Raw genomic sequence first — 104,047 nt, 5'->3', positions numbered from 1 at the left:
AATTCTCTGCCTCAGAAGGCAGTGGAGGCCAGTTCGTTGGATGCTTTCAAGAGAGAGCTGGATAGAGCTCTTAAGGATAGCGGAGTGAGGGGGTATGGGGAGAAGGCAGGAACGGGGTACTGATTGAGAGTGATCAGCCATGATCGCATTGAATGGCGGTGCTGGCTCGAAGGGCTGAATGGCCTACTCCTGCACCTATTGTCTATTGTCTATTATCACTATGTATAAAATCTCACTCTGTTGCCTGACCTGCTGAGTTCCTCTCGCACTTTGTATTTTAGTGAGCTAGGCATTTGAGATAAATCTCAATGAAGTGTAGATGTTTTCCATTATTTGACTGGACCGTAAGCATTGGTTGCTAACATTTCCAACATTGCATCTCCTAAGTTGTCTCTCACACTTGCTCTCTCCCTGTTCCGTTTTTTAAAAAATTTGGTACCTTTCCGAAAGCTGCAACTAATTCTGCTGCCGATACGATCTAAATCCTGAATGCACTTTATATGAAAGACTTTCCACTGCTTCTTTATCCCTCATCTGAAATCTGTTCCTCTGCTCGTTGAACCGCCATTGAAACCAGCCACTCCTCTGTTTAAACATTCACGACTTTAAACACCTCTGCCGCATCTCTGAGGAGAACACGCTGGTTTTTCCAATTTTTCCATGTAGCCCATCTCTTATTTAATAGGAATTAAAAAAGAGGGGCCATTGACAATAAATTGCCATAGAGCCACATTTACAGTTGCCTGCTGTGCGGATGCTAAATTTACAATTTAAATGCTCCTGCCCATCTGTGACATTTTGGAACAATAGAGTAGTCCCTGCTTTAGTTCTGCATCAGCTATCTACTGATCTCTCTTCTTGGCAGCTCACAGTGCTAATGTGAATGTGTTGGTATTCATTGACTGTGCAGTGCTTTGCTGCAATCTCAAAATGCGCCACAAAGTCCTTGTGATGTGGAGGACACGTTCCCTTTGTCTTGCCTAGGTCAAGTCAAGTCGCCAAGTAAGGTTTGTGGTCGTCTGCACAAATACGCCGCAGTACATGTACAATGAAAGACTTGCTTGTAGCTGCGTGGCAAGCAAGGAGCCTCAAACAGCACACACAAAAAAATATATATGTAAATTACACAATCTCGACAAGACCATAGAATGCTTGGGGTGCACACTGGTACAGCTGCTTGGGCTTCTGCCACCGCACCAGAGACCCAGGTTCAATCCAGGTGCTGTCTGTGTGGAGTTTGCTCGTTCTCCCTGTGGCCGTGTGGGTTTTCTCCCACGTCCCAAAGACCCTGCATTCGGTTTGTAGGTTAATTGACCTCTAAATCGTCCATTGAAGGTATTTATTCACAAAATGCTGGAGTAACTCAGCAGGTCAGGCAGCATCTCAGGAGAGAAGGAATGGGCGACGTTTCGGGTCGAGACCCTTCTTCAGACTGATGTCAGGGGGGCGGGACAAAGGAAGGATATAGATGGAGACAGGAAGGTAGAGGGAGATCTGGGACGGAAAGAGAGGGACAGAGGAACTATCTAAAGTTGGAGAAGTCGATGTTCATACTGCTGGGCTGCAAGCTGCCCAAGCAAAATATGAGGTGCTGTTCCTCCAATTTCCGGTGGGCCTCACTATGGCACTGGAGGAGGCCCATGACAGAAAGGTCAGACTGGGAATAGGAGGGGGAGTTGAAGTGCTCAGCCACCGGGAGATCAGGTTGGTTAAGGCGGTCTGAGCGAAGGTGTTGAGCGAAACGATCGCCGAGCCTGCGCTTGGTTTCGCCGATGTAAAGAAATTGGCATCTAGAGCAGCGGATACAATAGATGAGGTTGGAGGAGGTGCAGGTGAACCTCTGTCTCACCTGGAAAGACTGTTTGGGTCCTTGGATGGAGTTGAGGGGGGAGGTAAAGGGACAGGTGTTGCATCTGCTGCGGTTGCAGGGGAAAGTGCCCGAGGATGGGATGGTTTGGGTAGGAAGGGACAAGTGAACTAGATCGTCCACAGTGTGTAGGGTGTGGATGCGAAAGTGGGATAATACAATAATATAAAGCTCTTATGAATGGACGATCAATGGTTAGCATAGGTTCAGTGGTCGGTGAGCCTGTTTCTATACTGCATCTCTAACCTAAACAGTTTTTTTTAAAGACAGAGTTTAGTGCAAACAAAAATTAGAATACAAGTCTGTGGTAGTGCAAGAAGTGTCAATTGAAGTGTTCAATTTCAAGGTAGGATTTGGATTTCTGCAAGCAAGTTCAAGAACCTGGTGGTGTGAGAAAGTGGCTGTTCCTGAACTTCCGCCAAATTCTTGAGACTCACTGAAACTGTCTTTATCCCTTTGCTTGCTCCTTGTCACCGCTTCACAATTTGCCAACTCACCTTTGTGTTGGATGGAAAAAAACCTGCAGATGCTGGTTTAAATTGAACGTAGATAAAATTGCTGGAGTAACTTGATTGTACTATTGGTATAATTTGACTATCAGCTTTTCACTGTATCTCGGTACATGTGACAATAGTAATAAATCAAACCAAATGTAATATTTTTAATCCAGTGATGAAGATTGTTTTATGTTTTGGGTGGAGGTTAGGAATGGGATGGAGGGGTTGGTACTGATGAAATGTGTAAGAAGGAACTTACTGTAGATGCTGGTTTAAACCGAAGCTTCTTCATACTACTAACAAGGGTCTCGACCCGAAATGTCACCCATTCCTTCTCTCCAGAGATGCTGCCTGTCCCGCCCGCTGAGTTACTCCAGCATTTTGTGTCTATCTTTGTTTGGTGCTGATGATGGCACTGTTAATGGCATTTGTTGAACGTTACATGGAAACTAATTAAACCATTGGTGGGACTCTGCCTGTTGCCCAGCAGCCCTGATTGTACAATAGACAATAGACAATAGGTGCAGGAGTAGGCCATTCGGCCCTTCGAGCCAGCACCGCCATTCAATGCGATCATGGCTGATCATTCTCAATCAGTACCCCGTTCCTGCCTTCTCCCCATACCCCCTCACTCCGCTATCCTTAAGAGCTCTATCCAGCTCTCTCTTGAAAGCATCCAACGAACTGGCCTCCACTGCCTTCTGAGGCAGAGAATTCCACACCTTCACCACTCTCTGACTGAAAAAGTTCTTCCTCATCTCCGTTCTAAATGGCCTACCCCTTATTCTTAAACTGTGGCCCCTTGTTCTGGACTCCCCCAACATTGGGAACATGTTTCCTGCCTCTAATGTGTCCAATCCCCTAATTATCTTATATGTTTCAATAAGATCCCCCCTCATCCTTCTAAATTCCAGTGTATACAAGCCTAATTGCTCCAGCCTTTCAACATACGACAGTCCCGCCATTCCGGGAATTAACCTAGTGAACCTACGCTGCACGCCCTCAATAGCAAGAATATCCTTCCTCAAATTTGGAGACCAAAACTGCACACAGTACTCCAGGTGCAGTCTCACCAGGGCCCGGTACAACTGTAGAAGGACCTCTTTGCTCCTATACTCAACTCCTCTTGTTATGAAGGCCAACATTCCATTGGCTTTCTTCACTGCCTGCAGTACCTGCATGCTTCCTTTCAGTGACTGATGCACTAGGACACCCAGATCTCATTGAACATCCCCTCTTCCTAACTTGACACCATTCAGATAATAATCTGCCTTTCTATTCTTACTTTCAAAGTGAATAACCTCACACTTATCTACATTAAACTGCATCTGCCATGTATCCGCCCACTCACACAACCTGTCCAAGTCACCCTGCAGCCTTATTGCATCTTCCTCACAATTCACACTACCCCCATTTCTATGCAGCATTTCTATACAAAGTGCAACTCTGGTGTGAAGGACATCTTTCCTGGGTGAGACATCATCTTTGTTGGAGGCCTGATAGAGGAAGTTAAAATAAGCGACAACATTTGAAGGAAGGTAAATTGGTGCTGGAGTGAAATGTGTACGCTCTGCAAAGTTAGCTGACGGGATAATCAATTGTGAGTGTTAAGCTGCATTGTCCCCACTGTATCTGATGCTGGGAATCTGATGCTGGCGAAGTGTTGAAGGCTGTAAGAATCTGCCACCTGCTGGTCGAGATTAATATTTCTTTTTTATAAAAGACAAAATGTTGGAGTAACTTAACAGGTCAGGCCACATGCCAATTGGAGGAACAGCATCTCATATTTCACTTGGGCAGCTTACAACCAAACGGTATGAATATTGATTTCTCTAATTTCAAGTAACCCTTGCTATCCCTCTCTTTCCCTCCCTCCCCGACCTAGTTCTCCAATTAGTTTCACTGTCCTGATTAATTTTACTGATTGTATGCTTCCTTGCCACCTGACGGCTACCCGTAAAAGGGACCACATCACCCCGATTCTGGCCTCTCTCCACTGGCTCCCAGTACAGTACAGAATCAACTTCAAGCTCCTCCTATTCACATACAAAGCCCTAAACAGGCTTGCCCCCCCCCCCCCTTATATCAAAAATCTAACCCACCACTCTATCTCCAGGTCCCTCAGGTCGGCCGACTTGGGGCTACTGACTATCCCACGGTCTAGGCTTAAGCTCAGGGGTGACCGCGCTTTTGCGGTTCCAGCTCCTAGACTGTGGAACAGCATCCCTCTCCCCATCAGAACTGCCCCCTCCATCGACTCCTTTAAGTCCAGGCTCAAAACCTATTTCTACTCCCTAGCGTTTGAGGCCCTCTGAGGGGGCGCTGTGAACTGTTTATGTTTGTGCTGTTATGTTTGTGTGCCATTGCATGTTCGTTCTTAGTACCTGAACTGATGTACAGCACTTTGGTCAACGTGGGTTGTTTTTAAATGTGCTTTACAAATAAAATTGACTTGACTTGACCTTCCCCTCAGCCAACAAAGAACCATTCTACATTTCCTTGATCATCATCTTCTTTGATCTGTTGTTTTCACAATTTACTATCTCTTTGTACCTCTCCATACCTCCAGTTTCCCTCTCCCCGACTCTCAGTCTGAAGAAGGGTCTCGACCCGAAACATCACCCATTCCTTGTCTCCAGAGATGCTGCCTGCCCCATTGAGTTACTCCAGCTTTTTGTGTCTATCTTCAGTTTAAACCAGCATCTGCAGTTCCTTCCTACACAATGATTTACTTGGACTTTGTGTAAGTTGAAGTACTTACTTCAGTTTGCAGAATTATGGTCTGGCTACCCAGTATTACTAATAATTTATTGTATTGTTGATTATTGTATATTTATTTGTGGTGTTATAGTGTTGCTGCATATATGAGCTTGTAGAATTGCAGCAAGTAAGAATTTTAATTGTTCCTTTCCTATTGAGTATGACAATTAAACCCTCTTGACTGTTCAGAATCTAAATGGTGTCAAGTTAGGAAGAGGGGATGTTCAACGAGATCTGGGTGTCCTAGTGCATCAGTCACTGAAAGGAAGCATGCAGGTACAGCAGGCAGTGAAGAAAGCCAATGGAATGTTGGCCTTCGTAACAAGAGGAGTTGAGTATAGGAGCAAAGAGGTCCTTCTACAGTTGTACCGGGCCCTGGTGAGACCGCACCTGGGGTACTGTGTGCAGTTTTGGTCTCCAAATTTGAGGAAGGATATTCTTGCTATTGAGGGCGTGCAGCGTAGGTTCACTAGGTTGATTCCCGGAATGGCGGGACTGTCGTATGTTGAAAGGCTGGAGCAATTAGGCTTGTATACACTGGAATTTAGAAGGATGAGGGGGGATCTTATTGAAACGTATAAGATAATTAGGGGATTGGACACATTAGAGGCAGGAAACATGTTCCCAATGTTGGGGAATCCAGAACAGGGGGCCACAGTTTAAGAATAAGGGTAGGCCATTTAGAACGGAGATGAGGAAGAACTTTTTCAGTCAGAGAGTGGTGAAGGTGTGGAATTCTCTGCCTCAGAAGGCAGTGGAGGCCAGTTCGTTGGATGCTTTCAAGAGAGAGCTGGATAGAGCTCTTAAGGATAGCGGAGTGAGGGGGTATGGGGAGAAGGCAGGAACGGGGTACTGATTGAGAGTGATCAGCCATGATCGCATTGAATGGCGGTGCTGGCTCGAAGGGCTGAATGGCCTACTCCTGCACCTATTGTCTATTGTCTATTGTCTAAATTAATGGTCTGGATCTTGTGCAATATAACCAAGTTTAATGCTGAAATAAAGTAAGGTGACAGAACGTGTAGGAAGGAACTGCAGATGCCGGTTTAAACCGAAGACAGACACAAAAAGCTGGAGTAACTCAGCGGGACAGGCAGCATCTCTGGAGAGAAAGAATGGGTGACATTTCGGGTCGAGACCCTTCTTCAGGCAGAATGTGTTGTGAGGAAGATGGTGAAAGTTTCAGCAGGTTGTAGACAGGACGTATCATAATATAATAGATATCATGATTTCATAACAGGTAATATCGTAGCAGATGGAACATATCTAGGAAAAGTGCAAAGTTAGTCAGTTTGATAGAGAAAAACAGAAAAGCAGAGTAATTTTAAATGGTAAAGTCATTGGTAAGATTTGATGCTCAGAGAGACTTTGTTGTTTCTGTATAAAAACTACTGAAAGTTATTGTATGGGTACAGCAAGCAACAAGGAACGCAAATGGTAGGTTGCCTCTGGTTCTACAACAGGATTTCAATGCAAGACTAAAGATTGGCTACAGCTATTCTATACAGAATTATATACATCTGGAATATTGAACACAGGTCTGTTTTCCTACCCAAGACAAGATACACTTGTGAAAGACGACCTTCACTCTTGTCTTTCCTTACATATTCCCAATCTTTTCACTGCTCTTTATTGCTCCCTGTACCCCCTGTTCTCTTGAATCTAATATAGCAACATAGTGGCACAGCTGGTAAAGCTGCTGCCTCACAGTACTAGAGGACCCGGGTTCAATTCTGACATTGGACACCATCTGTGTGGAGTTTGCACATTCTCCCAGTGGCAACATGCGTTTCCTCTGGGTGATCTCGTTTCCTCCCACATCCCAAAGATGTGCAGGTTTGTCGATTAATTGGCTGCTGTAAATTGTCCTGAGTGTGTAGGGAGTGGATGCAAAACTGGGATAACATAGAACCAGTTTGAATTAGTGATTATTGGTCATTGTGGAAGAGGTGGGTTAAAGGGCCTGTTTCCACATTGTATCTCTGAACTGAACTAAAAACATCTTCATTTTTGATTCTTTTTACAAGAGCTCCCTCTGGAGTGAAATGTTATGACTCGTTGCGTTACTAACACAGCAGACACAACATTAGTTAGAACAGTCTCTTCATTCAGAGTCAATAAGGCATTGTTACTGCAGGATGTGCAACTCATTAGTGTATTATCAGGAGCAGACACTTACTCTGCCAGTACAGATGGAGTTACTGCCCAGATGTATAATCTGCCTTTGTTCCAATCTTACACGAGTTTCTGGGCCATTTTAGAGGTTATTTAAGGTCCAAAGTGAACTGTGTCACAGATTTGCAGCCTAAGTCAATCAGACCATTGCTGGTGGATTATAAAAATACCAATTTTACTAACAACTCCATTTATGAAATGCAGTCACTGTTACAATCCAGGAATTTGGACAGGCAAAATATTAAGTTGCAGAGAAGGTGATGGGAATGAGAGATGGACCAGAGTATCTATGATTGGATGAGACCAAGCCCAATATGTTAGTAGGTTAGTGAGAGGGTCTGTGCTTGGTGAAGAGATGGACTGATGGTTTCAGGCAACTGAATCATCCTCCCAGTGCTGAACTATTATCTACCTCATTGGTGACCCTCGAACTATCCCTGATTGGACTTTGCTGGCTTTACCTTGCACTCAACGTTATTCCCTTATCTATACACTGTAAATGGATCGCTTGTAATCATGTATTGTCTTTCTGCTGACTGGTTAACACACAACAAAAGCTTTTCACTGTTCCTCGGTACACATGACAATAAACTGAACTGAATTAAAAGGCAGACAGCAGACTGCCCTGTTGCGCTCATAGTGTGATGAATTGAAACTCAAATATCCACACCATGACTATCAAGAAATAGTCCCCTTCAAGCAAGGAGCACATCACACTAAATTATGTAGATTAGTATAATGGTGTCACTCATGTTATGTGTCATGCTTTTGTAGTTATGCCCCTTTAGCTTTGGAGTGACCCCCGAGATCTCTTGGACAGCACCCTGCTGTGTAAACTACAATACACTGGATTTGGTCAGAGACTGAGACAACCAAGAGAAGAGGTATGACTACGCATGAACCAAGTTTGTGACCATTGCTTGCGAGACTCGGGTTAGTGTAAGTGGAACGTGTAGGCATGAGGTCGTGATTGTTATGTAGTTAATAAAGTCTTTGGATCATTATCCAGGTGTAAGGCTTCTGTTATTATACGGTCAGCACAACAATTATTGCTTACTAATTGCCTGAACTGCTGAGTTACCCCAGCACTTTGTGCCTTTTTTTGTAAACCAGCACCTGCAGTTCCGTGTGTCCACCTCTGACTGAACCACTGATAGAGCCCATGTGCACACATGTATGCCCATTACCTGCACGCATTTGCTTACAAGGGCACACTGACTGCACCCATGTGCTCACACGTACACCCATCAATAGCAACCTTGTGTTCACAGGGGCTCCCATCAGTAGAGCTATGTTTTTAGTACACCGTTCATTGTGGATCATAAGACAATAGGTGCAGGAGTAGGCCATTCGACCATTCGGCCCTTCGAGCCAGCACCACCATTCAATGTGATCATGGCTGATCATTCTAATCAGTACCCCATTCCTGCCTTCCCCCCAAACCCCCTGACTCCGCTATCCATAAAAGCTCTATCAAGCTCTCTCTTGAATGCATTCAGAGAGTTGGCCTCCACTGCCTTCTGAGGCTGTGAATTCCACAGATTTACAACTCTCTGACTGAAAAAGTTTTTCCTCATCTCCGTTCTAAATGGCCTACCCCTTATTCTTAAACTGTGGCCCCTGGCTCTGGACTCCCCCAACATTGGGAACATGTTTCCTGCCTCTAACGTGTCCAACCCCTTAATAATCTTATATATTTCGATAAGATCCCCTCTCATCCTTCTAAATTCAAGTGTATACAAGCCTAGTCGCTCCAGTCTTTCAACATATGACAGTCCCACCATTCCAGGAATAAGATGCATTTTCCAATAGTGAACGCCACGTTTCTGAGAAGTGCACAGAATTTCATCATCCTGAGGATGCTCACAAAAGGGATGATTTTAGCAGCCAGCATAAACATCTCCTGATGGACAAAGCCTATCCTCCAAAGAAAATATAGATTCTGTAATCTGAGACATGAAACAGAACAAATGGAAGAACTCAACAGATCAAGCAGCATCTGTGGAGGAAAAGGTGTAAGCTGATGTACCTGAGTTCACCTGGACTCCAAGGGTTAAATCTCCCAAGGGAAAGATCCACAAAGACTCTTCACATCCCTGCAACAGTCTGTTCGAACTCCTTCCATCGGGCAGACGATGCAAGGCCTTCTACGCCCGCACCTCCAGACTCAGGAACAGCTTCATCCCCAGGGCCATAGCTGCAATGAACCGGTCCTGCTGAGCCGGATGGCCACAACACATAGATCAACTTGCACTTTACCCTGTCTAAAAACTGTTACAATTGTTTCGTTTCGTGGGTTGCTGTTAATTACTTAAATTATTGCATCGTATGGGAGGCGCATTCCCAATCTCGTTGTACCCCTGGGTACATTGACAATAAAGATATATTGTATTGTATTGTATTGTATTGTTACACAAATTTAAGATTTTATTCCCTGGAAATTTCAAGATATTTAGAGGAACTCATCGGATAAAAAAGGATTTATTCACAAAATGCTGGAGTAACTCAGCAGGTCAGGCAGCATCTCGGGAGAGAAGGAATGGGTGACGTTTCGGGTCGAGACCCTTCTTCAGATAAAAAAGGAAATTACTTCCAATGATAAGAGGCATCCATGACCAAGATCATAATTTTGAAATAAACCAGGAACAAAATTTAAAATCCTTCTGCAATTAAAGGCTGACAGAAAAGTGAAACTCTTCTCGTGAATGCAATTGATGCCAGGCTAGTTGTTAATCTTAAATCCGAGATTTTTGTTTATCAAATGTTTTGAGGGATCTGGGGAAAGGGAATTATATGGATTTGGACTATGGATAGCCCATGATATTTTTGAAAGGCAGAAGGAAGGGCCAGAGCAGAGGGGTGCAGGATCCAGTAAGATTTTTCTGTCCATTGAGTTCTGTTAAGTTCAATAGTGCTTTATTTGCCACATATGCAACTGCATAGTGAAATTTATTTTGCACATATTACACATGCGGGTACTGCAATGTTTGGCGCCAATTCCAATTCCAAAATCCAAAGTCCGGTCGGCCCACGCGCTCGATGTACTGGAACAGTTCCTGCGAACCTCTCCTCTCCTCTCCTCGCCCGGCCAACTTTGTGTCCCGAGGATGCCTCCAGCAGCCGACTTTGAAGCCCCTGGAAGCATTATCCCGGTTCACCCTTCTATCCGTCCACTCCTAGCACCCAATGTCTCTAGTTCCCTCCCGGTTACGCCGACTGACAAGCCTTCAGGCGGGTTACTGGTCCCACTGACCAATGAGATGCATCATCCCACCTATGCCAGGAGGTTCTCGGGTCCAAATCACCCGTGTACATAGTTTGGGCTGCTATCACTTGGGAATATGCTGCACTGTCAGAAGTGCTGCTTTGCAAGAGAAACCTAAACCATTTGCCTACTGAGATCAGTCAGGCACTACACCTACTTTGAACATATGATTACAGATCTGCTGGCCAACAAGCGATAGATAACCTGATGATTTGCTTCTCTGCAGTTTGTGGCACTCTTAATTCTCCATTTTAATGAATCCTTTCCAAGTGAGGGCCCAGTCAGGAGCTGATAGTGGTTTATAATTACCTAAGAGCCTCTTGTTTTCTCATGCCTTCTTTTCAACGTCTATTGAAATGCTTGGGAGCAAATGTGCCGAATAACAGCAAAGCATCAATGCAAAGTAATCAGCAGATTAACACAAAAGTTCAAAGAAAAACAACCCAATTAAAAAGCCATCAGTGAGTAATTCTGCCACTATGTTGTTCCATAATCAATGGCCTATTTCATTGTGAAATCATTATTCAAAAGGTAAGCTGGACAAATCTTAACAAAGCTTAACAAAGAGCAGAAGGAAGACAAATTACTGAACAAATCATCATCGATTCACAAAATGCTGGAAGATGAGGTTAAAGGGAATACAGGAGATATTGTAGAAGACTCTCGGAAGAATGGGAACAGAAGTTCTAGAGGGGAAAAGAGATTAAGGGCAGGGCCATTTGTGACCAATGTGAGAGGGGAGGTAAATACAGAAGTTAAAGTGTTGTACTTAAATGCGCGTAGTATAAAAAATAAAGTGGATGAGCTTGAGGCTCAGTTAGTCATGGGCAAGTATGATGTTGTAGGGATCACTGAGACATGGCTACAAGAGGACCAGGGCTGGGAACTGAATATTCAGGGGTACACAACGTATAGAAAAGACAGACAGGTGGGCAGAGGGGGTGAGGTTGCTCTGCTGGTAAGGAATGATATTCATTCCCTTGCAAGGGGTGACATAGAATCAGGAGATGTTGAATCAGTATGGATAGAAATGAGGAATTGTAAGGGTAAAAAGACCCTAATGGGAGTTATCTATAGGCCCCCAAACAGTAGCCTCGACATAGGGTGCAAGTTGAATCAGGAGATAAAATTGGCGTGTCACAAATGTAATGCTACGGTGGTTATGGGAGATTTCAACATGCGGTAGACTGGGAAAATCAGGTTGGAAATGGACCCCAGGAAAGAGAGTTTGTAGAGTGCGTTCGAGATGGATTCTTAGAACAGCTTATACTGGAGCCTACCAGGGAGAAAGCAATTCTGGATTTAGTGTTGTGTAATGATCCTGATCTGATAAGGGGACTAGAGGTAAAAGAGCCATTAGGAGGCAGTGATCACAACATGATAAGTTTTACTCTGCAAATGGAAAGGCAGAAGGGGAAATCGGAAGTGTCAGTATTACAGTAAAGCAAAAGGGATTACAGAGGCATGAGGCGGGAGCTGGCCAAAATTGACTGGAAGGAGGCCCTAGCAGGGAAGACGGTAGAACAGCAATGGCAGGTATTCCTGGGAATAATGCAGAGGTTGCAGGATCAATTTATCCCAAAGAGGCGGAAAGACTCTAAGGGGAGTAAGAGACACCTGTGGCTGACGTGGGAAGTCAAGGATAGCATAAAAATTAAGGAGAGGAAGTATAACATAGCAAAGAAGAGTGGGAAGACAGAGGATTGGGACTCTTTTAAAGAGCAACAAAAGTTAACTAAAAAGGCAATACGGGGAGAAAAGATGAGGTACGAGGGTAAACTAGCCAATAATATAAAGGAGGATAGCAAAAGTTTTTTTAGGTACGTGAAGAGGAAAAAAATAGTCAAGGCAAATGTGGGTCCCTTGAAGACAGAAGCAGGGGAATTTATTATGGGGAACAAAGAAATGGCAGACGAGTTAAACCGTTACTTTGGATCTGTCTTCACTGAGGAAGATACACACAATCTCCCAAATGTTCTAGGGGCCGGAGAACCTAGGGTGATGGAGGAACTGAAGGAAATCCACATTAGGCAGGAAATGGTTTTGGGTAGACTGATGGGACTGAAGGCTGATAAATCCCCAGGGCCTGATGGTCTGCATCCCAGGGTACTTAAGGAGGTGGCTCTAGAAATAGTGGAAGCATTGGAGATCATTTTTCAATGTTCTATAGATTCAGGATCAGTTCCTGTGGATTGGAGGATAGCAAATGTTATCCCACTTTTTAAGAATGGAGGGAGAGAGAAAACGGGTAATTATAGACCAGTTAGTCTGACATCAGTGGTGGGGAAGATGCTGGAGTCAATTATAAAAGACGAAATTGCTGAGCATTTGGATAGCGGTAACAGGATCATTCCGAGTCAGCATGGATTTACGAAGGGGAAATCATGCTTGACAAATCTACTGGAATTTTTTGAGGATGTAACTAGGAAAATTGACAGGGGAGAGTCGGTGGATGTGGTGTACCTCGACTTTCAGAAAGCCTTCGACAAGGTCCCACATAGGAGATTAGTGGGCAAAATTAGAGCACATGGTATTGGGGGTAGGGTACTGACATGGATAGAAAATTGGTTGACAGACAGAAAGCAAAGAGTGGGGATAAATGGGTCCCTTTCGGAATGGCAGGCAGTGACCAGTGGGGTACCGCAAGGTTCGGTGCTGGGACCCCAGCTATTTACGATATACATTAATGACTTAGATGAAGGGATTAAAAGTACCATTAGCAAATTTGCAGATGATACTAAGCTGGGGGGTAGTGTGAATTGTGAGGAAGATGCAATAAGGCTGCAGGGTGACTTGGACAGGTTGTGTGAGTGGGCGGATACATGGCAGATGCAGTTTAATGTAGATAAGTGTGAGGTTATTCACTTTGGAAGTAAGAATAGAAAGGCAGATTATTATCTGAATGGTGTCAAGTTAGGAAGAGGGGATGTTCAACGAGATCTGGGTGTCCTAGTGCATCAGTCACTGAAAGGAAGCATGCAGGTACAACAGGCAGTGAAGAAAGCCAATGGAATGTTGGCCTTCATAACAAGAGGAGTTGAGTATAGGAGCAAAGAGGTCCTTCTACAGTTGTACCGGGCCCTGGTGAGACTGCACCTGGAGTACTGTGTGCAGTTTTGGTCTCCAAATTTGAGGAAGGATATTCTTGCTATTGAGGGCGTGCAGCGTAGGTTCACTAGGTTAATTCCCGGAATGGCGGGACTGTCGTATGTTGAAAGGCTGGAGCAATTAGGCTAGTATATACTGGAATTTAGAAGGATGAGGGGGGATCTTATTGAAACATATAGGATAATTAGGGGATTGGACACATTAGAGGCAGGAAACATGTTCCCAATGTTGGGGGAGTCCAGAACAAGGGGCCATAGTTTAAGAATAAGGGGTAGGCCATTTAGAACGAAGATGAGGAAGAACTTTTTCAGTCAGAGAGTGGTGAAGGTGTGGAATTCTCTGCCTCAGAAGGCAGTGGAGGCCAGTTCGTTGGATGCTTTCAAGAGAGAGCTGGATAGAGCTCTTAAGGATAGCGGAGTGAGGGGGTATGGGGAGAAGGCAGGAACGGGGTACTGATTGAGTGATCAGCCATGACCGCATTGAATGGCGGTGCTGGCTCGAAGGGCTGAATGGCCTACTCCTGCACCTATTGTCTTTTGTCTATTGTCAGGCAGCATCTCAGGAGAGAAGGAATGGGTGACGTTTCGGGTCGAGACCCTTCTTCATTCCTTCTCTCCTGAGATGCTGCCTGACCTGCTGAGTTACTCCAGCATTCAGCATGTGAATAAATACCTTCGATTTGTACCAGCATCTGCAGTTATTTTCTTATATTAAATCATCATCGATGATCACTCGAAGTTGAGTATGTATGTTCTCCCAGTGGGCCCTTCTCACCAGGTGGATGGACACTGTGCATGGCGTATTTTAATGTGGGGAGTCTGGTGCACAGTCATCCCACGCTCCTTGACAGATGCAGACCTGGGTCCAACAGCATGGATTGCACCATGTTGCGAATCTCTCCCTTCCGCAGCCTTGTCCCGCCTTCTTAGTCGTTACTTCACCCACAGACCAGTCATATCCTCCACCTGTTTCACCGCTGAGGTCTTCATCTTGAACAAGAACTGGAAGGGGGCAATTCATCAACCCAAAGAGTTAACAGGCAAATCATTAACCAGGATTGGAAGCCGCAAATCATTAAATAAAGAGCTAGCCTTTGCAACTCAATATCCAGGAACATGGGAGAAATAAATCATGGACCTAAAAAGGGAACTGGGTAGGCAGAAGGAACTGTAGATGCTGGGATCTTGAGCAAAGGACACAAGTGCTGGAGTAACTCAGCAGGTCAGGCAGCTTCTTTGGAGGTCACAGATATGCAACATAGGGTTGGGATTCTTCTTCAGGAGCTGGGTAAATCATTAACCAGAGACTGAGAGAGAGAGATGGAGCACTTCACCATGTCACTTCTGGCCCTTTGAATGAGATATAGAACATGGAAAAGTATAACACACAACTGGCCCTTCGATCCTCTATAGATGAGAGAGGGCATTTCATCTATCATACCCTAGATAAATGATAAGGGGATAATGTTTCGTGGAAGGTAAATGTTGGGCGGCATGGTGGCGCAGTGGTAGAATTGCTGCCTTACAGTGCTTGCAACGCCAGAGATCCAGGTTCAATCCTGAATATGGGTGCCATCTGTAGGGAGTTTTTCTCCTCCGTGACCGCGTGAGTTTTCTCTGGGATCTTCGGTTTCCTCCCACACTCCAAATACGTGCAGGTTTGTAGGTTAATTGACTTGGTGTAAATGTAATTTGTCCCTCGTGTGAGTAGGATAGTGTTAATGTGCGGGGATCGCTGGTGGATTCGGTGGGATGAAGGGTCTGTTTCTGCACTGTCTCTCTAACCTAAAGTAAGGATATTCCGAGGGTCATCAAAGAGGTAGGTAGTAGCTCAGTTATATAAAAAACGTTCAGTGTGTGTGTATATCTATATACTAAAACTCTCGTTTGTTATCTTGTTTGTGACTGAACTTCCGCCAAAACGGTACACGATAGCGCGACAATTTTAGGCCCACCTTACTCATCGTCATCACTTTAATGGTAAAGCAAGTAGTTTTATTGAAATCGGTGTTATATTTTTAAAGTTATTCACATTTTAAAGTTTAAATCTATCTCCAAGGGAGGGAGGGAGGAGGGAGGGAGGGGGGGGGGGGAGGAGGGTGGATAAGGGGGGTGGACAAGGGGGGGGGACAAGGGGGGGGGTGGACAAGGGGGGGGCGGACAAGGGGGGGCGGACAAGGGGGGGGCGGACAAGGGGGGGGGCGGACAAAGGGGGATGGAGAGGGGGAAGGGGAAGTGGGGAGGGGAGGGGAGGGGATAGGAGTAGGAGAGGGTGATACACCAATGCAGGAGAGGTTTGGGCCCAACAGATGCACTTGGTCTAGTATATATATAAAATACACACACACACACTGAACTTTTTTTCTCGTTTATTATTTTGTTCACAGTGTGCTATGTTTACACATTCTGTTGTGCTGCTGCAAGTAAGAATTTCATTGTTCTATCTGGGACATTTGACAATACAACACTCTTGCCTCTTGACTCCATCCCGAAGGGACTCGGCTGTTTCCGTCGCTGACAGTGACAGAGCCGAACCAAGTGCCGAAGGCGTTCGGGTCTTTCCGGCGGCGAGTGCGAGTGCGCCGAGCACGCCGGCAGTGACCGTTCAGCCCGAAGCCCGGGATGGAAGGGAACCGAGATGAGGCGGAACGCTGCACGGAGATCGGTTTGAACGCGCTGAAACACGGCGACAGGGAGGAGGCGCTCAAATTCTTGCGGAAGGCTCAGAAGTTATACCCGACTGACAGAGTTAAAGGTAGGAGTGGCGGCACTACGCGAGAGCTAGGATAAAATGCGGCCTGTCTAGCAAGCCGCTCGCCAGTGCGCATGTGCCGGGGCTCGCGTGCATTGTGGGAGTTGGAGTCCGGCTGTGTATCGGGTATCGTGGTCCGGCGGCCGAGAGAACTACAACTCTCGAGATGCACCTCGCCACCCCTGACAACAAGCTCCCCCAGCCAGAGTGTGTCTCAAGTGTAATTACGGGGCAAAGGGCTGGTGAACATTGTAGGCCGGAGGTGAAGAGTTAATACACTTTAAACTCAAATATAAAAAGAACACCCTTCCAAATCACATGCCTGACAAGTATCACTTTATTCTGGACTTAAACTATAGCTGTCAACCTTCAGATACACAAAGTGTAAGAAAATAACTGCAGATGCTGGTACAAATCGAAGGTATTTATTCACAAAATGCTGGAGTAACTCAGCAGGTCAGGCAGCATCTCAGGAGAGAAGGAATGGGTGACGTTTCGGGTCGAGACCCTTCTTCTGAAATCTTGACCCTTCTTCTGAAGAAGGGTCTCGACCCGAAACGTCACCCATTCCTTCTCTCCTGAGATGTTGCCTGACCTGCTGAGTTACTCCAGCATTTTGTGAATAAATAACTTCAGATACACAAATGTTTATATCCCATTCACTGATACTTTCATCACCTTGCCTTGAGGTACGAAGGTCTGCAGATGATTAGTTATGTGGTTTAGGTTTTAACTTTAATATGAGGCAGGCACTATAATCACAAAAAAACCTAAATGGTTCTTAATGCCATCCAGATATTATTCTTGTTACTGATGCTTTTCTGGGCTGTACAGTAAGAGAAAAAAACAGCAGCAAAATAGTTTAGGGTGCATCGTTTTTTGCTCTTGTGCTGAACACATTGTAGGTGCCTTAGTACAATGCCCCCTGTGAGGTTAATTCAAGGGCAAAAGGAAGTACTTGAGGAACTCAGTAGGTCAGCCACATGTTTTTTTGAAGAGGTTACCAGGGAAATTGATAAGGGCAAGGCTGTGGATGTTGTCTATATGGACTTCAGTAAGGCATTTGACAAGGTTCCACATGGAAGGTTGATTAAGAAGGTTAAATCGTTGGGTATTAATAGTGAGGTTGCAAGATGGATTCAACAATGGCTGAATGGGAGATACCAGAGGGTAATGGTTGACAATTGTATGTCAGGTTGGAGGCCAGTGTCTAGTGGAGTACCCCAAGGATCTGTGTTAGGTCCACTGTTGTTTGTCATTTACATTAATGATCTGGATGATGGTGTGGCAAATTGGATTAGTAAATATGCAGATGATACTAAGATAGGTGGTGTAGTTGATAGTGAGGTAGATTTTCAAAGTCTACAGAGAGACTTGGGCCTTTTGGAAGGGTGGGCTGAAAGATGGCAGATGGAGTTTAATGCTGATAAGTGTGAGGTGCTGCATTTTGGTAGGACAAATCAAAATAGGACGTACAGGGTAAATGGTAGGGAATTGAGGAATGCAGTGGAACAGAGGGATCTGGGAATAACTGTGCATTGTTCCCTGAAGGTGGAATCTCATGTGGATAGGGTGGTGAAGAAGGCGTTTGGTATGCTTGCCTTTATAAATCAGAGCATCGAGTATAGAAGTTGTGATGTAATGTTAAAATTGTACAGGGCATTGGTGAGGCCGAATCTGGAGTATGGTGTGCAGTTCTGGTCGCCAAATTATAGGAAGGATGTCGACAAAATGGAGAGGGTACAGAGGAGATTTACTAGAATGTTGCCTGGGTTTCAGCACTTAGGCTACAGAGAGAGGTTGAACAGGTTGGGTCTTTATTCTTTGGAGCGTAGAAGGTTGAGGGGGGACTTGATAGAGGTTTTTAAAATTTTGAGAGGGACGGACAGAGTTGACGTGGGTAGGCTTTTCCCTTTGAGAGTGGGGAAGATTCCAACAAAGGGACATAGCTTCAGAATTGAGGGACAAAGGTTTAGGGGTAACATGAGGGGGAACTTCTTTACTCAGAGTGTGGTGGCTGTATGGAATGGGCTTCCGGTGGAAGTGGTGGAGGCTGGCTCGATTTTATTATTTAAGAGTAAATTGGATAGGTATATGGATAGGAGGGGATTAGAGGGTTATGGTCTGAGTGCAGGTAGATGAGACTAGGTCAGGGAGAATGGTCAGCGTGGACTGGTAGGCCGGACAGGCCTGTTTCCATGCTGTAGTTGTTATATGTTATATGTTATATGTCAGCATCATCTGCTGAAGGAAATGGTCAGCCAGTGTTTTGGGTCAGGACCATCTGCCAGACTCTGAAGAAGGGTCCCCACCTGAAACATCGTCTGTTCATTTCAGGTCATTAATGCTGCCTGATCAGCTGAATTCCTCTAGCACTTTTATATTTTACTCAAGATTCCAGCATCTTCATTCTCTTATGTTTCATGTGGCTGATTAAAGATGTTTTCAGTATTCTGGAACCATGGAGGGATACAAACAGGCTCTTCCGCTCATTGAGTTCACGACAAGCATCAAGCACCCATTTTTACACTAATTCTAACCTAACTCATTCCCATCAACACCACAGATTCTACCATTTATCTATCTACACTAGGGATAACTTACATCAGTCGATTATCCTACCAACGAGGAATGGAAGGAAATGGGATTGCTTTGGGGACATCCACGTAGTCACAATTATAATGTTTAAACTGCACTCAGACAGCATCTGCAAGTAGGGTCACTAGAACTGTGAGGCAGTGGGTCCACTAGCAGCACCACCGCGCTGCCCTGTTCTGTTACACAGTTCATGGCACAATGCAAAAACTACTAACTCTTAGAATTGTGAACGTGACTGAGGTAAGACTGGTATTTAAATGCTACAATAATTATCTGTTCAACACCCATCCGAAGAAGGGTCCCGACCTGAAACGTCACCCGTTCATTTACTCCAGAGATGCTGCCTGTCCTGCTGAGTTACTCCGACTTTTTGGGTCTACCCTCTCAAGGAAATTTCCTCTATTCAGGGGCAGTGAATAAAATGAATTAACACCAACAAACTTACCAACACCAACAAGTGATTCACACAAAACACTTCACTAGTCCTAACCAGACAGTTCTTGGATTCCCAGCAAGGCTAATCAGATTCACTATTCAAATATAATCAATATTCACTGTCTTTAAAATCCAACAATATTAAAGTTGATTGGCGCATCTCTGGAGAAAAGGAATGGGTGATGTTTTGTGTCGAGACCCTTTCCTTCTCTCCAGTGATGCTGCCTGTCAGCTCCTCCAGCATTTTGTGTCTTATCTTCTATTGAAAGCCTCTACAGTCTCTTATGATCCCATTGAAAGAAATGTAGTGAGACCTTCATTTTTTACCTGGCGAAGTGATACCTAGAAGCAAAATGAAGCTTTTAGATAAATTTCTGCTTTCATATTTTGTCTTGTATTTATCACCAAAAGTGCCTTCATGACTGGACAGTTACTGCTTTTTTACTGCTTGTCATTCTTATAAAGAATAAAGTCCAAGGTTATTATATTAAGTTGTACTAGGTGCAATATTTCTTAAATTCAATATGGTTCATTCATCGTATGAATTAGAAAATTTGATTTCAAGCTCCACTACAGAAATACAGCATCTGATTCTAGTACAGAAGCCACAAATCCTTGGTTGGGACTTAAAAAGAATTGAACGGGTAATTTACAGTTAAACCCAGATATAGTTTGCTCAGAGAATGATGGCTCTTGCAAACAATCAATAGAATTGTCAAAGTTTTTGGTATGTTTGCTGTGATCTTGGTTATAGACTGCATGCTAGACTGAAACCTCCTACCTAATTTTCTGCTCTGAGTTTGTTGTCTAATCATGTTCAAAGACATGTTCAAATTCAGTGATTCCGTTGCACCTTTTGCAATCTGTGCAGCTTTCTGAGTTGTGGTTCACATTTTTATCCCACCCTTGGGAACCTCCTTGAAATTCTTTGCTTTAAACCCAAATTGTTACTGCATTGGCAAGATATGTAATCAGCAACCTAAAATACCCCAATACAATACATATAAATTTGACTGTAATTTGCCAAACTCTACGGCACTTTCTAATAAAATAAAAACATATGAAAGAACATTATAAGAATCAATAATGGAATGAATTAATAATCAGTGATACTAGGTAGCCAGATCACAACAATGCAAAACCAAAACAAAGTCCATAGTAGATCATACTTGCTGAGGTTGGGTTGTGGTTTGTGTTGTACAGTGTTCAAGAGCCTAATGGATGCTGGTTCTTGAACCTGGAGGTCCCAGTTTTCAGGCTCTTGTACCTTCTTCCTGATGTTCATCGCAAGATGAGAGTGTGGCTAAGGTGGTGTGGGTCTTTGATATTACCTGTCCTTTTGAGGCAGTGTCTCCTGTAGATTGCTTTGATGCAAGGGAGGCCAGTACTTGTGATGAACGGGGCAATGTCCACTACTTTCTTCAGCCATCTTCGTTGCTGGGGTTTCGAGTTACCGTACCAGACTGTAATGCAACCAGTCAGTCTGCTTTCTACCATACACATGTAAAAGTTTGATAGAGAATTCAGCGATGTTCCTTAACTCCTCAGTCTTCTAAGGAAGTGAAGGTGTTGATGAGTTTTCTTTGTGATTGTATCTATGTGCTAGGCCCAGGTCAGAAGGGTCAGGTTAGCCCAGAAGATGTTAAATTTCTCCACTGTTATCCCATCAATGAAGACATGGATCTTCTGTAAGGTCTTAATGTACCTATATCTATGTAGGTGACATGGTCGGGCTCGGTGGTGAAAAAGGCCTTTTGCATCCTTCCCTTCATCGGTCAGGTTTTGCCTCCAGGAGTTGGGGTGCCATGTTACAACTGTACAAGATGTTGACAAGGCACACTTGCATTGCTGCATACAGTACTGGCCGCTCTGCTTTAGGAAGGAGGTCATTAAACTGGAAAGAATGCAAAAAGAGATCTGTGAGGATGTTTCTAAGACTGTAAGGTCTGAGTTATAAGGAGAGGCTGGATAGGTTGGCTCCCTTATCCCTGGAGCATAGGAGAATGAGGGAAGATCTTATGGTGGTATATAATATTATGGGGGGCATAGATTAGGTGAATAGCCACAGTGTTTTTTCCCAGGGTAGGGAAGTCTAAAACTAGAGGGCCGAATGGCTTTAAGGTGAGAAGGGAAATATTGGTATGGGATCTGAGGGACAACTTTTTCACACAGTGTAGTGTGTGCATGGAACAAGCTGCCAGAGTGAGTGGTAGAGGTGGGTACAATTTTGACATTTAAAAGACACTTGTTCAAGTACATGGTCAGGAAAGGTTTGGAAGGATATGGGTCAGGTGTAGGCAAGTGGGACTATCTTGATTAGGCCACTTGATCAGCACGGATGAGTTGGGCCGAAGGACCTGCTTCGGTGCTGGATAGCTATAACTCTAGTGGTTATGATACTGACCCTTATAACTCTGGTCTCCAAGTTGGAAAACGGTTAAATTACTTTTGGTGATAGAAATGAAACCATAAAAGTTCTGGATTGTTTCTTTTTAAATACAATTTATTTACCAATGAAGCACATAGGAATCTACCTGCCTTGATGGGGCTAAGTTACCTGGCTGTCTTTTATCGTTCTCGGGCCGCTTGGGATGGTCAAAAAATATAAATTCCCAACTGGCAACATCAAAATCATTTTAAAATGTTCCTGGTTTTGCTGCTCCTTGTCAATCTGGCCTATCCCAGCTCCCTATACCTCCACGTACTCCATCCTCTGGCCTTGTATTTTCCTCTGCTCTAACCTTCAATTCGCCAGTTTTCAGCCTTCACCTGTTTATGTCTTTTAAACTGAAATTCCCTTCCCAAATCACTCAGCTTCATCATTTCCCTGTACTCCATTCTTTCAAGTCCATCTTTGTGGGTGGCTTTTGAGAGGTGATCTTAACAAAGGATATGAGAGAAGGTAGACACAAAATGCTGGAATAACTCAGCTGGTCAGGCAGCATCTCAGGAGAGAAGGAATGGGTGACGTTTCGGGTCGAGACCCTTCTTCAGACTCTTCAGGATATGAGAGAAGTAAATCCTCAATTATTCCTCCAAATAATTTGTTCAGGGACATAGGGACAGGTTCGTAATAATAAAAACCTAATTTAACTTTGATGTAAGGAATCTCCACACATCCTCTTCTGATTTTCACCCCTTTTGGATTTTGTGAGGCATCTTGGCGTGGGACTCTTTTTATGTCAAATGTATAACATGTACAATTTGTCATTTTCATTAAGTAGGGAATCTTCAAAGATTTTTCTGTGTTTCTTGAAATAGCTTCAAATAGATCAGGGATTTCTTTGTGGAAGGAACTTGCCAATGTTATTGTTGGAGAACCCAGAGAAGTTGCTACTTGTATCATTCTTTACACCCGGTGGTGCAACGTTGTAGTTAGCTTTATATTCAGTCTTTGTTGTATGGTAACGTATGAACAAGAAACTGTTACAATTTACGTTGAGCTGCTGGTGTCTGTTCAGATGTTATTAACCACATCACAACAATATGCAACATAGTACATCAAATTTTGACATTCTATATACTAAAATTCTCGTTTGTTATCTTGTTTGTGACTGAACTTCATCCAAAACGGTACACAGCGCGACAATTTAAGGACCACCTTACTCACTATTGTCACTTTAGTGATAACGCAAGTAGTTTTATTGAAATCGGTCTTATATTTTTAAAGTTATTCACATTTTAAAGTTTAAAAGGAGGGGTGGGGGAGGGGAGGAGGGAGGGAGGGGGAAGGGGGGAGTGGGGGAGAAGGGAGAGGGGGTTGAGGAGAGAGGGGAGGGAGGGAGGGGAAGGTGCTGCACCAATGCAGGAGAGGTTTGGGCCCAATGTGTCCACTTAGTCTAGTAATTTATTAAAAACCAACACTTGAAAAGTCAGCACTCACCAGCGATCACCCCACACACTAGCACTTCCCAACACACTAGGAACAATTTATAATTTACAGATTGACCACCAAACCTGTACGTCCTTGTAGTGTGGGATGAAACTAGAGCTCCCGGAGAAAACCCACGCGGTTACAGGGAGAATGTACAAACTCCGTACGGACAGCACCCGTAGTCAAGATCGAACCCGGGTCTATGGAGCTGTACTGTTGATGAGCATGTCTATGAACAACTCTACCGTTGTGCCAATGAGCCTCCTGTATTGTTGGAGATGCTGACTTTGGTCAGGTGCTGAAACCACCCACAATTCAGGAGGAGATCATAGATCCTGTGGTAGACACAAAATGCCGGAGTAATTCAGCGGGGCAGGCAGAATCTGTGGAGAGAAGGAATGGGTGACGTTTTGAGTTGAGACCCTTCTTCAGACTGGGTATCCTCCATCAGCTTGAAGAAGGGTCTCGACCCAAAACATCACCCATACCTTCTCTCCAGAGATGCTGCCTGTCCCGCTGTGTTACTCCAGCATTTTGTGTCTACCTTCGATTTAAACCAGCATCTGCAGTTCTTTCCTACTCATAGGTCCTGTGGTTCCATTTGACGAAGAATAGCAACTTCTCCACATTTCTGGACAAGATTCCCTTTTAACCCATATGTCCAAACAAAAATGAATAACTTTAGGAAGATCGCGTAACTTTTCTTTAATGTACAACATTCTGAGTTCAGAAGAAAGACTGGAGAGCCAGGAGATAGAAGTTTGTCGTGCTTCACAAACAGTAACATGTAACATAGAGCAACATGTATTGTAACATATTCAGAGGAACAGAATTTCAGAAACAAAGTTCAACCTACATAATTAATTATTATAGTGCATATTTTAACATATGTAACAGAGGTCAAATTTCAACCCTGGAGTCATTTCACCCTTGCAAAGATATGCTTGAGAGGTGATGTCCATTGTACAGAATAATTAAGAGTACAATATGTAGAGGTAAATCCAGAATGTTACTTCCAGTTAAAAGTTATGGAAGGAGGACAAGAATACGTAGATACACTCCAGTCTTAAGATTACCTTTCGCATCAAGGAACTTTCCATACAATATATAATCCACCCTTGGATCCGATTCCCTGATTATCAACACAGAAATAGAATGAGATTCACCCCTGAAACTACTCCGCCATGCACTTGGATCTATATCACTTCTTTGATACATGTCCATTGATTACCTATCCATAATCTATTCTGCAGTCATTTCGGAAAATATGTTCCTGCTTTCCACAACGTTTGTGTGGAATAAGTTCCTGATTTCACTGCAAGGCAACCTAGCTTTAAACTTGTTAATGACATGTATTTGGAATTTTCTTTTGGTGAAATTGTTAATTATTTATCTACCCTATCCAGCCCGTTGTTTATTTAAAATACCTGGATTAGATCTTCACTTAAACTTTGAACCTTGGGTAATACTCGACATGCTTTTGTTAAACATGGGTCAGACAGTGTCAGTGGAAAGAGAAATAGAATTAATGTTTTAGGTTGTCGAACTAGATTTTATAAATGGTTCTCATACGTTCATAAGTGACAGGAGCAGAATTAGGCCATTCAGGTATACTCCACCATTCAATCATGGCTGATCTATCTCCCTCCTAACCCTCCCTCCTAATCTCTGTCACCCGCACTAATCAAGAATCTTCATATCTCTGTCTTAAAAATATCCATTGACTTGGCCTCCATAGCCTTCTGTCTTAGTAACCCTTTAATCATAAAGCCATGGAAGCAAAAGCATCGAAACGGTTGTATTCTTTCCAAGCCTCTGGAATCCCAAAGTATTTCTGAAAGTGGAATCTCTGCAGTAATGTAGAGAACTCAGCAGCCAGATTGCCCACAGCAAGCTGCCACAGTGGCAATGTGACTGTCTTCAGTCTGAAGAAGGGTCTCGACCCGAAACGTCACCCATTCCTTCTCTCCCGAGATGCTGCCTGACCTGCTGAGTTACTCCAGCATTTTGTGAATAAATGCCACAGTGGCAATGTCAGACTTTCTGGATAATTTGCTGCAGTGGTGATGTTTATATGATTTTAGGCTCACCAGTTAGTTGCATGTTCTTCATCAAACAAGTGCCATTTGATCTTTTACACCACCTGAGATTAAATGGGCCCTGGGTAAAACTGGTTATTTGAAAAGATGGACTATCTAAACTATCACATGCCTTCAGTAAAGAAGTATCAGTCTCTGAATTGGAGCTTACAGCAGCTCCCATCTGACACAATTGTCACACCTGAAACTGCAGATTGTAGATGAATTCCATATCATTGCAAACATCATTAATTTATGTTGAGTGTTTTTAATAGAAAATTATTTATTTTAAAATGTTCTGCTCTGGATGCTGACCGCAAAGTCTAGACTAATAATAGGGTTTCCGATTAAATAGAGATGCAGCAGCTCCTTTCATCTGATATGATATTTGCTTCACTGCAAGGCTCTGCTCTCAGTACACGGTCTGTGACACACAGGAGGGTAGCAATGTAAAACAATAGATGTCTTTATTTTGGAAAGTATATACTTTAAAAAATAATTTTGCAACTGGAGCCAAGGCTTTGGTTTATTTGTAAGTGTAAATGGAAGCTGTGTGCATTACTCAACGCATTCCTAAGCATAACTCCTGGTTGTTTTTCTTTTTCTGCAGTATCCTAACACAGATTGCATGCCTCAAATTCTTAAATCAATGAATAGCTTAGTTTAGTTTAGCTTAATTTATTGTCACGTGTACCGAGGTACAGTGAAAAGCTTTTGTTGTGTGCCAACCAGTCAGCGGAAAGACAGTACATGATTACAATCGAGCCGTTCACCAGTGTACAGATAAACCACAGCTGAGGTGGCTTCTCCTAAATATTTTTATTTTCGTAAACCTGTGTGAGCTTCTAAAGGGGAATCTAAAGCGGCTCGCCTGCACCTTTCAATGGGAAGGGAGGGTTGTTAGATGTGAATATTCAGATCTGGTGCTAATTGTTTCTAGTCTACAGGAGTCCCTGGGATTGAACTCAAGCCCAACCCTTCAAACGCTGACATGGGTATATTTGTTCACTCCATGCACGCTCAGATGTCTTGCTATTTAAAGGATAGTCTAGATTTCACTTTCTAGGCTGTTCAGAATACTGTTCAAACTCAACTTCTGATTCACACAGAAATTGTTCATGTCGGCAATTGTTCATGTTGCCTCCTTAATGCACCCAGCAACTGGTGATGTCCATGAATCGCAGACTTCAAGCAGTCATTGCATGCAAAGGACATGCGACAAAATACTAAACATGACTACTTTCATTTACATGACATTGCTGTGTCCCAAACATTATGGTGCCCTGAAATGGGGGGACGATGTATAAACACTGCTGTAATTTCTACGTGGCGAAACCAAAATGTATAAAAATGGCCCTTATTAAAATCTGACAATGTGCACTTTAACCACATGTGATTTTTTTTCTATTACAAATCTCAAATTGTGGAGTACAGAGGAAAATAAATAAATGATGGGTCTTTGTCCCAAACATTATGGAGGGCACTGTAGATTCTGCACTCTGTGTCTTCCCCATTGCTCTATCTACTGTATTTGAGTTTGAACTAATTGTATCAATGTTTGGTATATCTGATCTGTTTGGATAACATGCAAAACGGTGGCGCAGCGGTAGAGTTGCTGCCTTACAGCGAATGCAGCGCCGGAGACTCAGGTTCGATCCTGACTACGGGCGCCGTCTGTATGGAGTTTGTACGTTCTCCCCGTGACTTGCGTGGGTTTTCTCCGAGATCTTCGGTTTCCTCCCACACTCCAAAGACGTGCAGGTATGTAGGTTAATTGGCTGGGCAAATGTAAAAAATTAAAAAAAATTGTCCCTAGTGGGTGTAGGATAGTGTTAATGTGCGGGGATCGCTGGGCGGCGCGGACCCGGTGGGCCGAAGGGCCTGTTTCCGCGCTGTATCTCTAAATCTAAAAAGAATATCTTTTAAAAAAAACTTTTCACTGTACCCTGGTACAGGTGACAATAATAAAATAAATCTCAAGTATTTTCTAACTTCCAAGCGTATCGCTTGAGAACTGAGTGTAAATTGTAGTACAAACCCCAGAGCTGAATTTTAAAGACAATTCCGATTTTAATTTCTTTTGGGATTACTTTTACCATAATTTCTGGCCCACTTTTCTGATATCAAGCTTTGTATCAAGAGGGAATTGAGTTTTTCCCACTGTAGAGACTTCAGAGAAATGCTGAATGGATGTGCCGTTAAATGGTAATGATCGTGATTTAATCTCTATGGTGGTCCTTGCACCACAATAGAGAAACAACTGTAATTAGTTAAAGCCCCCCTCCCCCTCCTGTTGCCTTATATGACTAAATATGGATTGGGTAAATGTATTTTCCAAGAAAGTAGGTCAGGTGTCATAATATTGTTATGTGCCGTGTGATTCAATTTCAATGTAAAAAATTAATTGGAGAGATAATTTGTGAACGTGCTGACAGTCCCACAAAGCCCAAGGTTTTCCTTCCCAGTCCTCTGTGATTCTGATGCTCCGACACACAGAGGAGCCCAGGCATGCACAGCAGCAACCAGTGGCCAGCAACGCACGGCTGTAAACGCATTGCTAACAGGTATTTAAGTGAAATGCCTAAACCGTGTTGGCAGCACTGACGTGAAACTGCAAATTCCCCACTTGGCCATGTGAATCCTCACCCCCTCCTTCCTGTACACACGATTTCCTGCATCAATCTGTACCTGGCAGCCTTCCTCCACCCAACTCCCCTGACCTCCCACTTTGGCTCTCGCACTATCGCACTGCTCACTTCTAGCACCAAGCCCTCATCTCTATCTATCTAATTGACCCCAACCCTTCTCCTCTCCCCCCCCCACCCCCCCCCCCCCCAGCATCATCTCCAGCCCCATTCTTCCTCCACCACAGTCGTACTCCTTACAGCCCCACAACTATTATTATCTTGGCTTGATCCAACACAGCTCAGAATTGTATGATTTCTATCAATAAAGTTAACAATGTAAGGACCTTTCAGTGGGTAGCGTGCTCCACAGATTTTATAATGGTGTGCCTTCAAACAAAATGTCCTTTGGCCCACCATGCCTCAACTGTTATATGCGGCTTAAAGATGCTGTCCAATTGTTGGTCAGTTTGCTTTTAAAATAGAGCAAAAATTGAAGCTGTCTTTCCTCATGAAGTTTTAAAATGGAGACAGAAGTTCATCTGCCCATGAGATGCAAGTCAGAGTGTTTGGTACAATTTAAAGGAATACATTCTTGCTTAAACAAGAGGTCATTGTGACGTTTATCTTATTCACCTGGTGTTCTGCAACAGGATATTATTAGTTTAATATGTATTGCTGCCACAATATTCAGTTCCATGCATAGCTCTCACAGCTTCATGTGCACTTGAAATAAGAGCTACATTATCTACATACAGCTTTATGTCTCCAATCCTGTGATAAACTTTGATTAAAATGCCCTGTGCATGAAATATTATGAATAAACAGGTGTTTATTATGTTATTGAATTATGTATGTGTAGCATTATAAAATTATGTTGTTGCAGAGAGCAATCTGTTCTTTGTGCTCCATGTTGCTCCTCTGATACAGCTAATTGATATTACCCAATTTGCTTGCCTCTTTTGTTTATGTTTTTAAATTCTTCTTTTTCAAAGAATTGTACAAAAATCCTATTATAAAACAAAAGTATGCAAACATTTAAGTTACTAATATTTCGTCAATTGAAAACACTGGTATAAAATGCATAATACAATTCAATACAGCAAAGCATTAAGTTCTGGAGTAACTCAATGGGTCAGGCAGCATCTGTGGAGGGAAGGGATCGGTGACCTTTTGGCATGGGACTCTTCTTCAGACTGATTGTAGTAGGGTGGAGAAAGCTGGAAAATAGGTGGGGCGGGACATAGCCTAACAAGTGAGGAAGGGTCTGATTTGCAGATGGATGGATATAGGCTGGAGATGAAAAGTAGACAAAATGGTGTCTTATGAGTAGAGAATTTCAATACAGTGCGATTCTACATCTGAAGAGTGGTACACTCACTATTCAGTAAAGAAAAAAAATAGCTTTGTAAATTGAAGACACGCGTAACCCTACAAAGGGGCATTATAGTCAAAACTTGTAACTGGGTTTTGTAAATCAGTGAATTACTATACAATGAAGAGGTCAAGGGAAAGATTTTGGTAAATATTCGATAGGTCAGGCAATGAGTGCAGAGAGAAAAACCAGTACAGTTTCAGATTGATGACTTCACCAAAGTACAGAAAGCTTTTTATCTCAAAGGCTGCGAGTGTAAAAGATTTCCTTGTTTGAATAATCTAGCGCAAAAGAATTTTGACTAACTTCCTCTTCGTTCTGCTCGTGATAAAGAAGTCTCCATTTCTTTGTTACCAATATTGTATGGCGATAAAAATCTAGCATTATCTACTTACCAAAAGCTTGCAGAATTTTGAAGAGTTTTATTTAAATCCCCTGCCATTTCTCCTGCCCAATAGAAAAGAAAGATCTAATAATAGTCTGGGAATTTCTTCATAACCACCAAACTTGAGTTAATGCAATTGTGCTTTTCATTCTGATCTCAATACAGAATAGATCCAAGGCCTTGAGTTTAGGAATTCACAGAACAGTAGAAGGAAGTTACTCTCGTTTTAGTTTTGAAATCAATTATTTGAAATACTTGTAAGATACTCTGCTACTTGTACATACAATGTTATGGAAAGGGTTTCTGGCTAATGGCACTTTTACTGAAGAAGGGTCCCAACCCGAAACGTTACCTCTCCATGACCTCCAGGGAGGAACAGCATCTCATATTTCGCTTGGGCAGCTTACAGCCCAGTGGTATGAATATTGATTTCTCTCACTTCAAGTAACCCCGGCATTTTGTCTCTCTCCATCCCTCCCCTAAGCAGGTCGCACTAGCTTCTCATTTTCACCCTGCAAACAGCTAACAATAGCCTGTTTCCTTTATCATCATTACTTTTTTGCAAATCTTTTATTCATTGTTCTTTATCGCTCCACATCATCGTCTATATCTCTCGTTTCCCTTATCCCTAACCAGTCTGAAAAAGGGTCTCAACCCGAAACGTCACCCATTCCTTCTCTCCAGAGATGCTGCCTGTCCTGCTGAGTTACTCCAGCTTTTTTGTGTCTATCTTCAGTTTAAATCAGCATCTGCAGTTCCTTCCTACACATGTCCTCCAGGGATGCTGCTTGAACTGCTGAGTTACTCCAGCACATTATGTCTTTTTTTGTTGTAAATCAGCATCTTCAGTTCCTTGTTTCCACGTTTTCACATGTACTTTAATTGCCTTTGCAGATGTGATAGAGTCTTTGACACAGAATGGTTATCCATCTGGTAACTTCAAGCCAACAGATGCCACAGAGTCATCAGAATGTCACCAAAGGAAGGGAAGCAAGTTCGCTGGCTCCAGCCCTGGACAGGCAGCAGGAGAGACGAGTAAAAGCTATACAGTCGACCAGCTCGAGGCTGTGAAAAGGTACAGGCAAGAGCTGGAATGTCGCACTAAAATGTACAAATAAATGAATCCAGATGGTTGATGATGTGTAGTTCCTCAGGTTTGCTTTTTCCCCTCATTGAAACAATGCAGGAGGCCACAGACAGAAAGGCCAGAGTGGGTGTGGGATGGAGAATGAAAGTGGCAAGCTTGGGATTTCAACTGTGCACTTGAATGTGCATGTTCCACAAACTTAAAATCACTTTTTATCTCTCCCACATCTGATGAAGCACCTCTCTCAGAATCAGAATCACCTTTATTTGTCATCCAAAAAACAAGTCTTTTGGACGAGATTTCGTCACCCACAGTCCAACAGTAAGAGCAATGAAATAAGCAATTACACAACCACAAACCAACACAAAACAAAACAAAAAGAAACATCCATCACAGTGAGTCTCCTCCAGTCACTTCCTCACTGTGATGGAAGGCCCAGAATGTATTTTCTCTTCCCCTGCCGTCTTCTCCCACGGTCAGGCTGTTGAAGTTGCCGGGCCGCACCGGACGGTGAAAGGTCCGCAGCGGACATGGCATCTCTCTCTTTTTCCACAGATGCTTTCTGACCTACTGTGTATTTTCCAGCACTTCCCATTTTTATTTCAGATTTCCAATATCTGCAAATGTTTAATTTTCTTCTAACAATGTTTTGTGGAAGGGTTTAGTTAAGATTTGGTCTCGTGAAGTGAAAAAGGATTCATTGATAATTTAGTGTCAAAGATCCTCTGAATAGAATAAATATATTTTGATTAAAATTCTGTGTGTTGATCTGAACCTAGTGCCTTAAACTTAAAACCAATCACAAAGATATTTAGGTAGAATTGGCTTAGGTGGTCTGGAAAAATAAATGTTTTATAAACTGTTGCAGAAAGAGATTGATGGTATGAAAGGTATTAATGATGTGCACGAAGGGACTGAGTCTATGGAGCCAGATTTGCTAATGATACAAAGAGAGAAGGGAAAACAGGTTGTGAGGAGAATGTAGAGTCTGCAAAAAGATCCTGGATTTGGCAGGGTACAATAAAATGGGATATCTAAGATTATTACTATGCTCGGAAGATTAGATAAATAGAATATTATTTAAGCGGAGGGAAACTAAATGCTGCAGGGAGAGAAATCTGGGTATTCCTATCGGTGAACACAGGATGTTAGCATGTAAGCAAAGCATATCATTCGGAAGGCAGTGGCATGTTATACTTTATTGGAATGAAGTATAAAAGTAGGGAAGTCTTGCCACAATTGTACAGGGCATTGATGATACCAGACTGCACACAGTTTTGATCTCCTTAATTAAGAAGGGATGTACTTTCATTGGAATGATCACAAGATTCATTCTCAGGCTGAAGGGGTTGTCTTGTGAGAAATGTTAGAACAGGTTAAACTTGTACACATTGGAGTTCAGAAAAATGAGGGATGATGTTCTTGATTCTTGGTTTTGAAGACCGCTATTAAATCTCCTCTCAATTTTGTTTCCTCTCAGAGAAACAATCCTTGCTTCTCTACTCTCTCCACATGACTGGAGTGCCACAGTCTTGATACCATTCTAGGAACTTTCTAAGCCTTGACATTTTATTCACTCAGGAAGTGATCATAAAGACCTGGCGTAACCAATGATTAATGAGTGTTTAGCATATCTTGATCATTTTTTGTTGTCCAACCCTCTTTCGAATAGTCTTCCAAACCTGTCCAACTAGTTTCTATTTTTTTGTGTGTGCATGCAAAATCTTTGTTTCTCTGCCACTCTTAAAATTGCATCATTTAATTTATAATGCCTCTCCTATAAAATTGTATCATTCCTTTCAAATTGGTTTTGATCATTTGCAGGTAGATAAGATTAGTTTATCTTGACATCATGTTCGGTGCATTGTGGGCCGAAGGGCCTGTTCTTGTGCTATGTTCTAAGTTTTTCACATTGGGCATGGAAATGTTTACTTACTGGTAACTGACAAGTTGCTGTGCGTTCTGTCCTATGCAGAATTAAAAAATGTAAAGATTACTATGAAATCCTGGGGCTAAACAAAGAAGCCTCAGAGGATGACTTGAAGAAAGCTTACAGAAAACTAGCTCTAAAGTTTCATCCGGATAAGAACCAGGCACCAGGAGCTACAGACGCATTCAAAGGTAATTCCCATGGTACTGTCGTGTCGCATAGGCAACTTAATTCCATTTGTAAATTGACTCCAGAAGACAGAATAAGTGGATCTACTGGACTGAAAGGAAGCTAGCAACATAATTTAAGTTATCATGTCTCGCAAACATTTCACACAGTAAATTACTTGAACTGTACTAACCAGTATATGGAAGCAAACATGGCATTGTCAAAATTCCACTAAGAGCAGGGCCAACTGGTTCTTTAAATTTGCCCGCCCATTCAGTAATTTCATGGCTGATCTAATCTCGGCCTCAACATTGCATTCCTACTTTTTCACCATACCCCTTAATTCCATCTTGAATATTTTCATTAACACTGCCTCCAGAGCTCTGAGGTAGAGATTTCCAAAGAGCCATCACCCTCTGAAAGAGGAAATTCTTCCTCCTTATGTCTTAAATGACATATTCTTTAACTACACCTTCTGGTTCTTGATACCCCCACAAGGGGAATCATTCTCTCAGCATTTACCCGGATCAATCCCCATTGGAATATTTTACGCTTCAGTAAGATCATCGAAGATAGACACAAAATGCTGGAGTAACTCAGCGGGTCAAGCAGCATCTCTGGAGACAAGGAATAGGTGGCGTTTTGGTTTGAGACCTTTCCGCAGACTGAGAGTCAGGGGAGAGGGAAACTAGAGGTTTCATCTCTCATTTTTCTCAACAAGTAGAGATGAAAAATGAGATGATCTTTTTTTTAATGGCACATTAGAAGGAAGGCTACCAATCAGGGCATGGGAAGAATCTGTTACTGACCTCCAGATAGTGCTGTGGAATTATTTTTCGTCCACCAGAACAAATCGGAGGGCTTTTTAATGTCTAATCCAAAGGCAGAACCTCTGACATTGCAGCATTCCTACTGTGCCACAGATTTGACGGGAGTGTGCCAAAATCCTGGAATGTGGTCTTGAACAACAACCTTCCAGATCAGATAGACATGTATTGCCCAGTGAACCAAGCTGCACTGATCCACACTTCTGACCTTACAAGACCATGTATCTTTGAGGTGTCGTGTGGTGTAAGATGAAAGTACTTCTTGTCAATAATCGTTTAGCTAGATCTATCACTCACATTTTACACACCAGCTCCATTGAAGTGGAAAATTTGCTTTGATTTGAATGGGCACTGCCTGGTCTAGATGCAGTCACCTGTGGAGACAGAGAACCTGGGAGATTGGACCATAATATTGTGTGAGAACAAAAAGGGGGCTGCCGAATTCTTGATGTTGGATAGGTACTTTATTTTGCTAGGTCTTTTTCTCATCCCTGAACAAAATTATGTGTGATTGTTCAGAACACACAATTCATGGATGTAAAACAGACCAGGATTTGCTACCTTGGACATAGTGTAACATGGTTCAACGATAATGGAGGTGTTGATTAATTGTAACATTTGTTGTCGATTCTTCAATGAATAATAGATCAAGTTATGAGTTGATGTTAACCCCCACTCCACTGCCCCAGTGTTGGAGAGATTTGGGAACTTTACATCCAAACTTGCCTGATGCCTTCAAACGCACTACACAAAACATACATCGTGGCTCAGATGACTGAAATAAGCCACATTTCATTCATCAAAGGAATAATCTTAAGGGTTATGAATTATAAGCACATTTTTAATGATACTATTTAAATACTATTTGTCAACCTCATTAAAACCTGAGTTGAAACAAATTAATCGCCTTCTCCTAAGACATCCACTCATTTCAGTTACAAAATGTTAAAGCAAGCAATTATCAGAAATCTTTCCCCCAGGCTTTTAGGATTTGCTCAAAAGCACCACTGATTTAAAGAATATGTTATTTCTAATGTCGTACTCCGGGTGATGAAGGGACTTTTGCTTTTAATTCTTGCACGCAGGATTTTTCTGATTCAGTAATTAGTCCAGGACTATTTGGCCCATTAGTTCCCACTCTTTGCCATTAGTGAGTCAATGGGAGTCTGAAGTGTGTTATTCCTGTGGAAGAAGCCCCTGATATTGAAGCTACTCTCTCTGTCTAGAGCAGCAATGCCAGTATGCAGGAGCTGGCTGTGTGTATAATTACACTGTATAATTACACTGGATAATATAATTACAATACAATTATATTGTACCTCTGGATGCAAAGACGAGATGTTAATCTATCCCAATTCTTTTCCTTAATTTAAAAAACTCTTAGGTGCCATGATATGGGATACCAGGTTCGTTACTGGCCAGATCCTTTCTCATTCATATCCATTTCAAGGTCAAGGTCAAGGACAATGGGGAATCGGCAGACAGCAAATAGGACTGTTCGGTAGTTTAGCAACTTTGTTGGCACCAAAACGTGCCACACTTGTGCACTGCCCAGATTGAATGCAAAACAAAGCATTTCACTGTACTTTGGTACATGTGACAATAAAGTATCATTCATTCATACATTCACAAATTTGCTTCGTAGTTTGGCTGATGGAAGAAATATGGGACAAAACTGCTCGGGTGCCATTTCATAATAGGAAAGAAGCTTTGGTTATTCTTTGGCAAATTCTTTGGTTAAATAGCGTGGTTTACGAGAAAAAATGCTGAATGCTGATGCCAAGCACAGCAGGGGCATGATTTGGTCTGAAGGCACTGTGCTATTTCTCGCATTTGTTCTGATCCTACCCCTTTTCCTGCAGCCATTGGGAATGCATATGCAGTGCTCAGCAATCCTGACAAGAGGAAACAGTACGACATATATGGCGATGAACGGCAGGCTGCAAACCGGCACAGTCACGGTCCCTCAGACTATCATAGAGGCTTTGAGGCAGACATCTCACCTGAGGACCTCTTCAATATGTTCTTTGGTGGTGGATTCCCCTCTGGTATGTAATATTTGTGGTTCAGAATGTATTTCCAATAACTTCAGTAAATAAATACTCGCTTGGGCAGCTTACACCCCAGCGGTATGAACATTGACTTATCTAACTTCAAGTAATCCTTGCTTTCCCCCTCTCTCCATCCCTCCCCCTTCCCAGTTCTACAACCAGTCTGACTGTCTCCGAGTTCATTTTATCTCTGTTTGCTTTGTTATTACCTTCTCCCAGTTAACAATAATCTATTCTACATTTTCCTTGATCTCCATCCCCCTTGTCCTGGTTTCACATTTTACACTTCCTTATCTATGTATCTCCCTCTCCCCTGACATCAATCTGAAGAAGGGTCTCGACCCGAAACATCACCCATTCCTTCTCTCCAGAGATGCTGCCTGTCCCGCTGATTTACTCCGACATTTTGTGTCTGTCTTCAGAATCTTGTTATTGGTGATGTCGGTGTTAATTAGTATTATTACCACTAGGTTGAAAAACTAAGAAGTACAGTATCAAATGGGGTGCTAACTATTAAGACCTTTTATTTCAAGAATGTTTTTTTTCATGTTTTATTTCAATCGAGGTCTATAATTGAAATAAAATTAAAAAATCAGAAGATATATCACCAGTGGAAATATCTGTGGACAGTGTAGGCATTAAGATTTGAAGCTTTGAGTCAAATAGAATCAGAATTAAACAACGTTCTTTGAGGAAGGAGATGAGGAGAAATTTATTTCGTCAGAGGGTTGTGAATCTGTGGAATTCTCTGCCACAGATGGCTGTGGAGGCCAATTCAGTGGATATTTTTAAGGCAGAGATAGATAGATTCTTGATTAGTACGGGTGTCAGGTTATGGGGAGAAGGCAGGAGAATGGGGTTAGGAGGGAGATATAGAATAGCCATGATTGAATGGTGGAGTAGACTTGATGGGCCGAATGGCCTAATTCTGCTCCCATCCCTTATGACCTAATTGGAAGACAACTGAATTGTCAAAAGATGTAAACATTGTGAGGTAGGGAGGGGTAGAAAAGATAAAAGAGAAAGATTGAAGACGGGAGGGGCTAAATTACAAAAAAAGGATGAGAGCACATAGCAAAAAAAGGATGATAATAATAAGTTAACAGATGTGATGAATCTAAAGGAATAGTGCTCAGGAAAAGCAAAATCATTGTCTGAAATTATTGGAGTCCAGAAGGCTCGGAACATGAAGTGCCAACAGTTGGTACAACGATGCAGTTAGAAGAGCTGCTGCCTCACGGGTCCAGCCACTGGGTTCATCCTATACTGTCTGTGTGGAGTTTGCTCATTCTCCCTGTGACTATCTGAGTTTCCGCCGGGTGCTCTAATTTCCTCATACATGCTGAAGATGTGTGGGTTGGTGGGTTAATCGGCCACTGGGGATTGCCCTCATTGTGTAGAAGAGTGTTAGAATCCATGACATTGATGGGAATGTGAAGAGAATAAGTTACAGGAAAAATGCCTTGGGCTCATGGTTTTTCTCTGTGAGCTTGCTTGCAAAGACTCAATGGGCTGAAGTGACAACTTTCTATGTTATAAAGGCTAAAAAAAAATCTTTACGATTTATATACACTGCAGAACGTTAAGGTGAGGAAGAAGTTTGGGGAATTCAAATAACAGAAGAAACTTAAAACTTGAGTCCTTTTCAGTTGGAAGTATTTCAGCCTGATTTATAATTAAATCACATTTGAAGCAATTAGGCACACTAATTACCCACAAGATTCAGCATGAAGGAGATTATTTGACCAACATTAATGTGCTCAGTCTAGCTTCTCTACTTAACTGACTAATCGTATTAGTTTGCTCGTCACTCATCCTTCAACATTTTTGCCTTCGAGTTTTTATGCTATTACTTTTTAAATGCTAATTTGGCTTCAGTTCAGTGCAGAATGTCAATTATGGAAGTCTAGCTACAGGTTACTCCAACTGGCAGAGCGTTGTGGTTTGAATTCTGCTTGGGTGGTAGTAATATTATCTAAAGGGGATTAAGTTCAAAGCTAGTTTCAAAGATAGGAACTTTATTAACATAACATTCAAATTTAAAATGTTACTCAATTTATTAGGATCTAAATTGCTAGTTCTCCTTTTATTAGTTATTTGATTCAATTTTCCAGATATTTATTTCATTTTAGGATTGAATGGGCTTTATTATTCGATTCTAATCGGGTATTCTGCTTTAATTGAGTTGGAGTTTATTTTTATTTCAGCATCTTCTTGGTCTCCTTCCCACCACTTCTTATGAACCCCGCCCGGGCCTCCACTGCTGAATGTTTCCTCTGTCTCAAGAGAATCATATTTGAAGTGCATTTTTGAGCTGTTTCCAGGGAACACGGGCATTTAGCCTAAGCCAGCCTCGGTGCTTATTGACATTAAATTGGCATATTGACTTGGGAGGGCGTGGGGATTTGTGGAACGGTAAATAAAGATTTTGCTGTTGCTTTATTATTAAAGGAGCTTTATTGGACAGATTTATATGAAGATATGTAGTTGGGTAGGCTCATGCTGCATCTGATGTAAGATCACACGCACCCGGTTCATTCTGGATCTGATGTAAGATCACTAGCTGGCAAAAACAAAAGCATGTTTCATTATCCAGCATTACAGTTCTCCACCTTAAAGACATTGCAAAATTAGTATGCCTGGATTACTTAATGTTTTTGTGCCGTTCTACTTTATTGCAAAGAAAAAAAGCACCTTGCATGTATATAATATCTCATTTAGTCTGCAAAATACTCAAAGAATTACCTTTGAACTGCGTTTGCATGAGATAAGCTGTTGTACTGTTTCTTTTTTCGTGTCCTTCGTCTCTTGGACTCCTTACTCCCTCCTTGACCTTGGTTCTATGATTGAAATCATGTGTAGGTTTTGGAAAATCGGTATGGAAAGTGATCAAAATGAGGGTTGATACATAAGAGTGGTCCACTTGTTCATGATAACCATTGTCAGTAGGATTAAACTACCTTGAATTTGGAGCCTTAGCTGTTGCTTTGCAAATCTCCTCTGGTAACAAAGCAGCACCATTGTCTCGAGTGTGGCCATAAGATGAAATTATGAATGCATAACTATTACTGAAAATCGAAACACTACCATGTGAGAAGATTCACATAACTGTCCAATCTCTGATAAATAGGATTAGATGTTTCTCCATTCAATATCCAGCTTCGTGTTTGAAGTCTATATACCTTCCGTAAACTGTAATTTTATTTTTATTAAAAATATAGAAATAGCCGCTCTAATTTCACTGCACATCTCGGGAAGTTGAATGTCCTCTTTGTATTGTAATTAATTATTTCCTGTCTACCCCTCCCAATCCCTGCCTCAGGTAATGTACATGTATATAGTAATGGACGAATGCGTTACACGTACCACAGACCTGAGCGACGAGAACAACATGGCGATGTGAGTATATAGAACTGTATAGTCATGGGGCTACTCAACCTGTCTTACCTGTGCTGGCTTCCTGAAAAAACTGTTCACCCAACCCCATACCATTTGAGACAGACCTAAAATGCTGGAGTAACTCGGCAGGAGAGGCAGCATCTCTGGAGAGAAGGAATGGGTGACGTTTCGGGTCTCGACCTAAAACCTTGCAGGAATTCTTATTTGATGTGTTTCCTTAGATTCACTCATGCTCTTTTTGGAAGGAAACATTACTCGGTTTGGGCAACATATGACTCCAGTCCCATGTAAGTGTGGCTGACTCTTAATCTCCCTCAGGAACAGACCAATGAAGCACTCTGTCGTATCAACCTATCTAAAGTAACTAGTAATTTCCAATAATTGCTCGTCTTCCCAGGACCTTAGAATTAATAATTAAACAAAATAAATTATCATGGAATTCGAGAAGGAACTAACTGGTTCTTGTCAATAAATGGATAGAACATTAATAGAAATGTTCCCAACAAATACTATGGATAATAAAAGGAGAAAATGTTGTCGGTTCTGAGTTAATCAAACATGATTTACAAAGACAGAGTTAACATTTAAGTGTAAGAAAATAACTGCAGATGCTGGTACAAATCGAAGGTATTTATTCACAAAATGCTGGAGTAACTCAGCAGGTCAGGCAGCATCTCAGGAGAGAAAGAATGGGTGACGTTTGAGACTCTTCTTCAGACTGAAGAAGGGTCTCGACCCGAAACGTCACCCATTCCTTCTCTCCTGAGATGCTGCCTGACCTGCTGAGTTACTCCAGCATTTTGTGAATAAATACCTTTGAGTTAACATTTAACGTCACCAACCTTCTGGTAGAACTCTTGATACCATGTGGAAATAGTGCAGTGCCTATCTATGTGCAGCTTTATAAATGTTACCAATCTGTGTGCATGATCCAATTTAATTTTGTGTTCATTTTTCCAGGGTGGGTTGGCACTCTTTGTGCAATTAATGCCAATCTTGATCCTGGTCATTGTCTCTGTGATCAGTCAGATGATGGTCTCAAGTCCTCCCTACAGTCTGAGCCATAGGCCGTAAGTAAATCCTGAGTTCATATCGTGGGGTCGCATTGGGATAAGAGGGAATAAATCGCCCTCTCAAAACAAATGTGGTCACAACACATGGAACAAGAGATCTACTATTTAGCTTGAAAGCTTTAATGAAAGAGAATAGGTTTATCAAGAAGCATCTTTAACTGGTAAGAGGATTAAAGCCATTTGATCTGGCATCTTTCCAAACAGAGTTGGCAATGGAGGTCTTCACATTGCCAAACATTCACATAAGAAATCTTCACTAAACAAATGTTTTGGCTTTAATTAATGATATGAAACACATTTGGAGACTTTTTTGATTCACGCACTATAAAAAGCAGTAATAGCCATCTCGTTATGGTTGCATTGGTAGGAAGGAGTCTGTGGGCCTGGAAAAAAAAACGGGCTATTTAAAGTGGTCTTTGTAAAGGAAGTTTGGAGAAATGCTGGTCAGATCAGGATGAGAGAGATTAGCAAGGATTTTCACACAGCAACAGGTCATCAGGTAGAACAGAATGAAGTGGTAGACCTTTAGACAGATTGGCATTTGAAGAGATCAGAAGGCCAACAAGGAGAGTGCGTGGAAAGTCAAACAAGTATCACAAGCAACAAGTGGGAAATCAGAAGCCTTAGAGGCTCCAACGGTAGTGCTGGGGAGTACAGAAGATATGAGAAATTAAGACCAGGTCAGGATTTTGTGTCATTGCATAAACTCCAGTAACACACAACAAAATAAGTTGGGTATGAAATGCTTTCCCTCCTTTTTTAATTATTTTAATTAAATAATTTATTTATTATAAATTTATTCATATGTGAATAATTACCAGTAGGTTCTTCAGTTAGTAGCAGAAGGTGAGTTCACACCTATTATTGCCCAGTTACTGGTGAAACTGACCAAATATGGCCCTGCAGCAGAGCATCATAAACCAATTAAGATTCATCTCAAAATAGATATCGCAAAATAAAATGATGAAAATGCACCGTGTGTACCGTGACCCGCTTGTAGTAATAATACTTAGCACCTATGAGAGTATTCTAATTGTAGGCTATTATGGTTTCCAGGTCCATCGGTCACATTCACAGAAGGGCAACGGAAGTACTGAACGTGCATTATTTTGTGGCAGAAAGATTTGCAGAAGAATATACAGGCCAGAACTTGAAGATGGTAGAAAGGAATGTAGAAGAGGACTTCATTGCAAATTTACGGAACAACTGCTGGAAAGAGAAACAACAGAGTAAGTAATAGTGGAGAAGGTGGGGTACGGAGGTTGGTTGGAAAATTCAACTCGAGGGTGGGTGGAGGACTGTAAAGGAAGAAGGATGCTTCAAGCAAGGATGATGTTCTTGAGTTGGTCAATCAGATTATTACTTCTGAATCAGAATCTCAAAGCTTCAAGCTGCACCAAGCCTACTCCAGTGTTGGGTACTGCCAAATTTGGGGAGGCCATACTTCAGCTGAAAGGTTCAATGGAGATTGACACCTCGTATTCCACATGGGTAGCATACAACCCCAGGGTATGAACATTGTATTATTCCAGTTACAGGTAACCCACACCCTCAGTGTTCTCCCAGACACAATCACCCTTGCAACTGATTTTCTTTTCCTTTTGTTCACCTCTCAGCCTCCTCCTCTCATCTATTTGCATTAGCCCCCATCTGATTGCATCTCTCAGTCTGTATCCCACCCTGTCATACTGCCTTCCTCTTCCCTCTGTGCTGATGCAGTTTCAACCAAAAACATTTGACTTACCCAGAGTTCTTCCAGCAGACACAAGCAGCTACAGATGATGTTATATTGAGTAACAAAATAAGTACTGGAGTAATTCGGAAGGTCAAGCAACATCTCTGGATTGAATATGTTTCGGGCCCTTCTTCAGACTCGGATTCAGAATCCGAAGAAGGGTCCTTGCACAAAACATTGCCTATCCATTTTCTGGTTGAGTTTCGAGATACAGCAATGATTCAAGCCCTTCTGACCATTATTCAAAGACTGCATAACTTATTCCATAGCTTTGACTTCTGTTGCTCAATTAATAAGTCAATCCCAAAGCCACACTGCTTGGTACCTTCAATGCGGCGACTACTTTTCTGCTTTTATTTCCATACTTTGCCATCAGTTAATTTCAATCATAACCTATCTCTGACAGTAGTAGTCCTACTTTTCCAAGACCTCCTCTCCCACACCATGCTTGATGGTGTCGGTAAAGGCACTCTCCCTTAATAAGGGACACCTGTAACAGACTCGTATCTAATATTTGTGGGCACAAAGTGCTGGAGTAACTCAATGAGCCTGGAGAACATAGATAAGAAAAGTTTCAAGTCCGGACCCTTCTTAAGTCTAAGTCTGAAGAAGGTTCCTGACCTAAAACATCATCTACCCATGTTCCCTAGAGATGCTGCCTGACCTGCTGTGTTACTCCAGCTCTTGGCGTCTTTTATTTGTAAACCACTATCTAGATTTCCTTGTGTCTCTAATATTGTTATTACATTTTGGTGGACAATGTTTGCTTGAAAAAATGATACATCAAAATCCATAATTTCAGCACTTTATTGTGATCTCATTAAATGAATGGAAGTATATTTCTAGTTCTTCCTAATTTCTTATAAAAAATTACAATGGATTTTATGAAACATAAATGGACTAAGAAAACTTATTTTTCTATAGAAGAGGGACTGTTGTACCGTGCCCGATATTTTGGAGACGTCGATCTTTACCAGAAAGCCCAGAAAATGAGCACACCAAGCTGTACCAGACTATCAGAAGTTCAGGCATCCCTACATGGATAGGATGGAGTCTGCCACACCAATAACCAGAGACCAGGTATGTACAATATGGACTATTATTCATTCATCTGGTAAGGTATCTGGTAGACAGAGAAACACAGAAATACATTGAAAAGACTCCAAAACAAGCTACTCAGATTACCCAAAACAATAAAAGGAAAATGCTGGAAGTATTCAACGGGTAAGGCAGCATCCGTTGGGAAACATTTATTTTTGCTCACTGATGCTGTTTGACCTGCTGAGTGCTGCCAGTAATTTCAATGTTTGTTTTATATTTTCAGTGTCTGCAGTTTATTGCCTCACTTACTGAATTACCAGTTGGTTTGTGTGCATGAAACGGAGTTTACTTGCTCACTCTGTATAGCCGAGCAGGTAAACCCTAGCATTCAGGCCCAGTGTCATGGGTTAAAACTTCCAGTTCTTCAAAGCTCCAACTGAAGATTATCCAATCTCTATTTGGAAACACTCATATTGCTGAAAACAAACTGTTTTAGTTTCCTTTCAGATTTACTTTCTTTGTCTGCAATTTAATGTTTGGATCAAAATATTGTAACCCTTGATAAACTTATTGTGCTTATCTTGATTATAGAAGGACTGGTAAAATAAAGAAAAGGCATCTTCAAAGATATTTAAAGGAATGAACTGAAACAACAGTCTGTTTAGAAAGTTTGAACGATATAAGTAATCTGGATTTGTTGGACGAATGCTGTTACGTTATCAAATTATTTGTTCCTTTTTTGTCTTTTCACTTAATTTAGCGATAGAGACGATTACTAAAAAAAACTTTGTCTTAACACTGGATTTTGATTAGCCAGCAACACTGCTGAAAATACTCACAGCCTATGAGCTCTCAAATACTGAACTGTTTTACATGAACTGGATCAAGAGGTCCCGAGATCTCTTGGACAGCACCTTGCTGTGTAAACTACAATACACTGGATTTGGTCAGAGACTGAGACAACCAAGAGAAGAGGTATGACTACGCATGAACCAAGTTTGTACATGTGCACTAGTCACTTCTAATGGAACAAATCAACAAATGTGTTAAATTAATGATTTGGAAATTATTTATAGTTGTATATACATTGTACTTTATGAGGGGGCTGAAATCAGTTGTAACTTATTTTGCTCTTCTATAGAAATAAATCTGAACTGTGACAATTCCCCTCGTCTCTGCATTAATTTGCCCACATCTGTAGCATTCAGTCCCTTGAGCCTGGCCAACATTCTAAAGGGTCTCAATCCAAAATGTCGCCTATCTGTGTTCCCTTCACAGATGCTGCCTGAGTTAGCACAGCACTGAGTTACCTCCACACCCCAAAGACCGTGTTATGCTCAAGACTGCAGCATCTGTAGGTTGAAGTGACTGGTCTGTAGTTACTGGGAGAGTTCAGAGTCTAAACTGCCTTATTTGAAAGCTGGATATCCCTTGTAACCTACCAGGATGCAATCTCAGACTGTACTTTAGTTGATAGTTTAGTTTAGTGATACAGCGCGGAAACATGCCCTTCGGCCCACTGATTCGGCACCGACCAGCGATCCCCACACATTAACACTACTCTACACATACTGGGGACAATTTTACATTTACACCAAGCCAATTAACCTACAAACCAGTATGTCTTTGGAGTGTGGGAGGAAACCGAAGATCTCAGAAAAAAACCCATGCAGGGCATGGGCGGAATGTACAAACTCCACACAGACAGCACCCATCATCAGGATTGAACCCGGGTCTCCGGCGCTGTAAGGCAATAGCTCTACTGCTATGCCACCGTGCCGCCCTATCTTCACTACAGTACCCTCGTGTCGAGTTTAAAACAGACTTCAGAATTTACTATTTAGCTCAGGAAATTAATCTGTAAAAGTAAAACCAAAATTTATTAACTTTATGTACCATGTAGTTCCATGTGACATGAAAAAGACCATTTCAAATAAATCTCTTGAGCACAGAATTCCATGTACAATAATGTCTAATAAAAACATTAAAAAAACACGTGTACATTTTGTACAGGGTTAATTTTGTCTGTTTCTCCCATAGTTTTAACTTGCTGAGAAGCATAAAGCTTTCATTGAAACTCAATGTTTCATTTCATCCAGAGGAAGGTGTAAATCCCAGCAACTGTTCAATCGGTTTGTAGCGCCATTCATCTGCCTCCAATTCTTCAACCAAACCGGCCAGCTTCTCCATCCGTGAGCACTGTTGCTCTAAGGGGAGAGAAAATTATGTTATGATTGGAGAAATCGGGGTGGCACAGTGGTAGGGTTGCTGCCTTAGAGCGTCAGAGACCAAGGTTCGATCCTGACTATGGATGCTGTCTGTATGCAATATGTACGTTCTCCCTGTGACCTGTGTGGGTTTCCTCCAGTTTCCTCCCACACTCCAAAGACGTACAAGTTTGTAGGTTAATTGACTTGGTAAATTCTTTTAAAAATTGTCCCTCGTTCATGTAGGATAGTGTTAATGTGCAGTGATTGCTGGTCGGTGCGGACTCGGTGGGCCGAAGGGCCTGTTTCCGCACTGTACCTCTAAACTAAAGCCCAGCAGGCAGCATTGTTCTGCTAACAAAGTTTGGATGTTGGGTCAAACATCCGAGGGTGGCGCAGCGGTAGAGTTACTGCCTTACAGTGCTTGGAGCGCCGGAGTCCCGGGTTAGATCCCAACTACGGGTGCTGTCCGTACAGAGTTTGTGCGTTGTCCCCGTGACCTGCGTGGGTTTTCTCAGAGACTCCAGTGTGCGTAGGATTGTGTTAATATGGGGGAATCGATGGTCAGCGCCGACTCGGTGGGCGGAAGGGCCTGTTTCCGCGCTGTATGTCTAAACTAAACTAAAATTAATCCTTCAGCCTAATCTATGAATGTGCTTTAGTTTCCCTTTCAAACTCATGTTTACCAATTTTTATCCCCCCAGAAAAGAAAGATGCGTCGCTTTCTCAACATTATCAATTTTGGAGTTTCTGCATATTTTCTGGGTGCTCGAGTTTAAAACTGATTACACATATTGAAAAGCCAGCATAAGAATAAATTAATGTAGAATGTGGATGATTTTACTTGGAAATCTGTTAACTGTTTGCCTTATTACTACCTCTGTAGGCAACTAGGACAAACAGCACCAAACATCATTGTTACTGGTATACACCAATATTTCAGCTGGTTGCAGCGATACACGTTTCTCCAAAAATTCAGTATTTAATCCAATTGAGGAAATGGATGTTTATGCCAGTATTCTAGGTATCAATCCATTTTCAAATTATACAGTCTGAAGGGTCTCATCACCCAAAACGTCACCCATTCCTTCTCTCCAGATGCTGCCCGTCCCACTAAGTTACTCCAGCATTTCGTGTCTACCTTCAAATTATACAGTTTCTGTTCTTACATCACACAACTTCATACAAATTCCATGGAATCACTGTAATGTAAGAACTGAAAACATGCATTTCCATCAATAAAAAGTTTATTTTATGTGTATGTTTTATAAAAGAGAAGTTACTGAATAGATTGATTGATCGAAAGACACAGCATGGAAATGGGCCCTTCACCCCAGTGTCCATGCCAACCATTGGATCACCCGTTCACACTAGTTCTACGTTATCCAATGTTTGCATCTAATCTCTATACACTTTACAGATGCTAATTAACTTACAGACCCGTGTCTTTGGGATGAGGGAGGAAACCGGAGCACCCGGAGCAATCAAAGGGCGAACGTACAAGGACAACAGCCGAAATCAGGATCAAACCCAGGTCTCTGTTACTATAAGGCAGCAGCTCTATTAGCTGCGCCACCGCGATCATTTTCTTCAGAGTGCAAAAAGCATACAGTGCAGTAGTTTTAGCAGTTAAACTGCACTGTGACTTACCTCGTTTGACCTGCCTTAATGTGTGAGCCACCTGATAGCTGAAAACCGCTTCACACAGGAACCTCTCTGTTGCATCTGTCAAAACAGAAACAAAACATTTAAAATGCAGTCTAAATTATTTAAGCACCATTAAATATCACACCATTAGCATTATATTATTTCCACACTATATTCCTCAACCGTTATTTTACAACGGTGAAGCTTTAGCAGTTAATCGTATATAGTACATCCAGTAATAATGCATTTAAACTTTGGAACCATAGTAATCAAAAGTTTGGTTAATAAGATGTTTTTAAGTGGAGAGAGGGAGAAATGATTAAGAAGCAAATGACACAGCTTTAGGGATGTTTGCCAGTGGTATGGTTTTGGAAACAGGACATGCAAGAATTTAGTTTAGAAGTACTAAATGGAAACTGGCACGTCAGCTCACTATCAATCACCTGTTCATACTAGTTCCACTTTCTTATCCACCCTACACTCTAGGGGCAATTTACAAAGGGCAATTTACAAAGGCCAATTAACCTACAAATTACCTACAGATGTGAGAGGAAACCACACAGTCACAGGGAGAATGTGCAGACTCCACTCTGACAGTACCCGATGCCAGGATCAAACCGTGTAACCTGGCACTGAGAGGCAGCGGCTCCACCAGTTGATTACTGAGCTGGGGAAGAATCAGTCAGGTTGAGAAGAAGATGAAAGCACAGTCAATATTTTAAAATCCAGGTAAAACAAAGGTGCTGGAGGAACAGGGTGGGTCCAGCAACATATGTGAAGGGAATGGACAGGTGGCATTTCACACCAGGACGCTTCAGAGTGATTCAGAACCTGGGCATTGCTCATGCCAGGATCCAGTGTAGATCCACCACTGGCAAGAGAGGTAAATAGATCTTTGAGCGAATTGTAACACGTTCAGTGTTATACCTTCAGGGTTGGGGCAAAAGTAAAGGCAGATGGAAAAGCAGAATATAAAGCGCTGGAGTATGAAACTCAATGGGTCAGGCTACTTCTGTGGAGGTAGACACAAAATGCAGGAGTAACTCAGCGAGACAGGCAGCGTCTCTGGAGAGATGGAATGGGTGACGTTTTGGGGTTGAGACCCTTCTTCAGATTGTGTCTATCTTCAGTGTAAACTAGCATCTGCAGTTCCTATCTGCACACTTCTCTGGAGGACATGGATGGGCATCGTTTCGGGTTGGGACCCTTCTTCAGACTGACTGTGGCAGGGAACGCTGGAAAGGGGAGAAGTGGGTCAAAGCCAGGCAAGTGGATACATGTGGTGGAGGTTGATGGGCAGGCAACGGCTGGAGATGAAAAGATGACATTCAGATGCTGCCTGGTGTCTCTGTAGGACCCATCCCCTCTCTGCACAGATGCTGTCAGGTATCTCTGTTGGACCCATCCCTTCTCTGCACAGATGCTGTCTGGTAGCTCTGTTGGACCCATCCCCACTCTGCACAGATGCTGTCAGGTGTCTCTGTTGGACCCATCCCTTCTCTGCACAGATGCTGTCAGGTATCTCTGTTGGACCCATCCCTTCTCTGCAGAGATGCTGTCAGGTGTCTGTTGGACCCATCCCTTCTCTAGACAGATGCTGTCAGGTGTCTGTTGGACCCATCCCTTCTCTAGACAGATGCTGTCAGGTGTCTCTGTTGGACCCATCCCTTCTCTAGACAGATGCTGTCAGGTGTCTCTGTTGGACCCATCCCTTCTCTACACAGATGCTGTCAGGTGTCTGTTGGACCCATCCCTTCTCTGCAGAGATGCTGTCAGGTGTCTGTTGGACCCATCCCTTCTCTACACAGATGCTGTCAGGTGTCTCTGTTGGACCCATCCCTTCTCTACACAGATGCTGTCAGGTATCTCTGTTGGACCCATCCCTTCTCTGCAGAGATGCTGTCAGGTGTCTGTTGGACCCATCCCTTCTCTAGACAGATGCTGTCAGGATGCTGTCTGTTGGACCCATCCCCACTCTGCAGAGATGCTGCATGTCCCGCTGAGCCACTCCAGCATTGTGTGCCTTATCCTCGGTGTAAACCAGCATCTGCAGTCCCCTCCCCACAACAGCAGACGACAAGCTGCAGTAATTTGCTGGCACCCTGCTGGAGGGGGGACGTGGGAGGGCCGGGGTGTGACTGATCCACAGCCTGGGAGGGCTCACCTTCCAGCAGCTCGCCCGCTCCCTTGGGCGAGGTGAAGAGAACCTTCCGCGGCGGCGGCGACAGCTCGGACACGCCGAAGCCGCCGCCTCCTCCTCCTCCTCCGCCGCCGCCTCCTCCTCCTCCTCCGCCGGCCACCGAGGACGACGAGGAAGACGCCGAGGTGGCCATGGCCGTCACGCTTTACGGCGGAAGGTCTTCCTCGCTGGGGACAATGGGATGACACACTGCCGTAAGTGGCAACGTCGCGACGCGCTTTACGGCGGAAGGTCCTCCTCGCTGGGGACAATGGGATGACACACTGTCGTAAGTGGCAAGGCAACGTCGCGACGCGCTTCACGGCGGAAGGTCCTCCTCGCTGGGGACAATGGGATGACACACTGTCGTAAGTGGCAAGGCAACGTCGCGACGCGCTTCACGGCGGAAGGTCCTCCTCGCTGGACGCACACGGGCGGGGGGAACAATGAGATGACACACTGCCGTAAGTTGCAACGTCGCGACGCGCTTTACGTCAGCCGGGCTCTCTCTCTCTCTCCCTCTCTGGGGCTGGGCCGCGGATAGAAGGCCAGCACTTGCCTGCCTGGGGAGCGGACCATTACTGCTGCCTATTTAATGTAAGGATAGTACCAACTACATCAAACATTTAATATACCAATCTATCACCAAGCGGGGACCTCTCATAAGTAGGACCCTCAGTCTATCCTTGATCGGACTTTGCTGGCTCTACCTTGCACTAAACGTAATTCCTTTATCCTGTATGTGTACACAAAATGCTGGAGTAACTCAGCAGGTCAGACAGTTGTCAGAACCTGCACGATCTAACACTGTGCGACGGTTTCAATGAGGTGCTGAACCAATGCTGGTCTGCATATGGTATGTACTAAAGCAGAAGTTACCTGTTGAATGACTGCAGCAAGTGAAGAGAAGAGATTGTGAAGATTCCTGTGTAAGAAAATAACTGCAGATGCTGGTACAAATCGAAGAAAACATTTCTTCTCACACAGAGAGTGGTGAGTCTGTGGAATTCTCTGCCACAGAGGGTAGTTGAGGCCAGTTCATTGGCTATATTTAAGAGGGAGTTAGATGTGGCCCTTGTGGCTAAAGGGATCAGGGGGTATGGAGAGAAGGCAGGTACAGGTTACTGAGCTGGATGATCAGCCATGATCATATTGAATGGCGGTGCAGGCTCGGAGGGCCGAATGGCCTCCTCCTGCACCTATTTTCTATGTTTCTATGAAGGTATTTATTCACAAAATGCTGGAGTAACTCAGCAGGTCAGGCAGCATCTCAGGAGAGACCCCCCCATTCCTTCTCTCCTGAGATGCTGCCTGACCTGCTGAGTTACTCCAGCATTTTGTGAAGATTCCTGTTGTGCCCCACACATTTTCAGCGATGACTAATGTATTGTCATTGTCATTAGATGTGAATAAAATGTCTTGTATGATTTAAAATTTAGAAAAAAGGTCAGGCAGCATCTTGGAGAGAAGGAATGGGTAACGTTTCGGGTCGAGACCCTTCTTCAGACTTCATGAAACTCCCATTGAAACTAGTACAAGGACTAGGGCCACTAATGAACTGACCTGAACTAGGGTGGGAGAGGGGGGATGCAAGGGTTACATGAAGTTAGAGAAATTAATATTAATTAAACACTCTTGACATCCTGTGCAATGTGTTTACAAAGCATGTGTAGGAAAACACTGTGGATGCTGGTTTAAATCGAAGGTAGACACAACATGCTGGAGTAACTCAGCAGGTCAGGCAACATCTCTGGGGAGAAGGAATGGGCGATGTTTTGGGTCCAGACCCTTCAGTCTGAAGAAGGGTCTCGACCCGAAACGTCACCCATTCCTTCTCTTCCGAGATGCTGACTGACCCGCTGAGTTACTCCAACATTTTGTGTCTACCTTTATGTTTACAAAGCATGTCATTGTGAGTCTGCCTTCCGGATAAATATTCCTTTAGCCCTCTGCCCACTGGGGCAATTTAATTTTCGGTCCTAATATAAAAGTGGTTGCAAGGAGGTGGGTCTGATGATTAAACCCTTCGGTCATGATCAATGTTCAGACTCCTCTCTCCCTCTTCATCACTCAGACCCAGTTCTGAGTTGTTGGTCCATTGGTGTTTCTGTAAGCTTTTGCTGGAAATTAAAGGATGAGTTTCATACATTTCACCAGAAAACTAAAAAAAAAACAGGATGCTGGAAAGTCTTAACAGGTCAGGCAGCATCTGTGGAGAGAGAAATGTTTAATGTCTAGGAACATCTGCGTTTTATTATTTCCCTGCCACTAAAGTAAGAGTGTGAGGTGGCCTACCCCAAAATATACTTTTAATAAAACAAAGCTTTTTGGGGGAATTTAAAAAAATTCCCTTTTGTCGGACCAAGTGAGGGAGAATTATTTCCAGGGTGAACAAGTTGAGTTGAATGATTGAGTTGACTGACAAACTGGTTCTGACTGTGTTTCGTGATCCTACGTCAGTTGATGTGCAAACATCTGTTTGCTGTACCTTTTGAGTCATGAGAAAAAGGAGGGCAGCAGAGATATTTACAGGGTGAAATATTCACAAGAAAAGCAGGAAACGGTTAAGGCAACATTTGCAGAGAGAGATGTGTAAGAAAATAACTGCAGATGCTGGTACAAATCGAATGTATTTATTCACAAAATGCAGGAGTAACTCAGCAGGTCAGGCAGCATCTCAGGAGAGAAGGAATGGGCGACGTTTCGGGTCGAGACCCTTCTTCAGACTAATGTCGGGGGCGGGACAAAGGAAGGATATAGGTGGAGACTGGAAGTCAGTGGGAGATCTGGGAAGGGGGAGGGGAAGAGAGGGACAGAGGAACTATCTAAAGTTGGAGAGGTCAATGTTCATATCGCTGGGCTGCAAGCTGCCCAGGCGAAATATGAGGTGCTGTTCCTCCAATTTCCGGTGGGACTCACTATGGCACTGGAGGAGGCCCATGACAGAAAGGTCAGACTGGGAGTGGGAGGGGGAGTTGAAGTGCTCAGCCACCGGGAGATCAGATTGGTTAATGCGGTGTCAACATTTTAGCTCGATGATCTTTCATGTGAGTTGATCAGATAGGTGATTTACTCACATTGATGTAGGTAACTGGACTGAATCTAAATTTAAGGTCACACATAGATAACTAGCTGACACTCAATAGCTTGCTCGCTACATAAGCAGATCAGGAAAGCAGATAATTACCCATCAGAACCCAATTTCCCTTCATGCTGTGAGTGTTTGAAATTCTGTTAAATGACAGAATATACATTGACTAAGCGATAGAGTAATCAAAACCTCAGAATCCACCGAGTCCACTTTATACCGTTTTAATTTTAAAGTGGCCTCAACATTAACTGAGATTATGAGACATCTAGCAAAAGGAATCTGAATCTTTATACATTTTGCATCTTTCAGTGGGGTTGCTTTTGGTTACATAGATCCATTCAGCTTAGTCTTCAGTTACAGAAGTCCTTCGATATGTCGTGTTAACACATCGCTCTCTTTTCATGGAAAAATGACAGTTTGGGTTTGTATTCCTTGGGGTTTAAAAGAACGAGTGGGGGGGGGCCTTATTTAAACATATTCTAAAGAGGCTCGACAGAGTAGATGCTGAAATCTTCCACGAGTGAGCAAGTTGCAAACAAAGGGACATAGCTACTAAATAAGCAACTGATCATTTAAAACTGAGGTGTGTAGTAACATCTTCCCTCAGAGAGTAGTGAATCTCTGAAATTCTCTGCCCCCGAGTATGTTGGAAATCCAACTCTTTTGTTCAAGCTTGGACCAAGGTTCTGATGCAGTCCGAAGCTCAGTGGTCTTAACAAGACACAAACTGGATGTCTGATAATAGTTGTGTAGAAAGGAACTGCAGATGCTGGTTTATACTGACGATAGACACAAAAGGCTGGAGGAACTCAGCGGATAAAGCAGCATCTCTGGAGAAAAGGAATAGGTACGTATCGGTTCGGACGGCTCTTCTCGAGTCTGAAGAAGGGTTCCAACTCAAAACGTCACTGCAGTTGTGACTGTCCTGAGGCATCTTGGCGAGAAATACTGCTTACTCTGGAGTGTAGGTGTTCACATCTAAGGCTGCGATGTGATGTGATCCCAGAAACTTTGCTGTAACCTGTGCTGTTTCTTAGTAACATGTAGGGCAAGTGAGTGTATTGTGGGTGTGGGAGCACTTTGGGGCCAGTGACCATTATTTTATGAATGGAGAAAGATAGGACTGGTCCTAACCTGTGTCAGGTCTAATTTTGCAGCCATTAGGTGAGAACTTGTAGAAGTCAAAAAGAGATGTATGACAAGTGGGAGGCTTTTAAAAGTGTGTTAGCAAGAATTTAAGGACTGCATATAATTCCGTTATGGTGAAGGACAAGGTGGCAAATTTAGGAAACCCTGGTTGATGAGAGATATTGAAGCTTTGGAAAAAGGAGGCATGCGCCAGGTTTATACAGTCAGAATTGGTGTGGTAGTTCTTGTGTTATTGTTACAAAGACTAATTGTTCTTTTAAATTCCAGATTATTAATTGAATTTAAACTGCACAGCTGCCATAGCGGTATTTGCACTGGTTGAATTATGATTGTCAGTCGAAATCTCTGGATTACTACTCTCACACTCACCAGCACTGTACCACAGATGATCGTATCACTGTGTGTTCAATATCTTTTAATCTGATGATTAAAGATCAGATGTTTAATCTGCAGTTTTGATGCAGTGCAAGTCTTGTTTTGTTGATCAACAGAGCTTGTATCGCATTTTGCCTACTGCCAGCTGTGCCTTTAGGGTGAGGAGAAACTACAATGGATGTTCTTCGTCCAACACTCATTAATATCCATGGAAGGATTTACCGCAAAAACCATGTGAAAGAACAGGTGTATCCAAATGAGGAAGAAGATGACTTTACCTACTCAGGTATTTGCAAGCATGGATTATAACTGTACCTGTAAACACTGACGGATGAAAGTATTGCTGTTTTTCACTATTGACCAAAGAAGGAGGAATGTATCATATTATAGTTCTGCTATATATGTGTTATTGAAATAAATCACGCTGGACATTATTATAGTTTTGGCTAAAGGAAGTCATTTTGCTTGCATCTGTAATGATTTGCCACAGTCCTGTGATTAGAATCACAGCACAGTATTGGGCCTTTTGACCCATCTTGTCCATTCCAACTAAGGTGTCGTTCTAAGCTCGTCCCAGGTGCCCATGTTTGTTGGTCATGGCCTATCAGAAGAAATATTTGCTTATATCTCTCCCAAACTTTTCTCCCCTGAGCCTGTGTTTTTTCACTTTGTACTAAGCACTTTATCAATGCTCTGAATGTTTTTCAGCATTGAGAGCTCCCTGTGAAAACTGGAACATATCTGGACACTCCTTTCAAAGAATGGCATACTTATTCATTTAATCTCTAATAGACAATACCTGTTATTATTAGACCAGTGACCACTACTAAAATAATCAACAAATGCAGAATGATTAACAAGGAAAAGAAATAGAGCTTGAGATAAAGATGGACTGAAATGCAAGTGGATAGATATTTTAAAAAGTAAGAGTCAACAAAGTGAACAATGATCTTCCAGAAAGTGAAATTAATTTCTAGGAAATTAATAATGGGAAGCAAGGAAATGGCAGAAGACTTCAATAGGTATTTTATATCAGTCTTCACGAAAGCAGGTACACATAACATCCAAAAAGAATTATAAATTGGGAAGGAGGGAGGAATAGAGGAAAATTAAAGTCACCAGACAATAGACAATAGTCCTCCAGGTATCGTAGTGGTACTGAACAAATTTATTTAAGACTGTAGAGATACACCGTAGAAGCAGGCTCTTCGGCTCAACGAGTCCACGCTGGCTAGCGATCATAGGTTAACACCATCCTATACACTTGGGACAATTGTACAATTTTACCAAAACCAATTAACCTACAAACCTGTAAGTTTTTGGAGTGTGGGAGGAAACCGAACACCTGGAAAAAATCCGCACAGTCATAGGAAGAACTTACAAACTCCGTGCAGACAGTACCTGTAGTCAGGATCGAACCTGGGTCTCTGGCGTTGTAAGGCAGCAACTCTGCCACTGTGGGCTGACGTTTCAGATATGCTAGTTTCTGGGCTTTGACAGACTTTATCGTAGAATCTTAAAAGAAGGTGAGATATTTAATGTTTAATTTTCCAAAATCCCCCAAATTTATGGGATGCTTCACTGAATTGGTAAACAGAAATGTAACTTTATTTTTCAGAATAGAGGGAGATAGAATACAAGGAACCTTAGGCCAGTAGTCTTAGCATTTGTCAATCGGGAAAATGTTGGAAGGTATTATTAAAAATAATAAAGTGGAGCATTGCTTGATTTTCAAATATTGAAGATAATCATGCTATGTCACCAGGGTTTCGTGAAATAGAAATTCAGTTTGACCGGTTTACTAGATAGCTTTGAAGAAGCAATATGTGTTGTGGATAAAGAGTAGTTGTAAGGACTACACTTAGATTTGTCAAATTATTTGATAAGGTACTGCATCAAAAGTTATCGTGGGAAAAAAACCCTAATAGTAGGAGGTACAGTATTGGCATGGATTGAAGACTGCTTGGTTAATGGAAGCAGACCATAGGCAAAATGGGTATTTTTCTGGTTAACAAGATGCAATGAGTGATGTGCCAGCAGGAATTATTAGTGCTGTGGCCTGAACAATTTTACAATTTATGTAAATAATTTGGATGAAAACACTGAGGGTATCATTATTAAATTTGCTGTTGATGTTTATAGTAAGTTGTGAAGAGGACATAATGACACTATGAAAGGAAATGGCCAAGTGGGAATAGATCTGGCAAATGGAGTTCAATGTGGGGTAATGTCAGATTGTTTATTTTGGCCGGAATAATATTTAAGTATCTTACTGGTGAGAGATTGAAGAGCTCTGGGATGTAGAGGGATCTGTATATGGCACTGCATCATTCACTAAATACTAATATGCAGTTAGGAAGATTAATGTAATGTTATTGTTTATTGCTGAGGGAGTTAAAAAATGCAGGGACGTTTTTATTTGATTATATATAGGCATCGACTGTGTACAGCTTTGATCTTAGTTAAGGAAGAATGTTAATGCATTTAAAATAGTTCAGATAAAGTTTATTAGATTAATACGTGGAATAGGCGGGCAATCTTATAAATTAATGGTTAGATGGGCTAGTTTTGTATCTGCTGAACTAGAAAGTAGTATAAGAAAATAACTGCAGATGCTGGTACAAATCGAAGGTATTTACTCGACCCGAAACGTCACCCATTCCTTCTCTCCCGAGATGCTGCCTGACCTGCTGAGTTACTCCAGCATTTTGTGAATAAATGCTGAACTAGAAAGATATGTGACATTTTATCTGTTGCCTAGTAGGAAATATGAATCACAATATTGGTAACATTTCCATTTGAGGATTATTCGAGCTGCCCAGTTGGAACAGGAGAGAGATGTGGAGCACTCTGTATGATACTTAAGTACCAAGAAAATAATGTCCATGCAGTTGCCATCCTGTTTGAGATTCATGTGGCTAGATGTTGCTGGATGTTTGGCATTTGTTTCATTGAGTTATCTTCTGTCTTGCAGGAGTTGTGGACTGTATGGATGAACCTTGTGACTCTGTACTTATAGAACAGACGGAGCAAGGCTACCGATGCACCATGGATGTGCCCAGTGCACTTTACAAGTGAGCCACCACCTTTACAGATTTATCAAGCGTGTTTCTATGTGTGGTTTAAATTTGGCCCCTCCACGCCTCCTCTGGTGGTGTGACAGATAAATGACCAGCTGTGTGATCCACAGACCTGGATTAACTATTGAAGTTAGACACAAAATGCTGGAGAAACTCAGCGGGTCAGTCAGCATCTCTAGAGAGAAGGAATGGGTGACATTTCCAGTTGAGACCCGTCGTCAGACTAGTTTCCCTCTCCCCTGACTCTCACGTTGAAGAAGGGTCTCAACCCGAAACGTTACCATTCCTTCTCTCCAGAGATCCTGCCTGACCCACTGAGTTACTCCAGCATTTTGTGTCTATCTTTGGTGTAAACCAGCATCTGCAGTTCCTTCCTTAACTATTGAAGAAACTGGCTTCAAATCCCACCACAACAACCTGAGTAGTTTAAATTTAATTAATGATCTGCAATTTCAAATAAAATGGAAGCCTTTAGGGAAAATAAATACAAGGTTGTTGCAAAAGCCCATCAAGTTCATTGATGTCTTCCTAGGGAGGAAATCAGCCTGTATTTGAGCAATGTAACTGTTCTTGACAGCGTTAAAGAAAATTGGTTGAAGTCAGTCTTTGCCATCGTATGTTATGATGTACAAAGGTTCAGCAAGAGTAATGTTCACTATTGAATACCATTGACGGCATTAAGATGTCCCACCATGAATTGTAGGTGGGTGTCAGGGAGGTGGAAGCAGAGGGAATTAAGGTAAAAGTGAGGGTAGGTTTTCAAATAGAGACTGAGATCAGGGCAGAAATGTTTCGGGAGACAATTACAAAGTTTGAAGTAGTTCTCTTTTTTGGTGGTTAGAAAGGCAGTGGGCATGATGTACAATGGCGGGCTCCTTATTTCCCATAAAGAAACCTAAGGACCAGAGCATTTTTGATGTACAAAAATTCCCAATAATCCACTGCCATTATTGTTATGTGCAAGTTATTTATTTATTTTATTTTATCTATTTTTATTATTCGGTGTTACATTGTGAGCGAGATGCTACGGAATTTCATTCAAATATGCACTTGTCTGGTGTATAGTTTTTGAATGACAATAAAGTCTATTAAATTCAATTAATTAAATTAAATTACACTTTCAGTGCAATGCATTCTATTCTTTCTGACTGAAATGTTGAGTGACCTGCTGATGTGTCACAGATTCTGAAAACTCGTTCCTTCCAAGGTTAGAATTAATCTTTAGAGATTTATTAATCCATTTTTCATTGCAAATGCAAATGAAATGTTGCATTGGGAGGGGCAAAATGATCGACTTACTGCATTTTAGGAACAGGTAAATATCATTCATTTTAAATCGAAGGTCATTAACTGAGTGTTGTTTAATGTAGATAAGTGTGAGGTTATCCACTTTGGTGGTAAGAATAGGAAGGCAGATTATTATCTGAATGGTGTCAAGTTAGGAAAAGAGGACGTACAACGTGGTCTCGGTGTCTTAGTGCATCAGTCACTGAATGGAAGCATGCAGGTACAGCAGTCAGTGAAGAAAGCCAATGGAATGTTGGCCTTCATAACAAGAGGAGTTGAGTATAGGAGCAAAGAGGTCCTTCTGCAGTTGTACAGGGCCCTAGTGAGACCGCACCTGGAGTACTGTGTGCAGTTTTGGTCTCCAAATTTGAGGAAGGATATTCTTACTATTGAGGGCGTGCAGCGCAGGTTTACTAGGTTAATTCCCGGAATGGCGGGACTGTCGTATGTTGAAAGACTGGAGCGACTAGGTTTGTATACACTGGAATTTAGAAGGATGAGAGGGGATCTTATCGAAACGTATAAGATTATTAAGGGGTTGGACACGTTAGAGGCAGGAAACATGTTCCCAATGTTGGGGGAATTCAGAACCAGGGGCCACAATTTAAGAATAAGGGGTAGGCCATTTAGAACAGAGATGAGGAAAAACTTTTTTAGTCAGAGAGTTGTGAATCTGTGGAATTCTCTGCCTCAGAGGGCAGTGGAGGCCAATTCTCTGAATACATTCAAGAGAGAGCTAGATAGAGCTCTTAAGGATGGCGGAGTCAGGGGGTATGGGGAGAAGGCAGGAACGGGGTACTAATTGAGAAAGATCAGCCATGATCACACTGAATGGTGGTGCTGGCTCGAAGGGCCGAATGGCCTACTCCTGCACCTATTGTCTATCACCTCTCTAATTGAAGTGGTACAGGTTTACAGAAAAGGAAAGGTTCTACTTCAGTGAACCTGTAATTGAAGATAGACACAAAATGCTGGAGTAACTCTTCAAATAAGTCTGAAGAAGGGTCTCGACCCGAAACGTCACATGTTCCTTTTCTCCAGAGGTGCTGCCATTTTGTGTCTATCTTTGGTGTAACCCAGCATCTGCAGTTCCTTCCTACACAACCTGTAATTGAGATGCGTTAACAAGTGGTTAATGTTCATTCCTTCGTAAAGGTCAAAGTATGGGTACTTTGCCAACATAAAAATGGCTGCAACTTAACATGATCTCGCAGTTCCGGAAAATCTTTGTGACAGTTTCATTCTTTTACGATTCAATGCTCCCTTCACTTGACTGTCGAGTGAATGAAAATAATACTTGGCCTTTCATTGCGCTGTCCTTTAAGCAGTGTGAAGCACTCTCTGCTCAGCTGGATGACATAGCTCTGCCTCTCCATCATCTGGAGCATTCCAGCTGTGTAATAATAATATACTTTCTCTTTATCACAGATATATAATTGGGAAGAAAGGAGAAACCAAACGCAGATTAGAGACTGAAACACGGACTTCCATAAATATTCCCAAACATGGAGTGGAAGGACCGATTGGTGAGCTTCACTTGGGATGGAGGGAGGTGTTTTTAAGACACAAAGATATGGTTGTAATGGAGGGAGTGCAGAGAAGGTTCTCAGTGTTGATTCCATTGTTGAAGGGATGGACGTACGATGAAAGCTTGAGCTGGTTATACCTCGACTCATTGGAGTATCGAGAAGAAATGAAAGATCTTATTGAATTAAATTAGATTTTGAGGAGGATTAACAAGTTGCTGAGGCTATTGTTCATCCAGAGGGGTTACCAGAATAAGAGGTATTGATTCAGAATAACAAATGTAAGAAAGGGGAGAAGGAGTACCCTGATTGGCTCTTTGAGTCTTACTTGTCATTCGGTAAGATCACAGCTGATTCCCTCTTGGTCTGAACACCTTTACTTGCTTTCTTTCTATTCCCCAACTCTCTTATGGTTTGGATGTTTGCCGCACTCTACCCTGAATATATTCAAAGAGTCTGCCTCCACAGCCCTCTGGAGTAGAACATTCCGAAGATTCACAATCCTTTGAGGGAAGTTCCTCCCAGCTCCATCTTGAATGGGCGGCAATTTATTCTGACAGCGTCCAAGGTCAGGATCGTGCCCAGGTCACTGGTGTTGTGAGGCAGCAGCTCTACCAGCTATACTACTTGCATGATGATATTGTAAAAGTAAAGCAGAGCCTTCGAGATGTAGATAATAGGCCTATATGTGAGCCACAGGCTCTCAAGGGCAAGGATGTTAATATTAGCTTATGATGAAAAGTAAATCTCTGGGACTGTAAACATCTCTGGAGAGTTAATGCACTTTGAAGATATAGCCTTGGCTACAATACAATTGGGAAGGAGTCCTCCTTTCTCCTTTGGATGAGGGTAAACAAAGGCAGTGCCTGCTTAATCTGATGATTTAAAAGAATGTTAAAAATCCAGTTGCACCATATGAAGAAGCACAGGGGCTTTGTTCAGTTTGCTGATCAACACCTCCTTAATCGCCACTGAGAGCTTCTATTTATATTGTGCCTGTTATACATCACATCCCAAGGCCCTTCACAGGATTAATACCAAACAAACTTTGACCTCGAGTCTCATCAGGAAATATTTGACCTGATAATAAAAACCTTGGCCAGTGGTGTATATTTTACAGAGCCTCTTAAAGGCAAATAGAGTAATGACGCCGTTTAAACGGGACAATAAAAGCTTAGGGCCTTGACGACTATCAATGGGTGAAGTTATTGGATTCTGGAACAATGAAGTGGGCAATTGGAGGAGCCAAGATATCTCTGTGTTGTAAGGTTTGAGAGAATAGGGCGAGATTTGAAGTGATTTTAAAATTAAGGCACGGTTAACCAGAAGGCAATGTAAGTCAGTGAGCAAAAAGGTGATTGATGACAAAAGCAGCGTAGTTCAAGGTTTCAAGGTCGGTTTATTGTCACATGTACTAATTAAGGTACAGACAGTGAAATTTGAGTTACCATACAGCCATACTAAGTGAAAAGCAGCAAGACACACAACCACATAGAAGTTAACATAAACATCCATCACAGTGGATTCCACATTCCTCACTGTGATGGAAGGCAATAAAGTTCAAACATCTTCCTCTTGTTCTCCCGTGGTCGGGGCAGTCAAACCATCTGCAGTCAGGGTGATCAAAGCCGACGATTGAAGCCCCCATCAGGGTAATCGAAACTTCCGCGTCGGGGCAGTTGAAACTCTCCGCGGCATGGAGCTCCCGAGTCGGCCTCTTCTTACCAGAGACCGCGAGCTTCATGATGTTAAAGTCCACAGGCCCCGCGGTTGGAGCTTCGATCCCCGGCAAAGGGATCGCAAGCTCCGCGATGTTAAAGTCCCGCGGATTGGAGCGCCGGGTCGGTGTCCAGGAAAGGCCGCCAACTCCACGATGTTAGGCCACAGTGGGGACAGAGGTACGATACGGGAAAAAAAACGCATCTCCGTCGAGGTAAGAGATTGAAAAAAAGTTTCCCCCACCCCCCACATAAAACAAACCAAGGAACACTAAAACATACTTTTTAACACATACTAAAAATAACAAAAAGAAGAAAGCACAGACAGACTGTTGGCGAGACAGCCACTGCAGGTGGCGCCACCCGGTAGTTATGGTTGATCTTAAGTTTACAGAGGGCTGAATGTGGGAAAACTGGTGGAGAAGTGACAAAGACATGGATGAAACTGGTTCATGATTTAATGCTTCGTGGGAGTGTTTTAGTGCAAGATTTCAATGGAGTGATTGCAGGAGGGATCATATTTTAAATGCTTATAAAACTCCAGTGCATCGGATGTTCTGTAGGTTAACGTTAGACTCTGGCTAATCCAGTGAAAGCTGTGTCCTGCCCCCGGTCGGAGAGTGCATCCTATATTCACGTCGTACAAAGTGAAGAGATGAGTTCTAACCTCGAGCAATTTTGTTTCAGTCATCACGGGGCAGCAGAGGGCAAGCGTGGCATCAGCCCAAACACGAATAGAGGTGATGCTGGACAGTTTCCGGAGGAAACAACCTTTCACCCACTTCCTGTCCTTCGCCATCAACCACCGCACCATTCAGGAACAGTTTGTGAAGTTTAAAGAGGAGGTGTTGGAAAGCCACTCGCAGGTACAGTACTCGGGCTGGGGATGAGGTATCATCCTCTAGACTAGGGTCAAATAGGAGAGTTGAAGGATGTAGGTCCTCCACCTATATCCTTCCTTTGTCCCGCCCCCCTGACATCAGTCTGAAGAAGGGTCTCGACCCAAAATGTCACCCATTCCTTCTCTCCTGAGATGCTGCCTGACCTGCTGAGTTACTCCAGCATTTTGTGAATAAATACCTTCGATTTGTACCAGCATCTGCAGTTATTTTCTTATACTTCGGTGTGAAGTGCTCAGGATCCTTCAAGAAGTTCGGACGTCCATTTCCCACAGCAAAGTCTTTGAATACCTGTTTGCTGAAAGTGTTTAGTTTTAGTTTAGTTTAGAGATACAGCACGGAAACAGACACTTCGGCCCACCAAGTCTGCATCAACCAATGACCCCCACACGGAATTTAGAAGGATGAGGGGAGATCTTATTGAAACATATAAGATAATTAGGGGATTGGACACATTAGAGACAGGAAACATGTTCCCAATGTTGGGGGAGTCCAGAACAAGGGGCCACAGTTTAAGAATAAGGGGTAGGCCATTTAGAACGGAGATGAGGAAGAACTTTTTCAGTCAGAGAGTGGTGAAGGTGTGGAATTCTCTGCCTCAGAAGGCAGTGGAGGCCAGTTCGTTGGATGCTTTCAAGAGAGAGCTGGATAGAGCTCTTAAGGATAGCGGAGTGAGGGGGTATGGGGAGAAGGCAGGAACGGGGTACTGATTGAGAGTGATCAGCCATGATCGCATTGAATGGCGGTGCTGGCTCGAAGGGCTGAATGGCCTACTCCTGCACCTATTGTCTATTGTCTATTGTTAACACTATCCTACACACACTAGGGACAATTTACAATTCTACCAAGCCAATTAAACTACAACTCTGTACTTTTTGGAGTGTGGGGGGAAACTGGAGATCCCACCTATTGGATCATACCTTGGGATTGGTTACACAGTGACACAGCTGGTTGAGCTGCTGCCTTGCAGTTGCCAGAGACCCAGGTTCATTCTTGATGACAGTTTCAGTCTAGTTTGAATTTGATGTTCTACCTGTAACTGGGTGGGTTTCCTCCAGATGCTCCGGTTTCCTTACACCCCCCAAGAACACACGGGTTGCTAAGTTAATAGGCCACTGTAAATTGTCCTTGGTGTGTAGGTGAGTGATAGACCATCATTGGATGATCATCCTCATCATCCAAGGAGAGGATGAGAATGTGATGAGATTTTTAAAACTAGGATTAATGTAGGACTAGTGTAAATGGGTGGTTGATGGTCAGTTCAGATTTGGTGGGCCAAAGGGCCTGCTTCCATGTTGTGTCATTCTACCCACCATCCCCAAACATTTACCATCAATACACAATGGCACATTCAGTAGTTCAGAAGGGTGCTGGAAAAGTACTGGAAAGGGAAGAACTTGTAGGGAAGGCAGCAGAGTGGAATTGGTAGGATTGCACTTGAAGAGAGCCTTTGTGCACTTGACCGGCCAAATAACTGTCTCGCAGGTTGTAAATGTTCTGTGAAATTAAGCCGCCGTTTATCCCCTCAAAAATGTTCTTTCATGGTAAGATGAACTTTCCTGAATTTGTGTTCATAAAAACAAGACATTCATTGATGTGGAGAATGAAACTTGCAAGCGAATGACCTTTTAACAGCAGTTCGAAGACTGTAGGATTAAAAGTATTCAGACATAAGGTGTGCTTGGAATACTGACCTGAAAAGAGACGTCACGTTAGCAGTTAAATATCACAGTCACAGTCCAGACTATTTAAATCTTTCAAAAGGTGATTTGCTTTTTTGTCTAATTACCAGTCGATGATGATATGAATATTTTAAATAATATCAAGGAAGAAATTAACACTTTGCATATTTGCATTAAGTATGGAAATAATTACAACTGATTAAAGTTTTTCTGATCAAAAGAGCACCACTGCTAATTGAATCAAGACAACTAAATGAAGCCTTTGATCAACGATGCACAGTGGTGTGGTATTAATGAAGTCTAATTAATTGGAGCTCTGCTACACGTACAGATTGATCTGGATAGCCCCAAGGCCATTCTATTAATGTTGCACAGGTCAAGAAAACCTGAAGCTAATGTAGTGCAAACTGATATAATCACGGCAAAGCAGCTTGCAATCACGTATTGATAGCTGCCCCTTATGTCAGCATTATAATTAGATCTCCATAACTGCAGTGATAAGTACTTGCAGATAAAAGTGCAATCCCTGGACCCTGAGCAGTTCAAAGAGGATCCAGAAGACCAATGGAGAGTTAGATTCCTACCTACCTACCTACCTACCTCATCAGACTTTGGACAGTATTTATGCCTCTTTACATAATAATGCTTTTCAGTGCAAATGCTTTTATCATCTGGGAAGCTGAATCACTCCTTCAATAATATCTGAATTGTTACAGTGCCAGAGACTCGGGTTTGATGCCTGTACGGAGTTTGTACGTTTTCCCTGTGACCGCGTGGGTTTTCTCTGGGTGCTCCAGTTTCCTCCCAATTCATTGCCACAGAAGGCTGTGGAGACCAAGTCAATGGATGCTTTCAAGGCAGAGATGGATGGAATCTTGATTTCTATGGGCGTCAGGGGTTATTTTTTTAGATTTAGAGATACAACGCAGAAACAGGCCATTCGGCCCACCGGGTCCGTGCTGCCCAGCGATCCCCGCACATTAACACCATCCTACACCCACTAGGGACAAAAAAAAATCACATTTGCCCAGCCAATTAACCTACAAACCTGTACGTCTTTGGAGTACAGCCTTCTCTTTGGAGAAGGCTGGAGAACGGGGTTGAGCGGGAGAGATAGATCAGCCATGATTGAATGACTTGATGGGCCGAATGGCCTAATTCTGCTCCTGTCACTTCTGATCTTCTGAACCTATCCCCTCCAGGACCGTGGGATTGATGACAGTATCTTCCAGAACCCGGCAAAGCTGCACCTAACGATCGGAACACTCATCCTACTTAATGACCAAGAAGTCACAAAAGCCTGTGAACTGCTGCGGAAATGCAAGGAGGACTTTATTGAGTGAGTAAAACCCAAGGCAATTTTACAGCGTTCCCTTGCTCCTCCAGCATTAACTATCATTACATCGGATAGATGGCATTAAAACAGGTCATTTGCCACGACTAGCCCTGCATCGCGAGCACCTAAATCTCTCAGCACAGCACTCCTTCAAGCCTGCCCAATCATCCCTTGAAAGTTTCTAGACCTTGCACTTCAATCACACACTGTGGTAGAAAATTGCACATTCTCACCATTCAGGTAACTAAGGTATGATGAAGCTTATCATATCTTCCACACCTTTAATTCCTAAAAATCAAATGTTTTATTTGCTTACTTTATGATCACCAGTTTAAGCATTTTGGTGTAGTTGTAATCTTCTCACTTCCTGCACCAATTGTCAAGGCAAGACAACTGTATAAACAAATAACCTAAAGTTCAGAACCAGGTTGTATCTTGGAATGCGGGCAGCTTTAATATTGCTTATCTGTTCGGTTTTCCCACTGGGGCTTTATTCAGAAGCTTTATTCCATAATTGTCCTTGTGGAGTCACAGAAATATCAACCAGACTGACTCCATGTCTGACTTCATGGTGATACAGTCGCGTAACTAGTGATGCTACCGCCTCACAGCCCCAGTGTTGGGTCAGTTTAAGGCAGAGATAGATAGATTCTTGATTAGGACGGGTGTCAGAGGTTATGGGGAGACGGCAGGAGAATGGGGTTAGGAGGGAGAGAATGGCGGAGTAGACATGATGGGCCGAATAGCCTAATTCCGCTCCTATCACTTCTGACCTTATAAAGAGCTGCAGCTCACAGTATAATGGAGGGTAAATGTTTATTTGCAGATAGATAGAAACAAAATGCTGGAGTAACTCAGCGGGTCAGGCAGCATATCTGGGGAAAAGGTGACATTTCGGGTCGAGACCCTTCTTCAGACAGAGTCAGGGGAGAATTTATTTGATTTATTTGCAGATAGCTTGACTCACTCACCGAGTATTGTGGTGTTTATTCCAGATAAGCATATTTGATTAACTGATAGCTAACATCATTTGGGGTGGCTGTTAGTAGAACTGCTGCCTCACAGTTCCAGCAGCCATGTTTAATCCTTACAAGCATAGAACAGTACAGCACATGTACAGGCCCTTCGGCCCACAATGTCTGTGCCGAACATGATGCCAAGACCATCTGTTATCTGCCTGTGCATACTCCATATCCTTTCATTCCCTGTATATCCATGTGCCTATCCAAAAGACTCAACTGCCACCCATGGCAGCACAATCCAGGCATTCACCACCCTCTGTGTAAATAAGTTGGCCCGCACATCTCCTCTATTGATATGCCCACTGGTGCTGTCTGTGTGGAGTTTGTATATTCACTCTGAGTGTGTGGTTTCCCCTCCAAGGTGCTTTAGTTTTCTCCCATATCGCAGAGGCAAGCAGGTTGGTAACTAAATTGGCTTCTGTAAATTTCCCCTGTCGGAGGTGATTGGCAGAATAAGTTTGATAAGTTTGTAGGTTTAGTGGAAAATTACTGAGGAATGGGATCCCTCTGAACTGGCATGGACTCGATGGGTTGAAAGGGTCTCCTTCCTTGAAGTTAGTGTGACTATCTTGCAATAAGTGGTAGGATTTATCCACCACTAGGTGTCATTAATCACTTGAAAATGTTCTGAGCAATGTTACTTTCTGGCATCCTTCAATCTGGATTGGACCAGTTATCTGCAGTGACTGGGTTCTGCATTCTGACCTGGCTCGATAGCAGTGAAGGAATCCGCTGCTTCCAATGCAAATTCCATGTTGTTAAATCCGCTGATAATACTGGTGATGAATTCTGACTGCAGAAAATAAATTTAGGTTAAAGAATCTGCAATAATTAGATTCATGATTTTTGTATCAATATTTTTCACATAATCTGGGGTTGAGAGCTACCTAAAATGATTGTCATTGTTCAAGATGCCCCATTGAAAAATCAATGGCCTTGTGCATTCCATTGCATTAAAAAAAAATCAATGGCTTCCTGCAAAGACTTAAACATTTATAGGAATCTCATGGAATTGGCCAACATGTTTTCAGGGACTCTCCCAAATAAATGGTGACACATCCTCTAGATTCTGGTTCTAATTTCAGAAAGATTTTGTTTCAGCAAAACAAAGGGAGGTACTGCTATTGCAGCAGCCAAATATATTATCAATGCATGACAATAGAACATAAAGAACAGTAACTCAGTCACAGAAGAACACAAATATTAAAATCCAATGGATCTGGTATATCCAGAGATTTACAAGGATGATTTTGGAACTGGAAAATTTTAGCTATGAAGCAGATTAGATCGTTTCATATGGAACAGAGGAGCCAGAGACAAAACGTGATTGAGGTGTTTGTAAAATTATAATAAATCTAGACTGAGTAAGTAGCAAGGACCTATTTCCTTCATCCGAGGAGTAAAAAAACAGGGACATAGATTTATAGATTTGCAGTGGTGGCACATTGGCGCAGTGGTAGAGTTGCTGCCACACATCGCCAGAGACCCGGGTTCAATACTGACTACACGTGCTGTCTGTACAGTCTGTACATTTTCCCCATGACCTGCGTGGGTTTTCTCCAGGAGCTCCGGTTTCCTCCCACACTTCAAAGACATACAGGTTTGTAGGTTAATTGGCTTGGTAAAATTCAAAATTGTCTAGTGTATGACAGTGCTAATGTACGGGAGTCGCTGGTCAGTGCTGACTCGCTGGGCCGAGGGTCCTGTTTCTGCGCTGTACCTCTAAACTAACCTAAAATAATTTAAAGTGATTGAACTGATAGTAGAAGAAATAGATAAGAGGGGAGGGGAAAGGTCACCAATAGGAATCTAGAACTCACTGCTCGAAAGGCAAGCATAGACAAGAAATCACCACACTTAAGAAGTGACTGCGAGAAGTGTTCACTTGAAGAGCTATGACCTGCAGGGCTAAGGGTATAAAGGTCAGTTTATTGTCACGTGTACCAATTATGGTACAGTGAAACTCGAATTACCATACAGCCACACTAAAAAGAAGCAACAAGACACACAACTACATAAAAGTTAACAGAAAAATCCACCGCAGCAGATTCCTCACTGTGATGGAAGGCAATAAAGTGCAATCTTCTGCCTCCTTATTCTCCCGCGGTTGGGGTGATCGAACCATCCGCAGTCGGGGCGATCAAAGCTCCCGCAGCCGACGATCGAAGTTCTCGCATCGGGGTGGTCGAAGCTCCCGTGTTGGGGCGGTCGAAGCTCCTGCGGTTGGTCTCTAACCAGGGACCGCAAGCTCCACGATGTTAAAGTCCGCAGGCTCCCGCTGTTGGAGCTCCCGAAGTCGGTCTCCAGCAGAGGCCGGCAGCTTCACGATGTTAGGCCGCAGTGCGGACGGAGATACAATATGGAAAAAAATCACATCTCCGTCGAGGTAAGAGATTTAAAAAAAGTTTCCCCTAACCCCCCCCCCCCCCCCCACATAAAACAAGCTAAAGAACTCTAAAACATATCATCATATCATATCATATATCATATCATATATATACAGCCGGAAACAGGCCTTTTCGACCCTCCAAGTCCGTGCCGCCCAGCGATCCCCGTACATTAACACTATCCTACACCCACTAAGGACAATTTTTACATTTACACAGCCAATTAACCTACATACCTGTACGTCTTTGGAGTGTGGGAGGAAACCGAAGATCTCGGAGAAAACCCGCTCAGGTCACGGGGAGAACGTACAAACTCCTTACAGTGCAGCACCCGTAGTCAGGATCGAACCTGAGTCTCCGGCGCTGCATTCGCTGTAAAGCAGCAACTCTACCGCTGCGCTACCGTGCCGCCCTAAACATACATTTAACATGTACTAAAAAACAACAAAGAAGGAAGGGAGGAGACAGACTGTTGGCGATATTGCCATTGCGGGTGCTGAACAGGTGCTGAACAGTGAATTAGATTGTGTAACCTTTTTTTTAAGTGGCACAAACGTGATGGCCTGAATGTTCACTGCCTGTGTGAAAGGGTTTTTGTGAATCAGATCACAACTTTAAAAAATATATATTTTTTGGAAAATATATATATTTTAAATTGCAATGTAGGTATCGCTGGCAAGACCACCATGTATTGCTAGTCTGTAATTGCTCGTAAACACCAGGCTGCCACATTGTTGTGAGGCTGGTCACAAACCAAGGCCCGTGAACTATTTTCCCTGCAGCACTTTAGTGACCCAGATGGAATTTTAATGTATTTCATTGTCATCGATATACTAAAACTCTCGTTTGTTATCTTGTTTGTGACTGAACCAGCCAAAACAGTACACAATAACGTGACAATTTTAGGCCCACCTTACTCACCATTGTCACTTTAGTGATAATGCAAGTAGTTTTATTGAAATCGTTGTTATATTTTTAAAGTTATTCTCATTTTAAAGTTTAAAAGGAGGGGAGGGAAGGGGGGAGTGGGGGAGAAGGGGAGAAGGGGAGAAGGTGAGAAGATAGAGGGGAGGGGGGGCAGGACAGGGTGCTGCACCAATGCAGGAGAGGTTTGGGCCCAATGGGTCCACTTTGTCTAGTCCTTACTAAACATAGCTTTTTAGTCCTGATTTATTTAATTAACTGAATTTAAATTTCTCAGAAACTCCTCTTGCGAGACTTTTGAACTTGTCATCCTAGGTTATTAGTCCTGTAATTTAACAATGCTGGGGTTGTACTCCTGTAAAGGTGGGTTTCTTAAAATCATACTCTTACTTCAATCCACATTGCTCTCTAATGTTGTATTGTACACTTTTATGTTTGACAAAACTACCCATTTTATTGGGTAATGGTTGTTGTTGGACTACATAAGAAGATGACTTAAAAATCTAGTGCAGATACAGTTAAAGAAATTCAGAAATTGACAAATCTTATTTGTTTTTAAATCACCAAACCTCCTTTTGTAATGACTTGCAATTATTTATTTCCTAACGATAACTTTTAGCAATCCCCTCATTATCATTTATTAGCACATTCAATTTTTGACATGGAACCGGGTTACTTATTCCAATAGGTCTATCAAGACTGGTGTAGTGTGGTGCTTCTCCCAGTCTTTATTTAATCTCTTCTTCATATCCTTCTCTCCGTCATGGCCTGATGCAGTGGTCAAGAAAGTGGAATCGCATTTTTACTTTCTTGGGCGTCTGAGAAAACGCCCACCTCAGAAGGCAGTGGAGGCCAATTCTCTGAATGCATTCAAGAGAGAGCTAGATAGAGCTCTTAAGGATAGCGGAGTCAGGGGGTATGGGGAGAAGGTAGGAACGGGGTACTGATTGATAATGATCAGCCATGATCACATTGAATTGCGGTGCTGGCTCGAAGGGCCGAATGGCCTCCTCCTGCACCTATTGTCTATAAAATTCGGCATGTAAACGAGGATTGTCTCGAACTTCTTTCGTGTTACGGAAAGTATCAAGATGGCAACTGCTTTGCTCTTGACAACCTGAAGCTGCGGAGAATGGTCAACAACGGGAAATGGTCAATGGGACCCGATGTGGGGGGGGGGGCACCAAGAACAATGAGGGGGGGGGGGGGGTGAGGATGAGATGGGTCCATTGGGACTATATTGAATACTTTTGTAACTTTGTCAGCATCCTAAACATCCTGATGTATGTGACAATAAACACATCTGAATCTGAATCGTAGGGGTTGTGAAAACAATAGCTGAACTTCCTGATGCCATATTTAGTAGAGGGACAATAGGAAATGGTAATAAGACCTGCAAAATACTCCAGGGCCACAAAGCTTAATTAGTATAATGGGCAAAAGGAGGGAAGATACAGTCCTCCAAAAAAAACATGGAATTATATTAAATTGTTAAATTACAATTAATAATATATTAAATTACATTAGTGTGCAAGAACAAAAGAAACATATGTGTTTTAAAAGCTAACAACTTGTCTAGTTGAGAGGAGAAAATAAACTTAGTTTGCAGGTATACAGTAAAGATAGGAAAGCATCAGAACACACAGTAGGTGCAAGCCTTTATATTTCTAAAGCTTGAACAATGAAACCATTGGGAAAGTACAGGAGAGTGAGATATATTTGGCAGAGTAGACTTGATGGGCTGAGTGGCCCAATTCTGCTTCTAGAATTTATGAACTTATGAATGATTCTTTTATAGAGCTGCCACAGGCACAGTGAGTTAAATAGGCTGCTGTAATGAATGATGCCAAGCACTTTCAATGTGATGCTCCTCAGGGTTACGACTTTAAATCTATGTTAGGAAAGCTGCAGCTTTATTTCCACAGGAACTAAGCAGTAAAAATGAACAGGTGAATCAAGTTGGCAGTGAGAAGTGCTTTTTATTTTCCATCACTTGTCGGCAAGGTTTTATCAGGCAAACTGGGCCACACAAAAGAAAATAAATGAGGTTATTCTTTGCCACAAATCATTGTCAAAGCAAAATTTGTAAACAAGCATAGTTTAAAAAGAGCAGCCGTGGATTACGTGTGGTTTTGAACTCTCACACCGACCGATCTGCAGAGCATTGTGCCAAGACACTCCGTGGCACAACATGTTGTTACAGCCACAGCACTGCCAAAATATTGACCTTGTTCCTCAGCTCCCCTTGATAGCTGGAAGAACTACATCAGGGCTGATTTAAACGACGAACAAACCGGGGCTTTGTCTTTGAATGAAAAACTGATTATTCAACAGAAACGATTTGTGCATTTAGTACAATGAGGTGCGAGCTCATCACACTCGTGATAAGTCTTTCAGAAACCATGGGCTGCCTATTAATCCTCTGTCCTGAGCAGCTTTAAAGATTTCCGCTGTTAAGGTAACAGAAAAATCAAATATTTATGTAACTTAAGGAAGTAGCTACTTTACCAAATTGTGCATTTAACTATTTCGGTAAATTGCAGAAATAAAAGTGGAAGCGAAGATTTGACAGTCAGTTCAGTTTATTGTCACATGCACCCGAGGTATAGTGAAAAGCTTTTGTTGCAGTCATGATCACATTGAATGGAGGTGCTGGCTCGAAGGGTCGAATGGCCTACTCCTGCACCTATTGTCTATTGCATGCTAACCAGTCAGATGCCGACCAAGTTGTCCCATCTACACTAGTCCCACCTGCCTGCGTTTGGCCCATATCTCTCTAAACTTTTCCTATCTGTTTACCTGCCTTTGCATGTTTGGATGCATTAAATATAATTTGTTGCTGAGTCTGTGGATAGTCGAATCAGGAAACTGAATCTTGAGGCTGGGAGGAAGTGATAAATTTAGTCCTATGGTTTGTGGGGGAAAACAAATCTAGCACCTGATTTTCCACTTGGCTGTTGAATTGCTTTGTGTGGGAGGGGAAGGAGAGAGGTGCGGACCTTGGTGGTTAACAAACTTTGTACTAAACTTGAAAGCAAAATGTAGCACATGTTTGAAAATTTGGAAATACTTTGTAGATCAGCAGTTGTGGAAAGAGGAAGCGAGTTAACATTTTGTGTTGATGCCCTTTCGGAACCAAATTGTCTGTGGAATGGCAGGTACAAGAAGTCCTGCAGTCAGACATGTAGTGTAGAGGATGGCTGGAAGAGGGTGTGTGTGGCCCAGGCTGGAAGGGGGGCGTTTGGCACAAGGAAAGCAGCATTATGCATTGGGGAATGGGGCCAAATGGCACAGGAGAAACGGAGGCTAGATTGGGGAAATGGGCTGGATGGCGGAGGGGCAAGGGGGCTGGATGGTCCAGGGGGAATGAAGCTGGATGCAGCAAAAGGGGAAGAGAGCTGAATGACGGAGCGGTGAAGGAGAGGGCCGGGTGGAGGGTGAATACTGCCTGGAGCCAGATGGAGGGAGCCAGATGGAATAGCAGTGTGAGCCAGGTGGAGGAGGGGTAAAGGGTCTGGATGGAGGAGGGTCCAAGGGGGCTGCTTGGTACAGGAGGAAGAAATCTGGATGTAGTCGGGGCAATGATTACCTGGTTGTGAGACAGATTCCAAATCTGTGTACATTTGGTAGGTTTTGGTGATTCACATTTAGTTTGGGGAGGCAATAATTGTATTCAGCACTTCTATTGACTCATTTCTATCACCAGCATCTTTAGTTAGAAATGTGTTTTACATCCATCCGCTTGTTTCTGTCACATATTCATTGTATTTCTCTCGATTGAACATAATGCAATACCACCCCTGTCTGCTTAGATTCACCAGTGACATGAATACAAATGAGTGCCAGTGAATTCAACTTCTACTTGAGTAAACACGTAGCAATAATTTCTTTCCAAGGCTAGTGTTAAGATTGGAACATTGTCTCTCAGGAGACCATGACTCAGACTTAGATTAATGTTTGTTAGGGAAGCGTCTTTTGGTTTACATAACAAGTATGTGTGAGATGTGGAGTAGCTTATGTTGGTTGTTCAGTGGATTAAGCATCTTCCTCAGGTGCACTTTTCACAGCGGAAATGGAAAAAGCTCAGCATTGAAGCAGGTTGTAGGGGTATGTTTTGAACAGATTCTCCATTGACAACTGATGTCAGCTAGCAGTAAGTGGAGGAAAATAACTGCAGATGCTGGTTCCAATTGAAGGTAGCCACAAAATGGTGGAGTAACTCAGCGAGTCTGGCAGCATCTCTGGAGAGAAGGAATGGGTGATGTTTCGGGTCGAGACCCTTCTTCAGACTGATGTCAGGGGAGGGGGCGTTCCCGCCCCCTCCCCTGACATCAGTCTGAAGAAGGGTCTCGACCGGAAACGTCACCCATTCCTTCTCTCCAGAGATGCTGCCTGACCCGCTGAGTTACTCCAGCATCTTGTGTCTACCTTCAGCTAGCAGTAAGGTGGGTGCCTATTGGGGCTCACAGCAAGGAGGCCATTGTAAAACAAACAAAATCAGCGTGTTCAGAGAGCAGGCTAATTATAAGAGCAAATAAAAACTGAGTAATTGAATGAAGCATGGCATCTCCTCCCAATCCAAGCAAAGTATTTTTGAAGCAAAAATAGTACTACCAGACATTGTTTCATTTCGGTCCCTATCATTTAAACCAGCATGATCACTCGATTTGTTTGACTGTGGAATCACTCAATTGAGTTCACTCATTCTTAGAATATTGTCAGTGTAAAAATTCAAACAATTTAAATCCAGTGGCGAGACCCTACTTTATCCTCCCATTAGCACTTACAGATTTTGTTTTTTTTAAAATACATGACTTTTTGTGGCCTTTCATCTCCCTTCAATCTTGTTAATTTAATTTGATAAACTTGGCTCAATTGGTATCCTGAAGAAGGGTCCTGAACTGAAACATTGCCTATCCACATCCTCCACAGATGCTGCCTGATCCACTGCGTTACTCCAGTACTTTGTGTTTTGCTCAAGATTTCAGCATGTGCAGTTCCTTGTGTCTCAACTGGTATCACGCCCTCTTCAAAAGGTGGCAGGAGTTTAATACCATTTCAGTGCCTACAGTCGAGAATGATGCTGCACTATCAATAGTGTCCCTCTGAAATGATTTTAAACACACTTGTGAAAAGATCTCACTGGTGTGGTGATTGCAATGTTCCCTGTAGGAAGGGCACAGCAGAAAGCATCTGAAGTAAAATGAAGAGGACACTTACTGGGGAAATGGAGTACATTTCGATAAACATTGTTTACGTCCTTTTAAGCCATTTCAAAATGTCTTCCAACCAATGACATAAACCGGAAATGAAGTCATTGTTGTGATACAGTTCTTGTGGGGACTTTGTTGTTAGGTTTCATAAACAAAGCATAGTATTTGCCAGATACCCTGTTGTGGTACTGTTGGGTGAAGGATAAGTTTAACTCCTGTGCTTTTCAGTATTTTTTATGTGTGCAGTTAAACGTAATAATTGTTTTCTTTTTTTCTTTTAAATGATAATGTTATTGTGTAAAGCATCACATTGGTGTTTGGTATTCTGATTATTGTCATTGTCTCTATATTCGTCCAAATTGTCGGCCGGGGTCTCTTGCATAAACGTTTGTAACCTTCTGCCCATGACCACTTCTTCCAACTGTGGTAATAACTGAACATCCCTCTGTTGTGAAATTTATTCTATATATTCAACGGCAGTCAAACTCATTAAACTAAAGCTTTCCAATGAGGAATAGGTGACTTTTTGGCTCGAGACCCTTTTCAGACTGGAGAGTCAGGGGAAACGAAACGAGAGATATAGACAATAGACAATAGACAATAGGTGCAGGAGGAGGCCATTCGGCCCTTTGAGCCAGCACCACCATTCAATGTGATCATGGCTGATCATTCTCAATCAGTACCCCGTTCCTGTCATCTCCCCATACCCCCTGGCTCCACTATCCTTAAGAGCTCTATCTAGCTCTCTCTTGAATGCATTCAGAGAATTGCCCTCCACTGCCTTCTGAGGCAGAGAATTCCACAGATTCAGAACTCTCTGACTGAAAAAGTTTTTCCTCATCTCCGTTCTAAACGGCGTACTCCTTATTCTTAAACTGTGGCCCCTTGTTCTGGACTCCCCCAACATTGGGAACATGTTTCCTGCCTCTAACGTGTCCAACCCCTTAATAATCTTATACGTTTCGATAAGATCCCCTCTCATCCTTCTAAATTCCAGTGTATACAAGCCTAGTCGCTCCAGTCTTTCAACATATGACAGTCCCGCCATTCCAGGAATTAACCTAGTAAACCCACGCTGCACGCGCTGTAGAGGGATATCGAACAAGTGAATGAAAGATATGCAAAAAATTCATTTGTTCTATATCTCTACATCACCGTCTATATCTCTCATTTCCCTTTCGCCTGACTCTCCAGTCTGAAGAAGGGTCTCGACCTGGAACGTCACCTATTCCTTTTCTCCAGAGATGCTGTCTGACCTGTTGAGTTACTACAGCTTTTTGTGGCTATCTTCAGTTTAGACCGGCATCTGCAGTTCCTTCCTACACAAAAGCTTTCCAATGTTGTGCTGAGTCATGGTTGCTCACAGTAATCTATCTAATGTACTGGCAATAGACCCAAAATGCTGGAGTAACTCAGTGGGTCAGGCAGCATCAGGAGAAAAGGAATAGGTGACGTTTCAGGTCGAGACCCTTCTTCAGACGTAACGTACTGACAAATACTATTTAGTTTCTATTTCCATCAATGAGCTGATGTGGTTTCTGGAGTGTTTATGTACAGTATTTCACTCTGGATAATGTAGCAATCATTACATTTATAATTAAGATTTTCAAATCTATGTAGCATTGGGAAATGCTTAGTATTTTAAAGGCAGTTGTTTAAGCTTGAGATTCCACCCAAAGACCTCATCTGGGAGCAGAGTGTATTATCAGCCCAACTGATATCAGCACAACTACACAAAGGGAAATAGTTTAACAAATGCGCAGGAAAAATGTTGATTGTGGGATAAATTTGGAGGTAGACACAAAATGCTGGAGTAACTCAGCGGGTGAGGCAGCATCTGGAGAGAGAATGAATGGGTGACATTTCGGGTTGAGACCCTTCTTCAGACTGGCGTGATTACTGTAAAGAATTGCCCTGGTTTTCTTCATTTAATGCCCAGAATATTTTGCATCCAGCACTGACTTGGAATTCATTTTGTATCTCATCCAGAAGACAGCATCTCTGCTGCACTGAACAGTCAGGCTCAAATGTGTAATTAAATCTCACAACAGCTTCTGGGCCCACGGTTCTCTAATGCAGAGGCAAGAATGGCACACAAGGCTGACACCCAGAGAAGAAAAACAAAGATGGAAGCTCGGAGGTGTACGCAGCACTAATTGTGATAGGCCATTGGTTTATGTCACGTAAATTTAAGTCAGTTGGAAAGCAAAGGCAAAGATTTAAATTAGTAAAAACTAATTTTAATTGCTGTCATTGAAAATGCCCACTCAACCATTCACCGTGAGGTGGATGTGCCAGGTGCGCCCGCTGGATCAAAAACCTCAGACAGGATAGCACAGCACTGAATGTGACTACCCCACGACTCTGAAGACATGGATTCAAACCTGACCTTGGGTCCTATCTGTGTCTTCTGTTGAGTGTGTGTCTTCCACGTTACCTTGTAGGTTAATTGACACTGAATGATCCCTTACTGGGAGTTGATGGGTATGTTTCAGAGAAAGTAAGTTGGAGTGTACAGGGAAATGTGAGAGGGAATGGACCTAATTGGGACACTTCCCTGAGAGTCAGCATGTAGGTAAGGTAAGCACATTGGCCATTTGGATGTTAAGACATGTGTCTTGAAGTGAATGTCAAAGTGCAAAATAACCTTATTATACATTTGACTATTTCTTGTTTTGTGTGCCAGTCCAGGTGATGTTGGGATGAGGTTCATCGAACAATTCATGGCTTGTTGCCTTATTTTAGAATTTTCTGACAATGTATGTTTGGTGCTATCTTCTGTATTTGAAAATTCCATTAGATCTAATCTCCCAACGTCTGGCTGTATCAGTGTTCGAGTGACTTATATGTCTTTGTTGCTGTGCCTGTCTGTTTCAGTAAACTCACAGATGGAAAGCCGCTTGCTGTGTGGGTGAAAGGGATCGAGTATATGAACGATGACCCAAGTATGGTTGATATCCTTTACGGAAAGATTGAAATGAAAAATGGAACAGACAAGTAAGTAATGAAGATTCTGATAGCTCGTTCTATCTCAAAGTGGTTTCTGAGGAAAGACTAAATTTGAGAGAATTAATTCTTCGTAAAGCTATTGCTGTAAAATTTAATAATCCCACCCTGTCTCTTATTCCTGGCTGTTGATCAAATCTTTACCCGGTCCTGTCCAACATTCGTCTATAAACATATGGTCAAAATAATAGAAGTCCAGATTGAATTTGACTGCATTGCATCCTGTCCTGTCCAGTGAAAACAAAACAAGGCAGTGCCTTGAAAATGACCATGGCATAGTTATTCATATAATATTTGGGGAACTTTGCTATGCACAGTTCTTGTGCATAGGAACAGGGTTACAAACTGAAATGCAATCCTTGAAAAGATGGTGTAGGCATCAATATACTAAAACTCTCATTTGTTCGTTTGTTTGTTCCTGAACTACAGCCAAAATGGTACACGATAGCGCGACAATTTTAGGCCCACCTTACTCGCCGTCGTCCCTTGGGTGCTAATTGAAGAAGTTTCATTGAAATCGGTGTTATATTTTTTAAGTTATTCGCATTTTAAAGTTTAAATCTATCTCCTAGGGAGGGAGGGAGGGGGGGAGGATGGAGGATAAGGGGGGTTGAGGGGGATGGAGTGGGAGGGGAGAAAGGGGGGGGAGGGGGAGGAGAGGGTGCTGCACCAATACAGGAGAGGTTCGGGCCCAACGGGTCCACTTGGTCTAGTATTGAATATAATTCAGTGAGGAACTAGATACATATTTGAAGAGGAATAGTTAGGAAAATGATATTTGAACAGGATTAATTATAGAACCTTTTCAAATAGCTTGAAGAGTCATGATACGGTGAATGGTCCCTTTCTGTGCTACCATTCTCTGATACAGTGGGATGGTTTGCCTAAATGATGACTGTTTCATATCAAAGTATCTCAATGGGATATTTCTGAGAGGCATGACAAGATAGAAGGGTGGCGTTGCTTCACACATGATTTTCCCCATATTTGCTCCATGGCCATTTTCAGAGCCAATACTTTTCGATTTAAGGGACCGCGGTGAAGTTGAGATACGGACAAATGAGCCTGTAAAATGTAATTTCTGAAATTACTTGAAACTTGGCTGTTTAGGCACTGATAACCCAAGGCAGAATTGTAGAATAGTGGAAGTACTCAACTAGGTCAGTCAGATGGTATCAGAATACTATTGGAATATTACCAATGAAGAGAATACAAGCTGTGTATGTCCTTTAAATCGAGTTTTTATTTTGCTTTTTTTTTCATTCATACTTTATTATGAATCACGGTTCTTAATTTATTTTTTAACAGAAATGAATGAAAGTCAATTGGCTACAGAGTGGTCATTAACCAAGCAATTAGTGACTAAAATCTATTGACAAGCCACATGTCTCTGGCTTGCTCACAAATCAAGCAAAGCTCCTTTGGAACTGAGGGAAGCTGCAAAGATTAGGTGGATTTGTACCTATGTCTTTTATAATTGTGATCAGTAAACCTATTATTAGTAAATGCACACTCAAGTGTGTGTACCGTGTGTCATCAGACCCATCCCCCCTCCAAAACCCCTGAGAAAGTGTGAGGATCTGAGCTGAAGACTGCCACATCTCTGCAATTTGAAGATGGAGATGATGCAGGCAAACAATGATCTCATGAGAGTATTTTGTTGCTTGGGGTCATTGCTATTCTGAAGATTGTCTTCTAATCAATTCCCATCCCGGTTACCAGTAAGCCGAGGTGGAACCCAAGACTCGATGTTTCTGAGTGATGAAATGGGTGTTGACGTCGTAGTGTTATTGCTAATGTTAGTTTAATACTTCAACACTGTATTACTGGACAATGTAAAGATCTATGTTAGCTATTGCTTACCAATGTAGTGCATTGAATCCTTAGTCGTACAATGTTGGTCATATTGTTTACAGTTGTGTATTTACATGGAAGATTAGTCCTATTCTCACCTACCCAGGGGACCTGAGAGCTATGAGGTTGTTCCTGCCTATGTTTGCATCTCTTTGTACTCCAGGGACCTGTAACTCTACATGTTGGATTGGCTCCTGCCTTGTGGGATCCATGCAGTCAATGTTATCACTGTTGTCTTTCAGAAGCAGATGGTGAAGTTGGTATTTTTTTAAACGTCACTTGTTTCAGAATTGGAACTCGGATTGTTGTGGATTGATCCTCCTATATAGCTTACCACAGTGAAAAAATAATATTGTGCTTCATCTGCCTAAAGGATTGAATTGGCAACCTGAGGTATCCCCATTGTGTTCCTAATACAAGCAGAGCTTCTGAGGGGAAAGCAAAGACCCTGTCTGCTTGAAGTGAATCTTATTGTGGTGGCTATTTGGCAGGGCATTTTCTGTTACTCGCCTTTTAAATTCCTCTAGATTGCAATTGTGTAAACAACATTATCTGGCAATATAGTTCAACAAGTGAAAGGCTTGGATAGAGTAGATGTGGAGATGATGTTTCCACTAGTGGGAGAGTCTAGGACTAGAGGTCATAGCCTCAGAGTTAAATGAAGTTATTTTAGGAAGGAGATGAGGAGGAATTTCTTTAGTCAGAGGGTGGTGAATCTGTGGTTGCTGCTTGTCTCCCTATATTGACCTGTAATTCCTTTATGTATAGATTGCAGCTGATTGCTGATGGACTGCTGGAGCGATTTATGGCATCAGGACTGATGGGGAAAGAGTGGGACAGGGTGAAGCTCCATGCTACTATGATGAATACGCTTTTCAGAAGAGATCCAACAGGTGCGTGCATTATACTCAACTCATCTAGAGCTGTATCACTCCATATCAATCACACACACAGTGTGATAGATGCTGGGCATCTTGCAAGATTATACTTGTCAAGCCCTGACATTAACTCTTCTGAGTTTAAATTATTTGAGATGTTTCACAGGGCTGTGATGAACTGGCAATAATGACAACCTCTTGTTGTTTTCAGTGGAGGAACGTAGCAAACAGAACGTGCGTGATAGGGAATCATTTGATGCAAGAAAAGTATTGAAGGTCAGTACTAAGCCTCATTGGGAAAAGTGCACTGTGTTCCCTGGAATACACTCTGTGCAGTGCTTTAACTATTATAGTGGAATGATGTACCGAGTTGGTAACATCTATGAATCTTGGTCTCTGATTCTAGATTCATTAATGGCTCAGGTGATCATCACTCCAAATACATGTGGAGTGCACATTCATTTACAGTACAGCATGGCCAGTTTGTAAAATCTTGGGAGAAATACTCAATTAAGGCACTCTCTCAAAAGGATTGAGCCTTTTAATCTCATTCCAGATTAGAGTTGCAAGTCAGTTCTTCAGATGAGACATTAAACTGAGGTTCCATCTGTTGCTGCAAAGCACCCCGTGTGATAAGAACAGGAGAGTGTTCTCGACTGTCTTGTCAATACTTGACCAGTTAACATCCCTAATCTACTTTGTTGGCACCAGAAACGTGGTGACTCTTGTGTACTGCCTAGGTGATGTCTGCTGTATGATTTTACCGGGTTGTATGCAAAACAAAGCATTTCACAATAAGGTATCAATGAATCATTGGGATATGGTTATCCCATCCGACTGATATTGGAACATTGTTTCCTGAAATATTGTTGCTTTGCAGAGTTGTAGAATCATCTTGTTGTACAGCACAGAAACGGGCCCTTTAGACCACCATATCTATGCCACTTATTGTACCTATCCACACCATCCTATTTGTATGCCTTGACAAATCAAGAATTTGCCGAGGTGCGTCTTTCGAAAGTACTTCTTTAGCTGTGGAATGCTTTGGGCTGTTCTGAAGTCTTAGAAGATACTGCATGTTTGCAAGTCTGCAATACTGTAAATGAAAAATAATTGCATTTTGCAGTAAGGCGGCATGGTGGAGCAGCGGTAGAGTTGCTGTCTTACAGCACCAGTTACCCGGGTTCGATCCTGACCACGGGTGCTGTACAGAGTTTGTACATTCTGACCTGTGTGGGTTATTACCGGGATATCCGGTTTCCTCCCACACTCCAAAGACGTACAGGTTTGTAGGTTAATTGGCCTTGGTGAAAATTGTAAATTGTCCCCTGATTGTAGGATAGTGTTAGTGTATGGGGATCACTGGTCGGCGCGGACTCAATGGGCCGAAGGGCCTGTTTTCGCGCTGTATCTCTAAACTTAACTAAATTAAAGTGGATGTAAATGAACGCCATATCTGACCATGATCATGTTGTCAGAAAATTGTCCATTTTAGCTGCACGGCAGGCTGTTGTACTTCTGAGAGATTGCCTGAAGTATTTATCTTCCAATAAGGTATTAAATATGTTGGAGCTTTTTTCAAAGAGGAAAAAAAAAATCTGATGCCCACTAAATCAGTATCAGCGGTAGGACATATTAATCATTAAAATACAAAATATGGTTTCTGGACATTTTAAATCCAAACAAACTACGCAATAAATATTCAACATATTGTACAGCAATTGTGGGGGGGGAGAAGCTGTGATAATGTGTTATGTTGACAACCTTCCGTCAGGTGTACGTGCGTGCGTGCGTGTATTGGTGCGGGCATCCTTTACTGGACATCTTCGTTTATCCCCACCCCTCCAATGCTCACACCTGCCACACCCCCCTACACATGCTAGCTACCCTCTCTCCCATCATTGGCCTAAACCACTCAAAGTCTGTAATGATATGCAATGACTGCCATATGTTCTTATATAATGATCTCTGTACATGAGTAAATTTGTTAAGGGAATGAGAAGAATGAGGGTTTTAATCTCATTCCAGACTAGAGTTGCAAGTCAGTCCGGATGAGACTTTAAACTGAGGTTCCATCTTGCTGTAAAGCACCCCGTGCAATAAGAACAGGAGAGTGTTCTGTCTGTGAGAAGAATGCCTCTATCTAAGTGCATGTGATGAAGCAAAGTCACTTACTTTGGATTGATTTCTGCTTCATCCTTCAGTTTGTTTAGTTTAGTTTAGAGATACATCGCGGAAACAGGTCCCTCGGCCACCGGGTCCACGCCGACCAGCGATCCCCACACACTAACACTATCCTACACACTCCAGGGACAATTTACAATTATCCCAAGCTAATTAACCTACAATACTGTACGTCTTCAGAGTGTGGGAGGAAACCGGAGCTGCCGGAGAAAACCCACGCAGGTCACGGGGAGAACGCACAAACTCCTTACAGACAAGCACCCGTAGTCAGGATCGAACCCATGTCTCTGGAGCTGTATGGCAGCAGCTCTACCGCTGCTTCACCGTGCCGCCCCTAACTCCCCCCTATATTTCCCTCCTACACCCCATCATCCACTAGCCGAGTGGATGAACCGCCTATTATGTATGATCTATCTTCCCTTGTCCACAAGGAATTGAATGAGAGCAGCTATAACTGGGCATTGGGACTGACCACCTGCGGTGGGAATTACAGATGTGCCATCTGGCAATTGTAAACAAGGATTCCCTTTTGAACTGCTGGTCCATGGAATCCTTGGTGATGGAAATCTTATATTACAGGTGCAATGAATCTCAGTACTTACATACTCAATATCATTTTATGTGTAGCAATAAAGTTTATGGTGCCCTGCTTAGTGCACAGGATCTCGGCACCAAACGCTAAGCAGCAATGAAAGTGCTAATGGAATCAGTGCTAAGAAGCATTGATATAGCATCATGTATAAAAAGGTGCAGCTCTGACAGCTCTGTTGTGCTGGGAAGGTGTCTCGTATCTCTGCCTCCCTGCTGCTGCACATTGCTGTGCTGGAAACAAGGCATGATTCCTGGCCCTCCACTAGTAGCCGTGCATAATGAATCCCCCTCGGCTTGGTGTGGCGAAGCTGCCGGGTGATAGCAGGCTAGCGCAAGGGGAGTGGCCACTCAGTGTGGAGATGTGGAGCCGAGGGCAGCTCGGGCACTGCCCTTTGTGCTGACCGATTATCAGGATCGTCTGGCCTCCCCATCACCGCCTCTCGCCCCTCTCAGTGCTCGGCTCCACCACCTCTCCCAGCCCCGAGGTTTCCCCACATTGGTGAACAGTCAGCGACCACCCCACTCATCGTGCCAGCTCCACATCGTAAAGCTGAGAGGGTGCAGCACTTGCCCTCACAAGCAGTCTCCCCACCACCAGTCCTGCATCATTGTTGTGTGAGTGTCCCGTTGGAGGCCAGAGAGATTCACTCGAAGTTCCTGGCATCCAGAGTCACAGCATAACAGCAAGCCTCTGTGCTCATCGGACAATATCCACCGAACCAGGCCCTTCATTCCAACACCACCCCAACCTGCAACCACCCATTTACATTAATCACACACCAAACCCATTTTATTCTTCCCACAATCTCATTATCCTCTCTAATTCTATCACTTACCTATACACTGGACTCTAGATTTTCAAAATACAGTGCAGAAACAGGCCCTTCGGCCCATTGAGTCCACACCGACCAGTGATCACTCCTTACACCAATGCTATTCTACACACCAGGGACAATTTAAATTTCACCAAAGCCAATTAGCCTACAAACCTGTATGTCTTTGGTGTGTGGGAGGAAACCTGAGGAGAAGCCCCACCCAGGGAGAACCAACAATGTCCGTGCAGACAGCATCTGGTCAGTATGGAACATGGGTCTCTGGCGCAGTAATGCAGCAACTCTACCGCTGCGCCACCGTGCCGCCTCTAGAAAGCATTTACAGCAGTAATTAACCTCCCAACCGGCCAGCTTGTCTTAGGGATGTGAGGAAACCCATGCGGTCACAGGGAAAACATGCAAACATCCCACAGACGATACCCAAGGTCAAGATCAAATCCAGGTGGCTGGAGCTATGAGGCAGCAACTCCACTAGGGTGGGGAGTGGTTCAGCAGCTTGCAGGCCCTGCAAATGTATTGATTAAAGTACAAGAGGCTGGTACCTGTGAGGGCTTGCTGGGGGATGAAGAATGCCGTGAAAAAACTCTTCTGCCGGCTGCCGCTTACTAAAGTGGCAGTAGACAGGAGGTTTTTACACACGAGAAATGTCCAGCCTAATGCAGCTCCAGCTCTCTCTCATTTGCAGGCTGATCATTGACGTCCCCCCACCCCCCCACCGCTTCCACCAGCCGTCAAAGCTGTCACTGACTTTGAATAGTTGAGCACTTCAACTCCCCCTCCCATTCCCAGTCGGACCTTTCTGTCATGGGCCTCCTCCAGTGCCATAGTGAGGCCCACCGGAAATTGGAGGAACAGCACCTCATATTTCGCCTGGGCAGCTTGCAGCCCAGTGGTATGAACATCCACTTCTCCAACTTTAGATAGATCCCCTGTCCCTCTCTTCCCCTTCCCCTTCCCAGATCTCCCTCTATCTTCCTGTCTCCACTTATATCCTTCCTTTGTCCCGCCCCCCTGACATCAGTCTGAAGAAGGGTCTCGACCCGAAACGTCACCCATTCCTTCTCTCCTGAGATGCTGCCTGACCTGCTGAGTTACTCCAGCATTTTGCGAATAAATACCTTTGTTTTGTACCAGCATCTGCAGTTATTTTCTTATACTTTTTGAATAGTTGTGCATGCCTTTGACATTCACAGACATTCACAAACATTCAGCAAAGTATGAACTCATGAAAATACCATTAAAAATTTAAGCCATTAATTTTTCAACAACCAAACGGTTCTAAAAATCATTCGCACACCCCTGAAAACGGAGACATTTACAGTAAATCAATTAAATCAGCTGAAAGTGTACGCTTATCATTCTCAGGGCAGCCATCCTTTCCTTTTGATTTCAACAAGATGATTGTATTGAGTTCCAGGATTTAGAGCCAACAGCAATGAAGGAATGGCAATTATATTCACAAGTAAGGGTAGTTGAAAGGAATCTACAGGCAGTGGCTCTCCTATGCAATTGAAGCCCTTGAAGTTGGTAAGAAATATGGGTTCAGGAGGTGCTTTTGGAATAGCCTGGCTGTATGGTTTATTTTAGAGATACAGTGAGGAAACGGGCCCTTCAGCCGAACACTAGTTCTAGGTCTATGTGATCGCACTTTTTCATCCGACAGACTAGGGGCAATTTATAGAAGTCAATTAACCTACAAACCTGCTCGTCTTTGGAATGTGGGAGGAAACCGGAACATCCGGAGAAAACCTACGCAGGTCACAGGGAGAACGTGCAAACTCCCCACAGACAGCAGCCGTAGTCAGGATCGAGCCCGGTTCTTTGGAGCTGTGAGGCAACAACTCTACCGCAGCGCCACTGATTGCGGTATATTTTGTAGATGACTCATGCTGTAGCCCTTGTACTCCAGTGGTTGAGGGAATTAATGCTTTGGTTGATGGATGGAATACCAATCAAGCAGGCAACGTTGTCCTGATGGTGTGAAACGTCTTGTTTTTATGCAGGAAGGTGTTTCATCAAACTCCCAGCTTGTGCTTTCCAGATAGTGGAATTGCTTAGTGGTGTCAGGATGTGAGTCATTCCCTACCCTATCCACTGCACCTGGCCTCCTTTTGTATTTACATTAGTAATGTGCGGGATCAGTTGAGATCAGGTCTTTGGGCACTGGGCAACAGTCAACACTGATGACCTTTAATGCACGTCTCCCAGAGTATCATCAGACTGAAAATATTTTGCCCCTTTTGTGACGTACAAGAATGCAAATGTTACTGGTTTCAAGAAACTGTTTTGCCTCCATCACAATTTTGTGAGCAAATAAGCAGATTCTCAAGCTGCTGCCGTGTCTGTACAGCACTACTCCGTCTGAAGTCTGCACTACAGCAGTCTGAAGAAGGGTTCTGGTCCTTTCCATCTGAGTTACTCCAGCACTTAGTGTCCATCTTAGGTATAACCCAGCATCTGCAGTTCCCTCCGACACTACTCCCCGTGTCTTTGCTCCCCCAGACTGAGCAGAGACACCAGTCTTTGCTGGGGTTTCATTCACCAAAGGCCTTCCTCCGTCATCTGCTCGACGATCAGTCCCAAATCCCTCCCCCTCGCTAATCACCTGCTAATCAGAACTGCTGACTCTGCTCTCTGAATTATCTGCCCCTCTCTAAGATGCCCTACTATAAATAAAACATTTATCTTCTTATAAAATGCTTGGGCACATAATTGGCCATCGAGTTTTTTCTCCCTTTGGACAGGAATTCAGGGAAACTACTTGAAATGTATCCGATCCCCTCTGTTTAATTTTCCTCCATTTGCTCCAAGATGAATGAAACTATTGCCAAGACGACGTTATGTTTGAGGTAGCCAGTCCATTAAGTACACCAGAGCCCAAATCTGATTTTCAAACCGCCTATCTCCTCCGTTTGGAGAGATGCTATAATTAGAAACACACTGAGGTCCTAGGGAGGCTAATTGCTTTTCAGAAATTTTAATCTAGTTTTGAGCTAGTGTAAAACTAATCTTCCCTTCGCTTTGATGTGAATGTGTTATGAAAGTCAGAAAAACCAGCGGGAACACCTGGATACTTTTAACATTTAGTTTTCAAGGTATGATATTTATTATTAGGTTTCATGATAATGAAATGTAATACACTCGTCTTTATAGCACATGGAACAGGATAGCATAGGAACAGGCCCTTCGGCAAGGCAAGTTTATTTATATAGCACTTTCAGCAGCAAGGCAATTCAAAGTACTTTACATAAAACATTAAAGAGCAATTAAAAGCCATTAAAGAAAATAGAAAATAAAAACAAGCTAAATACAATCAGACAGGTATAAAATGCAGTGTAGGAAATGAATAATTATTTGATGTAATATAAGGCAACGTCAAACATGTCCGTGCCAAACATGATACTAAGTGAAACAATTATCTTCTGTCTGCACATGATTTATAGTTTAGCTTTCACTGAAGCTTCAATTTAATCAAACTGAGTAACAAACAGTGGGAATGGCATTACAGAAGGGCTGCTGCCTCATGGTTCCAGCGGCCTGGGTTCAAAGATGACATCTGTCTGTGTGGAGCTTGAATGAATGAATGAATGAATTCATTCAGTCATTCATTGATGCTGTCTGTGTGGAGCATGCATGTTCTCCCTGCAACTGTGCGAGTTTCCTCTGGGCGTTCCAGTTTCCTCACAAATCGGTTGGTAGGTTAATGGGCCACAATAAATTGCGCTAGTACGTAGATGAGTGGTAAGGTCTGGGGGAAGTGACGAGAATGTGGTGAGAATAAAATAGGCTTGTGTGGGATTAGTGTAAACAGGTGCTTGATGGCGACATAGACCTGGTGGGGCAGATTTCTGTACGTTTTGACTCTATACCTTCAGCTGGAGGTCCTATACCTTCCTGGGGTCTCGTTCACAAGGGCCTCCTGCTGTTCAATGGTCGAGGCGCATATAAAAATATTTTCAACATCTGAAGGGCTGGTGTTCAAGGTCGTCCAAAAATGCAAAGCCGTTGAGAGTTCCAGTTTCCATTTATTCAGGTGGCTGGTTTTACCCTGAGCAAGCAGCCAGAAGGATGGGAGTCAGTAAGTGCCTTCAATGAGGTGCACACCTTCCAATCCAGAACTCTGATTAATACTGGTCGTTAAAGCAGTAATTGCCGGCAATGGGCTAGACAGTCGGTCTATTATTTTATTGATCATATGGAGTCGTGGGATCCATAAGACCATTATGTCTAATTCCTGGAAACTGGCTGGGAGTGGAGATAATTACTTTCTAACGTACATCTATGTAAGCAACTACTTATTTATTCTGCACTATTTTGAGGACTTTATAATTGAAGTTTGAACCAACCACAGATATGCTTAACACTGAAGGTAGAAAATACATCCACATAGCGTTTTGAAAAGGTGAGAATTTAGGATGGCCATTCTGCCCTACAAGCCTCTGCCTCCTCATTAAGACTGTGGCTTAGTGCTCCACCTCCTACATTCCCCTATGTGCCATACTTTGTTTAGTATTACAAAAGTCTATCAAAATCTGATTTAAAAATCAATAATTGATCCAACATCAATTGCTGTTTACAGAAAAGTATTCCAAATTTCCATCAATCTCAGCACGTAGCAGTGTTTCTTAAGTTCAGCACTGAAATACCCTTGTTTTTCAATGCTGAACTTGTTCAGTCTGAAGAAGGGTCTCGACCCAAAACGTCACCCATTCCTGCTCTCTTGAGATGCTGCCTGAGCCGCTGAGTTACTCCAGCATTTTGTGTCTACCTTCAATTTGAACCAGCATCTGCAGTTATTTTCCTAGTTCTCTATCCATGTCAATACCTTGCCGCCAATACCATGTGCTCTAATTTTGCACGCTAATCCCTTGTGTGGGACCTTGTCAGCTTTTTGAAAGTCCAAATACACCACATCCACTGGCTCTCCCTTATCCATTCTACTTGTTACATTCTCAAAAAATTCCAGATTAGTCAAGCATGATTTCCCCTTCATAAATCCATGCTGACTCTGACCGATCCTGTCACTGCTTTCCAAATGTGCTGCTCTAACATCTTTAGCAATCGTCCCCACTACCGATGTAAGTCTAACGGGTCTATAATTCCCCGTTTTCTCTCTCCCTCCTTTCTTAAAAAGTGGGGTTACATTGGCTACCCTCCAGGAACTGATCCAGAGTCGAGACAACATTGGAAAATGATCTTCAATTAATTCACCGGAAATTGGAGGAACAGCACCTCATATTTCGCTTGGGCAGCTTGCAGCCCAGCGGTATGAACATTGACTTCTCCAACTTTAGATAGTTCCTCAGTCCCTCTCTTCCCCTCCCCCTTCCCAGTTCTCCCTCCATCTTCCTGTCTCCACCTATATCCTTCCTTTGTCCCGCCCCCCTGACATCAGTCCGAAGAAGGGTCTCGACCCGAAACATCACCTATTCCTTCTCTCCTGAGATGCTGCCTGACCTACTGAGTTACTCCAGCATTTTATGAAATAAATCTCTTCGATTTGTACCAGCATCTGCAGTTATTTTCTTACACATCAATGAATTCACAATTTTTAGGGCCACCTCCTTGTATACTCTGGGATCAGGACCACCAGGACCTGGGGATTTATCTCCCAGCAGTTTACCAAACACCATTTCCTGACTAATGTGGATTTCCTTCAGTTCCTCCCTCCCACTAGATTTTCGGTCCCCTAGTATTTCTGGGAGATTGTTTGTGTCTTCCTTAGTGAAGATAGAGCCAAAGTACTCATTAAACTGTTCTACCATTTCTTTGTTTCCCATTATAAATTCACCTACCTCTGATTGTAAGGGACCTACATTTGACTTCACTAATCTTTTCCTTTTTACATATCTAAGGAAGCTTTTAGAGTCAGTTTTTCTATTCCCCTTTTCCTTGGATTTAACGCTATCCTTGATTTCCCTTGTTAGCCACGGTTGAGCTGCCTTCCCCGTTTTATTTTTTAGCCAAACAGGGATGAACAATTTTTGGAGTTCATCCATGCGGTTTTTAAATCTTTGCCATTGCATCTCCATCGTCAACCCTTTAAGTAGAATTTGCCCGTCTATCTTAGCCAATTCCCTAGACTCTTTGTCTGTCTGAGTGTGTCTGTCTCTGTGTGCATGTGTCTCTCTGTCACTCTATCTCTGTATCTCTCACTTTTTCTGTCTGTATCTCTATGGCATGAAGTGCACTTAATATTGTGAAATGGTCAATCAACTCATCTATTAACCTTCTCTATAGATAACCTGTTATTACTTTATGGTTACACATGACAAAAATTCACTAGCACTCATTAGATTAGCAGAAGCGTGAAGAACTATTTCTAATGAAGAAAAGCATGTATTACATCAATTAAATGGCTATGATTGAAAACAAGTTGACCTCCAAGCTGTGTGCAGAAGGCTTGCTGATGTGTCTTCTTCTGGCTTTTTACTTGCTCTCCTGTGAAGGTGGCCCCACGCTGACTTAGTGGGATGTGCAGCAATTGGCTTTGAATTTGTTCAGGCTCCACAACACCACTTTAGTCTCAAATTGACCTTGAGTTTAAATGATATTTCTTCACACAGAGAGTGGTGAGTCTGTGGAATTCTCTGCCACAGAAGGTAGTTGAGGCCAGTTCATTGGCTATATTTAAGAGGGAGTTAGATGTGGCCCTTTTTGCTAAAGGGATCAGGGGGTATGGAGAGAAGGCAGGTACAGGCTACTGAGCTGAATGATCAGCCATGATCATATTGAATGGCGGTGCAGGCTCGAAGGGCCGAATGGCCTACTCCTGCACCTATTTTCTATGTTTCTATGTTTCTATGATATCCAGTTTAAATTGCGGTTTGGGTAGAGTTCTTCTCTTTCTACTTCTGTTGTGGATGACATTAACCTGTGCTTTATTTTTAAAAAAACCCTCTGTCAGATCCAATAAACTAGAGGAATAAAGGCACAGAATTAAATTGGGAACCTTGCAGAAAGGCCACAGGAAACAAACACCTCTATTGACAGTGTAAAGGCAGAACAGTATTTTAGAATTACATTCCAGACCTTCTAATTATATCCTATTGTCCAGAAATATATCTAGTTATCTATTTAACCTCTATTTAAATATAATTGATTAATATTAAAATCTTAATACCCTTTGGGTAATCTCTATATTAGACTTCTAAATTCCGCATTTTAATTCTTATCACTTGGTATCGGAACGCTAATAGTGTTTCTATCATCAAATCTTTACTTTTCCAAAGGATCCATCCCATATAACGATGTCTGGAATTGCCAATGTTCGGTTCAAACACTTAATATGTGTCTTATTTACTGTTACATGGAAAACAGAGGATAAAAATGAGCCCTCAATCTGCCTGACCTACACTCCACATGGGGCCTCTTCCAGCACGACTTAACTTTCAGATTCTGTTTCTCTGAGTTTTAACCAAACCTTCTTTTAAATGTGTCTATACCAATCACCTCAACCATTCCCACTGACACTGAGTTTCGCTTTCCAACCACTCTTGTTAATATTCATTATTTGATTTATTAGTGTTTGAGTGCTCAGGAACGAAGGAGATTACAAAATGTGGTGGACACTGCCCAGTCCTTCACGGAGCTTTAGCTTAACAGAGTTACAGTGTCAGCTACAGCAACTAGTTGGTAAGTCTATTCAGTGAAAGAGAAATAGGACATTGGTGAGGCTGCACTTGGAGTATTGTGTTCCGTTTTGGTCACCCTGCTAGAGCCAAGGTGCCATCAAGTGGGAAAGAGTACAGGGAAGATTTACGAGGATGTTATCAGGACACCAGAGCTATTGGGAGAGGTTAGACAGACTGCGACATTATTCTTTGGAGTTAAGGAGGCTGCGGGGTGTTCTTAAAGAGGCATATTACAATCATGAGGAGCACAGAGAGGGTGAATATAGTTTTTTTCCCCAGGGTAGGGCATCCTGAGACATAGGTTTAAGATGAGAGGGGAAAGTTTTAATAAGAACTAGAGGGGCAGCTTTGTCACACAGAGGGTGGTGAGCATATGGAATGGAAGTAATTGAGGTAGGAACAATAATATCTATATACTAAAACTCTTGTTTGTTATCTTGTTTGTGACTGAACTTCAGCCAAAATGGTACATGATAGCGTGACAATTTTAGGCCCACCTTACTCACTATTGCCACTTTAGTGATAATGCAAGTAGTTTTATTGAAATCGGTGTTATATTTTTTCAGTTATTCACATTTTAAAGTTTAAAAGGAGAGGAAGGGGGAGTGGGGGAGAAGGGAGAGGGGAGGGGGGGTTGAGGAGAGAGGGGAAGGAGGGGAGGACAGGGTGCGACACCAATGCAGGAGAGCTTTGGGCCCAACGGGTCCACTTTAGTAACATTTAAAAGGCATATGGACAGGTACATGGATAGGAAACGTTTGGAGTGATTAGGCCAAAAGTGGGCAAATATGAAGAGCTTAGATGGGGCATTTTAGTCAGCGTGGATGAGTTGGACTGAAGGGCCTGTTTCTGCGCTGTATGACCTAAATACATGCCTTTATATAGCACCTTTTGATCTCAGAACAAACAAAAGCACTATACAGTTAATTAAATATTTTTGAAACGTGGTACTTTTTCAGTTTGTGAAATGTGCCAAATAATTTTCACACTTCAAATTCCCACTAGCAGCAGCTTGCTTGTGTTTTGATATTAGTTGATGGATAAATATTTGCCAGGGTTCTGGGAGTAACATTTGTGTAACTTAGAAATAGTCTCTTGGAATCTTTTGGACCCAGAGAGATCAGACAGGATCAGGGTTAAGCATCTACTCTGAAGGACGGCATACCTGATGCTGGAGTACTCCCTCAATAATGCACTCATCTACCTGCCTGGACTCCCATGCTCGGGTCTGAAGAGGAGTCCCGACCCAAAACATTACTTGTCTATTTTTGCCAGCCTGACCCGCTAAGTTACTCCAGCATTTTGTGTCCATCTTTGGTGTAAACCAACGTCTGCAGTTCCTTGTTATTAAAGTCGGGTCTCCAAGCATTGATTGCAACACTTACGTAGTTGCAGAGTTCATGTTAATCTTTCTTTCATCACCATTCCAAATTAACAGGCAGCTCCAGCAAAAGGAGAAATAACCCTCCACCTTGTCACTAAAACATTATTGTCTTCCTTTCCTTTGCAGAAATTTGAAGACTACTTTTTTGGTGAAGTGGAGCTGAACACGGTCCATATCTCCCAGAGGTTCTCAGCTGACAGTTCTGGCTTTTATTCTTCTTCAGGATCCATCAACTTTTCTTAAGAGTGGAATTGTTGAGCTCTGACTGATGAGCTATGTGCAGAATCACATTGCACCCCCATCTCCACCCAAAACACAACAGCCATAGATATGCTCTGCTCAACTTGGAAACCACCGCAGAATAGACTCGAGTGATGCTTAATAGCAAATGAACCAGTGTTTGATCCATTTAGCCCCCTTTTTCTGATGCAGTGATTGAATTGTTATGACTTCTTTGCCTTGGGTTGAGATGCTGACATTGAAAAATGGAGAACTCTTTCATGTGGCAGAATCAGAGGCTCCCAGGTCCAAGGCAACCAAGTCAGATGGTCGGTAGAGCTCCCTGTTCTTGACTTTAGCATTGTTTCTCAGCAGGATACGTCCTATCATTCCAATCTGGCAATTTTCCATCCCCCTGCCAATCATCGTGTGCTTTCTCGGGCAGATTGCCATTTTTGTGCTGACATGTGGTGCCACAGACCGCTCATATACCTTTTGTAGATGACCCATGGGGCCAGCGGGCAGAGGAGAACTCCATCGTCACTCCAGGCCCAGAAGCGACTGTTCCACCATGCCCTCTAATTGCTGTGGATGGTCTCAGTCTGTCAAACACGGGGAATATTTGGTTGCAACATGTTGCGGTAAGTTAATATTGGAGCTGAGCAGATGTGCTTTATCATGTAACAAATAAATCATCACAGACAGCCAAAGCCTGACGTGCCCATGAATTCCCTGCAGAATATAGTGTGTTTGGATATTTTTTTTCTTTCCTTGCCTTACAACAGGCACAATTGAAAATCCAGGGTAAAATGCAGGAAGCAGCCTTTAGATAAATGCAGAATAATGCAGCCCAGGAGGCACTTATCGCACCAGGCTCTGATTGCTCATTGGTGAGCTGTTAATTAATCTCATTCCTTGGCTCTTTCCCTAAATCTCTGTAAATATTTTCCCTTGAAATATTTATCTTGAATGTTACTATTGGATTTGCCCGTTAGACAATGTTCACAACAACAAGCAAAACCTATAAATGTTGCTTGTGGCTTTTATTTATTTTACGTCTTGCCTTCGGTTACTGACAGTTAGCAGTTGCTCTGTCAATTCTATCTATGATTTTAAGCACTTCTGCTCCAGGTTTTCCAGTCTCCTACCTATGTTAGGCAACTTATGAATATATAGGTAGACACAAAATGCTGGAGTAACTCAGCGGGTGAGGCAGCATCTCTGGAGAGAAGGAATGAGTGACATTTCGGATCGAGACCCTTCTTCAGACTGTCAGGGGAGGGGGCGGGATAAAGATAGCATGTAGCCAGAGAAGTAAGACTAGTGGGAGAACTGGGAAGGGTGAGGAGATGGAGAGGGAAAGCAAGGGCTATCTGAAGTTAGAGAAGTCAATGTTCATACCGCTGGGGTGCAGACTACCCAAGTGAAATATGAGGTGCTGGTCCTCCAATTTGCGCTGAGCCTCACTCTGACAATAGAGGAGAAAGGTCAGATTGGGAATGGGAGGGGGAGTTGAAGTGCTGAGCCACCGGGAGATCAGGTAGGTTAAGACGGACTGAGCGGAGGTGGTCAGCGAAACGATCGCTGAGCCTGCTCTTGGTCTCGCTGACGTAGAGAAGTTGACACCTGGAACAGCGGATACAGTAGATAAGTTGGAGGAGAACCTCTGCCTCACCTGAAAGTTTTGTGCCTTTTTGTGTAAACCAGCATCTGCCGAACCTTGTTTCTACAATCTGAAAAAAAACTACCAGTTTTTGTACATTGAGTTAGAATTTATTCACCAAGGAGAATTTGTTAAAACACCCCTTTCTAGACCAACAGGCTTAGAATTTTTTAACTGGACCATCCAATGGTAAGAAAAGAATCAATGTTTAGGGTGGCACGGTGGAGCGGTGGTAGAGTTGCTGCCTTACAGCAGAGATCTGGGTTCAATCCCGACCTTGGGTGCTGTGTTCAATCCTGACCTTGGGTGCTGTCTGTACGGAGTTTGTACATTCTCCCTGTGACCTGCGTGGGTTTTCTCTGGGTGCTCCGGTTTCCTCCCATTTTCCAAAGGCGTGTAAGTTAATTGGCTTTTGTAAATGACCCCTCGCCTGTGGGATAGAACTAGTGTGCGTGTGATCATCGGTCGGCATGGATTTGATGGGCCGGGTGGCCTGTTTTCACATTGTATTTCTAAACTAAAACTAAAATTAAAAATCCTTGTGCAATAAAATCATGAAAATGCTCAACATGTGAAATGGAATTTGTGGAGAAAGAAACAAGAGTTAAAGTCGACTTTAACAGGCTGGAATCCCCTTCTCAGAACTGATTAAAATTGGAGATACAGAGAACAGGTTTTAAGAAAATCAAGAAGCAGGGTCATGTGGGAGGAAAGTACAAAAAACAGCCTTTGTGGAAAGAGATTCAATGACAAAAGGCCTGATGCTTCAAGGCCAAAGAGAGTTGTATTGAAACAAAAGACAGTGGGTTGAGAAGCCTTAAACAGCAAGAACAAAATCATTACCAACAGCTCAATTCTAAAAAAGTGAGAACTTGCATTCTCAAGTGAAGAGTTTAATCAAAAGGTGAAATGCTGTATTATGACCTTATATTGAGTCTGATTGGAACAGTGGGTAGTCAGTGACTAAGGTGGATAGAAAATTAAAATGGTAAATGATCGGAAGCTTGGGGACAAACTGAATGGGGTAGTTCAGCAAACTAATTACCGGAGGAGGATGAGGGGCGATCTTATAGAGGTGTATAAGATCACCAGAGGAGTAAATAGGGTAAATGCACAGAATTACCCAGAGTAGGGGGAATCAAAAACCAGAGGAAGTTGGTCTAAGTTAAGGGGGGGGAAAGATTGAACAGGAACTTTTTTACACAAAGGGTGGAGTTATATGGAATGAACTGCTAGAGAAGGTAGTTGAGGCTGGTACTATCACAATGTTTAAAGAAAACATTTGGACAGGTACATGGATAAAACAGGTTTCGAGGGATATGGGCCAAATGCAGTTAGGTGGGACTAGTGTAGATGGGACATGTTGGTAGGTGTGGGCAAGTTGGACCAAAGGGCTTGAATCCACTCTGTACGATTCAATGACTACTTTCACAACGTGAGCAGTTAATGCACGAAATTAGTGCAGTTATATTGCTGTATGATGTAGAGAATAATGGAGAATACAAATGACTGACGTGGCTGCAATAAGCTGTCCTTGCTCTCTCTCTCTCTCTCTCTCTGATTCTTTGGCTACAGGGGTAACATGAGGGGGAACTTCTTTACTCAGAGGGTTGTGGCTGTATGGAATGGGCTTCCGGTGGAAGTGGTGGAGGCTGGCTCGATTTTATTATTTAAGAGTAAATCGGATAGGTATATGGATAGGAGGGGATTGGAGGGTTATGGTCTGAGTGCAGGTAGATGAGACTAGGTCAGGGAGAATGGTCGGCGTGGACTGGTAGGGCCGGACAGGCCTGTTTCCATGCTGTAGTTGTTATATGTTATATATGTTATAGATGGGTGCATCCCACAATAGCCTTGGGGGCCAGGTCTGGAGTTGCATTTCAAGTAGTTGGACTCCTGGGTACACCAAGCGAATTGCACCTCAAAAAAACTTGGTTCATTGCAAAAATGGCACAAAGGTGCTAGAGGGAGTGTGTAATAAGGAGCCAGGTGCCCATGGATATGACTGTACTGGTAATGGTTGCTCACAAACTCATCAGTGGACACTGACCTTGCATTCATTTTGCGATTATTATCCATGCTGCAATTCTTCACTGTCTTTAAATATTTTTTCCTATCTCTGGCATCCTATCGTTCACGATCACTATGCTCAACTAATTCTAATTCAATGTAAGAAAATAACTGCAGATGCTGGTACAAATCGAAGGTATTTATTCACAAAATGCTGGAGTAACTCAGCAGGTCAGGCAGCATCTCAGGAGAGAAGGAATGAAGAAGGGTCTCGACCCGAAACGTCACCCATTCCTTCTCTCCTGAGATGCTGCCTGACCTGCTGAGTTACTCCAGCATTTTGTGAATAAATTCTAATTCAATGCTCATTGCCCATAGAAATCTTGCCAGTCGACAGCCCTTATATCTGAAACCCACTCCCTCAACCCGTCCACCTCACTATGACTCCTCATTTAAGACCTTCCCTAAAATCCCATCTCTTCTTGGTGTCAGGCTCCCGAGCATGGAAGACCAAGCAGGTAGATCAGTGCACTATTAAGGGAGTATCCTAGCATCAGATATGCTATCCTTCAGAGTAGATGCTTAACCCTGATCCTATCTGTTCACTGAGGATGCAAAAGATTCCAAGAGACTATTTCAAAGTACACAAATGTTACTCCCAGAACCCTGGCAAATATTCATCCGTCAACTAATGTCAAAACACAAGCAAGCTGCTGCTAGTGGGAATTTGAAGTGTGAAAATTATTTGACACATTTGGCGAGCCGAAACATCACCTTATTCATGTTCTCCAGGGATGTTGTCTGACCCGCTGAGGTACTCCAGCACGTTGTGTCCTTTTGTGCATTTAACCTGCATCTGTGGTACCTTCGGAGACTTTAGGAGAGCTCCCCCTCCCCTCCCCCCACTCACCATCAATAACACCACAGTCACATCTGTGGAGTCATTTAAGTTCCTTGGAACCATCATCTCCAGGGCCATTAAATGGGCGGCCACCATTGACTCCACAGTCAAAAAGGCCCAACAGAGGATGTACTTCCTGAGGCTGCTGAGAAAACACAATCTGCCACAGGCAATGATGATCCAGTTCTATACTGCTATTGTGGAATCTGTCCTCACCTTCTCCATCATGGTCTGGTTTGGCTCAGCCACCAAGCACGACATCCGGAGGCTGCAGCGCATCGTTCGCACAGCCGAGAAGGTTGTTGGCTGCAACCTTCCCCCCCCATTGACGAACTGTACACTGCAAGGGCCAGGAAGCGAGCGGGTAAGATCATCTCTGACCCCTCTCACCCTGGCCACAAACTCTTTGAAGCGTTTCCCTCTGGAAGGCAACTCCGGACTGTCAAAGCAGCCACAGCCAGACATAAAAACAACTTTTTTCCCCTACTCAACAATCAAACATCTGTAGCCTCCTTTTGCTCTGGTATTTTATTTCAATAGACAATAGACAATAGGTGCAGGAGGAGGCCATTCGGCCCTTCGAGCCAGCACCGCCATTCAATGTGACCATGGTTGATCATTCTCAATCAGTACCCCGTTCCTGCCTTCTCCCCATACCCCCTGACTCCGCTATCCTTAAGAGCTCTATCTAGCTCTCTCTTGAATGCATTCAGAGAATTGGCCTCCACTGCCTTCTGAGGCAGAGAATTCCACAAATTCACAACTCTCTGACTGAAAAAGGTTTTTCCTCATCTCAGTTCTAAATGGCCTACCCCTTATTCTTAAACTGTGGCCCCTTGTTCTGGACTCCCCCAGCATTGGGAACATGTTTCCTGCCTCTAACGTGTCCAACCCCTTAATAATCTTTTATGTTTCATTCTTCACATGTTTAAACTATAATGTTTTATTCTTAATGTTTTATGTTTTATTCTTAATTGTTTACTGTCTGTTGTGATGTTACTTGCGAGCAAAGCACCAAGGCAAATTCCTTGTATGTATACATACTTGACTAATAAAATTTATTCAATTCAATTCAATTTGTTTCTACTTTGTTTTGGTAGTGTTCCTCGGGAGTGTCTTGGGAGGCACAATTCTGTGGAAGCTGCTGTACAAATCAGTTTGATGTTGTTTTTTTGGGGATTGAGGCAATTATGAGGGCCAGAGGCCAAGTTGGGAATTGCAACTGCATGGGTCATTCTGGCCTGTGGCATTCTTTATCTTGAAAGCTCCAGTGGCTAATTGCTTGGCTACAACGTGTGCCTTCATGATGCATTTAGATTGCAAACTTCAACTAAGAGTTGGCTCTGCAATTGAGTGTCTGGTGCCTGGTGCTGTGAAACCACAAAGAACTACAGGTGCTGGTGAATGCACAAAAGAACAGAAAGTGCTGGAGTACCTCAATGGGTCAGGCAGCATCCCTGGAGAACATGAGTAAGGTGGCGTCTCGTCCAAAGCCTGACACTTTTCAATTTAGAGATGGGATTTTAGACAATAGACAATAGGTGCAGGAGGAGGCCATTCGGCACTTCGAGCCAGCACCGCCATTCAATGTGATCATGGTTGATCATTCTCAATCAGTACCCTGTTCCTGCCTTCTCCCCATGCCCCCTGACTCCTCTATCCTTAAGAGCTCTATCTAGCTCTCTCTTGAATGCATTCAGAGAATTGGCCTCCACTGCCCTCTGAGGCAGAGAATTCCACAGATTTCAGGGAAGGTCTTAAATGAGGAGTGGCCGTGGGATGGACAGGTTTAGGGAGTGAATGTCAGATATTGGGGCTGGGGATGGTTTCACAGCACCAGATGCACAATTACAGAGCCGACTCAATGCAATTTTGCAATTTAAATGAATCATTAAGGCACACGTTGTAGCCAAGCAATTAGCCACTGGAGCTTTCAAGATAAAGAATCTTCCTGCTGATATTTCCAGCTGCCTCATTGCCCCCATCAGTAACTTTCTAAATCTGACAGAATCGAAGGTGTTTTCCCTCAGCAATGTCGTCGTCCAGCAGCCTGGGATGAGTGGTGGAAATAGGGTTGCCAACGTTCTCACTCCCAAATACGGGACAAAGGGTGACGTCGCCGCCCCGCGCCCCACGTGACCTCACCCAGCCAGCGGCCACGTGCTCCCGCTCCGCCTCTGGCGGCCGCCATTTTGGAAACCGATCGACTCTGCGTTTGCACACCTTACGTGCAGGGATTTAGGAGATTATATCCAATCTCCTTGGAAAGATTTATCTTAGAAACATAGAAACATAGAAAATAGGTGCAGGAGTAGGTCATTCGGCCCTTCGAGCCTGCACCGCCATTCAATATGATCATGGCTGATCATCCAGCTCAGTAGCCTGTACCTGCCTTCTCTCCATACCCCCTGATCCCTTTAGCAAAAAGGGCCACATCTAACTCCCTCTTAAATATAGCCAATGAACTGGCCTCAACTACCTTCTGTGGCAGAGAATTCCACAGACTCACCACTCTCTGTGTGAAGAAATGTTTTCTCATCTCGGTCCTAAAAGACTTCCCCCTTATCCTTAAGCTGTGACCCCTGGATCTGGACTCCCCCAACATCGGGAACAATCTTCCCGCATCTAGCCTCTCCAACCCCTTAAGAATTTTATATGTTTCTATAAGATCCCCCCTCAGTCTTCTAAATTCCAAGCCCAGTCTATCCAGTCTTTCCTCATATGCAAGTCCCGCCATCCCAGGGATTAATCTGGTGAACCTTCTCTGTACTCCCTCTAAGGCAAGAACGTCTTTCCTCAGGTTAGGAGACCAAAACTGCACACAATACTCCAGGTGCGGTCTCACCAAGGCCCTGTACAACTGACATCTTCACCTTGCTTTGTTTTTTGTCCTTCCCTTGCTCTTGAGCACTCCGTTAACAGGAGCGGCATCTCCCCGTCAACATTGAGTTTTCCGATTTCCATTCGCATTTATCTGGGTTTCCTCTCCCTTGGTGTACCTCACCTATCCACTCCCCCACCTGGTTCCATCTGCCCATTATCCCTTCCTTATCTGCTTCCACCAACCACCTACCAGCCTCTGTACCCTCCCCCCCTCCTCTCCCCTGCCTTGTTCCATCTGTTCATTTTTCCCTTTGTTTCCATATACCATCAGCTTCTGCCTCAACACTCTCCCCCTGCCACAAATCTGGTTTCACCTGCCGCCATCCAGCCTGTGTCTTGCCCCTCTCTCTCACCTCTATGTTACAGCTATTCCCTCTGCACTCTCAGTCCTGATGCAGGTTCCTGACTTGAAACAGTATCATCCCTTTGCCTCCACAGATATTGCTGACCTGCTGAGTTCTTCCTGCGTTTTTTTTTCTCCCTTTGTGCCTTAACTCAACCGGTCTTAATCTTGTAAAACCCATCCTTCATTGAACCAAGAAGAACTGTCCTGGCTGTGACGTTAATCTTCTACCTAAAATCCTGTATCCTTGGAACCCTTCCAGTGCATATTTACTGTACCTTGTCTAGAATCGCTGTAGTTAAGGGACTACAATTGACTGCAATCTGACAGTTGTGGCCTTTCGAGAAAAGATCAGGAGTGACAATTATTTTTTTCAGCGGATGAGGTAATCATTGAAGTTGTATATAGTCTTTCTGCTGGATGTGTAGGAAAGAAAATTGCGGATGCTGGTTTAAATCGAAGGTAGACACAAAATGCTGGAGTAACTCAGCAGGTCAGGCAGCATCTCTGGAGAGAAGGAATGGGTGACGTTGAAACGTCACCCATTCCTTCTCTCCAGAGATGCTGCCCGACCCGCTGAGTTATTCCAGCATTTTGTGCCTACTTTATAGTCTTTCTGCTGACTGGTTAACGTGCAACAAAAGCTTTTCACTGCACCTGTGCACGTGACAAGAAACTAAACTCAACTCAAGGTGCTGTACCATTTGTAAATCAGTGAAGTTACTGTTCTGTTCCTCCCATTTCACTGACAAATGCTGGTCTCCCTCCTTCCCCATCACACACAGGGAAGTAAGAGCGGCATTTTAATGTGTTCAACCCCAAGGGCAGAAAATTAAAACTCGGCAAATTGACAGTGTGTCAGGAAGCTGGCTCCTACGCTCTGGCTTCTGGATTTAATTCCAGTGTTCAGCAGCGTGTGAACCTCGGGAGGGACGGCTTGCCAGTTTCAATATGCTGTTCCGTCAGTCGCAAGGATATTAACTGGGTTTTTTTAATGGTTTAGTGGAGTGTTCACAATTCGATAAATCTCCAGGAACTCACCAGTGGAAAGCAAGATGAGAACATGGCCAGAACTGAGGATGCAAAGGTGTCACAAGCAAACGTGTGAATGGAGTGCTGACATCTGACATCCACCAGCCTCTGTGAAGGCCAGCTCGGCGATCGCTTCGCTGAACACCTGCGCTCGGTCCGCATTAACAAAACTGATCTCCCGGTGGCCGAGCACTTCAACTCCCCCTCCCATTCCCAGTCTGACCTTTCTGTCATGGGCCTCCTCCAGTGCCATAGTGAGGCCCACCGGAAATTGGAGGAACAGCACCTCATATTTCGCCTGGGCAGTTTGCAGCCCAGTGGTATGAACGTCGACTTCTCCAACTTTAGATAGTCCCTCTTTTCCTCCCTTCCCCTCCCCCTTCCCAGATCTCCCTCTATCTTCCTGTCTCCACCTATATCCTTCCTTTGTCCCGCCCCCCTGACATCAGTCTGAAGAAGGGTCTCGACCCGAAACGTCACCCATTCCTTCTCTCCCGAGATGCTGCCTGACCTGCTGAGTTACTCCAGCATTTTGTGAATACATCGATTTGTACCAGCATCTGCAGTTATTTTCTTATACTTCTGTTGTGGTCATTGTGTTGAGCAGTTAATTTGACCCTTATGTAGGTCCGTCTACTGGATCTCCTCAAGGGAGCTTTCATCAGATTGAATATAACCATGCCATACTGTAGACCTTTCCTATCTGCAGCCCTTTATCAATCTTTTCCCTGCTTCTACATTCACCCCTGCACTTCTTCCGTTCACTTCTTGCACTGGACAGTGCTTTGGCCATTTTTATTCCAATCGCCCATATGGACTGAGATGTGCAATCAGCTGCTCACTGACTCGTATCTCCACAAGAGAGGAGCTCTTGGAGATATCAGGCCACCAGTGTGGGGGGGAGGCTCAGGATGTCAAGGCATTTGCAGCCTGTTGGAATGAGATCTGCTGTCAAGTTGCTCTGGTAGAAACTCAGTGGGACAGGCAGCATGTCCCGCTGAGTTACTCCAGCTTTTAGTATCTATCTTCAGTTTAAACCAGCATCTGCAGTTCCTTCCTACACACTTTGTCGGCTCTGGAAGACACGGTTTACCAGTGGCTATAAATAATTTGTTCTCTCTTACAGCTATTCTCCATCAGCCAGAACTCAAGGCTCACGCACAAAGCAACAAATCCTGAACACTTAAAAACCGAACAAACACCTCACACAACATTTTACAAAACACTGCACAAGCTATGACATAAGGCGTTACATGAAATGACCAAATATTATATATGATGGAAATGATACAAAGTTTTCTAAACAAATTTGACATCTGTTCTCTATACCTCATGCAGATTTAAACTTTAATTGTAGGTTAGTTTAATTTTGAGGTACAGCGTGGAAATAGGCCCTTCAGCCCATCGAGTCCTCACCGACCAATGATCACGTACACTAGTTCTATTCGATACACTAGGGATAATTTTCAGAAGCCAATTAACCTATAAATCTGCACATCTTTGGAGTGTGGGAGGAAATCGGAGCACCCGGAGAAAACCTACGCAGTCTCAGGGAGAACGTACAAACCATACAGGCAGCACCTGTAGACAGGATCAAACCCGGGACTCTGGCGCTGTCAGGAAGCAACTCTACTGCTGTGTCGCTGAGCTCTCCTGTAGTCTATGACATACAATGACACATACCTCTCCCTGACTCTCCTCAGGCAATTAACTCTGTCCACAGTTCCCTTCTGAGCTGCCCAAAGGTTGTCCAAAACCCTCCTTAGTCGTAAAGCATAGAAACAGGTCCTTCAACCCACCAAATCCA

At 43.0% G+C, this 104,047-nt stretch overlaps 3 protein-coding genes across 5 annotated transcripts; 2 read left to right on the top strand and 1 right to left on the bottom strand.

Annotated features, from left to right (window-relative positions):
• The first annotated feature begins 16,239 nt into the window (after nucleotides 1–16,239).
• On the top strand, nucleotides 16,240–44,268 carry dnajb12a (DnaJ heat shock protein family (Hsp40) member B12a). 2 transcript variants are annotated; one of them, XM_078428450.1, is made up of 9 exons: nucleotides 16,240–16,426; nucleotides 30,687–30,867; nucleotides 32,855–33,000; nucleotides 35,667–35,852; nucleotides 39,178–39,254; nucleotides 40,215–40,324; nucleotides 41,384–41,556; nucleotides 42,987–43,142; nucleotides 43,864–44,268. In XM_078428450.1, the coding sequence occupies exons 1-8, from the start codon at nucleotides 16,294–16,296 to the stop codon at nucleotides 43,106–43,108; spliced, it is 1,128 nt and encodes a 375-aa protein (XP_078284576.1). In that variant the 5' UTR covers nucleotides 16,240–16,293; the 3' UTR covers nucleotides 43,109–43,142; nucleotides 43,864–44,268. The 2 variants fall into 2 exon arrangements, with proteins under 2 accessions (XP_078284576.1, XP_078284577.1); XM_078428451.1 differs by having other exon boundaries at nucleotides 43,695–44,268.
• Nucleotides 44,269–44,964: 696 nt separating this feature from the next.
• Nucleotides 44,965–49,311, bottom strand: anapc16 (anaphase promoting complex subunit 16). Its single transcript, XM_078428455.1, has 3 exons — nucleotides 49,122–49,311; nucleotides 46,961–47,035; nucleotides 44,965–45,310 (listed from the first exon to the last, which is right to left on the bottom strand). Exons 1-3 carry the CDS (start codon nucleotides 49,288–49,290, stop codon nucleotides 45,195–45,197), a joined length of 360 nt encoding a protein of 119 aa, XP_078284581.1. The 5' UTR covers nucleotides 49,291–49,311; the 3' UTR covers nucleotides 44,965–45,194.
• Nucleotides 49,312–49,380: 69 nt separating this feature from the next.
• On the top strand, nucleotides 49,381–99,025 carry ascc1 (activating signal cointegrator 1 complex subunit 1). 2 transcript variants are annotated; one of them, XM_078428454.1, is made up of 10 exons: nucleotides 49,381–49,600; nucleotides 53,868–54,037; nucleotides 56,726–56,825; nucleotides 59,547–59,644; nucleotides 62,050–62,228; nucleotides 65,146–65,282; nucleotides 77,703–77,822; nucleotides 80,454–80,578; nucleotides 80,775–80,839; nucleotides 93,316–99,025. In XM_078428454.1, the coding sequence occupies exons 2-10, from the start codon at nucleotides 53,926–53,928 to the stop codon at nucleotides 93,430–93,432; spliced, it is 1,053 nt and encodes a 350-aa protein (XP_078284580.1). In that variant the 5' UTR covers nucleotides 49,381–49,600; nucleotides 53,868–53,925; the 3' UTR covers nucleotides 93,433–99,025. The 2 variants fall into 2 exon arrangements, with proteins under 2 accessions (XP_078284580.1, XP_078284579.1); XM_078428453.1 differs by lacking the exon at nucleotides 49,381–49,600 and adding an exon at nucleotides 49,634–49,733.
• Nucleotides 99,026–104,047: the final 5,022 nt, after the last annotated feature.

This window comes from Rhinoraja longicauda, chromosome 35 (genome assembly GCF_053455715.1).
Source record: "Rhinoraja longicauda isolate Sanriku21f chromosome 35, sRhiLon1.1, whole genome shotgun sequence".
NCBI classification, from domain to species: domain Eukaryota; kingdom Metazoa; phylum Chordata; class Chondrichthyes; order Rajiformes; family Arhynchobatidae; genus Rhinoraja; species Rhinoraja longicauda.
This window is presented reverse-complemented; position numbering and strand designations above follow the sequence as displayed.

Coding starts and splice junctions, on each gene's coding strand:
- dnajb12a (XM_078428450.1), top strand. CDS start 16,294: ATGGAAGGGAACCGAGATGAGGCGGAACGCTGCACGGAGATCGGTTTG. Junction 33,001..35,666: donor AGCTACAGACGCATTCAAAG/GTAATTCCCATG, acceptor CTTTTCCTGCAG/CCATTGGGAATGCATATGCA. Junction 41,557..42,986: donor CTGGAAAGAGAAACAACAGA/GTAAGTAATAGT, acceptor ATTTTTCTATAG/AAGAGGGACTGTTGTACCGT.
- anapc16 (XM_078428455.1), bottom strand. CDS start 49,290: ATGGCCACCTCGGCGTCTTCCTCGTCGTCCTCGGTGGCCGGCGGAGGA. Junction 47,036..49,121: donor AGCGGGCGAGCTGCTGGAAG/GTGAGCCCTCCC, acceptor CTGTTTTGACAG/ATGCAACAGAGAGGTTCCTG. Junction 45,311..46,960: donor ATTAAGGCAGGTCAAACGAG/GTAAGTCACAGT, acceptor CTCTCCCCTTAG/AGCAACAGTGCTCACGGATG.
- ascc1 (XM_078428454.1), top strand. CDS start 53,926: ATGGATGTTCTTCGTCCAACACTCATTAATATCCATGGAAGGATTTAC. Junction 59,645..62,049: donor TGGAGTGGAAGGACCGATTG/GTGAGCTTCACT, acceptor ATTTTGTTTCAG/TCATCACGGGGCAGCAGAGG. Junction 62,229..65,145: donor TGTTGGAAAGCCACTCGCAG/GTACAGTACTCG, acceptor TATCCCCTCCAG/GACCGTGGGATTGATGACAG.